The following is a 144,179-nucleotide window of genomic DNA, read 5'->3' on the forward strand; positions in this document are numbered from 1 at the left end:
TAACATTATATCGAACAAAAACAGAGGGGTTTTATCGATAAAAAGGACATTGAAGAAAAAAGGCTTTCAAAGGGCTTGCATGAACTTTCACCGAAGAATAGAACTCATCGAAATATGATTTCGATGAAACTTACGAATGACTCATCGAAAGAAAGTTCATCGAAGAAAAGATGATTTCGAGGAGACTAGAAAATGGTTTTTCGACATAGGCCATTCGTCGATAAGGTGATATCGATGAAAGTGAACTTTCGATCAAAGATCAAAGTATTCAGCCGAAGACAAGGGTTTCATCAAAAACTCGATTCACGATCATTTCAGTTGAACAGTACTTCCCACGAAGGAGTTAAAAGCCCAAGTGGAGAATGTCACATCTGCAATTAAGTTTAAACATTTGAATAGCCGTTATAAACGCAGGGACATTAACTGTGTACAAGTTGCCCATGCAATTACAGCTGAATTGATCGAATTGTCATAAGAACCAGATTGATGCCAAAAGATGGAAAATTACAAGGAATTTGCTGAAGTTCGTAAACGATAATCAGAAGAGCTCGACAATTCTCCAAGTAAGTGTGATTTCTCGTATTAACTGAAATTATGGAACCTTCTTCTTCTTCTAAAAAGAGTAGAAAAGGGAAAGAATTAAACCCTGAAGAGAAGCCCAAACGACAGAAAAAGGAGGGTAGAGCTTTAACTCAGGATTTGCTAGACCAGTGCCCAACATCTAGTGTAAGGTCCAAGAAAATCAAGAGTGAAGAAGAAGGGTTGGAAGATAGATTTGAACACTTAGGAGATATATGGACTGAAATCAGAGGACATGAGTTGTTCTTATTTGGTTACAAGAGAAGAGATGCTCCTGAGCCCGTAAGTAACATGTGGAAGAAAAACTTAGGGAAATTGGTAGTTCCGAATGTATTTGTGGATGTCGAATTAATGAAGGCTCTAGTAGATTGTTATGATCCAAAAACCCAAACCATATGTGACCACCGAGGGAATCCCATGGTGGTGATTAACAAACAGACTATTGATATGGTGTTTGATCTAGATTGGGAAGTAGAAGAGAGAATTGATATACAGAAATTGTCGCGAGAATTCTTTAATTTGGAGGACATCTACAGGACATGGAGATTACCCATTCACCGGCCAAAAGTAGGAGGGTCCTTTGTTCCATTCAGTAAAGATGACAAAGTGCCATTTGATGTCAACTAATTCCATCCGTATTTTAAGTATACATACTATTTTGCAGCCCAAGTATTAGGCTTAGAGGCTCATCCTCTCATGGATATTGGGGTTATGGTTCTATGTGTTGATCTACAATCGAAAGAGCCTAGGTCATTTGACTATGCCACTTATGTTGCAGAAGCCCTAAATCATGGGTTGGAAAAGTTGAAAGGAGACCTTGTAAGTGTCCATTTCTCGTTGTATTCTTTATTAATGCACATCATTCTTTATTGTGGACAAGAAATCAATTTCTGGTCAGACGATTTCAGCATCAGAGCTTATGATAAGAATGGTTTGAAGAAACCAGTTCAGTTGTGGGTTTCTGCATGGGATCAAAGATTCATAAACAACCAATATTGGCACTTTCAGGAACATTTTGTGAAACCTCTTAGTGCGGTCTTTGGACAACATAGAGATTATACTCTGTCTCCTAAAATTAAGAGATTCCTCAGGCCAAAAGACTTCTCTCCAGAGTCTCAGATTGATCACAACTGGGGTGACTGGTATTGCCACCTTAATCATACAGAAATCAGAGTATTTGGGTATGAAGGAAAGCCATACATGCTTCCAATTACAATACCAAACAGGGTGGCTAGCCTAGAGATTGTGAGACAATTATCTGCTGTCAGTGCCAAACATCTTACGGATTTTGGTAAACAATCCATTGTGCTAGGATTATTGGTGTTTTCTGATTTTATTGTTAAAAGTTCCAAAAGTTATCATTTACTTCAAAATAAATTAGATTATTATGGCATGACTCTGGGTGACCCTAGAGAGAACTTTGATCCTGAGGGATATATAAGAGTTGCAAGGGCGTCACAGAAACTAAAAGCCGGAATACATGTGGCTAAAATGCCAGACGACTTAATCAAGAACCTTGAAAGGGAAGAGGCCAGGATTTTGAGAGAAAGAAGCGAGATGACTTGGGAAGCCTTCAAATGGAAATGAGCAAGGGGGATGGTGGACGGAGACCTACTTGGAAACCTCCAAGATCCTTTGGAGATAGCCAAAAAACTACTTCATCATGAGGTAGAGATTATGCATAGGGTACCCCCACAGTTCCTCCATTTTATCAACACTGAAAAGGATAGTCAACCATTGGCTCGCATGTCACCAAAATCTGCTGCTAGTAGCATCCCTGCTGACTCCCCTAGAGAAGATTATCCCCCTGGTTTTGAAGCAGAGGTAGATGTGGACACTGGTGAATTTAATATTAAAGATGTAGTTGATATAAGGATGACAGAGCATGAAGACTTTGTTGCTGATGACGGATTCACTTCTTCAAGGGAATTCCTTTCATTCTTGTACCAGTATAAAGGGGCTCATGTGAAATGAAGTATGGCTGGGAGACTAGAAGAAGAACAGATGAAAAGGCTACAGGATGAAATCGATACCCTCATGAAAGATATGACCCCTGAGAAAGGGAGGAAAATATTAAAAGAGGCTGGTGTTATCATCTTTTCTGGTTGGGACATAAATTCAACACTTCTGTTTGATGGATTCTTGAAGAAGCGGGACTTGAATCAACAAGTGTTGCCTCAAGAAATAGATAAATTGTTCCTAGGCTCCGGATATGATCCTGATCAAAAAGCTCTCCTACAATGGGCACTGTATCCGAAAGGAAAAAGACCAATTATTATAGATATTGAAGAAACCTTTGGACACCTTATGATTCATCAGGTTGGAAAGACTGACCCTAGGGTCACTACAAAATTGAACTTGGATGTAGCCAAATTAAATTTGGATCAGACAGAGTTTTTGGTCAGGGAAAACATTACCTATAAGGGCTTATATGAAAGATCTAAAGAGGAGAATCAAAAGTTACAAATGAAGATATTACAACTTGAGACAGGAACTCCTTTAAGTGAATATGCCTCATATCCCACAGGACAGAGCCTGGATGATGTTTCTGATGTTCTATATTGGAAGTATCAAGTGGATAAGGCTACCAAACAGGTAAAAAATATCCAGCAAAAGATGGATAAATTGGTTAATGATATCATTGAACACCGATTCAACACCATGCTTATACATGTCAAACATCATTGGAGGGTGTACACTAGAACCATAAAGGCATTAAGAGAGCATGAAAGGTTAAAAACACGATTGCATGAAGTGATAAACAGTGTTGATGTGATGACACTAGAGGAGAAAGCTGAAGGGACTTCGTATATAGAAGATCATGTTAAATTCGAGGATATGCTAAAAGGAGATCTTAAAGAATTGGATGATGGGAGTCCTATTGGAATGCCCTCGATTTATAAAGAAGGAGGAGTAATGTCTATGGAAGATTTGCGGAATGAACTTGTAAGCATCAAGGATCGGGCTCTGTCAAGGTTGGATCGAAGCAAAGACATGGCCCCTACCGTCAACCAGATGATATTCGAATACCTTTCACAAGGAGAAGAATTGAAGAAACAGAGTAATAAGATCAAGACTTTTAAAGAGGATGATTACATTCATTTAGGAATTCTTAATCTCTTTTTACTTAAGTTTGTTAGGAATGTTCAAATTAACAATTAGTGTTTCGAAAAGACATGTCTTTTCATAAATAAATTTTGCTCTCATATATATATGAGAGAGGTTTTTGTAATATTTCGATGAGAGATATGATATAAAAAAAAAGACAGCAATGTATGACAGCCTGTAAGTTTTCTGTTATACAAATTTTGATGGAATACATACTATGATTAGTCGTTTTTCTTTGTGTATGTGTTGTGGATTATTTTATTTTATTATTGGCAGTCGCTTGTGATATTATCTAAAGGAGATAAGGTTATTCATTTTCTTTGAGTGAAATTTATGTTGTATGTTATAAGGTTGAAATAAAAGTTCTGCTTGCGAATTGTAATTGTTCTTTGCAGTGCTTACTTGAATGGTCCCTTAAAGGTAGGGTTAAATTCGTTCAAGCAACTTATGATATAGGCATTCAATTGATCTCATAAGAAATAGTAACTGACAGATCCACAAAGGGGTGGGTTTAAAAGCTGTCTCACAAGTTCGCACAGTAAGTCCTAGAGAAAATATAAAGACTTTGTAGCCCAAACAGCAAAGAAGGCACTGGCTATTTATAAAATACACTTATCACCATATTCATCATATGTTATTTTAAAGCAATAGGAGTAACTGAGCAGGAAACATAGATCGAATAGCTTCTACAACAACAATCTTGAACTCATCTGCTATATCTCCATCCTAGGAGCTTATGCCATTCTGAGATAGGAGGAAACCAGATCAAGATACTCAATTTGCTATAAAAGGCACTGGTCGTTAAAAACAACTGGTGAATAGGTATACCCACCTAGGTCTTGCAGAGCCTAAAGTGAGAGAGTCAGTAACCAAATAGGTTCACTCTATAAGTTGGCCAAGTCAATTGGAGGGTTCGATCATAGGAGTTGGCATTTCCTTAGAACCTATCCAATCTGTTGATTTGAGACCCAACACATGGTTCATCTAAGCATGTGAGTTCCTTTTCTCTCTACCTTCATCCATTGCTTCTCCATCCACATCAATTGCCACATAAATTTAATAAATGCCAATCTTGGAGGAATAAAAAGTGATAGTATGTGAGGAGCTTGTGGGCATCCATATACCCTTGTGACTGTACAATATGAATAAAAGAAAAAATCACCAAAGTAATGGATGAATGCACCTTCAGGGAATTGTACAATTTGGTTTTACATCTCTAATTCTTAATACCTTTATAAAATTTGTAGGAATCCTGGTGGTTTGGAATCCACACCATCCCAACACTTTCATAACAAAATGATTAGAGAATGCAATATAATTAGACCACTGGGACCCTTTATCCCAAATCTGGGTCCACCTTTGAACTAGCCATCTACCGCCTCCATTGGGATCAAACATGTTTATCTTCGGGGATGCATCCCAATCTGTCCTATTCTAAAAAAAGAATCAAGTGACATGAGTGAGATTAAAATATGATATCAATTGGGATCTTATCATCCTTTGCATTTATCAACCCCTCATGCAATTTATCATGTATGTAGAAAGCAAAATCATATAGTTCATTAGGTTGTGGGTGCTCGATTTTTATTGCCATCAACATAAATTCTACTGAAATCTTGGTCTTCCCACAGTCAACCCCTAGGACCTGGCACAAAGAATAGTATGTCTTGACAAAATAAATTTGAAAAGTTACTAGCTCAAAAGGCTCCTTTTCAATCTGCAATATATAATTCTTCCCCCCTCGACACAATTTTTTTATGAAATGGGACACTTATTCATCCCTCATTATTATCATTTTCGTGTTGTATTTTGACTTGTAGTGTCATAAAATTGCGACCCTAGCAATTTTCGACAGCATTAGGGTCCTCACACATGCGAATTCGAATCCTCTAGCCTGATCGGAGACCAGAGATTGCTCAACCCTCAGAAATAGCTTCTTCCTTGGCCTCTTCATCACCCCATCCGCACTTTGTCCTGGAGAAAGGGGTAGGACAGGGGCGTGGCACCACTTTCCCCCCCTTGGACAGGGGCGTGGCGCCCTTGTCCTCCCAGGATAGTGGCGTGGCACCCCTGTCCCTGCCCTATTTTGGGGCAGGACCCTTCCTAGGGTTGCATTGTTGGTTGTGCATTGGGCGGGAAACTCCCCCAATGTCGGCCCGTGACAAAAAACAAATCCACTAACATGTATTTAAGGGGAATTCGTCCTCTCATTTGCATAAGTTTGATAAGTTGAAGTTGGATATGATTGGAGTGTGTCAAGTTGCATAAGCGATCAAGCATTCAAGCATTCTTTTCCAGCGTTGAGCATTCTCAAGTCTCCCTTCAAGGCTAGGTGTTTCATTCAAGTCAAGGATTCAACCATTGAAGAGGAGATTAATTTCAACATTCAATTCCACACAAGCACTTCTATCAACATTGCTATCGCAACCTCCCTTGAGGTGATTTACAATTCAGTCTTTCATTTGCGTCTACTTGCAAGTACTTTCTTTCATTACTTGGTTAATTCTAAAACTAGGGTAACCTAAAGACAAACCCCCAATCCCAACCCATTTTCCTCTCTTTTCTGTGTGTAGGTTGTAGGTGCGCAGTTGTACTTTCAGATTCGGGCTCCATTTGCAGAGACCAAAAAACCCTTTTCATTTCGTGGATTTTTTGGAGGATCGTGTACATTCCCACCACGGTCTGGGCAACTTTTCTTCATTTTCACAGGGTGACTTCATCTCAACATATTGCTACTAGATCCAGGTGCACAACTTCATCCCATATCCCGATCTCAAGTTATTGTCACTTTTGCACTACATAATTCAATCAATTCCTTTCCATTTCAAACAAGGAAGAGGGGATCAACTTATTGTTCCCATTTCATTCAGAATTTAATCTACCATCTTCGTGTGGAGAGATTGAATCTAGTGAATTATCCACTCCCCTTCCTAATGTAACATGGTGAAAAGTGTTTGAATGGTAATCAATAGTGAGACTATCATCCCTCTTTGAGGGAAAGGGTAGTTTTCCTCTTGATTTATCATTCACCGTTTTCCCACCATTACATTTTGGTGAACCCGACGTCTTTCATGCTTTCCTTTGAACAAAATTGCATATTTTTCATTTACAAGTTTCAAATTTTTGCAAACTTAGTGGTTAAATCATTAAAAACCCTAGTTATTAAAATTAAAATTGAACTTGTGATTTGTAAAAATTGCTTGTGGTTATCTTAGATCTGGAAATTATTTTGTTTGTCAAATTCAATTTCCTCTTTGTCTTGTTCAATTTGCAAATAAAATTTACAAAATTAAGAGGTTACTTGTTAAAACCCTAATTTTCCAAAATCATCTTGAACTTGTGCAAAAATTGGATTTCAATTTCATTTTCAGATTTCTGATTGTTCTCAGATTTGTCTTCAATCCTACAATTCAAATTTTCAATTTCCCCCCTTTTTCCCAAAATTCAAATTTTAAAATTAAGTGGTTAGGTCATAAAACCCTAATTTTCAAAATTAATTGGATTTTGTGCAAATTTCAAATCAATTTCATTCTAATTTAGATTTCTAAACATTTTCCAAGGTGTCCCTATCCATTAGGTTTGACCCTTTTCGAAATTGCAATTCAATTCCTCTTTTTTTCAAAACCCTAATAAGGTCCTATCTTTACATTTGGGCCTTCATTTCGCTCATCTAGAGATCGTAAAATTTGCCAAATTTTTGGGGTTAGCTTTCAAATCGTCATAATATCCAACCCTGAAAATTTCAAAAAAAGTTGGTCGGACCATGTGCGTTACCGCCACGGTCCTCAACTTTTTTCTTGAAATTTCGAGAGATTGTTATGACTGTATTTACTAGCCTAAATCTAGAAGATTGGTTGATTTTATCATTTTTTTATCTCTCTAGGATCGGAAATACCTTCAAAATTCAAAATTTCAACTTTCAAGAAATTTTTTAAAATTAAGAGGTTAATTATAGTCTGCCCTGATTTTAAAATTAAGTGGTCTTCCCTTGGCCCTAATTTTAAAATTCCAATTTCCTTTCATTTTTGGAAATTGTGTCATTCCCATTCTCCAACAAAGTTCAAATTGTGTAATCATTATTTTCTTAAATTTTGCATTACTCAATTTTGTAAGCTTCGTTCCACAATTCAAAATTCAAATTTTCCCTCTAGTGCATGAGTTTTACCACTATTAGTTCTACCTATCCTATCCCTGTTAGATGAAGCATTAGAATTAAGGCTTCCCAAGGTTTAATTACCGAGGAGATGGAGCCTAATTTGGGTGACTTCTTTAATGAAGATCATGCTTCCCATCCTAATCATGTGCCTATTTACCCCATTGATGGATCCCATGATGAATAAAAATCTTTAACTAGGGTTTCCTTATATCAACTTTCTACATTAGACAACCAATTTGATAGCTTTCAACACTGGATGTCCCAAGAATACCCTAATAGTGAAGCTCTTCCATTAATTGAAGGCCTTAATCGCATGATTCAAAGTGATAAGAATAGAATTGATATATTGTGTGGCATTTCACATATTGTTGATTCTAATGTCATGTCTATCAAGAGTTGTGCCAAAACCTTAGGTTATTCATAACCTTCGACACAAGTCAATCCTTCAATTCCTTTGATTACTACTATGACTAGTATTCCTATTCTCACATCCAACATCATGGCTACTTCAACTCAAAATGTCATCCCTACAACAATTGGTCATGGGGGCAATCCCTCTTCTTCATTTAATCCTCCATCGTTACCTATGTCTTCCATGAGTGTTCCTATTATTCCTCAACCAATCAGTGTGACACAAGGGGGCAATTCCTTTAACAACTTTATTCCTCCTTTAAGTGTCCCTTTTCCTACCCAATCATCACCCATGCCTACTTACCATAATGTCCCACCACCTTATTCTCAGTCCATGCCTTCTTTCAATAACCTTACACCACCTTCCCAATAACCTATGTCTAACATCAATTCTTCTATCGAAGCGACAATTAACAATCTTGCTCAAACTGTGTCTTCCTTATAGCAATAAATTGCTTCTATGAGTCAATCTAAGTTTAGCGTGCCCACCTTTGATGTTGCGAGCCCACTTTCTCTTGATATTGTTAAATTTGTGCCACCTAAACATGTTGATATACCTCAATTGGAACTCTATAATGGAAAACGTGATCCTCTTATGCATGTTAAAACATTCTAAACCTCGTGCACTGATTTTGCTTATGATCAAAGATTGCTTGCAAAATTGTTTACAAGAACACTGAGAGATAAGGCTTTACAATGGTAATTCTCTTTGCCTTCTTATTCCATCACTTCCTTTCAACAACTTCTTCCTTGGCCTCTGCATCACCCCGTCTGTACTATGCCCAAGAGAAAGGGGTAGGACAAGGGTGTGGCACCCTTGTCCTCCCAAGATAGGGGTGTGGCGCCCTTATCCCTGCCCTATTTTGGGGCAGGACCCTTCCTAGGGTTGCATTGTTGATTGTGCATTGGGCGGGAAACTCCCCCGATGTCGGCCCATGACGAAAATCAAATCCACTAACATGTATTTTAAGGGGCATTCATCCTCTCATTTTCATAAGTTCTATAAGTTGAAGTTGGATAAGATTGGAGTGTGTCAAGTTGCATAAGCGATCAAGTATTCAAGAGCATTCAAGCAATCTTTTCCAGTATTGAGAATTCTCAAGTCTCCCTTCAAGGCTAGGTGTTGCATTCAAGTCAAGGATTCAACCATTGAAGAGAAGATTGATTTCAACATTCATTTCCACACAAGCACTTCTATCAACATTGCTATCACAACCTCCCTTGAGGTGATTTACAATTCAGTCTTTCATTTGCATCTACTTGCAAGTACTTTCTTTCATTACTTGGTTAATTCCAAAACTGGGGTTTGACCTAAAGGCAAATCCCCAATCCCAACCCATTTTCCTTTCTTTTCTATGTGTAGGTTGCAGGTGTGTAGCTGTACTTTCGGATTCAGGCTCCATTTGTAGAGGCGAAAAAGTTCTTTTTGTTTCACGGATTTTTCGGAGGACCGTGTACATTCCCGCCACGGTCCGAGCAACTTTTCCTCAAATTTGCAGGCGACTTCGTCTCGACATATTGCTGCCAGATCCAGGTGCACAAATTCATCCCATACCCCGATCTCAAGTTATAAGTAGATTTTTGTCACTTTTGCACCACATAATTCAATCAATTCCTTTTCATTTCAAACAAGGAAGAGGGGATCAACTTATTGTTCCCATTTCATTCAGAATTTAATCTACTATCTTCGTGTGGAGAGATTGAATCTAGTGAATTATCCTCTCCTCTTCCTAATGTAACATGGTGAAAAGTGTTTGAATGGTAATCAATAGTGAGACTCTCATCTCTCTTTGAGGGAAATAGTAGTTTTCCTCTTGATTTATCATTCACCATTTTCCCACCATTAGATTACTCTAGCCTCTTGAGGTCTATTTGTTCATGAGCACTCCTGCTTAAGTCAAAACAAGAAATTATTGCAGTCCTAGCCACATCAACCCAAATTTTCCCTTCAGTGGTTCTTACAGTCATGCTCTCTAGATGATATTGTTTCCCTAATTGTTTTATTAGAGCGGGTTCCACAAAAAACATTAGGAACTACCAGTTTTGCTAGGTCTAGAGTCCATGCATTTCAAATAGGTGCAAGCCTATCTCTATTCTCATAGAAGTCATAAAAAATATCCCACCCTTTATTAGTGGTGATGGCGTCTATGAACTTTGAGCTTTGATCAGAGAAGACATTCTTGAAAGAATTTTACATTGTTGACCCCTTTAAAAGCTCCAATATGTGTTGATGGAGGCCCCTAACCTCCCTTTTCTTCTTCACAATTTCCTCCATTTGCTTCTCAATTTGTTCACTCATGGCCTCAACAGTCTTGGTGGGAGCTGGCATAGCAGGGTTTTGCGTAGGTGGTTGATCTTGAGATGGTGGAGGGTTTTCTGCAACTAGTGGGGTTTTAGCCGGGGGCAAAGATGTGGTCTTCTTTACAAAAGAAGCCCTTTTTCTATTTAGCTTAGAGGACTCTGTTTCGACAAGAGGGTTTTGCTCAGTAATTGGCTCATTTGAAATCAATAGAGAGGGGATAATTACTGCAATTGGGGTTGCATGAGTAATCTATGGGGTGGTAGATTTCTTCTTCTTCGATTTTGAGGCCTCTCCCTACTCAACAGTCTTCTCAATTGTGGGGGTGGTGGTATCCTTTCTTTTCGATGCCATGATTATCTCTCAAGGCTCTAAATTGCATTTCCTTTCAACTCACAAACCCTACAATAATTCTCTAAGACTTTTACAAAATCACAGAGTAGCAGGCTTTATTGGATACTCACATGATCTTCGAGAGCTTCTGGGCACAACTGAACTTCTGAAAAATGCTTCTAGGTGCCTGAAAACGATCTTTTCTTGATTACTTGAAAGCAGGGTGCATAAATGAATGGCAGAATTTACTTTTATTGTACGTAGGATTTTGCTAATAATCTCCTTTGTGCAAAACTTGTGAGTTGGTGGCCTTGAAATTTCAAGTCCATCGTTGATTTGGAAATGGACGACCACAATCATGCCTTGACCCCCTTTGACTGTTGATGTGGCATCTTTTAATTTCGTTACCATCACCACCTTTTAATTTTCTTCATCTTCATTAAGTTGGTCCTGCTATCCCTTGTCACCTTTTTTACTTTTAATTTTGCCTCATAGGATAGCGAGGACTTTTCTATGTCTTGTTATAACCTTTCCTGCAGTCTGCAAATCAACATTTCCCTTGTTTCTCTCTTACGGAGTAGTGGGAATGAGCTTTCCCTTTGTTTTTCCTTTTATCTTGCTAGCCCACATCATTAGTTTTTGCACTTACACCCACGCGGGGTGAGGTCTCTTCATTCTTTATAATCATCACAGTAGCCTGCGAGATCATTCCCTTTTGTTTGTCTCTACGGGGCCTCGAGGACAACCACACGTTTATGTTACATTAGCCTCTCCCGCCAACCCACAATGTAATCTTTACTTTTGATTCAGGAGCGCAGGGCTATGGGGTACCAACATCTTCCTTTTGAGATATCCCTATCCAGCTACCTTGCAGGATAAACTTGCTTGTTGAAGTAACCACACGAGGCATAGAGGTAGCACTAAAAACATAACTTAGACCACCTCCCCGCCAGCTCACAACATCATTTATATAGCTCAGCAAATTGCCTTCACTTAAGTAGAGTTTTACATCATTTTACTTCATTACTTGAGGGTAAGGGGTTTGTGGGAGGTGCAAGCACCAACGAGAACAAAGACAAGCAATTTAAAGAAAATAAAATACAACCCACCCGCAAGATGTTTCACCACCAAATTACAACATTCCTAGCACATTGGGCTGGTCAAATAATGAATTTAAACTCTTCGAGTCATAACTTAAAAACAGTAACCTGCCCTAGTCAGTCAATAACAAAATAGAATGCTAGGCAACACTTTTCTGCAAAAACTCAAGGGATAAAACTCTACTCAAAAAATTTCAAAAAACCCTAACCCTAGGGGGAAGCTTAGGAGGCAAAATGTAGGCAAAAACAACACAAATTTACACTCCTAACAAAGATCTCGAAAATCCTCAATAACACATTCCTCTCATCATTAAATGAGGTCGCCCATTTGGAAAGAGTATCTGCCTCCTCATTCCCCAATCGTACAACATGCATAATTTTGAAATCTTCAAAGGTAGAAACAATTTTTTTGGCAATAAATATATATAATTATTCAAATGCCATGTAATAATTTCACCATTTTCAATAGCATTTATTATAATTAGAGAATCTCCTTTGAGCTGGATTTTTGACAATCCCAATTTCTTGCCCACTTTGAATGCCTAAATAGCTGTCTGGGCTTCAACTTCATTGTTTGTTCCATCTAGTAGTTTACATGCACCAAAAGCCAGTGTATTTCCCTCCCAATCCTGAGCCACCCAACCAACACCTGACTGCCCTAGGTTGCTTTCAATTAGTATTCTTTTTAGTTTGCATTTCTTTCTTCTCTTTGGTTTTCTAATAAAAAAGTTTTGTGATCTTATTCTATATATTACATTCATGAACATGCGATGAATTCAAAGTGTGCTTCATATTATTAATAATTGCTAATTGGAAATTCTTTTGTGTAGTCAACCTAAGTATGTTAATGCAAGTTTAATAATTAATATTTGTCTTGCATAAACATTGCGAGAGAAATACTTGCAACTTTCATTTTAAATACGGTGGTCATTTGTTGGTTTTTTTCATAACTTGTTAACCCCTTTGGTTATTCCACTCTTTGATATATTGATTGAATACAAACTAGTAATTTAATGGAGTGGTTATCGAGCAAAGTTATCTTCTCATTGAGTGATGTTTAGAATATAAGGCCTTGCTCATTCTTTCCTTTTTCCTCTCACCTTCTTTTGTAATCTTCATGACATCAATCGATTAGGTTTAATTTAAGATTTATTTAGATTTAATTTTTTAATTTTATGTATCCCTACCACACAAAGTGGTGAATTAAGTTCACAAATATGAAACATGGAATTTGATGGTTGTTGATCAATACAAATGAGATTTTATTAGATCGCTGAATTTTTTGAATGTACGGAGAACACTCACAATTAGGAAAATTGAGTACTACTATATTTCCCTCAAAATTTTATCAGAGCCCCTTGACTGGGATAGGAAAAATCTCACTCGTTGGTTAGTCAAATGCTCAAAAGATTTTACATAAAAGACTTTAAGGGATAATATACAATCAAGTAAGAAATAGTTTGTTCTACATGTTGTGGCAAAATATGCATCAACATGGTGCCCAATAAATTAGCAATGGTTGAGAATAAGATCTACATTCACTTTCCTTGTCCTAGACCTAACATCCTTAACATCTAGTTTCAAAGGTAGGTTTTATAATCTCCTTTGCTATATAATCCCTAAAGCTTACAAAAACCCCAGTGACATTTATCATACCAAAATACTCCCCCCACCATGTATATCACTTCTCACTGCACACTTATTCTAGCTTTCTCCTTCCCTTTCCCTCATATCTCGATAAAGTTGGACACCATGTTTTTATTCTTTGCCACTTCTCTCAATTTCCTTAGTCCAATTAGGCATTAAAAGAAACAGAGAATTAGGAAATGAAGACATTAATCACCTTTTCCATCCTTCCACTATGTACATTATGTCTTAACAAAATATATTATAGCCCTGGCCTACGCCAATTGCCATATACCATCAATAATCTTCTTGCATATCTCTTACCATATGTCAAGGTAAGTATTAACTTAGATTACATTAAGTTTTTATGCACATATAACTTCTAATTATAGATTTCTTTATCCTTTATAATTGTAGATATTATGAGGTCTTAATTACAATGTATTCATTAATATTATTTGAATCCCAACCCTTTATGAAGTAGATAACTAGAAGTTATCTAAATTAGAGAAGTTCTCTTTTTAAAAACCAAGTAAAGATTAAGGTTAGCAAGAGTGCCAAATCAGTTACATGTTTTTAGAATCCCATGCTCAAGACACCCACACAAAATTGTGTAAAACAAAGAGTAAGAATGGATAGTATTATAGAAGAATTATAGTTCAATTGGCGAGGATGATGACACATTCGTCGATTATAGTGTACCAAGGTTTAAATACCTCAAAGGTATAATCGAACATGAGTTGTGGATGTCTTTGACAACTCAAACAATCTACATATGAAAAAAGGCAAGATCTCAGGCCCTAATGGCTTTCCAATTGAATTCTTCTAGGAGATTTGGGAGATCATCAAGTTGGATCTTTTGGAGGTAGTAAAGAATCTTATAGAAACAAAAAAAGGTCAAGAGTAATGAACTCCACTTTCATGGCTCTTATTCCCAAAAAGGAAGATGCTACTTCTTTGTACCATTTTAGACTCATTACTCTCTATAACATGACTTACACGATTATTACTAAATTGATAGAAGAGAGGCTAAAGCCTTGGCTCAACTCCTTGATTTCTAAAGAGCAAGGAGGCTTTGTTGCTAATAGACAAATCCTTGATGGGATTATGATTGTGATCGAGGCCATTCCTTCCATGGCAAATTCTAAGGAGAAGGTCATGTTCATGAAACTTGACATGGCAAAGGTATATGATAGGGTCTTATTAATGGGGAGCCTTCCAAGTTATTTGGAGCTTCTCGGGGCCTTTAACAAGGAGATCCTTTCTCTCCTCGACTATTTATTATTATGGCTAAGGTTCTAGGAAGATTTATTAAGGCTCGTGTTAGATAAGGTTTGATTTAGGGTTCGAGTTGGAGCAATAGTTTGCCCCCTCGTTCACATCTTCAATTTGTGGATGATACCGCCTTTATGGGTATGGCTAGAATCAATGAGGTTGTGAACTTTAGAAGTACTTTGGACATGTACCTGGCCGCTTTCATGCAAAAGATTAATGAGGATGTCATATATATATTTTTTTAATACTCCTCGACTTATTTAGAGTAGGATTGGTTGGATTCTTTGATTTGAATTTGGTTCCCTCCCTCTGGTATACCTTATGATTCCTCTGGCTATTGGAACACAACTCAAAGTTTTTTGGTAGGAGATTCTAGACAAGTTTTGTAGGAAATTCAGACATTGGACTTGTAGATGGCTTTCAACTATTGGTCGTGTTACTCTTTTAAAATTGGTTGGTTTAGGCTCTTCCTATTTGTAGGTGTTTTGTGCAGGTGGCTTCCTTGAGCTTTGTTAGGAGTTTGAAGTCCTTTCTCATCAATTTTTATGGGCGTGTAATTTGATTTCTTCAAAATGGAGTCAAGTGAGATTCTATCTGCAAGCCAAAACAAGAGGGTGGTCTTAGGCTAAGGCCTATAAATCTGAGTGGTCAGATATTTCTGCGAAGTTATATTGGCAATGGTGTACTTGCCAAGACCAATTGTGGGCTAGAATTCTAACTACCAAGTACCTGCTAGGGGTTAGCAACTCAAAAGTTCCTCGTTGTTGGCTTCTGGGGAAGGGAGATCTATGATTTGGAATACCCTTAAAAAATGGGGCTAAGCTTATTTAAAAGGGGCTTGTTTTGGATTTGTAATAAGGGTGTTGATGCCCTTTTTCGGTATGATTCTTGCGATAGTTATCCCCCTTTAATATCAGTGTTCCCTCATCTTCAACCCCTATGTAACAACTTAGTGGAAGCAAGATGGAGTAAAGTGAAGGACTTCAAAACTATTCAGACTTTGGGTCAGGTTGAGGTGTTTTGCTAGAAGGATCCTCGGGAGTGGCCGTCAAGGGGTACTGAGGAGGCTCATCAAGAGCTAGGTAAGATCTTGGCAAGAAGGAAGTGTAACTCCCTTTAAAGGAGAGATATTTTGGCTTGGGGTCTTAACTCGAAGGGTAAATTCTTTGTTGCCTCAGGCTATTTAGAGTTGGATAGACAACTATTTTGGGGGTTGGGTATTCCTTGGTAAAAACAGGTTTTGAATAGGTTTTCTTGGCCCAAGTGTAATTTTTTTTTATGGATTGTGGTCCAAAATAAGTGCCTTACTTGGGAGAACTTACGAAAGTGTGACTTCTAGGGCCCTTCTATTTGTGTTATGTGTAATAATAGTGAGGAGTGTACTCCTCATCTCTTCTTTCACTATTCATACTCTAGGGAGGGTTGGCACCTTTAGTGGAGGGCTTGCACTTGGAATCAAGCTTGTGTTCATGCTACTTCATTTATGGAGTTCTAGGAAAGTTTAGGAAGGCCTCCAACTAAACTTCTTTCCTTTAGATAACTTGGGCTATTGGTCCTACTTTCATTATCTGACATCTTTGGTTGGAAAGGAATCAATTGATCTTTCAAGACACAAAAATGGTGGTGGCACATTTGTGGCAAAAGATCATTAATAGACTTTAGGAAAATTTATCAGCATTTAATGTGATCTTTTGGTTTTTGTGGATCCTAATGATATGGTCATTATTAGGAATTTGAATATTGTTAGTAGTAGATTTAGTTCCTTTGCAAGTAGAGGATCTTGGTATGTGAAAAAGAAGATCCTTCACGACGATCGATGGACTTCTCCTTAGGGAGTTTTGAAGGTGAATATTGATGGCTCTTCAAGGGGGAACTCTGGTCATGCAGGGATTGGAGGTGTAGGCAGGAATAGTGGCAGAGATGCCATTTTCTTTCTTTTTTTCTTATTTATAAAGGGTTGCATACTACTAACCTCACATAGGCCCTCACTATTTTGCATGTTGTGGAAAGAGCACGTGCTCTTGGATGGAAGAAGATTATTTGTGAGTCCGATTCTTAGATTGTGGTGGACTTGATGAATGAGAAAAGGTTGGAGGGGGTTGATTGGCACCTAGCTATAGTGGTGAGATAGATTTTGGGTTTGAGCAATTCTTTAGAGTTAATTTCTTTTTGTCATATTTATAGAGAGTGGAATAGAGTGACAAATTGCTTGGATAAATAGGCTTTTGAGCATTTAGATGGGTGGAATGTTGATGGTTGGGGACTTTTGTCTCTAGATTGTTCTCAAGAGTTGGATGTTAGTTATGAAGGATAAGAATATATAATTGATTTTGTTGCTTATATATTTTTCTTTATTGAGCCTAAAGCCTTCCGTTGTATAATCTTTCTTGGAGTTAAATGCATTTTCACCTATTTATCATTTTTTTTTTTAATTTACAATTTAAAAAAACAAAAATGTTAATGTCTATATAATCTATTTTTTTTGAAAAGAAAAGAAAATTAATGGAGGGTGTTTTTCCCTACCGAAATAAATCCATAAAAATAATTTCAGATGGACATACTTCGAAAAGGGGGAACTATATAACCACGCCACCCACTCTCAATAGTGACGTCATAACGCAGCAACATGGTTGTAATTCTCTGCCCTGCCCTATTAAAAACACGATTTAGTATGGTATATTAATATTTTTTTAACATGAGAGCTGTGGTGAGAGAGAAAGTCTAAAGCATAGGCAAAATACTTTTTAACAGTGTCGTTCCATGCATTTTCTGCATTTGGGTTTTGAGTTAGCCAACATCAGCACTGCAATTGGGCAAAGGATTTCATTAGACGATCAAGATCGACTTGTTGGCGTGGAACTCAGAATTTGGACATGGACCTTTGGGAAGTCTAGATCGACTTGTAGAATTTGGAGGTTTAGAAATCGGGGGATCTAAAAGAGTGCAGGCATGGATATGTTCGATGCGTATTTTCGGAGGGCAGATTTGGACCACGATGGCAGGATCAGCGGAGCCGAAGCGGTGGCCTTCTTCCAAGGGGCCAAATTACCCAAGCAAGTGCTTGCACAGGTAACCAGCCTCTTCCATTTCCTCTCTTTTTTATTGCCACGTGTTGTTTTTAAAATTTGATCTGCATCCGGGACTGGGGATTGTTTATTTAGGGCCCTTTAATCCAGAAACCCTGGACACGAATATTATCGATCATGTAAAACTCTCTGGGAGAAAATTGTGTAGCGATTTCGGATCACACCCCATGATCCACGGTCACGACAACTTAGACAATATAGTGAAAGATTGCAAAAGCTACAACACATATTCAAAGCGCCCAATGCAAACAAGGTTTGGCTACCCAGGGAAACGTAAGAGGAGGGTGATGTCTATCCACGCAGTGGAGTTTTGAGTGAACTTGTTTTATCTAGTTGCATCCTATGGGTTTCTGCTTTGTGATCTCGTATCGAGCGGCTCTGCTGGACTTTTAGATGCAATACTAAATGCTACTCTAAGGATAATTGTTGAAAGCCTGCATTAATTCAATCTTTATACAATTCATTTATGACAGTTAGAAGAGTGTTTCAGCCCACTGTCAATGAGATTTGCCTTAAAAGCTATTAGAATTGAATGTGGGAGGGAGTATTAAGGTAGACATTGCTTTCTCTGGTTATTGTTATGGGATTCCACTAAATAACTGCTATATGAAGAATAAGTTAACCTGGTTGTCGTTTCGACAAATGAACATCTGCGTAAGTCTTGTAGAGTTTTTTGATACCGTACTTCTCAAGAGCACGATTTCATAACGTGCACAATTTAATTTATCTTTGCACATTCTTAACTTTTGAGATTTCACAAATGAGCAAGCCGTGCTTTTCGAGCTCTATTGATTCATTCCATGGTATAAAAATGATCCGTATTGCTTAAATTTTATATTTTTATGGTATAAATATTTTCACGTCTAGACATTGATATCAGCATACTACAAAAGGTCACATTGGTAACTATTAGAATTTTTAATTGTTTAAAGCATAAAGTTTGGCAAAACCATATCAGCACATGACATGATACAACACTGAGATTGCACAGCACCAAGATTTTGAGTAGAATTTATGATTGAGAATTAGATAGAGTTGAATCTCTTTATCTGATCATAAATTTTCTTTTTCTTTTTTAGATTTGGATGCATGCTGATCATAATCACACAGGCTTTCTGGGAAGAGCAGAATTTTATAATGCTTTAAAGCTAGTTACTGTGGCACAAAGTGGTCGTGATTTAACACCAGATATGGTGAGGGCAGCTTTGTTTGGTCCTGCAGCATCGAAAATTCCTGCACCTCAAATTGCAGCCGTGCCAACTGCACAAGCTGCACCTCCTCCAGTGGTTCCGTCAGCAAGTATTAGAGGGCCACAGATACAATCAAGCCTTGGACCTACACAACAGTATGCCCCTCGAGCGAATAATCAGTTTGTACGACCTGTGTCCACACAAACTGTTCCAACACCAACTCCTATGACAACAACTTCTGGGGGTCTTCCTGGAGCTGGTGTAACTGGTCAGCGGCCACAAATTTCTGGTAGTTCAACTGAGTGGCCTGGTTCAAGGATTACTGGATCGACTTCTGTTGGATCTATCAGCAATGCTGCTCCAACACAAAGTGTTCAGATCAGAGGCAGTGCACCCACCACATTTAAACAAGACAATTTTGGACAAGTTGCTTCAACTCTTCAAGGAGGGTCAACTTTGTTGGTACCAACTCGACCTACACAAGAAAATGTGAGGCCTGGCTTCCCATCAGGGCTAAGTGATAGCAAAGCCACATCAATTGGTGGAAATGGCTTTTCAACAGATATGATGTTTGGTGGTGATGTTTTTTCTGCTGCCCCATCTCAGCATAAGCAAAATGTAGTTTCCCAGCCTTCATATTCTTTCAACAATTTTTCGTCTTCAATGGCTCTTGTCTCAACATCTAGTGCACCTTCTCAGGCTTTGTTTTCAGCCAACAATTTTTCATCCTCCATGGCCCTTGTCTCAACCTCCACTGCACCCAGTCCAGCTCCTGCTAAGCAGAGCCAGCCAGGAAAACTGCAGAGCACATCCATCGTTCCTTTATCTACAGCAGTTGGTACATTATCTTCAGGTTTGGGAGGAAACAATCAGTTGCAGTGGCCAAGAATGACAGAATCTGATGTCAAAAAGTATACAAAGGTTTTTAATGAGGTGGACACTGATAGGGATGGAAAAATAACTGGAGAACAAGCTCGTGATCTTTTCCTGAGCTGGCGACTTCCAAGAGGTATTGGAAAAGAGAATATATGAAAGTACATAGTTGAGGGGTTTTTCATTGTAATTCTAACTCTTAAGTATATTTATGTAATCAATTTTCTTTTCATTGATAACTAGTTGAATGTTGTATTTGATTTAAAATTTTGGAGGGGTTGATCTAAACATTCATTACATGCTTCTCTAAGACCCAATCGATTATTAAAAAATGAATGACTGGGATCTTTGAATGCCTCAGTTGGCATCTTATTCCTCTTCTTTCAAGAACATGTTCTAACTAGAGTTGGCTGTGAGATCTATCTGAGGTAGTTTTTTAGGATGGATTCCAGTTTTGTACAAGCTTACTTTTAAATCTGTCTTCTTTAATAACTTGAACTGAAATATCACTTTCTAGCATGTAATTTGGGTTCTAAATCACACTACTCTTTTGTGTCTGACATGGCAGAGGTTTTGAAACAAGTTTGGGACTTGTCCGACCAGGATGGGGATAGTATGCTCTCTTTAAGGGAGTTTTGTATTGCACTCTATCTGATGGAACGATATAGAGAAGGACGCCCTCTTCCTCCAGTGCTCCCTAGTGGTATTCAGGTTGATGATGCAATGAAGTCTGTACCTGAAATGCAAACTTCTGCACAACGATCTCTTGGATTCAATGGGATGCCTTGGCAACAAAATACTGGTACTATTGAAAATATTATTTTTAAATTATAGACATGCTTATTGGTGTAGGACACTTTTAGATTTTATCTAATATCCAATATCCATCTTTCTTTTACTTCAAAGAAAAGTGTGCAAATTAATTTTGCATATATGTCAACTGCCAGTGTATATATTGTGTACCTTTAATTGAAAAAATACCAAAGTTTTTTATGACCGTGCTTTAGCCTGATTGTGTTTTGTTAAAGTGAACCTGAATGTGTCTTTTTACAATGACATACAGGCTTGCAACAGCATGCAGTTGTGGCATCTTTGCCGGCTCTCCATGGTACAGGTCCTGTCAACATGCCAGAGCAGGCGCCTGTTTCACAAGGTGATGGTGTTGGTACAGGGCAATTGCTTCAGCAGAGATTCAGAGTGCCAGTTTTGGAAATGCATAGGGTGAATCAGTTAAGTAGGGAAGAACAAAACACTCTGAAGTCCAAGCAGAAGGATGCAGAAGAAGCAGAGAAAAAGGTGCATTTACAAATATTTTTGTTCTTTGTTTTCTAGTGTACATTTGTTGAATTTAACAGGTGATGGTTGTAAGTTGAGTTCTTACTGAATTGTTTATTACCTTCCCATGTTTTAGCTCGTAGTAGCTGTGTACAGAAACAAAGGGAAGTAATGCAATCTCAAAAATTTAAAATAATATTTAGTAAATTACAAAGAAAAATCATGAAAAATAAAAATGAAATAATATATATGTGATCTTTCATAGATTAGATAGGCTAAATTAACAGAAATTTTTTTTGTCTCAGAATGCAGGTTTTTTTAAAAAGAATTTCATGTGAATATTTGTGTAGTTTAATTTGTATATTTGTTATTATCTCAAGGCGCCAAGTGAATTATATTCTTTTTTGATAGGAAAGTCAAAAGGGAAAATGGCACAGTTGGGTTGTTCTGTTTACAACCAAAATCAGGAGGGATCACAGTATATACTGCTTCATAAGCAAGTTACTTATGATGTCTGTAACACCGGAGAGCAGAGCCATTGCTGGAAAGAAAATAGGTTTTTGCTTTATATATGGGTTTGTGCTATTATTGACATTTAAGTGTTTTACACACCCTGCAAGCTTTATTCTATGTCTATCTAGAAATTTGAATCTTAGATCAGCCTATAAATTTATCATATAGCTAGAAATATGTAATCCTTAGCTGAGTGTGAAAAATGAGATAAAAGTTGAGCTGATAATCTTGCCATCAGCTCACAGCATTCACAACAATCATCAGCAGGATGTGTCTTTTGCCCTTATTCTTCCTCATCTTTTTTTTATATAAGAATTTTTCACTTGCACGTGTTCCTATCTAGCAGTTTCAGCTTTAGGCATTGCCCAGCTTACTCTAGCCCATATACCAACTCTGATAGATCATCTTATCTTTCTCACCTGCCTTTATTTCTGTTCTATGTATTTTGCAACATGCAGAGAGTGTATCAGTTTTCATTTCTGCAGTATCATCTGTCTTAACATGCATTTCATGAGGTGCAAAATCTTACTTCAACACCATCATGGTGCCTTATCTACATTGTTGTTATAATCCAACAAAAGTGTTCATGACATTATATGCGCAATTAGGTGGTTAACTGTGTTTCTCCTTCGCTAACAAAATTTTATTGAGCAGCTTTTGTAGTTGGATGTTATCTACAAACCCAAAAAGAAACCTGGTGCATATCATCAAAACTGTAATGATTAAATAGGTCTCCAGCTCTCGCCTGCATTTTAAATAGGTTTCCAGCTGGTAAGGGTAACCATTTTGATTTGTATATTTCCTGTTTGAAGCTACTCGTTTCTTCACTGGAGTTTCTCATAGGAATGGAGTATGAATTCAGCATGTCTTGTGAGAGGTGTACAGTATTCTCTGTTTTGTGGAATAGATGAAGTTGAAGATGTTTGAATCTCTCACATATATTTGTTCACCAACAATCTGGGATCCATATATAGTGCTGAGGTACACAGCCCTTGAGATATTGCTTCAAAAGGATTTCTTTTTCTTGGTAAATCCTCTAAAATCAAATCGGACATATTTCCTGGCATTGAAGAGATTCGCCTCTGTCTTCAAAGATGCCTTTTTGCAAAAGTTCCAAATTTTTTGCAATCTTTGCAGGCATTTTCAAGATTAGCATCATATATATTGGTACTGCTTGAAGAATGGTTTTCATTGGGATTATACTCTCTTCCTTTGTAGGCCAGCTGCTTTACCATCTGGACAGCTTTCACTGTATACTATCCAGAAATTGATGACTCTTCCATTAAGGAGAGGACTACTAGATAGGACCCGGGTAAGAATTCTTTATTATTTTTTGGAATTCTGGTTAGGCAGATTTTCCCTCCACAGTGGTTTTGCAATATTATGATTCAGATTTCACTAAATTATCCAGCTATACTGCTGAATTGTCATAATAATTTTAGAATTTCTTCAATGCTTTTAGCTTCTTAATTTCAACCTGCCTCCTAGCATTGTGCCAGCCATATATTGCCAGTGATGGACAATACCTGTCAATAGTGTGAGTTCCCCTGTTTTAGTGTACCAGAGGTGTGAAAGGACCTTTCTCGAGATTCAAGTTTGACAGAAATTTGGGATTGTTATAGCATTCCTGGACCCACTTCATGAATGACCAATTGACTCTGTCACAGGATTTTCTTATATGCATCTTGATAAAAAAGCTGGGTGTTTTTAATAAGTTTTGAGGAATGTAAAGCCTCAGTGCAATTATATTTCTATCTAAATTTTCTTTTTTTAACAAAACCACCCTGGTCTTCTGAGATTTTATTGTAAAGAACTTTCTATAGCTATGAATTTGGAGGTAACTTCAAATGACTTACTGCATAAAGAAATGGATCATACGAATTGAATTAAGCTGCTTTCTGATTCTCAGGAATTATGGCTTTGAATGTTGCATACAATTCTGTAAGAGTTGATTGATTTTTGTGAGATTCATGGACAGGTTCTATTATATCTTCTCCAGAAATATTCCAAAAGTCGAAGACTTCTGGGAAACTATTAGGCCTTGGTGTTTTATCCTTTGCAAATGAGAACACTGTTTTCCTAACTTCCTCCTCTAAAACAGATTCCATCTGCAATATATTAATCACATTGCTGACCATGTACCTAATTGGATTTTTGAACTTTGCTTTCGTGCTCGTTTCTGTTTTTTAAGAGTAATATAACACAACTTTTTTTTTGATTTCTTCATGATCAGGATTTATGGGACAGACAGTTTACTTGTCTTGTTGATACTTAGTCTCCTTCTTTTAGCCATGTGTTCTTGGACTCATTCTTCCAGTGAATTTCTTAAAATTTAGAGTCTATTGATGTTTTGTTGTCTAAGATTTTAAATTTGACTTGCAGTTCTGGGGATGATTCTAAATTTGATTGAAAATTTTCTAGTTTGGCTTGAATGCCGTTTTTCTATTTAGTTATATTCTTAAATGTCTCGGTCCTTTAATGCCAACTTTTGTTGTGGCCCTTCAGAGATGATGGGATTCTTCAATCTGTGAACCTTTGTGAGAAACATCATTTGGATGCACCAAAACCATTTTGTGCAAAATGACATGTACGGGCAGTCTCTGATTAATGCCCATTTCCCATAGTGACAATGCATGTACTACTTTGGCAAATGACCTAAACACCCATTAAATGTGTTTGAGTTCTATATGCCTAGGAAAGATGTGATGAGCTAACCTTATAGATTATGTGGTCAACCTGCTGGAAATCTATGTTCAAAATGAAAAGCATAAATAGAGTAAAGACATTTAGTTTCCAAAAAAAATACTATTCTGAATTGTTATTTTTAACTGTTTATTTCCAAGGTGACATCCCTGTATAAATCTTCCTTTATTTGTCATTTCAATCATGTTTATTTCCAAGGCCAATTGAAACTCTGGTCTTGAAACCTAACCGCCTTCACATAGCTCTCAACCCAGTGGCCTAGATTCGGTCTGAATTTTTCAATTTGTATAGGAGGTTGATCTTTTTTTTTTTGAAAATTCTGAATTTCTGAAATTTTGACCTCTGAAATGAATTAAGTTTTTCAAAGCTGGTGGTATGATACAGTTCAATAACATAAAACGCTTTTGATATTACAAAATTCATCTATGTTAAAGGATTGGGCAGGAATGGGTCAAAATTGAGAGACAACTGGTTCTTTATTACATTTTTTTCACATCCTGTTTGGTGGTCCTAATTTCATGAGATAACTTTGTACATTCTGAATCTCTAATCTTGGTTGCCCTTCCTTCTTTGAGAATTTTCGTCTAGACTTGCAACCCTTAGCTGCATAAAATTCATTTCCCTTTTGTGACATCTGATTTATAGTCTAAGCTGATATTTTCAAACTTGAGTTATTTCTTATAGGCTACTTTGAAGTTTGTATGCATGAAAATCTCTTTTTTTTTGATCGGTAAAATATTATTTTATATTTGATTCACCAAAAATTTGTTTACATTGTTCGAAAAGCTGGCTTCTACCACAAATTTTCATCTCTGAACTCCAGCATCCCATACCCGCATATACAAAAAATTTATTCAGAAGGTGGCTTCTACCTCTGATATTCACATCTGCAATCCCACTACCCGAACTTGTTTATACAGAAAACCTTTGTCCATTAATAAAACCAGACTATCAACATATCAAAATTTACAGTCCCTGCTTCTAAAGACAAGTCCTACGACCAACACTGCAAAATATACATGAATCATCCAAAATGTTAACAAACCATACCAATTTTATTCCGATTTAAACTTTTTCTTCAATTGTTCCTCCATCAATCATCCTTGTAAAACTTCTATTTCTTCCTCTTCCGGGCCTGTTCATTGGACGCCCCAGCTCGCTGTTCTCTTCCCACTCCTGAATATACTCCCTGATGTATTGCCATCCCAGCTGAGCCTCGGCCCTTCTGTCTTCCTTGTCTGAAGATGCCCTCCAAAGTAAGAATGGTCTCAATGGTGGAGCAAAATCTTTTTCCAGTAATCGAGACTGCTATAAATGCATTCATACCATAACACCATTTACCCCTGACAAATGTATTCATGATCCATCATGTATCTTCCTTACCACCCAACTCTAAGCACTATGCGAGGAACATTGACGCAATATCCACGTTTGTCCTGTATCTGAAGTCTGCGACCATATACTCTTCCCTCAGGTATCATTTTAACCAGTTGAAAGAACATGGGGTCCTCAAAAGTGAATGTGTTTTTCAGTCTGTTGTCTATAATTCTACCGCAAAACGCCAATTGCTGCTTCTTGCTTTGCAGGCTAAAATTTGCTTCCATCCCGCCTGCAAATTTTCCACACCGCCTCTCCCAAATTCTGGAAAACCATTCTGCAACACTACACCTTAATACAAGGCCCCAAAGAAATGATTATGCCATCGATACCATAGCCTGCATAAATAACACCTTGCATGCTTCTAAGTCTTGGAAAACCCACACATTCAATACATAGGATTTTCCCAATCTCTTCTGAGGTTGCCATACTCATTCCACCTCCCATCAGATATCACAACAGTCCTCCAATACTCCATTATTGCTAGTATTTAATGATACTGCCCATTTGGACAATGTATCCGCCATCGAATTGCCAGCTCAATAAGTGTGGAAAATTATAAAATCTTTGAAGGAAACTAATTTGTTTCTGATCAAATTAATGATTTTGTTTGCTTTCCAAAAATTGAGCCTGACCATTAATAATTGCATTTACAATAATTTGCAAATCTACTCTAGGTGTATCTTCTCAATCACCATTTTGCTCTCCAAGTTTATGGTAAGCAATGCTGGCTTGGTCTTAGCATCATTGGTAGTTCCTTCTTCAAGTTTCTGAGCCCCCCAAGCCACAATGTTTCCAGACCAATCATGAACTACGCATCCTGCCTTTGAGGGACCTCGATTTCCTCTGGATGTGCCATCAAAATTGACATTGAAACCACCCCTCCTCCAGTTTTGACCATTCCACCATTTTATCTATACACGAGGATGGATGAACCCAAGAATGCCCATAAACAGGCAACATGAAAAATATTTCTTGTCTTTAGGCTTTTGGCATTTAATTCTTCTTCTAGCCCTATGTTGTTCTGTAAATATTTTACAGCTTGGTTTCTATATCCCCTAGCTTAAGTTCTGAGATAGGTTACTAAAATTTGCTAAGGACCTTGTAGTTTAATGTTGTCCTTAAACTTATTGGAGGCCTATAGAATTTATCTCTGCCAAGGTTCCAGAAGGCTTGCAGTGTTTAGAGCTTACTTAAAGTTATTCCAACATAGTTTCTGTAAAAGATTACAGTTGAAAGTTGAAACTATGAATTTCATATTGCTATTTAGAGTCTAGACTCCTGCATGGTATGGCTATACGACCAAAATCCGTGTGTAAAAAAGTGATATTTCCCTTTTTGGTGCTCAAGCAAATCGGTAGATCTTTTCAAATGCTGCTGGAATTAACTCTAGCGCTGTCATTACTTTGCAAGCTATCTTCATTGCTTGTAAATGGGCTTATTCTTCAATCTTTTTCTCTCTGTATAAGGACTATAAAAGAACTATTAGCTATTAACCACACCGACACCTCCTATTAGGGGCATTTTGTCACCTACTATTCCAGCAGAGACATTAAGAGCAAGATTGGGTGGCAGGTTTACACCCACCCAGCATCTCAGATACCTGTTCCAAATATTATATGCCAATTCTGGTTATCACCTTTTCATTTTTTAGATTGCCTCTTGGTATCCTTCCTACCCTTTCTTTCTTCATTGATTTTCTCTCATTTTTTGGGCATGCCATTTGAATATTATTATATTAATAATGTTTCTTTATTTCATATAATGAGTTGAGCTTCTTACTGGTTAAATCTATGCGAGTCTGCTCATCATTCTCCGAATTTGAATCATCCTGGGCTTGTCCAACCTGTATGATGACATCCGCTACAGTTGTTAGTAGTGTACTTGGGCTGCTTATTATGTTATGGCAATCCCTTCCTGATAAGGCCTCTATGACCTAAAAGAATAGCATATATGTTTGGTTATCATCCAAGGTAATGCCACTTTTGTTGAGTTTTGGGAGCTTTACCTTAGCAAGATAGTCTTGAATGCATCAAGATGTCTCAGATCAAGAAGAGTAAGGTAATTCTTCAATTGATGAGCACAGATAACATTGCTTATGCCAAAGAGGATTCTGAGATGATCTCAAGTCATACTTTGATCACAGATCACTTTGGCATGGAGCTTAAGATCTTCTGAGATGGACAGACCAACGATTCATTCCATTAACCATTCTAACTGGGTCAGGATTGACTTAGCAAACCAAACCAAAAGTATAAATGAAATTCAATTACTTGGGATACAATTGAGAAAAACTTTGGAAATAGAAAAATGATGAAAAGTTCATAAAAATATGGATTGCTGCTTTTCTATCCATTGCAACCCAAAACAAATTTTAGTTTTTGCTTTTTAAACTAGAGTGGTGGGTTTAGGGCAGCAGCTCCCAGTGTCAAGGTGCAGGGCCCTCATGGTATTTTTGTTATAGTTTTTGCCTAGTTGCTTAGTCTATGTTCTTCTTGGCAGAGGCAGATCCAGAGCATCAGTATATTAGATTTTTTCCTGTGCACAGCAGTATGGAGAGGGCAATTGAATGAGCAGCACCAGTGTGATGAGGTGCAGGAGCAGTGGGCATATAGGCTGGAGTAGAAGCTGCATGCTTGCGTATGCGTGCACGTGCAAGCTCGAGTCTCCTTTGCATTTTATTACTATGCTGTTATATTTAGAAAAGCACTTGCATGCTAAGAGAATACCATCGAACTATGTAGGAAAAGTCACATGCATGCATGAGTCTCATCCTTTTTTAGAGTCAGAATGTTTTCCAGACTTAGAAGTCTTTACTTGCGTACCTTCCTCATGCACGTTGTTTCAGATTTAGAAATGTAAATTTTGACTTTGGTTCATCTGTATTTCTAATCTTATATCTCATACGCTGGTCTTGCTCTCTCACAGAATTAGAATATTTTTCAGACTTAGAAGTCTTTACATGCACACCTTCCTCATGCTTGCTATTTCAGATTTAGAAGTTTAAGTTTAGACTTTGTTTTTTCTGTTTTTCTAACCTTATATTTCAGATTTAGAAGTCTAAGTTTAGGACTCTGTTTCTGATATTTTTTAAGCCTTTCTTAAAAGAAAGGTAAGGTGTGTGAGTGCCATGATTCATATTCCAGTTTTGAGCTAGTATACTATTATTTTTCAGATTTAATGAAAAGAAAATTGCAGGGTTTAATTTTCTGCGTGCAGATTCTGCTTAGCATTATATAAATATTTAACGTTTTGGGTGCAGTGCCTGGCATGTTCTTTAATGCAATTGATAAATAATTGAATCAATAATCGAATGATATTGAATGAATTAATAATGAATATACAAGCGTATATAAAGGAATTACAAGACGGTGTTCTAAAACGAATGAATTGTCCAAATCCAGATTAAAAGTTTATAGTGATGACAAATGGAGAGGGTTACCTTGATGCTGATGTGGTTATGCCCACTTCTGATGCCAGTATGGTGATGACATGGCATGAAGTACATTGGCGTAATGATGTTAAAACACATTTGACATTTTTTTTAAAATAATGGGCATCTGAAATTTGTTGGTTCACTGCCTCGCCATGCCCACTTACGATGCCAGTATGGTGATGACATTGCATGAAGTACATCTGCTTAATGATGTTAAAACACATTTGACATTTTTTTTAATAATGAGCATCTGAAATTTGTTGGTTCGCTGCATCTGATCTGGATCATACAGACTAATTTTGATGAAATGAAGTGATAAATGGCATAAGTTGACCATTTCAGATGTAAACATTTTGTCAAATCTTCCTGAAATCCTTGGATTTTCTAGAAAATGATTATAAAGCCTGGAGCTTCATGGGGTTTGATTTAGTAGATCCAGTATCCAATATGAAAACTGTGAGTTAATCTGAAATCCGTAAAAGGTGGGAGAAGATTGATCGGGTCAGAAGTTACTAAAATCGAGGATCAGATACCTAGTGAAGGGCGGCTGATCCTGCAGCCTCCAATCACAATAGCAACTCTTAAATAGATTATAGAAGCAATGACTGCAAATTCTAATTTTATTTATCAACCCAGATTACATGCTTTCCTCATAGATAGTGAATCCAGCTACAGGGACCTTCCAACATCACTCAAAAATTAGTGAAATATATAGGCTGCATACAGCCAATAATGCATAAGCTTTTTAAACAGTCATAACCATCTAGAAATTTAGATTTTATGACAGGAATTCACTCTTCTACAGACCCATGTCTCAGTGAAAGGGCTACAATGACTCAGAGGAAAATTCAGAATTTTCGGATTACAGATTTTTTTGCAGAAATGTTGCCCAGCATGATGATTGAACTGGACGTGTTAGCCTAGCCATCTAAAGAATTTGTTCGCTTTCCAATTTACATTCAAAACCCACTGCCACCCATAATACTTTCTGCAAGCTACAATTAAAATGACTACCACTAATAAAATGACTGACACCCAGTCTGTTAGCAGTCACCCACCACCAAATCCACCCTACACTGCATGTTGTCCACCACCAAAACCACCCTCACACTACAAAAAATGAACCAAAAATAATGATGACTGCTGCCAGGTCTGACAGCAGTTGCCCAGACGAAAAATAGAACAAACTTAAAATAAGCAGTCGATGCTGACAGCGGCCGCTGACCATATGGAGGTTTGAATCTGCCAAACATAGAAACAAGATACCACCACAGATTAAGAATTAAATGAATTGAAACTGCTACTAAAATAAGGCAAGGTAAAGAGTACTGATGCCGGCAGCTCTTGACCAAGAAGATTAAATCAGCCACAAGATAGCAAAGTTATAAATAACAGACAATAATCCGGCAGCTCCTATGAAAGGAAGACCCAAGATCAATCTGAAATTGTTCCTGAATCAATCTCTCTAGGTAGATGAAAATGTTCCATGAGTCTGAAACTAATGAACATTTTAATAAAGATTCTGGAACTATCATTGCTTGCTTAGCCACCTCGGATGTGTGCATCCAAGTTGCCTCTTCTACTGGCTTATTCCTCCACTTGATTAAATACTATTTGTATTCGATTCTTCTTGTCTTCTTTGCTTTTCGGATATCTATGATGGCTTCAACTTCATCTTTTCTCTTCTTAGGCAATTGTTGTTCCCAACCTTCTTTCTGTTTCTCAAAATCTGCACCTTGTTCTTCACAATTTTGTTCTTGGTAATATTGATAGAAATCACTAGTGTTGAAATCTGGTGAAATATCTAGATTCTATACCAGCATGAAGCTCTTGCAAATAGGCATTAGCTGCAAACTTCCTGAAGACCTTGCATGGTCCAATCTTCTTCCATTCTAGCTTGTTATAGGTTCCTTGGAGAAATCTCTCTATCCTTAAATGCATAAACACACTAGATTACCAATTTGAAATTCCTGCTCATGTCTTCTTTGATGAGCATGTTCCCTATATTTAATTGTATTTTCTGTCAAGTTTTTCTTGACTTCCTCCTGTAATTCATGGATATAACCAGCCAAGTCTTCTGCTGCTGCACTTTTTATGTCTAAATTGGCAGTATCTTTCAAGGTGTCTACCCCAATTGGGTTGTACCCATACAGAATTTGAAAAGGGGTTTTGGTGGTGCTTTTAGGTTCTGTTAATTGAACCATTGTAAACCAATTCTGCTTAGGCAAAGAGCCAAATCCCATCAAGTGGTCTACTTTCCTACTAAACATCGCTTCACACCCCTAGAACTCTCTTATTGCTTCATGTCCCTACATATCCTAGGCCAATAGTACTTCTCTCTCAACTATATTAATGGTTTATCCACTCCAAAAATTTCCGTAGTGTTTTTTCATTGAAGTTTTTCTAATGGATTCATAAGATATGCATAAACATTTCCTTCCAAATAATAATCTCTCCTAAATGAAGTAATCCAACTATGGTGTTCTGTTTTGGTCCACTGGACTCTCACATGCAGCCTATGCTTCCTTGAAAATGCACAAGCACTTTGAACCAACAAAACCACATAACCATCCAGAAAATCAGATTTTATGACTACAACTTCACTCTCCTACAGATCCACATCCCAGTGAAGGGGCTACAATGACCCAGAGAAAACTTCAAAATTTTCAGATGCAAATTTCAATTGTAGTCAATACCTCTGAGCATTAGGATTCATCTTTAGGGGTTAGTTCAGGTCCATAAGGAAGTTGTGTACTCTCCATTTGCATTCAAACTCCATCACCTGTCATAATACTTTCCCTACACGACCAAAAATAATGAGAACTGCTGACAGGTCTGACAGCAGTCACCTAGACCAAAAATAGAACAAACAAAAAAGTAGGCTGTCAATACTGACAGCAGCCACTGATCATACAGAGGTTTGAATTTGCCAAACATAGCAAGAAGGTTCCACTGCAGATTAACAATTAAATGACTTGAAACTCCTTCTAAATAAGGCAAGGTAAAGGATAATGCCACCAGCCGCTCTTGATCAAGAAGATAAAATCCACCACAATATATTAAAGTTATGAATAACAGACAGTAATCCATAACCAGATCCTACAAAATGAAGAACCACGATTAATCTGGAATTGCTCCTGCATCTGAAGAGTGCAGATTTACAAAGATCAAGGCTCCAAACTCAAGGGGAGAGAGCTGTACCAAAATATTTGTTCACAAATCCACAAAAATAGCAAATCGCATACAAGACAAATCTGTAAAAGAGGAAGTAAAAGCTCACTAATTATGAACTCAAAATGAGGGAGATTCACACATGGAGTAGTAAAATAGGTGTCAATATCACCTTCCTTGAGCTGGATGATGAAGTGACCAAGTTGCTACCAATTAAAGACATGATATTTTCACAGTTTATTACAGTGAAATAGAATGCTTCTGTAGAAAACTGTGTAAAAGTTGATAAACAACATTTTGGATCAGACTGTGATCCATCATCAGGAAGAGGAAAATAATATGCATCAGAGAGAGTGATCCAAAATTTTGATACAAAACTTTTACAAAGTTGCTTTTCTCTCCTTGATGATGGATCATGGAGTATGGTTCAAAATGTTGATACAAAAACTTTTACAAAGTTGCTATCAACCAAGTCTTTAATCTTTTGCAGCATGTTGATTAAACTATGGTATTTTTGCTCAGATGGCAAGTAAAATTATCAAATCATGATCAATTTAATATACATACTAAGCATACACTTTGTTTGCATAACAATACGTACAGTGTGCCTTTATTCTTTCTCTAAGAGACAACAGTTGGATGCTTAATTAAGATTACAACCAACTCAATTTGTCATGACTCTTACACTACAAAGGTCTTCATTGCATAGACTTGAGTAAGATTTGATAAGGACGATTCTTATAACATGCAAGAAGTTATTGGAGACAAGGTTGGTTGCAAAGCAACCTTGCATGACATTTTTTACATGTGGATGTGTAAATGCATACGATTGCACACAATGAATGAACTTAAGTTTACCTGCCACTAATGCTGGATATATAAATACATGTGACTGCATGCAACGGAGCAAGTTAAAGCTTACCTACCACTTATACATAATAATAATGTCTAACCACATGTATACTCTATACCTGTACTTGTCTAAACACTATAGGTGCCTTCCTATTCCGAGGAAGAGTGAATCTCAGTGTGTATCCATAATTTTGCTTATTTCTTGTCTTCTTTGAGTAGTTATTCTGTTATGCATATGTATATTATGCCCGAGTGTTAAAAAACAAAGCATACTTGACTTTGGACCTGTTAAATAGTGTCTCTAAGGTAGTAGAAAAGAAAGCTGAAGGAATTGGCAAATGGACAATGCTTTTCAGTGTTTGAAATGAATGATTAAGTTTACAAAAATTCTTATTATTGTTATAAAAAATGACTTTCCTACCATTTCAAAATTTGCAAATGAAAAATTTCCTCTTTAAGTTATTGCTGAAGATTATTAGCCTGGAAAGGTGCCCACTTAAACAAGTGGGTACTGATGTTTAATTCTTTCGTTTGATTCTCATTTCTTTCTTGCAGGTAGAGGAGTTGGAAAAGGATATTATGGACTCAAAAGAAAAGATTGACTATTATCGATCCAAGCTGCAGGAACTTGTAAGGAACACATTAAACATACCACTTTTTCCAGAGTTGAAATGTGGATTATTGGGTTTTACATACACATTTAACTTGAAGACGTTCCTGCTGACTGTATGTATCATATGTTGTACTTGTTCGCTGCATATTCAATAAATATTTGGCATGGTTCAAATCATTCCCAAGGAAGTGGGAAATTTTGGAGCAAGTAGTAACTCGAAAATTGCAAGTAGTAACTCTTTTTTCTTGATTTGAAAGTCACAAGTTTTATTGGCTGCATAGCTTGATGGTATAGTCATATTGTAAAGATGGAGACTGTTTTTATCCCTTATATTAGTTTGCAAAGATTACCGTTCCTCTTTACCAATCAGGTTGGCAGAATGTCATGCACAATCTTCCTTTTTTACTTGCTTTATTATTTCCTATTGGAGGTAAAGAAATTACAATAACTCCTTAATGTCATAATTCGACTTAGATCTTATGGATATCGATTTATCGCAGCCTTCGGGATGACATTAGGAAGTGAATCAACTACCTGAACCTTATAGGGAATTGAATAGGGCATGTAGAAGGTTGCAAGTTGGTTGCATAAAGAGGATACCTGTTTATTATGAGGAACATAAGACATTTGATTGGGAATGTATGATGGCAATGAAGCATAGATGGGTTCACTATTGTTTAACAGGATTAGGATCAACCATTGGCTGGGTAAACCAAGGGGCGGTGAGAGTTATTGATTCATGATAATATACTATCTATACACTTATGCAAGGGTAATTACTCCAGCATTGGTCCCCAAACATCAGAGTTACAGGTTGAAGGGATTGAAGATGTGAATACATGCCAGTCAAATCTGACAAGACATAAGGTATCTAAGCTTACCAACCAACTTTTGGAATCTAAAATTGAAGTCTTGGATGAGCTAATTGGATTCACCTTAATACTGGAAAACTGTTGGAAAGCAACCCTTGGGTCAAGAAGTTATCTAAATTGTTCTATAAAAGCATTTTCCAACTTGATCGAAGTGCAATGGATGAACTCAATGGATTTGACTATAATACTGGAAAACTGTTGGAAGGAATCCTTGGATCAATAAGTTCTCTAAATGTTCTGTAAAAGCATGTTTCAACATGATCCAAGAATAATAGAATTTAAGTAGCAGGAAAAAGTATCATCCTCTAGGGTCAAATGGGATAAGCTACAGGGTGCATCGTCATGTGTGGCACTAAGAATGGATAAGGTGGTCTTAATTTCTTAAAGGCCCCAATGGTCTTTTTGTTATTATATGTGTATATCGGAGGATATTCTCAACACTCTGGGGAATGCCTGAACATTCCATAAAATATTGAGAGGGTAAACGCCTAATCAATTTGTTCCTATAAAAGAGTCTTCAACAGTAATCCTGTTACGAGAATGCACTAACTGTGTATTTGAGCAATTTATAACTCTAAATGTGGCTGTATTTAAAATAGTTGTCTTTTATAATGCTTGCAGATTTGAGAACAAAATCAGAAGTAAAGGAAATAATATAAAAACAAATTAACTTGTTTTTCTCAATCAGTCCTCTTAATGCCAGAAATGGTGATGTGGTTTTGACATGTTAACAAGGGTGGAATGGTTTATTCTCACTTCAAAAGAATGAGAGTCCTCTGCAATTCCGTATACTTGGTCAAGGCAAATCTGAGATGTAGCTTACTGATTATTAAATCCTTTTTCCACACAAGAGGCTTCTGTCAAATGAGATAAAACAATAGGTAGATCTACAAATACAAATAAATTTCAGTGTTGTGATATTCATTGATTAAAATAAATATTCAAAGATCTTATGAGAAGATTATAGTGACATTGAGAAGAAAAAGAATCAATCTAATCCTAATCTAAATCTACTCTAATCTACTGTATTATAAAAAGCAAAAAATGGAGTAGGGTTAAGAGAAAAAACTGCAAAAGATGGAGTCGGGTAGAGAGGAAAGCACATACCTGATTGCAGGGTGTGCCTAGAAAAGTTGAACTGTCTTTTAACTCATTTTTGACTTATGCTCTTGTGCTGTTCACTTTTTGTTTTCCCTGTATTGATTTTTAGGTGATCACAACTAACTCTGAGTGATCTTGGATTGAAAATGTACATGACTTTCTATTTGTTTTAGTTTTTTTTCGCTTTACAGATAGAGATGACATCCATAAGTAACTGTAGTAGTGGTATGACTAGGGACCCTGCTTGGAGGCATGGCAGCCAGGTTTAGAGGTATGAATTGTGGTGTGCAATTTTTGTGGCTTGATGATGAGATGAGACATCAATGCCTCAAATTTCACCTTGCACCAATCTATGGATGAGATTTGTAGTTGTGTAATTCAGGGAACTTGAGATTACACAAGAGGTGAAGGTTGTCCTTGTTTCGTACAAGGATAATATATTAGAAAAGAAGAGGACTGTTGAGGCAATTGTTGTGGTGAATTTTCCTCTAGGCTTAAAAACTGATGTAGTAAGATCTTGTTTTGGTCCATTTTTTATGGGGCTCATCCATTGCAGATCATTCTAGTTGGTCGCTGTCATATTCATAGGGTTTTTTTAATTACTTGTAATACTCTTGTCATGCAACCTTTGCCCAAAATTACCACATGGAATTAGGTGAACCATCCTGAGGTTAGAATGACAATTGCTTGTTTTAAGTATTATAACAACCACCATTCAAAGTTGTGTGAAGCTTATGTTGAGAGTCATTGGTTAACACATTGACTATAGTTATAAATGGGTTCAAAGTACCTAGTGCATATGAAGTAAGTGGGGCTGTTGTTGGATGAAGTTGTGTAAAATACCAGGGTCATGGTAGAAGATCAAAAAGGATTTGGCTCAAAAAGTGCTACGTTATATAGTATGATGTGTGGATGGATTGCAAAACCAAATGCAGATCAACTTGTTGGTGGCTTTAGATGGACAATTGGTATTTTTGAAACCAATTGGTGCCTCTTGCAAAGTGGAAAAATTAGAGACTACGCAATATGTTGGATGAGGTTGTCATGAAAGTAGGTTTGACGAATTTAGTTCAAGTTGTGACTAACAATGCAACAACATATGTAGCATCAAAGAGACTTCTCAAGGTGTGGCATTGTTACACTTTTTAGAGCACTTGTGCCACTCATGCATTGATGTTCTACTCGAAGATATAGGCAACAATTGGATGTGTGCAAACCATGGTGGAAGAGGCAAGGAACATCGTGAAATACATGTACAACAACCTTTGGGTGATTAACCTATTGAAAGAACACAATAAGACAAAGGAGCTTATTTGATTATGAGCTACACGCTTTGCCACTAATTTTATGACATTGTGTATTTTAGATTCACTAATGTCTCTTAAGCATATTTCTGTGAGCACTGGGTGGGTGGATTCTCCTTATTCAATCAATGCTGAACGAGGGAGGGTCATGAAGACATATCAAAAGCACAGATGAAATCCTCAAAGTAAAATTTAACATGATATTTAGGACTTACAAAGTAGTTAACTCCATTTTTAATTTTTGATTTACCTTTTATTTATTGTCATCCAAATTCCTATTTTAAAAATCTATACAATTTTTTTTAGGTGAAACAAATCTTTAGCTTTGTTTTATGCTTTGTAGATGGAGGAAAACAGTTACTTGTAAGAGGCCATTGTCAAGGCCAAGGAGGCTTTCCAACATTATGATGGGTCCAACAATATCTATATGAACCAAAGTTGCATGGATATGGATATGGATACAAATATGGATACGGTATCAAATGCGGATATTGTTATTTTTGAAGACCTCCAATATGGATATGGTTGGAAATGAACATTCATAAAAAAACACATACCCATATTTTTAACACAATTTTTTAAGTTATTAGAGGAGATTTTCATTACTTTAAAAGCAATATAGATACATAATTGCTACATAAATAAAATTATAAGTTGATTTAACAATTTACAATATGCAAAAGTTAGTAGAGTTGCATTGGAAGATACCCCCAAAAATCGGATCGCTGAAACAGAAAAACATTTCATTTATCATCCTCATTTAGTGTAGGTTTTGTTTGTACCAAAAGCAATTAAAGAAATTGCATGACTGAAGTTTTTTAAAATTAAGCTGAGGAAAATTTATGTCATATTTAAAAAAATTCATATCACATAGTATTTGACATGGTTGAAAAATCAAAGTTTTTTGGGCACGTGAGGTATGGTATCCGACATGTATTCGTGTCGTATCATATCTTTATCTGTATTGGAAAAACGCACTTGGGGAGGGGCAGAGGCGTATCTGGCCACTCCGATATGAACCCATTTGATGCATGATTGAAGGAAGATGTAACAAGAAACTTCATTACATTCATACAGTGGTTTACTATTTGAATTCAAAGTTTTTCTTCTCTAATTCCTTTCTGGCCAATGAACAGGTTATGTATGGCACTAATTCATATTCAGAATGGATTGTTGAAGATGAGGAGCCTGTGTTTTCTTTGGAGAAAAGTATTGATTTTGAGAGGGAAACAATAGAATGGGAAGTGGGTGTAGAAACATAGGTAATTTTTTTTAGATAGGGCTTCATTGGATGGTCATAATGTGTTTTAGGGTTATTGTAATACACCTTCTAGGAAATTAAATAAAAATGGATGCATTTGAAGACAGTATAATACCATGCACAATTAATCCTTCAATTTCATAATATAACACTCAAATACAACGTACACTTCAAGTTTAAGATGGTTCATCAATCAATAGAGCATTTTACACACATTGAAACAATCCATATCTGGGTAGGTTTGCTAGAAGGTTATTTCAATCCTAGGAAGATAACTCACAGTTCGCATGATTAACATATATCATATTTCCAGTTACTAATTTTGTTTGCACAGCTGCAAGATCAGCAACTCCATGGCCTGCATAGTGACATTAAAATGATAGAGTATAGTCTGTCAGACATCAGGCATGAACTTTGTCTTGCCAGGTCTTTGATTGGCGTGCATGAACCCCTAGATTTGCCCACATATATAGTAGTGTTTCGCCTAAAATTAGACGCTGTTGCAGGCTTCTGAGGATCCTTTTGGTACGCTCCCCTAATGACTTGTAGTTGAAACAAGGACTGATGCCACTGGGACTGGGTAGTGATAACCCTTGTGAATTCTGAGGCTCAGGCTCACAAGAGGCAATCTGGGGGGTCTAGTCCAAGGCGTCTAAGTCTGCACTCTGTCCCATGCTTTCTCTAGGCTTGAAAATGGTGAGTAAGCCCTAGTTCAGTGCTGCATGCATAATCCAATTATATTTTTAAAATATAAAACCAGTGATGGGGCTTTGCATCCTCACCAATGGTCCTGTTGCTGAGGGGTTTGTCCTCACAGGCAGTAGAAATTTTTGGAAGTATAATGACTTAAATAATCTCTCAAATTTATGTGTACCCTTGATGACTCCACACCAACTTTTATGATTAGGGCACACTCAGCTGGATAACGTGGAGGGGACGTGACAATAATGTTTGTCCTTGATAAATCATTACCATCAGTTCAAATGCACAATCGTTGAGGAGCTTTACTCGAAAGAAAGATTTATAAAATGTTATTATTTCTTTGTAAGTTTCTATGATGATAACAACTAACCAATCATCATATTATTCATAGATTTGGATTTAGAGAGCATAGTAGCAAAAATCATTTGGGGAAAAATTCGGCAAACCAAAAAGTATAAGATTTTTTGAGAAAATCAGGAAAAAATCGGATTTAAAAAAAAAATAGAAAATAGACAAAAACTACTTTTTTAAAAACTTAAGTGCATTTCCTTAGCATAGAGATATAGAGAGAAAATAAAATATAGTTTAACCCATGAATTGTAGAAAATAGATTTTTGTTGTTTATTACATAGGCAAATATTCAATTAACTTTTTAAAAGATCAGTTACCAAATACACCAAATATTTGTGTAAGTCTGAGATCAAATATTAGATTAAGTCTATGAAGTATCTGAGATCAAAATTTATCATACAGCGATTCAGCTACTGTTAGGAATTTTAGTAAAAGTGGAAGCCATTTTGAAGTGATCCAAGACTTTCATTGTGATTGAGGGAAGGAGTTTTCTAGGGTAGTTCAATATTTGAGAAATCTTATCAAATCATATTTCACGATTTCAATGCTTACATTCCCTAATGGCAATTGGTAAGTCCTTTATACGGGGTAGAATTCAACAAAGGCATTGTTTAGTTGAAGTAAAAGATTAGCAAGCCACTGGTTTTGGCAATACCTAGCTTGCAACTACTATTTTAGGTGGAGACAAATGTTAATGATTATTTGTTGGCTGTTTCATTACAAGTATGTAAGCTTCTTTGGTGTAATTCAGATTTATTTCATGCAGCACTTTGGATATATTGCTCGCATAATGAATTGTATGTCTTTGTTTGAGGAAAATATATATAATTTATTTCATGGAGCACTTTGGATATATTGCTCGCATAATGAATTGTATGTCTTTGTTTGAGGAAAATATATATATATATATATATATATATATATATATATATATATATATATATATGTCTCTAGACGTTTAGTGTTGTGGTAGAAACACTTTGTTGGTGAGGCAGCCACCGAGGTTCAAACCCTCAAACAAAGACATACAATTCATTACGTTGAGCTCGCGGGTTTGAAAAAGTGAAGTGTGGGGAATGATTCCCTATTTCTGAGCAATTCAGAAATTTCATGAGTTTTTCTAGGGTTTCATGGGTTTTTGCAACGACTTTTTCACTTTTTTTTTTTTTTTTTTCCTTTTTGGGGTTTTTAACATGATTTTAATGCAAAATGCAAAAAACTGTTGAAAATTTTTCAACAATTTTTTCAGGGAATAAATTTGCTGGCTCCACGATTAGTGATTAATCGGGTATAATTGTGATTTTTTTGCAGATTATTGCTTCCTTGTTAGAGAGTACTCGGCAAGCCAAAACATTTAGTCAACAAAAATTTGGCAACTTAAAAAACGTTCAATTTTTTGAAAACAAACTTAAATTTTATGCAAAATACAGCTTGAAAACCACACAGATCTTCATGGCACACACCATTTTCATAAATTTAAAAGGGAAAAAATTTAGCCTACAGAGTCAAAAAACATCTTTGAAGTGTTCAGCACGGCTAAGTAGGGCTTTTAAAGGCTAAAAACTTCATCTTTACAATGCTTTTGGCAATTCAAGCTGTCAAATATGCCAAATTTTTATTGAGTTGTCACCAAAAAACTCAGTTTGTTTTTCAAAAATTTTTGAGAGAGACTCCACAAGCTAATGTGGTGAAAATTTGTGGGCAGACAGAACTCACTATGATGTATATTGCACTCCTTTTTTGCTCCAAAACTAATAAAGACCATGTCTTAGCTCTCTAGATTCAGCATTTTGCTTGTTTTTGAATTTTACTTTACAAATGTAATGTCCCCTTCTAAATTTTGACATATGAATCATAAATTACATAGTTAGGGTTAGAGATTATACCTTGTCAACTTAAAAACATAAGATTGAATATAGATTCCTGCACATAATAATAAAACCATATGCAAATAGATATATTCCTTTGATAAATAAGCATGCAAGTTTTACATTATGATATGAATTCCAATTTATATAAACATGAAGTGGGGAAGGAGGATACTATGAGGACTGCTGTAGAGTCTCTCTACCCAAGCCCAAGAGAGGTTGTTTCCTTCAACCTTCTTCATGGCTTACTTACCTTGTGAGTTTGGGATGAGGCTGTAATGAGGTTGCTAGACCCCTCAAGGTAAGTGCTCTCATGTTCCTAGATGCCTCTCGGGTCGTTCTAGGACAGCCAACTTATGAGTCTCTCCTAACCTCTCCATTACACCTTCATTCCCTCCCTCACAAGTAAGCACTGTAATTCTGATTTAAATACTTTCTATTTTTATCAGCACGTTCTTAATGATTTTAGAATCCATGGTTCATCACATGGCCTTTCATATTACTGTATTCATCTTGTATTCATTGTGTAGTTTACTAATAATTGCTGATATAGTATTTATTTGATTGTGCAAGTTACCATTAATTGTAAATCAGTATTCAGTATATTAACCTGCTTATGTTATTTGTGCCAGTTGTCTTACGATTGATGAAGCTATTTAATATTATTCCTCTATGACTGTAATTCTGTGACTGTGGATCATAACAGCATACAGATATGATACTAGAAGTAATCAGAATGACGTTACCGTGGCAGAGTTGCTGGAGTATTGCTTGTCTAAATCATGAACTTGCTTGCTTATGCAATCTATCTTCTCCTGTGTCCCTATCCTCTCCTTGGGACCCAATGGCCCTTCTTAAACTCTTGATTGGCTGTGTCTCTTCGTTGGAAGGAGACGTGTTATTTGAAAGAGAAAAGTTTCTCTCGTATCACCGCACTTTTCAAGAGGGTTATGACCCTTCGATCCAATGGGATGTGCTGCTAAAATAGTTCAATGATTCTATGATGTGTTGCCTTGATCTGATCATTCTTCTCTTGGATTTATGTTCCAACTCTTACTTGCCTTGGTCTGATTGTTCTCCTGGATTATGTTCGAATTCCTAGTTGGAGGCTGCCACTAAGAACAAGGATGTTACTGCTTCTAACTTAATAGCTGTTCTGATCTGTTCTGATCGATGGTGATATCATTGGAGGCTTTTGATTCCTTTCCTTTATATCTCTCATTGTGAGGGAGAGGTCACACCTCTTCATCATGTATGCCCTTTGACAAGAGACACACCCTTTCACCATTAGCACCCCTTGAAAGAGTGCAACTCTTCATTATTTTTACCCTTTGAAAGGGACACAGCCTTTCACAATCAGATCTGCACTTCTTATTTATATCAGATCTGCACTTCTGATTCCCCAATTATCCCTCACTTCAAATGAATTCTCTTCTCCCTTTGATACCTCATATTTGGGGGAGTCACAACCTATCATTTCATGCCTTTTGACCATTGATATAATTTTAATTGTATTTAATTATATTCTTTTATATTTTAATTTAATTTTTTATTTTATTCTTTTTGTATATTAATTTTATTATTATTATTTATTATTAAATTATATTTCAAAGTGCGGACATTACAACAAATATATGATTTAAAAAAAAATAAAAATAATATGCTGAGATTTTTCTAGGTTTGAGCTTTTATAAAACAAGTGTCATTGAAAGGAGAAATGCACAAATTGCTGTTTTGTATTTTTAATACTTCAATGTTTTTAAATTTAGAAAATGCTTTTAATGCATATGTGCTTAAATGCTATCAACTTCATGTTTAATGTTGCAAGAGATAATGAACAATGCAAGTTAATTAGGAGTGGCAAAATTTTTAGCATATAATTTTCTTCCTCCATCTCTTTAAGTTTTAATATTGGCAAAAAATGTTGGGATGGCCCTTGGAAGTCTGCAAGTTCTTTCATAATTGCTTTGGTATCTGCATTGCTCTTTAAATTTTCCTTTCTTTGCTAGAAAATCATTGAAGCAAGGATGTATGGGTGTCAGATTGTAAAGTTTGACAATTTTTATTTCAGGTTTTGTACAAGAGTAGGTGCGACAATCGGCTTAATGAAATCACAGAGAGAGCAGCTGCAGATAAACGAGAAGTAATTTCTATTTCATACCAATGAATTTCTCTCAATCCAATTGTTATTCTTAATGTTAAAGTTAGATGCCCTGTTTTTTTCTCCTAATCTAGGTTGTACATATTATTGGGGCTGTTTTCTTATAACCATCATGTGGATATATAATTCACTACCCATGACATTTTATGTATTAATGTATACACCACACTATATGGAGATGGATCTGTAATTCGTCTGTATCTTTTCTCCTAAATCCTTTGCATCTATGCCAACAAATGGGTAAGAAATACTATGTTAAGTGGTATTAGTTACATGATGCTTAGTTAAATGATATTAAAGAACATGAAAAATGCAAGGAATATCATAGAATTGCAAGTGATTTTTTTCTTCTCTAAATTTTTTGCATTTGCATTGATGACTTGGTAAGGAATTAATTTTTGATAGCACACAACTACTAAACGCTTCATTAAATAATATAAAAAGGCTCTAAAGAACAATAGGGAAAAATTGAAGATATATCTGTTCACAGAAAGTAATTTTCTCAATGTACTCAAGCTCTTTGGCATCTTTGTTATCTATTAACATATACTACAAAGAGTAATTAAATATAATAATTTTAGTTGTGAATTCTATTGAAAATGTTCTTGATCGAGTTGATCATATTGTGTCAGGATGTTTGTCACATCTTATTGATTATTAGTGGTGTCTTGCATCTATAGTACTTAGCACATTCTAGATAGTTATATCCATTTTGCAAAGGGGGTCCATTTTATTACTCAATCTGGCTTGACATTATTTATATGCTGTGTTTGAGGCATTTGCAGATAAGTTAATCATCCAATGTTCTCAATGAAATATTTTATTTACAAAGTACTTGTATGAAGTTAGTGCGCGGTCTCTCATTTCTTTGCCTACGAAAATTTGACATTGTATTGACAGAATGGCCTTTTGCTACTGACACCATGACAGAATGCACAACAAGGTTTTAGTTTAGGAGGCTGTCTTGGCTGTATGTGTCTCCATGTGGAAGGGAAACCACCAAGGGTGATACTGTTTCTGTTACATAATTGAATTGCTCATTATATGTAATCTGGAAAGGGAAGTAGTAATGTGTTACAAAATAAGTGAATTAAAAAATGACACTTCTGAAGGAAGCAACATATGCATTAAAAACAAGGGACACATAACTCTAAAGTTTTTGGTCTTTTGAATAGAGTAACTTAATCTTTCATCTCAAGTGTATTGACAATAAACTTATTGGATCTATGCACATTAACATATAAGAGCTATCAACAAAAAAGAAGCATTCGACATGAGACAAATTGTAAGGAGGTTATCCTTATTATAACTTGAAGCCATACTTATTGATCATTATACAATGTTAGGTGTGTACCGCCAACACCTAATTATTTTATTTAAATCTTATCACACAAATGCACTTGCACGCATGTGCATGTGTGTGGGCCCACACCCTTGAGAGTATTGGAACCCTTTGTAGAATGGTTCAAAGAAAATTACATTTCCAATTTTCATTTTCTCTCTCTGTAATGGTTCTGATTTTGGTGACATATTATCAAAGAGTAAAATCAGGTGCAACTTAAGCATTCTTATGGATGTGTCAGTTTCCACGTGCACATACACATGGGCCCTTAAGAGTAGTATAACTGTTTGTAGAATGGGTCAAGATTTTTTTTTTTTCACGTTTCTACTTTCTCCTTTTGTAGTGTTTCTCAGTTTGGTGACATTATCAAAGAGCAGTCAGCTGCAACATCGGCATTCTTATGGGTGTTTGAGTTTTCTAAACAGGAACTGTGTGAAGATGACATTGGTTGGTTAATATATTCAAATCATAGTTACAAGGGCCATAAAGTTTAAATTCTTTATGAAGGTGAAAGGCTGGGTTTGATTTTGAAAGGTTTCAGAAAGGTTTGAAGTGACATCATGCAAAGCTGTTTATAATTGCAGGAATTGGAAAAGATGATATAAAATAAATATTTGGAGGTCCAATCTTCATAATATTTCAAAATTTAATGCATGAGCCCTTAAAGTTTGTACCCTTGTAGAATGGATCGAGAAAATTACATTCACATTTCTCCCTCTCTCTTTCTGTAATGTTTCTCAATGTGGTGACACTCTTATAGGTGTTTGAATTTTCTAAACTGGAACTGTGTGAAGATGCCATTGGTTGGACAATCGTAGTTACAAGGGCCAAAATTTTTGTAGCTTTGAGAAGGTGAAAGGTTAGATAAATTTTAAAATTTTGGGAAGGTTCAGAAAGGTTTGAAGTGACAACATTCAATATTCTGTATAATCAAAAGAATTGGTAAGATGATATAAAATAAATGTTTCAAGGCCCAATCTTCATAGTATTTCAAAATTTAATGCATGATGATATCATGCATATTTACAATGGTACTCTTTCACGCGTTTCAATGACCTAGGCCCATGGGCCACTAGTTTTTAAGTTGAAAATTCAATTATCTTCAGAATAAAAAGATATGTGCTTGATGATTAATACAAACTGTTCTAACATCTAATTCATGTTCACCACCAATGTGGTATTCACCATGTTCATCATGGTTTTAAAAGAATATGGGCTGACTCTGTAAAAATTTGTCAGATTCAATATTTTGTGACTTAGCAAAAAACTCTACAACTAAAAAAACTTCTTAATTTTTATTTGGCAAAATTCAATTAATGGAAAATGTATCCAGTGAGTCCATAATGAGTACAAATGTGTCTTCTATTAAATTTGATTCATCTCAATACAAATTGAGTAAAAAATCACATCATCATGCAGAATCCTGAAACAATACTTAGCTGGCAACTATTATAAATTTACGATGATTTCCTTTGAGAACATCAAAATAATTCATAAATGCCATATTACAACATTTTACATCTTCCTCTTCCTGATCTAGTGAAAACTTGGGGAGAAGTTCTAATCCTTGCTCTCCATTGTAACTCCTTGCTCAACATTGAAAGTTGGGTTTTTGTCTTCGGCTCAACCTTCATCTTGCTGCTAGATGACAATGACTCCTTGCTTTCGTCATCAATGTCATCTAATAACAATCTAGTAGATCCTTTTACGACAACGGCATCCTCTATTGTCTACCTCCCAAAATCAAGAATCTCATCTGCAATAAACAGTGGGGTCTCCTTGTCTTGCCTTGTCCAATCACTATAAGGATCAGTGCCATCCAAATGAATGACCTCCTTTGATTTGTCCTCCACCTTTCTTGTGCGAAGTTGAAGGTTGTATTGTATGTGAGAATAGTAATTATATTTGAATCTTTGATACTGATAGTATGATGCTTCATAATTGATCAGTAATATTATGATAATGGTAAAGATAAACTGTCTAAGATTCTTAGGTTGTTGATTTTGGTTTCCACTGCCAAACCCCATCATCGTATTCAAATTTATTAAATGAGAAAAGATCCCAATAACTAGTGGGGTCGTAGGACTGGAGGCTCCAATGGGGTTGAGGGGCAATACCCATAGTAGGGTTGATGGGTAGCACTGCTCACGGGGTCTGGGGGCAATGCCTCTAGCAGGGTTGATGGGTAGTGCTACTCACGGGGTCTAGGGGCAATGCCTCTAGCAGGGTCGATGGGTAGCTCCACTTGTGAGGGGCAGTGCCCCTGGTGTGTTCCTTGTGATACAAGGCGGGGTTGAGGGGCAGAGCCCCCTCTGCCAAACTCAAATTAAGGCCTTTGAGAAAACACAAAGCTTCATGGAGCACAACATTTTCTCGATTTTACCAATTATGGGAGAAGTTAGGAATTTGGCACTTTTTTGTTTATAATTTTTTTATAAAACTTAAAATCAGCATCTGGCAAGTTTTTGGGTCAAACTGGTTTTACCATGAGGAACTCAGCAAGGTGAAAAATCGTTGAGTACTCGCTGAGTTTGCTAACTATGGCTGGAAAACATAGATAGTATGACAAAATGAACGTTGATTTCATTGCTGATATGTTATTGGAAGATCCAGTCCAATAATTTGAGCCTTTCAAAAAATATGAGTTTTGGTATAGATACTGGAGGTTTCGAAAAACCTCGCTACTAGGATGCAGGCATGCGAAATGAATTTCAATCCATGGAAAATATCGACTTCTAAGTTCTAGTTTCTTGTGTTACTGGTTTGCTCAGAAATATCCCTAGTTCTGGGTCTGGTTCGTTTTTTTTGGTCCAGTCTGCTATGGATGCTGGCAGGATGTGGACTTTGGGCTCTGGATTGAGCCAAGTATGCACATAGACATAGTTGGGCAATTCCGAGTTTCAAATCCTGCACCTGAAGTGAACCTTTTGCAAACTTCTGCCTTTTTATTTTATTTTTGCTTGTCTTTGCGCACTGATATTTAATTTTGCCATCACATACAATGGAAATAATAAATAAACTGCTCCTGCACCTCTCATCTACAAATGCGATTTCTTCATTGATGGCGAAAGACTTGTAGAAATGGCAGCATTACAGTTGGGAAGCCCAGAAGAATGTGGTAGGAAGGCCATCGTTCCATATGCTACTTGCTTCTTGCTTCTATGTGCAATGATGGCCAGTGAGTATGTGCATAAAGATGATGATGTTTTAGTGGTGGTGTTATTATTGTCAGTGCTGCTTCTGTTTTGAGTTCAAATGCTGTTATTTCACTCATATATATTTTCTTAGTTTTAAGGATTTGTACAGCTGTTGGGGTTTTAAACTTTTATGGCTTTCTTTATATAGCAAGCCTTGGAGTATTATGTGCCGTGTGTCTTTGTAAAAGGCAATAATTACTGGCTTCACGTCAATAAAAAACACATGCTTTATTTTTTAATGCCTCTGTGTTAACTAAATCTGTATTGTGGGTTTGATTTATTTTTTGCCTTTGGGGCTCACACATGAGAGCGACACAAAACAAAGCTCTTGGTCAGGTCTAGACAAAGGGGTTACAGATTTTAGTGTTGATGTAATGCCCCAGGATTGCACTCAAGACAGTAGCAGTAAATGAATGGATGATCAAATTATTCATGTTGCGATTGCAACACTCATGTGTGACAACTGTACACAAACACACAAGGACTGCTGTGACATGACATGTTGATGAGCAAAGAGTGTATAGTCACTGCACAAAGCATGAGTGCGCAAGTGGAAGAAAGACTTAGTCACTGGACAGTACCACTACAACAAGCATGCAAGAAGGTAGGGTTCTCTCTAAGCTTGAAGATCAAGTGTTAGACCACAATCACCCTTTCTTGCTAATTGGGTTTAAGGAGTTATAATCTAATCTATTGCATAATCAATTCAAACTTTAATCTGTTATATGAACATTGCCCAATCATTTTGTTCAAATACCCATTCATTGTCAAACAGAAAAAAAAAAGGAAAAAACCCTAAATAATTTCACTAGCACAAGCAATCAGGCAATTCTTTTTGTGTGCAATTTCTTTGAATAATCCATTGTTTTGATTTCAAATGCTAGAACCCGGATTTGAAGAATGCAATAATGTATATGCCATTAGCATATGCAATATAAACCAATTCCAGTCTTTCATCATTTATTGTCTACTACATTTAACCAAATTTGAAAACTGTATAACTCCTTTCCAAGTCACATCAACATAATGAAATAAAGAATTAAGCTAACCAGATAAGCAACATGAATTTTACAGTTTCTGTATAGTTAAGAAAATTTGGAATATCAAGTGATTCGGATGATTGGATCACTGGTTTGAACATTTGACTCATTCTTTCATTTGGCATCACAAATAGGAGGGCTTTACACAAATAAAAATACGACATACCCAACTCAAATTGTCTGCAATCACCGTTGGTTTAAAATTTTAAATGTGATTGCACACTCAAGTGAAATGTCACGCGCATCTACCCAGTACAAACAATCAAATATGCATATAAAAAACCAATATGAAATATCCATAGACAACATTACACAATTCACATTCTGATAATAATATTTCAATTATGAATTTATGACATATCATGATAACACAATAATATACAGTGTACACAATACTTATAATCAACTTGAATCACGTGAAAAAATACAGCTAATTCAACTAACATATCATTTTTAAAATCAAAATGGTGAAGCTGAATACAACATACAAGTGCAGTCATAAAATAATATATATATCTGGTATCATTACAACAAATGTCTAGACATAAATACCACAAGTAGAGTATCATGGATCTTGACCCATACACAAATGCATAGATGCATTTAAAACAAAGCTGCACTGTGACAATGAAGGTACAAATGATTTTATATAATTTTACTGGTAGATTATATTTTAAATATATTATATATATGTTATGTGGTTATCTGAAGTTTATTCTTGTTTTTAGGCTAAAATATTTATATATGTTCTATAAAACTATAGTTAAAATGTACCCAATCCTAATTGTTTTCCCTTACTGGCATACTCAAATCCTGGTACCTGAACGAGAGTCCGAACCCAAACACAATCCCAAACCAGTAACTTGGTTAATTTCCCTTTATGTTCAAAATTGATAACTTACAATTGTTTTTTATTAAATGCACAAAACAAGACAATCAGTTGTAACAAAAGAGATCCAAACATGATAAAATAGGATAGTAGGTTTTTCTTGTTTCTGTAATGTTCCCTTTTGGGATTTCCCTGAATCTTGCTCTAGAATCTATAATGTCCCCTACTTGATTAACATAATTAATCTATTTCAGTATACTAAAATCGATTGAGAGACTAATAATGAAGTCAGTCATTGATATTCTTCAATTTATTATTTATTAACAAGTGCTTATTTATTTTCCTCATTAGATGATTAATTTCATTATTCATAGTTCTTAATATAGATATCAGACCCAGCTACTACTTCAGTTTTAAGGGAGAAGGGTTGACAGTAATAACATGATTTAGACTATAAGTATACTAATTTCTTATGTATTATGAATATATATGAAATTAAGTATGACTATCATACATATTGCAGTCCATATCAATATTACTATTAATTCTGCATAAGAACATTATCGGGCTTCATATATTAAGCATACTTACTAAACACATTCCCTTGCATACTAAATTCTGCATAGGAACATTATCACGTTGCATATATTAAGCACACATTTTAAGCACATCCCCTTGCATACCACCAAGACCAAGGATGTTACTTCTTGTAACTTATAACAGTTCTGATCTGATCTGATCTGATCGATCTTGCTGAGTATTAATATCTCATATATTATCAGTCCATCCCTTTGATGCCTTCACTTTTCCCATCCTAACCTATTTTAAAGTCCTCACATCATTAAAAAAGTTGTGTCTCTTCTACCCACTCAATCCCCTAAAGTTGATGTCCCTTGATAAATACAATTTTTATTTGTGAATCGCTGCCACAGGATACCTTTTCATAACCGTTGCTAATATATAATTAGCATAACAATCGTTGCCCCTTTATGTAATTGTCTTTGTTAAATATACACATCGTAGCAATTGGTCTTCATTATTAATGCTATCTTGGTTGCTGCCTGTGGTGATAAGACTGCTGCTCTCTTTTAATGCATGTATCAATAATTAATTGTTGCAAAGACAGACAGATGTGACATGCATCAGATCTGGTCTGCCACTAACTATGTGTTTGCTAATGCCTTAATCGATAGGAAGCAGCCAATAGGAATTATCTTCAGGTATGATAAGTCTTCATTTTTATGCCAATAAGGTTTTGCCTATGAGACCTTCATGAGTACATCTGTAACATCAGTATTATGGTCACCGATTCAGTATGTTCTCCAGTCTTCATTCCTTGATCATGGGAATGGGTGGATATCATTTCCTTGTCTTCACCACTTCATCTTATTCTCTATGTTTCACGTGGAGGTTTGATGCAAAGATTATGAAGTCTTATGGTATAAGACGATTTTCCACATTGTCTCTATGCTAAGATTGTTATAATTATACAGCTTACTATTAGTACTATATACAATTGTGAATCTGATTTTTGGGTTAAGGATGGGGACAAGACAGTCCGCCCTTCCCAAATTTGCTTGTCCTCAAGCAACTTGTACTAATATGATCTCAATCAATCATAGTTAGTATACTTGCCTCAGTCAACTACTACTATAGTCTTTTTTTGGATCACGAGGTTGATCACATTGTCTTAAGGTATGAGGACAATATAATTTTTGTCTTATGTTCTTAACCACAATCTCAGATTTGGTAATGGGCAAGGCCTATGATTTAAGACAAGTTTTCTCCCATTGTATTTTGGATTGACCCATGTTTGCACAATGGCATGACTCACGTCTATGACTTCAAACACGTCTATGACTTCAAACATAATAAATCATATCCTTTTGATTCACTCATATTAACTAGAAATATAGAGCCAAACATGGCGCATACACTTGAAAACACGGAGCATACACATGGATATATGCAGGCACAAAGCATACACTCGGATGCTCATATTCTTAGATTCCTTCTTATTGACTGGAATGGTTCATTGATTCATCTTTACCCTACAGGATGGCAGGATCATAGCTACGATGTGTATATTAAAGTAATGTCCTTGTCAAATTAACCCTGGTGTAGATCCTGCAATCATATTCAACATTATTGGATATATGTAGTTCATAAAACCAATTATTTCTAAAGGGATAGGAATCAAACATATGAGACCAAATATGTGTATATTAATAATAATCATAATACACTAGATAAGTCATGTCTCATCTATATTCATTTTCTAATATTGTAATGTCCCCTTGTTGACTAACTTGGAAAGTGGAATGATTACCTAACTTAACCTTCTTACTCTATCCAAATAATTGCAATTAAGATCAATTAAAAGAATGTCCACAAATACTCAATTGATATTTCTGTCACATGTATGTAAATTTATGCAAGATTGGTACTAAATTGATAGCAATATCCGATATACAAATATGAAATATGCTATGAATGAGATTACTTATCACTTATAGATAAAGAGATGATGCTATGTCTGATATAAATGACATATTTATGCAATTGATTGATATTGCTTTCAGCAAGGGTTTGCTATATCTGATATAACAATTTGATTGTGCAAATATATTGATATCGCTAGATGTGGTATGTTGCTGTTTCAGATTGATATTTGAATGCTTGCAACTTGATAATTGATGCTGTTTCTGATGTGCAATCTTTAATACTCACAATCCCTTGGTGCCATCTATGATCTGCATGATATTACTTGAAACTGATAATGTGAACGTCACTTCCTCTTACAGAGCAGATCGAATAAGTAATGATATAAAAGAAATAAAAATCCAATGATGTCCCCCTTTTGATCGATGGGAATGAATGCCTTTTTATATCGTCATTCTTGAATGAGGAGTTGCCTTGGACGAGACATGTCTCATGTCCATTCATAGCTGTCACCCTTTGTTATTATTACTAATCACACCATTTCTATATTAATCAATGCCTTCATGCCTTGGTGTAGTCATCGTATCCCTTTATAACTTATACAAATCGTGCCTCTTACTAATTGGTGTCATTAATCAATTGCTGATCGTACTTTTGTAACCAATCACTACTGTTGTTTTCTTCATTTGTGATTCACTGTCAAGGTGGTATGTTTTCCTTATGGTCGATAATCCTCTTATGGCGATCTTTTGATCCCAAAGCTAACAATCGATTAGTGATTAACTAATCCTTGTGTTAACATTGTTGATTAATTTGTGTCACGCGTATCAAATCTGTGACTTCTCCAATGAACATCCAAGGAATGGTATTCTATAACCTGATTCCCTCCTTCAATCATGATTATATGGCAACTATGTTACCTCGAGTTTCCGGGATAGGGACGACAAGGGACAGGGGTATGCGTTTTTGGGACAATGATTTTTTTTTTTTTTTGCCAAGTTTAGGGACAACGAAGGGGACGACTATAAAAAAAGAGGGAAAATTAAAATATATAGGGAAATTTAAAATATTCATATGAAAACATGGGTAAAGCATGCACATATACATTATAGAACCGTAATATATAAGAACTAGTGGGGTTCTTATGCCAAATTTGTGTTAAATTGAGAGTCAAAGTCAAATTGCTTATAGAATTCATTGTCAAAATTCACTGTCAATATGCATAATTTATGGGGACATCACCTATAAGTCCCCTGTCCCTGGGACATGGACTCCTAAAAAAATACCTGGGGACACGTCCTCAGGTAACGTAGTACGACAATGGTATGCTGATGTATTTCGGAGCTGATTATTGTGCTAACTTACTTACTCAGATTGGTGTAGATGTATTACTTACTCTCATTATTTGAACCGGCCCAATTGCTTGATCCTCCTGGCTACTTCATGAACAGATATATTGCATCACCCAAAAACATTTACATTCCAGTTTGTTTTTTCTGTTCAGTTCGGCTTGCAGTTTCAGCATTTCATTCTGCGTTTTGGTATATTTGTTCCCCGGATTTTGTGGAGCTGGATTTTGTTGGTGGGCATGTTCATCTATCTTATCCTAATTTCTTGGGACGTTTGGATCTTTTTCCGACAAGTTATTGCTTCTGGAATATGTGCTAGTTTTGCTAAACAGAGCACCGGAGCCGCTTGGACCTATTTTGCTAATGGAGAATCTTGTGGATCATTTCCGTAGCTTGCAGAGCCTTATTTTGTTACTTGCAACGTTCCTTGGCTTGTGGTTGACCTTTCCCTTGTTTTGCACATCATTCTATGCTGTTTCTGGAGGAATCCTTTTTGCGGAGGCCGACCTTGTTGTTCTACACGTTACATCTTTATTCATCGGCAATTGTTCCATCTTGGGCCGACGCGGATCATCCTTGAGTTATGGATATCATATAAATCAATGCAATCAAGCAGTTAGACATAGTTAGACATATAGAGAAGATCAATTTGAAGGTGAGGAGGTTTGGAGTTGGCTCGCATTCTTGCTTGAGCCCGGATACTATGTTTGAGCATGTTTGTAATCATGCCTGTGTGCCAAATTTTGTAAGCCCGCATGTTGCCGACCAATTGTATTATTTGAATTCTTTGATACAATAAAGTCTGTTTCTGCATTGCCTCTATCGCATCATGTTGCTTCTGTTGTGTTACTCTTGCTGCATGGTCCAGACTGTTCTCTTTGAGGACTTACTCCTGCCGTGACTGCACCAGTATACCTTCCAATGATGTGCACCATTGTTGTCTTGTTGATGGGTTTGGAAAAGTTCCTTGAAGTTATGCATCTATCACTGGTTAAGTTGATCAATAGTTGTGATTTCGTTTGTGTAAGAGAGTTGTTTCACCATGAGAACTTGGATGCTTGTAAGTCTTTATGCCTTGATGGATGGATACTATATCAATCTCTTACTAATCCTTATGGGAATAAGATGATCTCCTCAATGTGTGCTACTTAAGAAAAGAGATACAACCTAATATTGATACTATGTACACTTATTACTTACTAACTCTTAACTACTTAGATTGATCAAGACTACCACCATTGATCATACAACCTGTTTGTTGTTTTCTAGGTCAAAGATGGGGACATGACAATCTCCCTTCCTTGAAGATGCTTGCCCACAAGCATCTTAAATTTTGTCATGAGGGTCCTTGACTTAGAAACCTTGTACTTAGATGAGTGAAGATTTGTAAGGATAACCTGCAATCACATTATGAATCACACATGCAAATATACATATAGACATGTCCCATTGAAAGGATTAAGCAACTACATCATAATACAAACATGTTAGAGTATGGGAGGAAGAGACAGGATGGGATTGGCTGGAGCCCTTTCTACACCAAGCCCAAGGGAGGTTGCTTCTAACCCACTTGCTCAACTTGGAGGCTCCTACTCATTGTCCCATCAAGGACTTCTCTCTCTAAAGCACTTGCCATCTTGTGAAGTTGGGGGGGAGAATGTAATTATGTTACTTGACTCTTCAATCATAAGGACTCACTTCAAGGTCACTTACGAGCCCCTCGCATCCTCTTCGTTGCATCTCAAGCTTACAACACAAGATGGGTTTTATACAATCAATCTTTATGCATTCCCTCTTGCAGGATTGAGGGGAAGATGTGAGGGGTTACCTGACTCCTCAATTGTAAGTAATCGCTTTTAGGTTGCTTACGAGCCCCTCGTGACCCTTCAAGCCTTCTCCCATAAAGAGGATTACAGATAGTATTTAGCATGCATGTGAAAACATGAAGTATACGCATGAATGCATGAAGACACCGAGCATACACAAAGTATACACTTGTACAAACACAGAGCATACATTTGGAGAACTATACTGTTAGATTAGGATTAATGCATATTATCTTTACTATGTTAATATCAAAATCATGCCATAAGTCTGCTCAGAATTCTTGAGTAAGTATCCTCCTTTCCTTTCTTTTCAAATAGGAGATACTACGATATTGGTTCCTCCATGAAGCTCCATCTCGAAGTCTCTTCCTTTTTTGATTGTAGGTTCTAAGGGTCTCCCTCTTCATACCTTGCTTTCTTATCTACATTCTGCCTTGCTTCTTCGTCAACAGATGCTTCAATCATATGGACTTGACTTCCCTTTCTGTGATCGTCTCGTTGTTTTTGTAAATTTCCATCTTGGCATACATGTCTATGTTCCCATTTCTCATTACAATAAAAGCATGTTTTCCCTTGGAATTCCTTTTTATATCCCTCATCTTTATGAGGATTTTTGGAGTGTGTATTTGATGTTGAAGTTTTGGACTTATCTTTGGATGGGTGATTATCAAATCTCATAGCCTTTAGGATTGCTTCCTCTAAGCTTGTGGGGTCCATGGCACATACTATATTGCGAGTTGATTCTTTTAATCCTTCCACAAAGAGGTAAGTGAGTCTTTCTTGAGAGATTTTCGGCACCATGGCAGCTAAGTTTTGGAATTCAGAGGCAAACTTTTCTACTGACCCTTGTTGCCTTACTTGAGTTAGTTCTTTAAAGTACCATTGTGGGTGTTTTTTATCAAATCTCTTGATGAGTTTTTGTATAAACCCGTTGTAACTGATTATGTGTTGACAGCCTTGGGTGATAAGACCATGGTGCCACCATTTGTGGGCTGTTCCTGTTAAGTGTAGTACTGCAAATTTGATCGCATTCTCCTTTGTCATGGAACTTAGTGATAGATAAGTATCTAACTTTTGGACCCATGAATGTGCTGTAAATTTTCCAGTGGAAGGGTTATTTTGCTTATTCTATCTTTAAGATCCTTGTCAGATTGTCTTTTTCTTTTCATATTTGGGATGGCCTTCATTTTGCAATCACAATAATCTCTAAAAGACACATTCCCCTTTAATTCGGAGTCAAGTCTAGAATGGGCTTCCAAGATTGTATCCACATCAACCAAGGGTGGAGCATTTACTTCCTCACCTTCTTCCTCCTGAACTTCATTGGGTAGGAAGGGGGGTCTAGTTGGCCTCAATTTGGAAGTATTATTGTTATGATTATTTTCTAAATGGTTGGAATTGGTGCCCCTTCCATTACTTTGGTGGGGTCTAGTCTGATTGTTACTGATTGATTGTATAGCTTGAAGGAGAAGCTGATTGGTTCTCTCATTTTTTTAATCAGTTGTTGGGTGGTTTGAGCTGTTTGCTCAATAAAGGTTTTCAAATCATTGCCCAATTGTTCACTCATCTTGTTTCCCCTTCTTTGCATTAATTAATATTCCATAGGATGGCAGGAAAGTTGCTCTCATATCACTTGTAATGTCCCCTTGTTGACTAGCTGTCCCTTGCTTTCCCCTATAAATTGGCCCAAATATACCCCCATACTGGAAACACGCCATGCCATCCCCTATTGTCCTCGTCCTTGAAACGCCTTGGAGCATAGCTTGGAAATGGATATGTAAACATTAACATTCCACGATAGAAAGAAAGGTATACCCCTAGCAAGGGCATGGGTGAAGTAATTTCATGCTAAACAATGGATCAAAAAATTGGAGAAAATTGGACCTCAATTATGTGTAGGCCAATGTGATGTCTACAAGTTCCTCGTTGTAGAACTAATGGAATCTAGAGACAGAGTTTCATAGAAAAAACAGCGGTGTCATATTATTGCTATAAGTCATTGATTGAATTTGAGAGGAGGAGAACATTGTTGAAAAAAATAAGTATAGCTGTAACCATCTCATGGAAAATACAACCATTGTTTAAATGGGTCTGATGCTAAAGAAACTCCTTTAACTCATCAATGCTAATGTTGAATGCTTGCTTGAACTGGAGGGTATTCTTCGCAATTTTAGAGAAATTGTGTGAAGTTTGAAATCACCCAATAATTGTCTTATAAAGCTTCCAAGTCGTAGGAATTAGAGAATTCAGGATGCTAGTATTCATCTTCTTCTAGATAGGCAAAAGTCTTATAATTGAGTCAAAAGCCTTTCTGTAGTCGAATCTAGAAGTCTTTTGTTGAGCCTTCTCAATAATAACTTAAAGAGTGTAAAAATGTGCTCAATAGTTTGGAAGTCCCTTGTGAAGCCAACATACTCCCTAGCTCTAATATTATTCCTTTCCAAGTACCTGCGTGTTTGCATGTCTAATATTGTGGGATGAAGTTTGGCAAATGTATGTCCATCATAATGGTTTTGTAGTTAATAAGGATATAAAGATCCATAGGCTTATGAATAGGGAGAACAATGCACTTGGACCATATTAAGGAAAACTTAAATACACCCACTTCATCGAGCATGACAACAAGAAAGGGAATCAACACCATATGTGATGAATTCAACTTGGATAACTTTGCAATCTGTTGCTTTGCTGGTGCACAACTTCATAATAGCTCGGTTGATGAATAACGTGGAGAAGACAAAGGAGGATGGCGGAGTGGGGGTAGTGACAACAAGGAGGTCGAAAACACCATAGTGGGAACCAACATAGTAGATTTGTTCATTAGGGGTGATGTTAGGAATTGTGATTTTCTTTGGATGAATAGTACTTTGAATGGTCTTAGGTGAGTGGTGGAGATCAACACGGAATGCAAGTTGTCTAGGTGCAAAGAAACTCTTGTTTTTTTTGTCGGAGAAGATAATGGTACTTATTATGAAGGTTGAGTATGGAGGGAGGGTCACACACTAGTGAAAATTAAAGTCTCTTATGAAGGGATTTACATTTGTCATCACACCGTTGGGTTCATGGGGCAAGATCCACAAGGGAAGGGGATCTAGACTAATGTGCGGTGCAGGGACAAGAGTCAAAGGTAAGCAGTAAAAGGGCTTGACGTAAGAATACATATGTGGATTCAATGGTGGGAATGTTGAATAGTGTGTTGTCATTGATGTCAAAGGAGTCAACAAATTGGTGATAATTTAATATAATTGTAGATGACTTCAAAGTGTACAAGAAGCAAGAAGAGTAGGATGCTAATGATGAATCAGGACAAAGAGTTTTCAAGGTGACAAGTATTTTATGATGCTTATTGATGATTATTCTAGAATGACTTGGATTACTTTTCTTAAAGAAAAATCAGAAGCTTTTGAAAAGCTTAAAGTATATAAAGCAATGGTAGAGAATGAGACAAGTAGAACAATCAAATGTTTAAGATCAGATAGAGGTGGATAATTTACCTTTTATTGATATGAAGAATTTCTGTCAGATGTATGGGATTCAGAGACACTATTTTGCTCCTAGGATTCCTCAGTAAAATGGAGTAGCAGAAAGAAAGAATACAATTGTAAAGGAGATTGCAAGAACAATTTGAAGTTTAAGCAAAGTTATCGAATATGTATTGAAGAGAAGCTGTACAAACAACGATATACATTTTTTAATTGAGAACAAATCATGACAAGGACCACAAAGACTCCATATGAGCTATGGAAGGGAAGACTAGCGTCAGTTAGGCATCTTAGAATATTTGGAAGTGCTACATCAGAAGGGATGAAGAAAATTTGGGTAAGTTTGATTCTAGATCTAATGAAGGTATTTTTCTTTGTTATTATATGAGAATCAAGGCACACAAATGTTATAATAAAAGGCTGAGAAGAATAGTGGAAAGTGCTAATGTGAGTGTTGATGAGATAATACAGTCAACGAAAGTTTTGGACGAGGATGACAATGATGAAGCATTCCACAATAGAGATGAAGGTATCAGAAGTGAATCATAAAATATAGTGGCAAAGATTTTGACCAATATGGATAGACGAATCATATTGAAGATCAAAGCATAGGAGATCAATAAAGTGGTGTTCAAACCTAGAAAAAGGATTGAGAAAGCAAATGACATGTACACTTTGCCTTACATCAAGAATTGAACCAAGTACTTATGTAGAAGCTCACAAAGATAAAGAGTGGTTAGAAGCAATGGAGGAAGAACTAACTTAGATTGAGAATAATGAAACTTGGGAGCTGGTTCCAAGGCCTAAGGAAAATAATGCCATAGGTACCAGATGGGTGTTTAGGAACAAGCTGTATGAAGATGGAAAAGTAATCTGAAATAAGGCCAGACTTGTATGCAAAGGATATGCTGAAGTATAGGGAGTTGATTACGAAGAGACTCTTGCTCTGGTAACAAGATTGGAGGCAATTAGATTGTTTCTGGCATTATCAGCATTCAAGAACTTCAAAGTATATTAGATGGATGTCAAATCAATGTTTTGGAATGCAGAGCTAGAAGAAGTCTACATTGAACAGCCAAAAGGATTTCAACTTTTAGACATACTTGAATTTGTGTGAAGATTAGAAAGGGCCCTCTATGGACTCAAACAAGCCTCCATGACATGTTGCTTAAGATTGGATAAATGCCCGCAATAGTAATCATTTGTTGTTTTGGTATAGTCAACAATTTGTACATAAAAACAAAAAGTAATCATTTGTTGATTGTTTGTGGATGACATCATCTTTTGGAGGTAGTAGTGATGAAAAGTACAATGAGTTTTGGGATGCTATGCAAAAGGGATTTGAGATGTCAATGCTAGGTGAGTTGTCTCTCTTTCTTGGTTTATAAATTTCTTAGTTAGAATAGGGTATATAAAAGGAATGTTGAACAAGTTCAAGATAGAAGAGTGCGAACCGGTAAGTACACCTATGGTTACTAGGTGTAAACTAAGCAAGGATGATGAGTACACTCTGGCAAATCAGGCCTTGTATATGTCAATGATTGGCAATTTGTTGTATGTAATTGCTTCTAGTTGGGATATAATGGGAGCAATAGGTATGGTAGCTAGGTTTAAGTGAGTGCCTATGGAAACCCATGTCAAGGCAGTAAAAATAAAATTTATATAGCTGAAGGCTACAATGGATTTTGGTTTATGGTTCCCAAGCGTGATAAGTTCACATTAATTGCATATACCGATGCAGATTGGGTTGAAAGTTCAGATAATTAGAAGAGTACAAGTGGCAAAGCTTTCTTTCTTGGCTATAGCTTGATTGAGTAAAAGGGACTCAATATCCCTATCTACAACAAAATTAGAGAATATTGCAGCAGTTTGTTGTTGCACCCAACTTTTATGGATGAAATGGAATTTTAATGAAATGAAAGTAGAGTTTGATGAGCCCATTTCTATCCATTGTGTCAATACAAGTGCCATAAATATTTTTAAGAATCCGGTAATGCATTCAAGGACAACACATATCTCAATTAATAATCATTTCCTAAGACAAAAGGTTGTAGACAAAGAAGTGAAAGTTAGAATATGTTGAGACAAAGGAGCAAATTGCAGACATCTTTACAAAACCTCTTCCAAAGGAGACATTTGAGTATCTCTATCAGAAGTTGGGAGTGGTTGCTCCCTCCTCTTGATTCAAGAGGAAGTGGTTTCTCCCTTCTCTTGATTCAAGATGAAGTACAGGTTGAGGGGGAGTGTTGACTCCTTGTCACAAGCATACTAGGTGGTCTTGCAGTTTTAGAGTAGTAGAAGTTGGTGGTCAATAGTGCCCTTTGCAAGTGATGTCAAAGGGGAGAAAGAGACCCAAAATGCTATATTGCTCAAGAGGAACAAAGGAGTCAAATGCTTAGAAGCTTCATATATAATTAGGTATACCTCATAGAGGGAGTTTTTGAATGGCTTGGGTTGGGTTGGTGTACTGGCTGCAATTTGTTGTTTGGCATCAGTGACAAAGGGGGGATTTTTGAATAGCGTGTTGTCATTGATGTCAAAGGAGTCAACAAACTGGTGAGAATTAAATATAATTGTACATGACTTCATGTGTCTGGTAGCTACAATAATTTTAATTTCTTCTGACATGAGACTGCTGCAAGCTGTGTGCCCTTGGTCTCCTTGTAATGTGCAACACAATGCTCAAGTTTGCGACATGGCTTAACCGCCTCCCATGGATTCATTAAAACTCACGGTTGTATTGGGCGTTAATAGGTCAATCTTTTGGTATGCGCCCTTGGTCTCCCTGTGATGTGCAACGCAGCGCTTGGGTTTGCGACATGGCTTAACTGCCTTTCGTGGATTCATTAAAACTCGCAGTTATATTGGGCACTAATAGGTTAATCTTTTGGTGCAACGGCAATCGTGTTTCTAACAAACACATTTGAGCATTTGAGTTTCTGAAGTACTCTGACAAGCTATGGTTAATAGCTCTCTTATGTTATCAATTTGCTCTGGTTTTAGTAGTTCCTGATTGTCTATCAGATGTGCTTTTGTGTGGAAGTATTTGTATTATGTTTTTGAGGGTGGTTGCTCATAAACAATATGCGTACTTAGTTGCATTGTCATGGTGTTTGGTTCCGCATTGTATCGCTATTGAGAGTTATGGCTTTGGGTTTGGAAGTTAAGTAAGAATACATATGAAGCATCATGTTCCAGAGTTTGAGGTTGAGCATCACAATACAAAAAGTTAGAAATGACAAAGTGTTTACTGTGTTAGTTGGCTGACCGTGTTGATGTGCCAAAGGATTGTAATGTGTTGACGTTCATTGGGGCCAGTAGAGTGTATGTTGGCTAATGTATAGCATGTCTTTTCTCCTAGAGTAACGTGTTTGTTTCTAGACTAAGCTTATTACACGTTTAGTTTAAGGTTTATTCTTGTGGCCTACTTGTAGATGCAATAATCTTGTTCTAGGCTGACATATGAATGTAATCATCATTATAATGCATTTATATAGTTGATCTAGGCTCATTTCTAGTGTGTTCGTTGATGTGTGTATTTGAAAGATGTGGTTGATGTGCAAGTATGTGGGTGATACTGTGTGAGTAGCATCTCAATCATTGTGTGAGATTTTGTTTGAAGATCATTGGTACTGTGTTATCATGCATAGAAGTTGATGAGATTAGGAAGAATTTGAGCATTCTGCCTTGAAGGTCCACATCTCTTTTAGATGAGATTGGTGTCTCATCTTGGATTAGGGGATTTATTACTCCCGTCGGTTGGTGCCTGCAAATGTAATTGGGGATTGGTGTCTCCGGTAGGTTGGTACCTACTTCATCTTGTAAACTCTTTATCATATTCCTGTGAGGCTGGATTCAGGCAAATGATCCAAGCACCTATTCTCACAATGGTTTTTCCCATTTGTGTATCCATATAAATTTGGTGTCTCCTTGTGTGGATGCATGCTTATGTTTGTTATTTAATAAGTAGCTTGATATTTGAGGAAAGATTAGTAAATACTGCTAATAAAGTTTTTGGTTTCAAAATAGTTGTGTTTATCAAGTAGTTGCTTGTAGATTTGATTGCCTCTTTTGATGCAAAAAAGAGAATCAAATCCAGAAGCAATTACTTGATAAACTAATGGATTGTGGAAATCTGATGAAATTAATAGTTGTATTGCTTAATGTTGAATAATCTCCCCCCCCCAAAACCTTCAGTATATATGTGTTTAATAGGAAGAGGGAGGGAGGAGAACCTAGATATGAGAAGGGAGTTTCATTTTTGCCTTAATAGCTTGAAAATTTTCTTTTTCAATTTAAAGGTGGATAGCAATGATGTTATTCGACAATGCGTAAGCTTTTTGAAGGGAGATACCTTAAAAATGCAAAATCTTGCAAGAATTTGTGATCTTGTAAGGGATCAACTAATGTTAGGGAGACTGCAAACACGAAGGTTGATTGCCTTTTCCTCTTCAAACTTTGTTTGGACAACCATTTTTACAACATGAGGTGGTTTCTTCCCATTTACTACTTTCCCACAAATTTTGTTCCCCAATTTATTTTTGGATAGATTGTTGTCAGGTTGTGGTTTCTTGTGTATAGTGCTTGTGTTGAATGATTATCTCTTATTGCTTATGCTTAATTTCATGGGGTAGGACCCATGGGAATATCAAGTGTAGCATGGTGCTGTGGTAACAAGAGTCAAAGACAGTGCCCCAAAGTTCTTGATTCAAGAACTCATACATGGATTTGGTGGGAAGAGGGAGGGAGTACAACCTAGACAGAAGAAGGGAGAGACAAATGGCGTAGTCAATGTTATGGCTATAATCAAAGTGGATTATGGTATGTCTTATATTGGGTGGTGGGGTGTGAAAGGAGGTGGGGGAGGTGCGGGAAGGGTGAGAACTGGTATGAAGGGTGAATACATTGTTAGCAAGGTGGAGCTAATAATCCACAATGCTTGCACTATTGCCACGGGGAAAACAAGTGAATCTATCAAAGTTGGGAAAATTGAGGAAGCCTGTTAAGAATGTGAAGTCTTTGAGACTCACCTAGCTGGAGAAGGTGTCTCCAATAGTCTGCAACTGTAGAATTCTTGTCAGCAGAGGTTTTTTTGTAAACAAAATTCTTTAAGTTCCAACTCATGAAGATGTAAGTCATCTTGTGCAAGGCCATGAATAGGTATATGAAGGTTCCCGATAGAGAGAAACATTAAATCCTTTTATTAATCAACAACAACCATTTAAATAAAAAATAGAATATGCAGGTTAAAGGCTATAGATTCTAGAAGATCATAAGAGGCAATAAAGAAATATTTTAGAACCATGTCACCAAAAGAAAAAGAAAGAAGAATAAATATTAAATGCTGAAAAATATTCTAAAACTCTCATCACGATCATCTAGAGAGAGTAACAAAAGCAGTGGATCTAGACTTCATTTAGCTCTCTTAGAACATATATAGTAGCTTAGGAAAATAGATAGCAGAAACTTCAAGTGAGAGGACCTAATGCTAATTTTTGACAAATAGCAATATCCTTTAATAAAAGTAAGATGGAAACATAAACTTTGGAGATCTCATACCAGCATGTCAGGAAGATAGGAAATATGGTAGTATCTTTAGTGGCTGTTTGGGGGTTGAAAAAAATGGCAAGATATTTTATCTAATCCTTTTCCCCATGGAGTCAAAGCCAGTATTAGAAGACTACATTGAAGCATAATAACTTTCTTGTATCAAAAGTTGTAAAGCTTGGGATCAGGAGGGGGAAAATTGTTTGTGGATAAAGATTTACTTTATATACAAGCATGTCCTTTTCATTTTTTAATTGAAGTTAGGATAACAATAAAAGAAGAAAGATTGTGATGGATGAATGATAAAAGGCCGTAGCTTTTATTGTCATTTAATTGAACATTCTATTAGATTTTTTGTACTGTATCCATATTCTTACAGATTATATTCTAGGTATTCATGATATCTCTAAGACATTTAAGCTGCCTCATGTTTGCATTGACATTTCTCAACAGACATCATTTCTCTTATTTAGCTACTGAACAAATGTTTAGGCTCAAATGGAGTTTAGCTACAGGATCATGTAGACTTTTCTCATTGTTGTATCTCTCCATGAATTGAAATTGAAGGTGGAATCTATGTCAAAGAAGTATGAAGAAAAGTATAAACAAGCAGGGGAATCAAGCTCTCGATTGGCATCAGAGGAAGCTGCTTTCAGAGATCTCCAGGTGTGATTATAGCCTTTTATTCTATCTATATAAATTGCATGTAAATTGTTATTTGCTGCGAACAAATTTTGAAATACCTAGCACCTCATTTGATTTCTGTAGTTTTGTTTTTAAGTAGGTAAGGCATACAAGATATTAAAATATCACAGCAATTTTCATATTTCAAATTATCTGTTTATCATTGAACAGCAACGGAAAATGGAGTTGTATAATGCAATTGTTAGAATGGAACAAGGAGGCAATGCAGATAGCCTTCTTCAGGTAATATTTTAATAGGATGTTGATACTTTGCACTTATATATCATATCTTTATTTTAATTTATCATGGTGATTATTTCTATATATTGCAGGTTCGAGCAGATCGAATACAAGCAGATCTAGAAGATCTACGAAAGGCACTGAATGAGCGTTCGAAGCAGTTTGGCCTGCGTACAAAGCCCACTTCATTGATTGAGCTACCATATGGTAATCCTTAACACACAAAACACAATTTTTTCCTTCAAATTTGTAAATGAGAACCAATACTTTAAACTTTGATTGTATCACCTATTTCTTTTTTATTCTATGATGCGAAAATGTTCTCTCTGCGCATACTGAATCTTGCTTCACTGGTCGTTGTTCCATGCAATCTGTATAGAATTGACGATTAAACTTAAGCATATTGATTTTATTAATATATCTAGTGGAAGTTATTGCCAAAGCTTCATGACTTCTTGTAAGTTGTTCCTTAACCATATGCAGTCCTTTATAATCCATTTTCAATCCAGGCCAACTCTGATAATCTTCTGAGAATTAGGTCATCGTGCACGAGATTCCTAAATCTTGTTCTTGTATTCAAGGGACCCATACAACTTGAGTTGATATCCTTTTATTATTTTAGTATCTTATTGTCATCATCTGTTCCATGGTAACATTGACATGGCAAACAGAAAGCGTAAATGGACTTCAATTAGTTTTCCACAGGGAAACCTCCTCCCACAAAAAAGGGTTAGGGGCATTTCAGGGATGGGGAATTCCCTTGGGGTGTCCCTACACTGAATAAAGTTTCTCCATGCTATGATAACAATTTTGATATTTTGTCAAAACTTTGATCAGACAGACAACATGATGACATAGATAAATGGGTGACCTTGGAAGAAAGAAGGAATATTACATGGCATTGGGGGCAAACTAGACTCTTAAAACAGCTGTTATAGTTTTTGTTTCGTTGGATGAGCATATTTTGTTGGATGCATGCTCAGTTATCTTAACTTGAGGAGGTTGGTGATCAAATATTTCTCAATTTGTACATCACTAAACACCTGGGGTTAGTAGAATTTGGAAGAAGTGGCAAGGGTGGGTTGCTGATGGATGTTATCAAGTTTTCATAAATGTTTGTGAGTTTCTGCTGACTGTTTTAAGGAGTTTCTAAAAATGGAGAATAAAATAAATAAAAAGATTAAAAGAATGACAATATTATTTCTGATTTTCCAATGAAACTTAAATATTACATCCAATATTTAGTACTGAATAAGATTTCTGATCTTCTACATAAACACTAACTGCTGTGTAGAAATAAGAACAAACCATAGGAGCAGAAAAATAAACTGAAACCTTTCAAATTTTTTTATTTTATTCCAGAAAGAGGTGAGACACCATTTTAAATTGTCTAACTGAAATTTCAGAATTTTATAACTTTTAATACACTCACTGCTGAATTGAATTCAGAAATATTATATTTGTTGTTGTTGAAACCCTGGATAATGCAGATCTGATGATTCAATGAAATATGTTTGATTTCTTTGGATGTGCCGTCTGTACTATGCTATCTGGGAACCTTATAAACAGATCTTAACGAGAATTTATCTGGTTTTTAACTGGTAATCTATTCCCTTTTGGCATCCAGTTGCTGAATGCAAAATCTGGAATATACTAGGATGCTGGAAAAAACCTTCAAATGGTATTAATTTCTCCTTTCAGGTATGGCGGTGGTTCATCGATGCAACAAATAATGGCAATTAGCCACCAAATCTGGGCACAAACTTTGAATTCTGTTTGATGTTGATTGATGATGACCTTCCTCCTATGGCACTGGGATAAATATTGATTTGATCAATTCCAAAATTTGAAAATGACACAATTTTTTAATATAGTGCACCATGCACTCCCTAATGTGTAATACCAATGACAAGGGTTTCCATCCTCACCTCCAGGATGGAAGTTTAGGAGGAGTTTCATCCTCCCAAACCTCATAAAACAACCAAGGATTTTTGTCCCTGGGTGCAAGTTCAAACATAAAGCTCTGTCAAAACGAAATTGCCAAGTGAAATTCTGATGACCAAATGAGCCAAATGGCCCCTTTTTTATACTTTTTCAACTTGGGCCCTAGGACCAAAATTTCTCTTCAATTATTTAAGTAACTGAATAAACCTAGAAGCAATTGACATTTTCAAAAATAAATACAATGTGCAAAATTTGCAATCACATTCCTTCCTTGTGCAGCTTTTTTTTGGGCTTTTAGCATTTTTTCATACAAAGCTACCTTAACAATTTTCATTCACCAAATGTACAAAGCTACCTTAACAATTTTCATTCACCAAATGTAGTAACCTATTACTCTTGTAAAAATGGGTGCTGTTGCCAAGTCCCCAAGTCCCTGGGACATACGGGGCATTTACCCAGATCCTTAGGTGTTATTTTTATGATCAGAATTCAATTAAGCAGAAATAAGGCAATAATGAATAATTAACTCAGTATATATCCTGGGAAAACCCTCCTTCTTGAGGGAGAAAAACCCAGCAACAATATATCACTTATATATTGAATCAATGGACAGCAATAAGCTTTACAAAAGAACCAATCTCTTAGGCCAATCTGAAGATATACAAAATATAATATCTCCTTGATGATAATCAAACTGCTGTAGATAATCAAACTCCTCCTTGAAGTATATTTCTATTTTGTCTTTCAATTTAATCGATGCCAAGTAGGGAGTAATCTATTCCTATAAATACATAGTATGGTGACTTCTCAAATGAGTTGGCATCCTTCACAAGGAGGACGACTTTACAAAGAGAAGAGAGGCGACTTTTCAATGAGTCGGCCTCATCATTAAATAATGAATAAATAAAAAATGAGAAGGCTGGGCGGCGAATCTATTAAATGAACTTAATTCAAATCGGGGAAGAAGGAACTCCCACCGCTATACATCGACATTAGGGACATGTCTCCATGAAAAACAAAAAATTGTTAAGGGTTAGGGCTAGCATAAAACAAACTAAGAAGTCAAAACGCTTCAACATTATCCCTAGAATAAAAAAATAGTTCAATTTAAAGTTGGTAAACTCAGTGACTCTAAATTAAAAAAAACCATTCCCACATTAACTCTAATCTAAAGAAATTTAGGTTAAGGTTCTTAAAATAAAAGTGAAGCACTAGGGTTTTATTTTAAACTTTAAACTCTAATCAATCAAAAAATATTAAAAACTTAAAACTTGATAAAAAAAACCTTTACCTCTTTTATGTGGTTTCTAATAGCTTTGCTATGTTGTGTGCATTAATTGTTTGATGTCAATAGTCCTTGATTGATTTGTGAATTCCTCAGTGCACCCACGCTCTGAAAAATTATGAATGTGGACGGTGTTCTAAAAAGAACAAACCGTTAATCTAAAGCTTAAAAAAGCTTAAAACGTTAAATAAAGCTAAAAAGCTTAAAAACTAAAAAGCAAACTATGCGTTCTTATGAAAGAAGCAATAGTTGACAAATGACTAACTAAATGACCATTAATAGAATCACAAAAGAAGGTAACTGACTAAAATAATTAATTATTCTAATACCCTCCCTTAATGGTCATTGTATCAACTAAGTACCCGACAAAAGACACGAGCTATCAGATTTCGACAATCCATATTAATATTCACTAATTGCTTCTGGATTTGATTCCAGAAGCAATTAGTGAATAGGTCTTTTGATCATAAATGCAATGCAAAGAACACTCTGCTACTATGAAGACCCTCCCAGGATCTGCAAAGTGTTAATGACCAAGAATAGCTGATTCCGGATGACTGATGTACCCTCACGCGCGAATTATAGAAGCCCGAAACCATAATTTTGAGGAAATATCGGCAAACCCTTTTGCAAAAGAGTACCGAGCACTGTTTGCTCCAACAATTCCAAAACAGACTGCAAGATACCATGGTTGCAGATGTTCGCCTTGACAACTCTAGGGCCGACCCAAATTTGAGGTTTTACCCTAATTTTTTTCTACAGAATACTAGGGTAGAAAAAAGTTAGGGTAAAACCCTAGTATTAAAAATTCGGATCTGTAAAGGCACAAAAAATCTTGCTCTAGCTGTGTCAATTTATTTATTTAAAAAAATCCCAAAAATTTTTTGCCGATTTTTCCAGTAAAGAAACAAGAACTGCCGTGGATCCGCATCAGAAAAAACAGCCGAAAATCGCGAACTGAAACAGCCAAAAATCGCGAATCGTGAAAAGCGAGGAAAAAGTAAAAAAAGCTGCCATTGCGTGCTCAGATCAGAAAGTCCAGCGTTGGGCGGGCAAAAATCCGCATCGGGCAGGAGAAAATCCAATGCGGGTGAGACAAAATCCGCTGTGAAAAAAACACATGAAAATGGTAGAGGAAATCACGGAAAATACTTGCAGGTTGGCATGAAAATCACGCGGGCCGGATAAACGAGAAATGCCCAGAAAAAGGCCTCGAACAAGACTCCAGGATAAAAAATCGTGTGAAGAAAAAAAACGCGACCTTCTAAAACATAACCCATGCAAAATTTCGAAAACCCTAGCAAATATTGTGCGTCAAAAAAAATTCCAAACTCGCGAAATTGTTTCAGAAAACCACGAACATGAAAAATCTTCAGAAACCCTTCTGCCCACGAATTGCAAAATCGCCCAGTACACAATAAGATTTTTTTCATATGCAAAATCGCCTAGTACCCAATAAGATTATTTTCATAAAAAAAATCTCTTAAAATTTTATTTTGGAAAAATTCCAGGTAGGAAGAGGCTACAATTTTTTTGCCAAATCTTAAAAAATCCCATCGACCCGCTCTGATACCATGAAAAATTGATTGCTCAAAATAATTGGATTAATTAAATAACAAATATACAAACGTATATAAAGGAATTACAAGACGGTCTTCTAAAAAGAACAAATTGTTAATCTAAAGCTTAAAAAAGCTTAAAACGCTAAATAAAGCTAAAAAGCTTAAAATTAAAAAGCAAACTATGCGTTCTTATGAAAGAAGCAATAGTTGACTAGTGACTAACTAAATGACCATTAATAGAACCACAAAAGAAGGTAATTGACTAAAAGAATTAATTATTCTAATAAATATCCATGGGGATATTTCAAAAAGGTTTTTGACAATGCTGAATATGACACAAGGAACATTTGGAAGGACAGTGTAAGCTACTGCTATAAACTTGTGTCTTTTTCTTTGTGATCTATTATAATATCCTCTCTCAAGTGTTTTCCATTAGCTTCATTGGAGTATCTTGTGCTTCCAAAGGAATGGGTGATCCATTATTTGTGATGTACAAGAGGCATATGCTCTTAGCAGAAGGCATGCTATAAAGTTTTTCTATTTTATTTTGGACAGGTTTAGTATTTTTTTAAGTATGGCCAAAGATTATCATCGTAGTAAAGATTGTTTATTTGTGTTTGTTTAAATATATTTCTAATTTCATTCTGATTCTAAATCTTTGCATTTTGGGCTTGATTGCCATTTTTCAGGCTGGCAACCTGGTATTCAGGAGACTGCAGCTCAGTGGGACGATGACTGGGATAAGTTTGAAGATGAAGGTATGGAATATTTCATTTGTTTTACTTCGCATTCGACAGTTTAGCTAGATTGAAGATTGTTGTGGGATTTGACTTGTGTCTGTGTAAGACATCTCAAGATGACCTTCAGGAGTAGTCATTATGCTAATGACATTTGTTCACATTCTGTTGGTGATAATTCCAAGCAAGGGAACCCACTTTAACACACAAACAACGTTAAGGAGAAAAATGCCTGTGGAATCCTTCTATTACTTAACATTATTCGTATTAGGGCCCTTAAAATCATTATTAGGTCAATCTTCCCAAGTCAGCATGGCTCAGTAGTTGTGTAGTACATATAACGAAATATCAAATAAGAGTTATTTTAATTGTACTGGTTCTACAATTGCCTGGAGAAATCTGGTATATATTATTGTTTCCAACTTCTAGTGAAATTGTGATTAATGTAGAATACGGATGGAAAAATTAAATATACCTGAACGTTCATGCATAGAGTTGTATTCGAGAAATAAGTAGATAAATGAAAACGTTGAAATGTCCTTACTATGAAAGCCAAATGGAAAACATACTTAATATTTGAACAAGACTAAATTGTTACATGTTTTTAAAATTGCATTATGCTATAATGTGATATGTCTAAATTATATAGTTGAAACAACTTTAAGCGGTCTAAAGCTTTGACTTATAGATAAATGATCAAACACCAGGCTGTTTAATTCACTGCTCCTAGGCTTGTAGAAGCATGTCCCAAAATTACATCAGCCTCTTCAAGAATGAATTATCCCTTACAGGTTTTTATGTTTTAACAAAATTTAGACATCCAACATAACGTGTAGACAGATTATAAAGATTTTAAATAGCATAACTCATATAGCAAACTAGAAATGGAATCTCAGGGGTAATTTCTAAACTGCAATTGTTTATCTATTAATAGATCCAAACAAAGAAAATGTCATTTGCTGTTTACAGAAAGAATACACATAATGCACCTTAACAGCAGTGTTCAGAATGCTGAGTTTATGAAACAAATAGCTGCAAGAATGATGTAATCCAAAATCGAGCAGGAAATGCTTTGTATCACATCCAAGAGCATACAATATAGGATGATAAGGCTGCGTTTAAAGGCACTAGGTTTACAAGCCAAATGAATAGACACCAATTTGCGGCCAAGTTCAAAGATACTGTGCGCTTATGAGAAATGTTCACCCCAAGAAGTTCATCTCCACCATCAGCATTAGTATTATGGGCAGCTATCTTCAGACCAAATATATCTCCACGCAGCAACCATCACCTGACAATAGAATGCTCGCCCGGTGAGAATGGAACTGCCCTAAGGATAATATGGAATTGCAACATTTACATGTTACATTGAATCCTGGTATAAGGTGGTCAAAGCTTACACGACACCACGATATAATATTATTTTGCACCAAGTTCATACAGGACCCCAGACCAAGAAGGAACAGAATCATGCTCAACGAAGAATTATTTCTCCCACTCTAGAATTCTGTCTGTAAACATAGGTAATACGCCTTATGAAGGGAACTTGAGCAAGAATAGAGGAAACCATGTCAACTTTGCCTTTTATTAACATGAAATGTGGCGGCCATCATATATAAACTTTGACACCAAGAATGTAGTTTAATCAATTCAGATGTGACCAATATAATCTGCAATATAAACCGACATGCTTGCATTTTTGTGAAAGATGCCAAGTACTGAATGAAGCAGTCTGATATAATTTTCTGATTCTGATTTCTTTGGTTAGCGGTAGGAAGTTTGGTTTGTATATGAGTTTTTTTTGAAGTTTTATGTTTTTTTTGTGTTTTTGAGATATAGGCTTGGGAAATGTAAATGAATAACAATGATAAAACACATACAATTGACTAGAAACTAATTTTCAGAATGTCTGATTTATTAACAGCAACTAACAAATGCCAAGAATAAATGAATTTCAACACTAACTTGCCAAATTGACCTACTAGGGGTCCAACGCCTTGCTTGGAGGGCTTCTTTATTGACTTTATTGAAGGAAAATACTGCTAGAGGAGCTTCCAAAGTGCACCAACAACTCCAATGAGTTTAATTCTTTTAAACAATAATTATCAAAAACAATTTGGGAAGTTTTAAGTAGACCCAGATAGAGTTCTTATATCTTGCCAGGTAAAACCCTCCAGGAATGTAGTATTTCCCTGTATTATTGCATTTGCTGATCCCAATTGACCTTATTCCTCCAAAATGATCACCAATATATTATTCCTTGATACTGACAATGAAGAACAATACAATTTGCTGACTCAAAACCCCTGCAATTATTTTATTGAAAACCCCAAGCAAGATATGATGGTACGACTAGCCTGGGAAAGGTACAATCTGCTGATTGGGACAATATGCTTGCTGGAAATTGTGACTTTTCTGCTCAGATCAGAATTTCAGACCCTAATGTTGCTGTAATCCACCAAAATGCTCTTGAATTTGGTCCCAAAGACCTGAAAAGAGCTTCCAATGAAGTCCAATATGCTGAGTGAGGGTTTTTGTCCTACACCTGCAATTATGCTCCAGAACTCTGCCAATATGCTGCAGACCTGCTGAAGGTAGAAAATTCTTCAAAATTCATCAAAACATAATGCACAAATGAACTCCCAAATGCTCTTTTAACATTCGTCAAACCCTAATTCGAATTTGGGGTTAGGGTTGGACTTTTGGCATCATACAATATGTTAAAATGTTTATTTTTATTAAAAAAATACTTCCCCTAAGTGGTTTGACCCATTGAGGGTCTAATTCCTCATTAAAAGTGGCCATATTATTAAGTTATAACCTTTAAGTTATAACTTCTAGAAAAACGTGCCAAGGGTCCACTTTATTAATATAAAGTGATTTTATTATTTCACTTTATTATTATTTATTTAATCCAACCTTTAATATTTCCTAATTTATTCATAAAATGAAATCCGCGACTCAGATCTGAATTCCGTCTCAAGCACTGTGATCACTGATGTTGCCCAAGTCTTGTAGGCCAATTGTAACTGCTCAAAGGATCCTGCTCTGGTCCTTGGTCCCCTGGGTGGTCATCTAGTCAACTGCTAGTTCTCCCTAAAAAATAGGAGACCTCCCTAAAAAGTAGGAACTGTCATCTGAAGGTCCAAAATGGCTCACAAAGCTCCTACAAAGCTCCATGAGTTGGTGTTGGAAATAAGCCACACCCGGACCGACGATGGATTGGTCCAAGAGGGGCCAGTAGCTCAGTGGTAGAGCACTCCAACAGCGTATGGAAGGTCCTAGGTTCGAGTCCTAGCTGGTCCATGTCTCAACATGGTAGCAGAGCCAGGTACAGGCTAGGAGCCCCAAGCACATGAGAGGTGTGGCTTAAGGGGGGGTGTTGATGTTGGAAATAAGCCACACCCAGACTGATGATGGACTGGTCCAAGAGGGGCCAGTAGCTCAGTGGTAGAGCACTCCAGCAGCACATGGAAGGTCCTAGGTTCGAGTCCTAGCTAGTCCATGTCTCAACACCCTAACCATACCGTTGACCTATGTGAACTCGAATGATAGGTCAACCCCTGCTCATCTCATGTCGCCTAGAAAAGGGGACATTACATTTTGTCTCTAAAAGAGACTTCAAAGAATTGATTATTGCAACTGTAGAACATTGAAATACCTGAAGTGATATTTCCAACAAACTGGCTAGGGCAGAAGTTGCACTACCGAAACCCGCAAACCCTTAGGGTTTTTGTCCTACGACTCAAGCTCCAAGAAGCTTTCCAAATTAAAATGAGAAATAAACCAAGCATGTCTCAAAAGTTGTTCTTTTACAACCATTGGCTACGCCTTTTGGTTTTACCTCTTCTTTACCTTTTGTTTTTTGATTTTCCTCTTTTTTAAATTTAAATTTGAACTTAGGGAAATAATAATAAAGTGACTTGATGTCGCTCACTTAACCATTAAAGTCACTTATTAAATAATATTACCCTTATGATTTACTTTTGAGGGATAATATTAAATAATTAAATTAATTAATTGCCTTAATCCCGACTACAGCCTATGGGAATTAAATAGTCTGCTAAGTCCTTTAGGAGCAACTATGCCGAAGGGGACATTACAAAGAAGTCTATTTGGAACTAATCGAACACAACCACCATTTTTTTTTAATTAAAATTTTCAACCTGTTGATGTGGTCAACTGACTTTCAATGATTGCATGTCGATGGCTTTGTTGCTAATTGACTACTCACAAATGAAGTGTTTACATTCACACACCAGACCATGGGACATTCATGTAATTTTTGAAGCCATAAGTAACTTTATTTTCCATTTGTTCACGAGTACGGATATGTTAGATGTTAGTCCTTAGTGATAGTGGATTCAAACTTTATGTTCTATCTTCTGATGGCCTGTACATGTTCAGCCTTTACTGCAACTACTCTTGACCTATCTGTCTTGGGTCCATGACATGATGCAGCGCCATGTCTTTATGCATAACATTCACTTTGATTGTTCGACATACAACATTAATCTTAGTGGGCAACAACTTCTAAGTGCTTTGTATTAAAATTATAATATAATGTTTCTAATGGTCATCTGTAGTGAGTTTAGTTTATTAGTAGTTTCTATTTTCTTTGTTAGCCAGATAGAATCTTTCCGTTTATTAAGTTTCTATTCTATCTTTTGTTGTACTCTCTATAAGGAGACTGCGTCTCCATTTATAATAACTCATCGATTTATAATAACATGGCATCAGAGCTTAGGTTCTTATTTGGCAAATTTTTAAAAAAAATCGTGGGTTTTCTGATTTTTTTTCCACAAAAAATTATAGAAGGGTTTAGCTTGATTTTTTCCATAAAAATCAGGGAGTTTTTATTTTTGTTTATTACTCATGATGGCTGCGAGTAAATTTTTTGAATAGGTTGGGGGGTTTTGTAGATTTTCTCCTCAAAAATCAAGGATGGGTTTTCTGATTTTTCTCCACAAAAAATCATGGAGGGTTTTGCACGATTTTCTCTTCAAAAATTGTGGGTTCTCTGCATGATTTTTTCTCTACTGAAGAGTTTTCTGACTTTTTCCACAAAAAATAATGAAGGGTGTTGCTGTTTTCTGGGTTTTTTTGATTTTTTTCACAAAGAATCATGAAGGGTGTTGCTGTATTTTGGGTTTTCTAATTTTTTCCATAAAAAATCAAGGTGGCAGGTTTTCTGTTTTTTTTTTCCATAAAAAATCATGGTGGTGGGTTTTTTGATTTCTTTTTGTCATAAATAATCAAGGTGGTGGGTTTTCTGATATTTTCCAAAAACATTCATGGTAGAGGGTTTGCCGATTTTTCCACAAAATCGTGGTTTCAGTTTTGTGCTGATTTTGTTGTCAACAAAAATCGAACTTTTTTGAGAAGCTGATCTTAGTGTCTTTGGATAATGGGAGGGATAGCTTTGTTTCCCAACATCAGGTTGGACAGATTGTTGGATGAATTTGGTCATATCCAGAAGTTCTGTAGACCTAGGGAGGGTTTCAATAGCAGGCTCATGTCGTAGATTTGAAGAGAAGTGGGCAGCCTTCTATGTTTTTTTCTGCAGGGTAGTTAGTACTATGACCATTAAGGGAGGGTATTGAAATAATTATATAATGTTTCTAATGGTCATCTTTAGTGAGTTTAGTTTATTAGGTAGTTTCTATTTTCTTTATCAGCTACATAGAATCTTTCCGTTTAGTAATTTTCTATTCTATTTTTTGTTGTACTCTCTATATAAGGAGACTGCATCTCCATTTATAATAACTCATCGATTTATAATAACACTTTGTTGTGTGTTTGTGGTACTATGCTTAATTGTCATCATCATTCCTGATCTCTACAGTAAGGTCCTGCAAATTTAGCACTGGCTACTGAAAGCCACCTGATATATAGCCAACAAATGTGATGTTTTCTTACAAAACAAAAATGAATTTTACAAATATGCTACTACATTCTTCGTTTCTATGGTAAATCACAGATTTCAATTGATCAGAACAGGTGATTTCCACCATATTTCTTATTCATTTCTTAGTTTATTTCCCTCAATGAGTAGTCACGCCAGTATCCAATTCATTTTCACCTTGGTGATACCTGGTTTTAAAAAAGTTATGTTCCTCATTACCAACATATACTTATTGGAGTGTTTGTTCTTCTGCTGTTCCTTATGAATAGTGCAATTAGTAATATGAGCTATTCCTTAAACATTTTTTAGATAAGGTCATACACAATATGAGCTTTGAGAATTTATATGTGTTTTCATCTTTTTGGTTTCTGAAGTTATGAAGCAAGCATCATGCAATAACTCTTTCGCTATACCAGAGCCCTTATAAAAATGTGGAGATATAAACAAAAAAATATTGTCACCCCATCAACTCTCTCAAATTGGTTCCTAATTGCTTTCTTAAATTTTAAGCTTTTTCTCGATAATTTTTCTGTTACTTTTAAATAAATAGTATTCAAACATGGATGTAGACCCATTAATGTCTCAGTCTGACACCTTGCTTCTTTAATCCTTTCTGACACAAGTAAAGCTGTTGAGATCATATGCCAATAATAATGTCTCGATCCTGATAGAATGTTTATTTGCTTAACATTCAATACAAATTTTGCTTATGTTATTTCCACAGAACAAAACCAAGAGATTCCTTAGTTTTTGCCTACATTCTCAAATATGCTAGAATATTGTCCATGAATACGCACAAATTTGTGCAGCTACTTCTTGAAAATACAATTTGGAAGCCTTTGTCTATGGAGGTGGCTGTCTTCTGCAAGAATGGTATTGGTAGATTTTGGTACTGTGCTCAATCTCACCAGCTTCCTTTGCAGTGTTTGTTATCTGGCTTTTCTCTACTTGTTACAAAGACAGCTACTAAGCGTTAACAGGTTTAAACCTACAACAGTTTCATTAGTTAGTTAAAACATGACAGCCAATAATTTGTTGTGACTAGAATATATCACAAATGTACGAACAAATGAAATAATTAGATATAAATCTTGCATTTCACACATCGTGTAGGCCTCTTTTAAATCTCTAATAAGGAACTTTTTGATGCCTTATAACTCAAACTTCTGTGTAAGTCTTCCCTACTCAAACCAGATCTATTCTTGCTTTAAGTAATTTAGCCATCTAAGAGTCCTCACCTTTTCACTTTCTTAAATAGAGCACTAGTTATCAATAATATAGCGGATTTTGTTTATTTCAGGTTTCACTGCAGTTCAGGATCTAATACATGAAGGAGCTGCACCCAATTTCTCTGCAAATACTAGCTCAGCTTTGGCATGGGATGATAGCAGGCCTTTTGATAATGGATTTGATTACTCGTCCTCTGCAAACTTAGATGTGAAAGCAGAGAATCTCTCTTCTGCTGGGCATCGAGTTACTAGAAGTGGATCTTCTTATGCACATAGTGAGGATGGCTCTGTCAAAAGTGGGAATGGAAGTCCACGAAGCAGAAGTGGGGCTGAAAGTCCACCCCGGGAATTTTTAGCTGTTGGCAAGAATAGTCTTGGAGATGGTTCCGCTGGTGCAAAAGATAGTCAAAGGTGGGTATTATGTATATAAATCTTATGTTTGTTTCTTTGGAGATCGTTCTGCTGGTGCAAAAGATTGTCAGAGGTGTGTATTATGTAGATAAATCTTATGCTTGTTTCTGCCTCAAATTTACAATATGATATTAATAGGTTTTCATTTGTTAAATTTTTAATCATTGATGATAGAACAAAATAAACAAAGGGGCATTGACAATAATATGTTGCTAGAAACTTTATTAATAATATCTTTTAATGCCCTTTTGTATAGTTCTATATTAATTCATTATGTTTTGATTATTGTATTGTTAGCTGTGCTAACATCCCCTCTTCTGTGAATTCCTAAATGGAATCTGGTTTAAGAAGATATCGTTTATAATACTGAATACAAGTTTACAAACATTTTCTCACAAGAACCCATAATTAATAAAATTCATATATCAATGTTTCCTACTAAAACATATTATTTATGTGAATAAGCTGGATCAATAAGCCCTGAACTTCAACATGGTTATCTGTCCATCCCTATGGTAGATGTGCTTGATTTGTGAAACCTGGGTATTTTGTGTCTGGGTTTATATCTTACACTGAAGTGTTACTTTTGAGAATGTGATTGCTTGATTGATCCTGCAGTTTCATGCAGAGTAATTTTTTATGATATCATATGTTTCTTTTATAAAGTTTGAATTTAAAAAGAAAAACTTGTTAAAAACTTAAAACATAGTAATTACATAATTTTAGGACGAATCTTGTCATGGCAATTGTTTTCTGTCCACCCCTAATATCCATTTCTACCCCAACCTCTATGTAGTTTTTCTCAGTATGCGCATTCCAGGTACAATGGGAAACAGATGCAAAAAATAAAATAGAAAAATATCAGAGTATCTCTTTATTCATGGATATATAGTAATTCAAATGTAGTATTTAGGTTTGGAAAATACCTACCATGCCCATAAAATCTTTTTGTATTTTGAATTTTCCCCAAATTAGAAGCTATTCAATTGAGTGATGGCCTTTGGACCCAGCATCAAATCTTTGCATATTTATTTTTTGTCATAACAAGGCTTATAATTTGTTTCAGACTATTTTTGTCGCTAAATTTTTTTGCAGTTTTCTATGTTCTTATTGCCTATAGATAGATAACATATTATACACAGAACACTTGGAAGATAGTAATTTGGACATGAAAGTCTTTTAATTTCTTCGTTTGAGACAATACAAAATGATATAGTGTGTACGGTTAAACCTTTTTTCAAATTAGAAATGTAATCTCTCTTGTATGTTCGTAACATAAAAACATGAATAAAATCTCTAGGACAGTAAACTATGGACGGAATTTACTGCTTATCAGACAACTAAAATTACCCTATCATTTTTTTCTTGGGTATGGGCACAAAACTGCAACAGTTCTTCCATAGATTGATGAGAGATGTTCACTTTATTTTTTATGACTTATACCTGACAACTTAACTTTATTACAGTACAATCATATACTTTGTGGCTAATTGGTTGACACTACAAAGTATGCACTGAAGTTTGATCATATATGAAAAGAGATTTCATAAATCATAGACTTTATTCCACAAAGCTAGAAGTAGTCAATTTAATCATGATCACAATACAAAGATTGCAATAATTACTGATTGGCATTTAATCCACAAAATCTTCACACAAGGCAGAAATGTAACAAAATTGCATCTGTCAAACAATCATCACATGCCATCACATGGACACAAGACGAGCTTGAACAATGATTTCAGTAGCAAATGTAGCACAAAATTAGGATACGAAAATCTAAGTGCAAATGGCACCCATCTACAATTGTTACAATATAATTTATCGGACTAAACATATTGAATTTTACTGAAATTTGTGTCCAAAATAGATTGTTTTCTTATTAAGCAATCTCTAAATACCAAAAGGCCTTGAATGAGTTTTTTTCAAAATAAGAAATCTATGAATAGATTTCTTCTAAAAACAAAACGTTATGAAAATAAAATAACTAGAAGCAAATTTATTTGCGGCCTTCTAGAAACATCTACATTTAAATCTAACAGATCTGACACTATCAGCTCTCCCTTTTTTGTTTACTCTGCAGTAGGTTGGTTCTGCTCCTAATGTTTCTGAAAAGTAGAGGTGACCTTCAACTCTCAATCCTTCAGCAACACCACTAATCTCGTTCCAAGTAACCTGGATTCCTAACACATTTTCTCTTTTGAGAATTCAATTTTCTGATGAGAAATTGTTCTTTAACTCCAATATTAATGTGTCTAGAAATGTCAATGAGCTTGTCCATATTGTCTGTATTGGACTCTTCCTCTCTTTCCAGCTTTTGGTTTACTAGTTTGCAAAATTCAGTTCTCACCTTTGTGACATTGTTCTGTTCCATATTGTCATCATAGAGTATGGTATTTATTATTTAAGATTTGAAAGAGAAAGTATACTGTTCGACTTCATACAACTTGCTTTTCTATTCTCTGAAGGCTTTATCTGCCAATTCAAGGAGCTCAATCATGGAGTCTAACTCTGTCCACTAAAAAATGTGGTTCTCCTTATCATCCTTTATCACCCAGCCTTTATCAAATTTTATAAGCTAAAATAGAATCAATTTGCCTAGATGTGTTAAACAGTCCTCATAGACAGTCATATCATGTAGTAATGTGTGCTCTATTTTTGAAAGATTCCTGATTTTTCTGATTTTCCCTAAATACTATATAATCTGTCGATGGTTTGTATTCCTTGCCAGGTTGCTTTCCCATATGCCACAAAGTGATGTAATTGCCTCTTTGAGCATCATTCTCCGTATTCTTTGTTTATGGATGGGACAGAGCACTTTCTGTCAAAGGTGTTACTTAATGTGCCTTGAATTCATGTATTTCCTTTATCTGTGCCTTCAACACAGTTTTATACATCTCATTTCTATTTACCATGCCATGAATGTTCTCTGAACCAAACTGCAAGAGATTCAAGTCACCACCTTGTCTTGTTTGTGCATCTAAATCTGCTGGCAACTGGAAAGAGATTGCTGCAAATTAATCAAAATATTGAATGAAAATTAAATTAAAAGAATTATAATCGGGATGACTTAATCATTAATCATCCAAGTTCCACCAAGTCTCTGGGACAGGGATGATAGAGAATGGGGGATGTGTTTTTGGGGTGGATTTTTTTAGGGGATGACAAAAGGCTATATAGAAAATCATGATTTTTTTTGTTTTAAATGTAGGGAAATTTCAAATGTTCATATGACAATATTGATAAGGCACTCATCATATACATTACAGATCCTTAAACACAACATTAGATTTGAGTGGATAGTTCACATGAGAGTTGAACAAATTAATAAATGTCAAAACTCAAAATCTAACTACTTTCATAATTCATCGTCAATGTGCATATGATATAAAATTAAAAAGTAGAACAAAATGCCCAAAGGCTGCAAGGTTGAACTACAAAATTACAAAAATATAGAAAATATAATGCTGCCCTTAATCAGCATTTGACAACACTACATGAAAATTGGATCTCAACTTTGAGCCATTGCTTCATCCAATGGAACTCCAACCAATCCTTCCTATGCATCCTCATCAATTTGGGTGGTATCATTGGGATCAATATACCATTGTAAAGCTGAAGTCTTGCCGATAATTTTGAAGTTTGATGATCTTGAAGTCACAAAGCACTATGCATGACCGCCAAATGTTGCCTTTGAAGCAAGGTGTTCACAGTGTTCCATTGCTCCATCACAAGGGGTTTAATATGCTCTGCCCATATAATCTTGAATGAGGATCCCTGTTACAAATTGTTTGCTTCATCTGTTCAAGCATGTTGCCATATGTCTCATAAATCTCTCTAAGACTAGGAGAGTCCATATCCACCTATCTAATGACATCTACAACAAATGAGATGGAGGAGCAAACATGTATACAAACAAATTTTGTAAAAAGACAAGTTAGAAAATTAGTACAATAAAAGCAGAAATGTAATAATAAAATCAACGATCAGTTTATTATCATCAAGGATCATTTGCTTGATAGTTTTCCCTTCATTAGTGTTTACAGTAATCCATCCAGTCCACTTTGAATTCACCATCATCAATTGTAGAGCCTTTCGTAGCTCAAGCATCCTCTCTAACAAAATTGAATAATCGGCATACCTGGTCTACATAGGTTTGAGGATTTTTTTTTTTTTTGAGAAAGTCTTGAGAGATCCAAGTGAGATGTGGTGGTTGCAAATGAACATCTGAATATCCTTAGCTTTTGCCACCTCTTGTGGCATCCAATCTATCTTGCATATGTTTTTCAGTGTGTTGCTCATCACATAAACACATGGGGTCCAAAAGATGTGCTTATAAGCACCCTCCATTATCATACAGTTTTTTTTTGGAATTAAGAAGGCCCTTTGCGTAAGGTTTTAAAATGGTGGAATTACACTCAAATGGGTTTTGTGGTTGTTCTCTTTCACCCACAACACTCTCACACCTTGATGAACCCCAACTAAAGTTGAAATTGTCACATTTTTTTTTCATCTCATGTTCCCTACTCTCACTGCATCTGCTCATGTTTTGTGAAACTATAATGTAGTGCAAACTGGAAATAGAAAAAAGAAAAAAATAAACCATACATTTCTTTCTTAAAACTTAAAAAAAACTGAATTTGTTTTGGAAGAGTCACTTACCTTTTCCACTTCTTTTGTTATCTCACTCACTGCATAGTAATGCTGATATCTCTAGCTGCACCTTCAAACCTTGCTGAAAATGTTTCTTTTTTGTTCAACTTGGCTGTTAATTTTTTGACATGTGAAAATGAGTTAGCTTTAGAATTGTGGGATACACAGGCCACCCTCCCTTGGTACGCGTATCGACATGCTCAGTATGGATATGGGTACGGCACAACCTAGATACAGCCCCAAAACTGTGCCTGCTTGTACTTAGATCTAGGTTAATTTTACAACCACGCCAAATATATATCTGGATTCAATTTTTTTAAAATTTGTGTCATTTCTAGGTGAAAGCTAGCTTGATTTATATACAAGTGCCTTTGTCATGTTTTAGAATAATCTAATTTTGAATCCACCAGTATAATAGTTTTGGATCCTCTGTGAAGCCGAAGAACGAGGACCGATTAGAAAAGTCAGTGGGTGAATGAAACCTGATGTAGCTTATTTATGTATAATAATATTTAAATATTAATAATAAACAATAGTTAAAATAGATGTATTTGTATCTGATATTGTATACGATTGTGTTGCAATGTCCTTGTCCATGCAACTTTGGTTAGCATGAGACAGGGAGGCTTCTTTTTGTTCATTTAGGGTTAGCTATGGTGTGCAAGCCCACAAAAAATGAGAATAAAATAATCAGTTTTCATTTTTGGACTTGTAAAAATAGGTGAATCACCACGGGGATAGTCATTGGTCTTTGTAGCACCCTCTCATCTTGAGAATGTTTCCAGTATAGCTAGGTAATATTTTGAAAAATTGTGGATGGCTTGGGGACGTTTCTGAAGCATCCCTAGAACAAGAAAGCCAAGAACATTCAAGTATTCTTTTTGATATTTTTATACATTTACTATCTTGGTTTTGTTATTAATTGAAATGTTTACTTTACAAACAAATTCATATTGAATAGCTACTATGCAGGGCATTGCAAGTATCCTTCTATATTTGTCATATCTTCTAGCATCTCCTTGGCAATGAAAATGTCTAATTGTTTGAGCTCCATATGTCTATGGTTGCCAAGCTTATCCGAACAATTGGCCCAATAATCTTATATATATGTGACATGAGCATACTTGCCAGGTATTTCATACATGATGCCTTTGGAATCATAAATTCTCATACTGTAGAATATTTGGAAATTGAATCTTTCTAGCTCCCCATCCATGTACTTCGCCATTGCTTTTAATCTACATTTATAAATCCATATATGAATTTGAGACTTTAACACCCGATTTATGTTTGCTTCTAAGAAAGCTATGTATTACTACCAGTTGTCTACAATATTCGATCACTATGATCTAGTTGCTTGGATATCTCAGCAACATATATGGACAAGAGTTGAACCCACAAACTTAATATAGGTAAAAGAAGGGAACTGCATAAACCAAACATGCTATTTTGCTATGGCCAGCTCTGCTTATCACGTTATGGTTAACTACAACTGGTTGTTAATGTTCTTACAAAGTGCATTAGAGGCTATATTCAATTTGCAAATGATTTTTGTAAATTTCTAGGGTATCATGTTCCTATTTTAGACAACCTTGCACTACACCTTGTTCTAACCTTGTCATACACAAAGAGATCATGACATAATATTATAAACATCTGATGTTTTCTATTATATGCTAGACTGTTATTGCAAACTATCCTGTTTTTGGTGAAGTATATTTCACAGATCAAGCATTACTGTGCAATAAATAGTTAAGCCATTTTCTAGAGAGATTCTAGCAACTTTTGCAAGATTTGGTATTAAATTTATAGATATCCATTTTGTTCTCATAATTGAGCTGATCAACTCTTTGTTTAATTTGATATTTGACAATGGTCATGTAATAGTGTGATTAGTTAACTAATGTTACTTTCAATACAGTGAGGATCATCGTGCAACATCCTCCAACTCTGGTGATGCATTTGGAGATGGAGGTGAATGGCCGTCCGCATTTACAGCAGGGAATGATGAAAATGACTCGTTTTGGGGATATGACAAAAGACTCTCTGATATTAAGGTGTGAATCTTGAATTGGCACTTTATTATTGTGTTATGTCTTACGTCCATTAAATTATGCTAGTTTCTATTCTTTGACTTAAAAACTATCTATGTTTAATATTCATTTTTTTCCATTATATTGGTGCAGACATCTGGTGTTAGTAGCCCTGCTGTTACTTTTGATGGTGGCAATGAAAAGCTCTCGGGAGATACTTTCTTGCATGAAGAAGGTGGCAATGAGAATTATGACACATTTGGCCCTCTGCACACAAAGGAGAAACCTATGTTTTCATTTGATTCTGTTCCAAGCACTCCTTTGTTCAATACTGGTTCACCTGGAAGGCTTTCTAATGCGGGATCTGTGGATGATCATAGTTTACACTTTGATAGTTTTTCAAAATTTGATTCTTTCAGTGCACGTGACAGTGGCCTCTTTGGTTCTCGTGATAGTTTTGCCAGATTTGATTCTATGAGTGCTACCAGTGATGCAGGTCACAATAGAGGCTTTACTTTTGATGATAATGATCCATTTGCCAGTGCTGGGCCTTTCAGTTTGGGAGGACAAACACCCAGACACACATCTGATAGTTGGAGTGCATTCTAATGCTGTTATGGGGATTCATTCATTGAGTATTGTGTGTTATTATTTTTGCAGGTAGAGTTATGTTCCCACCTTAGGCCGTTCTCATTCCATTAGATTCATCTAGATCATAGATGGTGTTTGAAAGAACTTAATCTTGTGTAAGTTATTCTGGATATTGTTTTTGTTTGTACAAGGGACTCTTAACACCATTTGGGAGATTATATATGGTGTACATTGCAGGTGATTTATTGTAAGATTATTTGATTGCTACAGTCATTGGATATTCATTGGAGGAGTATTTTTGGTTTGAAGAATTTTAATCTGCCCCTACCAATCCCGTTCTTCACATTGTCCCTAGTATGTTATATGCTAGGTTTTCTGATAAAAGTCTTTATTTTTAATGTCTTTGCATAAGAGATGGTCGATGTAATTAAAGGCAGGGGAATTTCAACTGCAAATATATACCCAAACGTAGATTGGTAGTGCCTCGCAGACTTCTATGTTATCTAACGTGTTTTGCCCCCAAAGTGATTAGGTGTTATATGTATTCCAAGGCTGGTTCAGAATCTATTAATTTACTGCTGATTGTGATTGTGCAAGGACAGATTTGTTTTCTGTAGTCAAAGGAGATGATGAATTGGGCTACACTATTTTTGATTCTTTGTTACTAAAAAGTATTGAAACCAAACAAATTTTCTAATATTTACGTTTAATTTCAAACTAATTGGGGCTGATTTATAAATTCTGCACGTCTCAAATTCCACTTTTGCTGCTGGTTGTACTATTTTATATCCATGCATGTAAAGCAGTACCAGCATCAGATGTATTAGGCTCAAGTTTTCTGAGTTCATATTGGAACGATCAACAGAAAATATATTGTACCTAAAAAATAGAGACAAAATAGTTAAAACATAGAATGTCGTGTACATATTCTGTTGCTTTTGCTTTTGCATATCAAAATATTTCTCAACTATTAGTATTGTTCTGCAGAAGTCTTTTCCAATTTATCATCACCTAGAATCTGTTTTTACTATATATCACCACTAATCTAACTTAGTTAAAATATTTTAACATTGTAAACATAGTACACTCATAATCAAGCGCACTGAAAACACAAGAACACGGGTTGCCAGCTTCCAATAAAATAAAGAGGGTTAGGGGAGAGGGCCCAATTAAGTGTGGGTCCAATACTTTTGACAGTCTTTAGAAATCTGAGGATGTTTCTATTATTTTTGGAAAAATAGTATTATTTTAGAGCAAGTTACTTTGGAAAAATAAAAAATAATGTGATGGATGAAGTTTTTGTTTTTGTTTTCCAAGGATGTAAATTTTTATCTTGCTACGTACTTCTTAGAATTTCTTCACTTGTTAAAATGCCTGAAATGTAAGTTTACCGTTGGCACAGCCAATTAATTATGCTCAAAAAATTTAGTTATTCGGTTATTACGAAGACAACGAACTTGCTCCCATTAGGGTGATCAATTACTAGGGCGTCTCACCGAACTTGGTAGTTTGGGTGTATTGTCATCTTCAATTGTGTATATTAATCTATCCATACAATGAAACTTGGTGTGGTTCCATTGATTGTAACGTTATTGCAAGGTTATCACATAATTGGTTGCGGTTCCATTGTTTTTGCAAGGGAACAAATCACATATAATTTCTAGGCTTAACAAGAGACCTAATAATATAGTGTTTAGACAAATGGCCGAAGCGAATATATAAATAAATGTGCATGAAAAATAATGAATAAAATAAGGAAATTAGTTGTAGTTCTAGATGCAAAATAGTTTAGGACAGAGATGGATTTCATGATTCATCATTGTAACTTGTGTTCAAATATTGTTAAATTATAACTTCTAAGCTGATGAATTTAATACATTTGAGTACATTTGCGTGGTTGCGAAAATGATCTCCAAACTCCTGGATTTGAAACCTATGCGAGAATTTTTTGTTTAGATTTAATTTTCTCCCCTTCATATCTAAACCTACAATAAGTGATTGGTGGTGTCGAGCTTTTAAGCAAGGTGTCACTCTTTTGTTAGGCCCCATAATTGATTTAATAGTTTTGGTAAGATTAAAGATACAATAATCATTCATGCAATATACTTAATCAGTGCCATGTTATATATTTTGCTTTTTTCACTATTAGAATTTCCTAGAGACTAAATTTTAATGAATACAAATTTGTTTTATGCTGTGCCATGTGTTTTGCAATTTCTATTAATAGTATGTTAGTTTTACTTTTAGATTAACAGTAAACTTAGAAAACAGATTTAGTAACTAGAATTAGATTATTTTTTGTTAGAGTTTTCAACTTAGTGAATGACAGAAATAAAATAAAATAGATAAAAACGAGACAAGACAACATTACCTTGGAAAAACCTCCTAGGAGGAAAAGATCCTTAGATCTGATTATGAATTATACACAATATTTTGATTACAACACTTATCTCTTTAAGAGGTTTGATATGACCACACTTAGGGTTGATGTAGATGGCTAATCAGTATCAGGTTTGCACTTCAGATCTGCACTTTTGTTTTCATCAAACAACAACCTGGTCTGCGTTTTTGACACCTTATTCTTGACAGCAGCTCACACCTTTCAATGGAGATATCCACAACTAATGTTTACACCTTGGCAACAGATGTAGTTCACATTCATGCACAATAGATAATTGACTAAATTCACCCTTTTTCTTTTATTGGAAATTCGCATTCAACTTCGGATCTAATTCGCATTTGTGAAGGAAGATATGAGATGATTAATGAGATCAAGTTGTTCTTTATTTGTGTGTGGCAAGGGACCTATTTCAGGTCGGCTTGGACTAAATTGGCACCAATTCTTTTTATTTATTTATTTTCCAATTCTTTTTAGTTATTTATTTTATTCCTTTTGTGAGATATATCTTTTGGGTTATAAGGTTGGCCCTATTAGAGGAAACACGTTTCCCTTAGAGTGGCGTGTGAGAGGGGAGAGAAGGGCCCAACCCTTAGCGGAATTGGAATCCACATCCTACCTCGTTACAATCAACACTCCCTCTTAACTAGGGGAAACAATTACATAATCAAAATATCATAATCTTCCATCTTGCACACAAGCAAAGAATGGATTACATAATCAGAATGTTGTAGTCTTCCATCTTGCACACAAGCATAGATTGGAATTACATAACATAATCTTCCATCTTGCACACAAGCATAGAATGGATCCACCTTACATTGCCCGCAGAGGGTGAAGAGGATATTTTCTACCATCTTACATTGCTCGCAGAGTATGGTTACATTTGCTCTTCTCCTTGAGAAGAATACAATACCACCTTGCATTGCTCGCAGAGGGTGGCTGATACAACACGATGTGTCATTGAGGTTGAGACCACCTTGCATTGCTCGCAGAGGGTGGTTGATACAACACGATGTATCACTGAGGTTGAGACTCCTTCTCAACCAATGTTTCATTTTCCACAACACCAAGTTTGTCTCTGAAGTACACAAATTTCACTCTCGACAGGGGCTTGGTAAGAATATCTGCAATCTGATCATCAATACTGACATACTTCAGTTGAATGGTGCCTCTTTGCACCATATCTCGAATGAAGTGATAATGAGTCTCCACATGTTTTGACCTGTCATGAAACACCAGATTGACAAACATCTTTATACAACTCTGATTATCACAATTAATAATTGTAGGTTCCCAAGGTTGTCCAAACAACCTAGCAAGGAGCTTACGAAGCCACACCACTTCTCTAGAAGCAACACTTGCTGCAATGTACTCAGCTTCAGCTGTACTTAGTGCTACTGAGGACTGTTTTCTGCAATCCCAAAAGATCACTGCTGATCCTAAGCTGAAACAAATGCCAAAAATGCTTTTCTTGTCCTTGACACTTCATGCCCAATCTGCATCTGAGTAACCTTCTAGGGTTATTGAAGTGTTAAGTGGATACTTCAGCCCATAACCAACTGTGCCTCACAAGTATCTTAGGATGTGCTTAGCTACAACAAGATGAACATGTTTAAGCATGCTCATGAACTAGCTGAGAGCATTCACTGCATAGCATATATCTGGTCTAGTGTTAACTAGATACATTAGGGATCTAATCAATTGTCTGTACTCCGATGGATTTGCAAAATCGGAGTTAGCTGTAGAAACACTCAACTTCTTTAAGTTAGATTCATCATCATTTCATCATTAGATATTTTAAAGTAAATGTTAGAATCAACATCATTCTTACAAAATCCTAAACTTAACAAGTATTAATCAATTTTTTCATACCAAGCACGAGGGGCCTGTTTGAGGCCATATAGAGCTTTCTTCAATCTGCACACATGAGTATCTCTTTCATGAATCTCATAACCTTTAGGTTGTTCAATATAGACTTCTTTCTCAATGACACCATTAAGGAAAATAGTCTTAACATCCATTTGATGTAACTTCCAACCTCTAGCTGTAGCAATAGCTATTATAGTTCTAATGGAGGTATATCTAGCAACATGAGCAAATGTTTCTTCATAATCTATACCTTTTGGGAAAAACCATGAGCTACAAATCTAGCTTTATATTTCTCAATACTACCATTAGCATTATGTTTAATTTTGAATAACCATTTTGAAGAAACATCAGACTTACCTTTAGGTCCAGGCACAATGTCCCAAACATCATTCTTGATGATTGACTCATATTCTTCATCCATGACTAACTTCCAGGCATGCTGATTCAGAGTTCCTTCAACATTGTATGGCTCAGACTCAATGAGATTGCTCATTAATGCAATGTAGCTGGAGAATACTTGGGGTCTCTTGCTTTCTCTGAAGGTGCCACTGGGAGCTACAAATCTTTCAACTTCTTGAATGGTGTTTCTCACCCAAAGTGGCCTCTTTTTGCTAACAACAATGTCACTCGGTACATCCGTAGGATCCATAGGCTCAGGTAAATCATTATTCTCTTCTTGAGGTGGAGGCTCAACAGTCTCCCTCTGAATCTCAAGGTTAGCATCAATATTCATATCTTGATTATTATTAACCTCATCAACAACAAGTGAACCTTTTGATTTCTTAAAAGCAATATCTTCTTCAAACGTAACATTCCTACTTACTTCAACATACCTTTGACTTGGAATGTAGATCCTGAAGGCTTTGGAGGATTCACTGTATCCAACTAGCATCCCCTTCTTTCTGGAAGGCTCCAATTTAATTCGCTTTTCTTTAGGCACATGAACATATACAAGACTTCCAAAATTTTTGAAGTGGTTGATGTCAGGTTTGGATCGTGTGAAGGCTTCTTCAGGAGTCATATTCTTTAGAACACGGTGAGGACATCTATTCTGAATATATACTGCTGTTCTAGAAGCCTCAACCCAAAGAAAAATTAGCAAGTCTTGATCATGGATCATAGCCTTTGCAACCTCAACAATAGTCCTATTCTTCCTTTTAGCAACTCCATTTTGCTGAGGATTGTAGGGAACACAAAACTCCCTCTTAATTCTTGGCTCAACACAAAAGTCATAAAAACTGTCAGAGGTATACTCACCTCCATTGTCAAACCTTAAACATTTAATTCTTTTACCAGAAATGTTTTTAGCTAATGCCTTAATTATTTAAATCTACTTAAGACTTCATCATATTCTTTGGTCTTTAAGAAATAAATCCAAGTTTTCCTAGAGAAATCATCTATGAAGATTACATAGTAGAGACATCCACTAGGAGAAGCTATAGACATAGGTCCACATAAATCAGAATGAATAAGTTCTAATTTTTCTTTAGCTCTACTTTCACTTCTATGAAAAGAACTTTTAACATTTTTACCCATAACCTTTACAAGTATCATCATGAAATTGACTGAGTTTAGGCATACCTTTAACTATCCTTCCGAGGGAAGAAAGAGCTTGAAAGTGTAAGTGTTTAAGTCTTCGATGCCATTGCTCACAAGATTCAGGAGCCTCATTAATGAGGGCTTGAACAGGGTTAGTGGAAAGCTTATACAAACTATCATATCTATTTCCAATAACTCGAGCATATTTAAATCTAGATTTCTTAGGCCAAGCAAGTACTTTACCTTCAGAAAATGCTACTTGATAACCTTTATTTTCTAGAGCGGAAATAGAAATTAAGTTTCTTTTAATTCCAGGAATAAATAAGATATCACTAAGGTGAAGTGAAATACCAGAATTTAAATTTAAAGAGGTAGTGCCAGAACCTCTTACCGAATATCGAGCATCATCACCAATTACCACATGTAGACTGGTATCCTTTTCTACTAAGTCTGAAAGATGCTTACGATAGCCTGTGATGTGTCTGGAAGCACCATTGTCAATCAGCCATGTGTTACTATCTGTGGGCATGCTGCTTGATAAGGCAGGAATGAATAAAAGTCTTCATTTTGTTCTGAGACCTCATTTAGGTTGGCTTCCCTTTGCGAGGGTTCATTCTAACATTCTTTAGCATAGTGACCAAATTTGTCACATCTAAAACATCGAACACAAGAGAGATCTCTTGGCTTCTTCCAAGAATTCTGAGAACTGGTTGGTCTGAATTCTCTATTCCTCTTAGGATTATTCTTTTTCCAATTACCACCTTTCTTGCATTGGGTTGCAAGCATATGCTGATCATCCACTTGAGGACTCTTGAGTTTTCCTCTTGTGGCAAGGCGAGATTCCTCATGAAGGCAATCGTTCCGAAGACGATCAAAGGTTGGGAATTCAAATCTCCCACTTATGGATTGAATGAAGGAATCCCATGAGTCTGGGAGACCATTCAATGAGATCATGAGAATGTCCTTGTCTTCTATGTCATGACCAATTGTGCCTAGTTGATCCTTTAGTTCAGAGATCTTCATCAACTAAAGGATCTGTATTGATCCTTTAGTTGATAATTGAATCTTCTTTTGCCATTTTAATGTGAAGTAATTGTTTCCTTAATGCAATTGCTCTACTAAGGTTATTGATCTCATAAATACCTTCTAGATGTTTGAATATCTCTCTAGCTATAGTGAACTTGAAGATAGAGGTGACAAGGTGATCTCTGACTGAGTCAATGATGACCGCTTTAGTTCTTCGTGATCTATGGGCATAGTCAGCTCTTTGTCTTGCACAAATTGAAGGAGATCATCTTCCCCAAGAGCAAGTAAAATGCGAACCTTTCAGGCAGCAAAGTTAAGTGCCCCTTCAAGCCAATCTTCAACTTTCAGTCCTATAAAGTGAAGGTATGCAAATTTTATTATTACATTTTGCTTATTTTGACTTGCATGTGAGTTACTATGAAGATATCTATATGTCAAAGTAAACCAAGTAATCAACATTAACACATATTTAGTAAATGTTTTTCATTTTTATTATCTAGGCTTTTCTTACATGTTTTAATTAAGCACTCTTAGATTAATAAAGTGAGCATTAATGCAAGTGGGATGAGGTGTTTAACATCTTCCATTTCCTCTATCTTGCTTAGTCTATATATGTTCATTCTTTTGCTTTGTGTTGCAAAGACGTATGTATTTTGTAGTTTGATATTTATATATTTTCCTAATGCTATTTAGCTTTTGAAGCATTTGCTTAACGATTTTAGGACATGTTCCCATGAATATTTATCTTTGTTGCTTATTTTTAAGCAAAACATCTTAACTTTGTATTAATAGCATTAATACTAATTTGTGCACTTAAAATTTGGAAAAAAAAAAGAAATAAAATCTTTAAAAAAAGAGGGAAAGAAAATTGTGGAGCCATGTGACATTTTTTCTAATTCCTAAACAATAGCTGCTCCACCAAAATAGGGGAATCTTTCCCTATTTTGACAATTTTTAAGTTGCATCGGAACACTTAACTGCTTAAATTTAAGCAGAAAATAGAGTTAAGCAGCCGCATGGAAACATGAGGTTAGAGATCAACTTTATAATGTTATTTCAACTTCTAAAATAATTTAAATTCAAATTTTTATTGTTTCTATTTCTCACACTTTAAATTCACATTTTTATTGCTTCTATTTCTCACACTTTATAAATTCACATTTTTATTGTTTCTATTTCTCACACTTTATCTTGGCGTAGGATTAAAAAAATGCTCAAAATTGAACAATCAACACCAATATTTCACTGCAGTACATTGCTACAATATTTCACTGCAGTACCTTGCAAATATCAATGGACCGCAAAGGAACTTAATCGATATGTAGGCTGTGAAGATATAATTTAAAGATAATACACTCGAAAAAGATGACAAATGAAGAATGGCAAACGAGATTTACGACTACCAGAAATTATCTAAGTCATCCCCCTTGCTCCGATTTAGAACTTTTATTCACCTTCTCACCGCACCTTTCTGTTAACTATTTAAATTATCTGTCATCCGGCAAACACGTGGCAGATCTGTTTTGTTGGCAAAATGTTACATGTGGCATTTTTGACGTGGCATGGAATATATGATGGCATTTGTTTAAAGCGAAAAAATTGAAAAGGTTTAATGATGTTGTCGGCAATTTTAATTGAGACCACTGTAAACTGACAAGTCTGAACGCATTATTGATTATCGTCAGTCCTTTCTCGCCAAGTATTGACTTTGCATGGCGGACTCCAAATTTTGGTTAAATTTGATTAAGGTTGTGGGTATCGGTTTATTCTGAGCAAACGGTTTTTGTTGCGTTTTGAAAGTTGAATTCATTCTGCAAAACAAACAGGAAGTAATCGGTTGGGGAAGTTGATTGATGGATACAGGCAGGTTCATTGTTTGTTTTTTATTTCAAATGAAGTTTCAGGTTTATGCATTTATCTTTCTCAGAAAGAATAAAAGTTTGCTTATATGTTCGTTTTTGCTCATGTATGAGAATCTGGGGCGTATGAAAGAAGGAAGAAACTTCCTAAGGCCGAACAGAGTTTTGTGTTTCAGGTATGAGGTTCTTTGGGCAGAATCTTAAACTTCACAGGTATGAAGGTTTATGTTCTTGTTCACTTCTAAAGAGGGTCTCGAACCCGAAATATGGCTATGCAGTGTTTTAGAAGTTTGAATAAATCTTTTGGGGTTTTAAACCCAGGGTACTATATAAAGTTTTTGTTGGTTCAAAGCAAAAGGAAATGTGTAAACGTTTTCAGTCAGTTGCAAAGCATAATGACGTTATGGAAACTGTCTTTGAATATCTCACAAACGAAGCTTAATGATTATCAGTTTTGTCTAAAACAGATTCGTAATCTGAAACTGTTTTTTGAAGTTTTTAAGAGGAAGTTTGTTGAACAGATTCTAACTGATTCAGTTAGAAATATGTAACTGTTCTGTTTCAAAGTTCATATATAACACTTGTAATCTTTAGATGCATGTATGTATGTGTGTGTGTAAAAACATATATATATATATATATATATATATATATATATATATATATATATATATATATATATATATATATATATATATATATATGTATCTGAAGATAAGAGGGTCTGAAAGTTTTCATCATAAACTTGTGTACATGTACGAGTGATATATGCACATTTGTATATGTATATGAGTTGTGTTAAATTTCTGAGCAGTAGTGACTGCCGATTGTAAAGGATTGGAATGAATGAAAGATACAGGTTCATGGAGTGGTTTTTCTCCCTATGACAAAATCATGAGATTTTGGAGGGTTTTCCACTCGGCACAAATTTGGTGTTTCTTCATGTTTGTGAGTTTCATTTCTTTATGCTTATGATGAATGCTTATGCTTCTCCTGCATAAATTGTAAATATTCTGTTTTATATTGCTTAGTGCAAATGTAATAACCCACCAAAATTAACCCAACAAAATTGAGTATATTTTGTTTTTTTCTTTTCTTTTATTATGTTTTATTCAATTGCATACTCTGGGCATCCATCCAAATAGGATTGGGCAATCATCCATTCGGGATGAGCTTCTAACCATACGGGTTAGGCAATTGTCCATACGGGACGTAAATTCCATCTATCCAATACGGGATAGGCATCTACCCATACGGGGTAGGCATCTATCCAAACGGGATAGGAGATGCTCTGGCCAGAGACTTAGACTCATCGGGACCATTCGGGTCCTGAGCCACTCACTAAGTACTACATTCTTCTAACAAGAATGCACCGAGGTCGTCGTCCTTAGGAGTAATAAGAAAAATAACACAAGCTTGAATTCCGCCTCGGAATTTGGCTTAAAGCCTCGGGAAGTCAAGCGAATCCATACGGGATTCCTTCCGAGTATGCATTGAATTAAGTTTGATTATCTTATCTTTCAATTAGGATTCTTACTCAACCAAGCCTAGACCCCACCCACGAACGCCTGAGTACGAGGGACAACTCCGTCCCAAGACTGCCTACATACCCACTTCGGCGTGGGATCAAGGCGTAAAGTATGTAGTTCTATCTTCTAATCTATGGTTTGATGTAAACTGATTTTTGTGGGTACGCAACCCTTTCTAGGGTCAGTGTCCCAGACAGTTTCTCTGCGGTTGCTACCCACGAAGGTAGCACTTAAGCGAAGGCTCAAGATGGCCTATTGCTTGTGGCCTAAACAAAATAACTAGAACCTAATTCTTATCATGAGCGTCACCCAATTTCAATCACCAATATCCCTTCGAGGTGAATAAATAAATAAATAAATAAAGTAAATTTCACGAGAGCTCTTAACTTGACCATCCCTAAGAGGGTTTACTATGGTTTATCTCAACGGATGTGGAATTCAATTGAAAGTTATCTTATTAAATTATCGATCCAAGAGGGATTACCCGCCCCTTGGATTTTTAACTTCCAAATGTCCCTTATTACTCCCCGACGATTTATAGGGACGATGCCACAGACGTCGTTAATGCAGCTTTATTAGGCGTTAAGTGCAGTAGTTCAACACGACGACATTACCCGTAAGCGTGACCCAGAGGCACCGTATATACCGAACGCTGCTAGTTTTAGTTTTCCAACTCCATTTGTTTAGTTTTCTAAACTAACATCATACTTGAATATAATTATGAAATGGATGTACATAATTTAAACCTTAAATACTATTTGAACAAAGAATATCATTATTCTACAATTAATTGGATTAATACATGTATTGGCATGGTAATGATAATTGCGAACTTACGAGTAATTGCATGAAAAATACGAATTAATCATAATGCAATGCAAAAGTAACGTCATTTATATTCAAAATGCAGAAATGTTTTCTCTATCGCAAGACTTAATTAGTTATAAGGTTACAAATTTCTCATGAGTGACCAAATTGAATAATAATGAGACTTTACTTATCCCCAAAAATTATGGGTCAAATAATCCATTCATTTCTCTAAGGAATTGAAATAATACATTGAATTCAACTCTTGTTAATTTTAAGGAAATTAAATTTAACTAAACAAATGTACATGAAAAAGAAATTAATTTAATTTTAATTTAAAACGATACACAAAAATAATTAAATGTTAAATCGAATGTTAAAACTTCCATCGAAAATTCCTACGGCAATCTCGTTTTATTAATATATATATAAAACCAGGGGGTGGGGACCACGGGTCCCGTCACTCCCTGCGGTCCTGCATATGCAGGCCCGTAGGGGTTGGCGGGGCCACGTGGTCCCCTCCACTCCCCTGCGGCCACTTGTAGTGACCGCAGGGTAGTGGGGGGTACCACTAACCCTGCCGGTTTTCGGTAACGCCGCTCCGCGTACACGCGGTTATTTTCGGGTCTGTGCGTACGTGCGGATATTTTTGGGGTCTGTGCCGAATGCAGTGATTGATAATGCAACATTAATATTTGTAAATTGACATTAGGATTATAAATATATACATATATATATATATATAAATATATATATATATATATATATTTATATATATATATATATATATATATATATGGTTTCAAATTCTTTACAAAGGATAATTTTTATTTAAGAAGGTAAGAACAGGTAAAATAACTGAGCATTTCTTGGTTTGTCTCCTTACAGAAACCAGACTTTTAATGTATATATATATATTTTTATCTGAATCACAGAGAGAGAGAGAGAAAGATTTATCCAGCCATTACAGGAAGGGAGTTGTTCTCAGACTTCTCAGGAAATTGGTTTGTTTCCAGGGTTATTCTCAGAGTCCAGGAGGATTTATTCGACTGGTAATTTCAGTGAGCTCTTTGTTCAATCCACAGAGAGTTTCAAAAAGAAAAAAAATAATAATAAGAATACTCCTTAAATGAGATTTGGATAACAATAACCAGAGAGATGAAAGATGGTTCTTCTTAGCAAGAATCAAAAAGAATAAGAGGAACAATTTAAATCTGGATCTAGATTTAATATTACATTATTATTTTTTTTTAAAAAAACCAGTGAATCTAATTCTTTGTCAAGCAAATTTAATCTACTTCCTTATCAAGAATCTGAAACTAATAATCAACAATTTGTTCTATTCTACTCCAAAATTTAAAACTAAATTTTATCAAAGTTTGAAACAATGAATCAACAAATTTATTTTTCTTTCTATCAAACATTTTAATCTACTCCAAATCTGAACTAAATTTTATCAAAATCTGAATAATGAATCAACAATTTATTTTCCAAATCAAGAATCCAAACAATGAATAAACAATTTAAAACATTTTAATCTAATTCTTATCAAAGTCTGAAACTAATTTCACGAATGAATTTCTTTTCCATAAAATAATCTAATCTAATCTACAACAAGAACAAGATGCACAAACTAAGCTTGAAGGAACCTGGATGCTTGCAAAAATGGTGTAGAGTCTTCCTTGATCCTCCAAATTGAAGAGAAATCCTCCCAACAAAACCTTGGCTGCAAATGAAAAATGGACTACAAAGGAGAAATTGCAGAATTTTCTTATGGAATAGCTAGCTTTTCTTTTGAAACTTGTACCTATTTTATAAAGCAAATTTCAAATTCCCACTACCTAATTTTAAATTAAAAAAAATGAGATTCTCTCCCAATTTGGCCTCCATGCAAATTAATTGGGCTTAGTGGGAGGAGTTACATGCAAGGAGGTGGAGAAGCCTCTAGAAGCTTCTTATTCCTCCTACAACATGTGCCTTAATGTGAGGGAAATTAAGTAACTAATTTAAAATATATATGCATTTTCCATGTGTGTGGGGTTTATTATTATTATTATTTTTTTTATTCCCTTACAATATTCATTCAATAATTCATCCAAAGAATATAAGTAGAGTTTTGTAATTTAAAACAAAAAAGGGTGATAAAGGAGGGTTGTGACAGCAAAAATTTGTAAGGAGTTTTTAATTAGAACAGTACGGTTCTGATTCACCCCCCCTCTCAGAACCGTGACACTTCCAACAAGTGGTATCAGAGCGTAGGATTCCCTTTAGGAATTGATCTCTGGTTATTGGAAGTTATGGCACATTCTGAAGGAGCTTTCCTTAATAGGGCACCTTTATTTGATGGAAATGATTATGTTTTCTGGAAAGTTAAAATGGAAGCATTTATACATTCTCTAGATGTAAGGATGTGGGATGTAGTAACAACAAAATACACTGTTCCAGCGTCAGTTCCTAGTGATGCTGATGAGAAACTAAAATTTGAATTAGATAAGAAGGCTAGATATGCTCTTCTTTGTGGTCTTACTAGAGATGTCTTTGCCAAAGTCATTTATTGTAAATCTGCAAATGATATATGGGTAAAACTTGAAACTATCTATCAAGGAGATGACAAGGTTAAAGAATCTAAACTGATTACTCTTAAAACTCAGTTTGACAATCTGAAAATGAGTGAGAATGAAACCATTGCTGCATATTTTTTAAGAATTGAGGAAGTTGTGAATGCCAGGAAAGGTCTAGGTGAAGACATAGAAGAACATGATGTTGTTTCAAAGGTTATTAGGTCAGTTCTACCTAAATTTGAAACAAAAATTTCTACATTAGAAGAAAAGAAAAGTTTTTCAAAAATGACCTTACATCAACTTCAAGGAACTCTAACTGCATATGAAATGAGAATTAGCAATCAAGCTAGTTCTTCATCAAAAGAATCAGCCTTTAAGGTTGAAAAGAATGATGAGAGTGATTCAGATCTAACTGATGCTTTAGAAGCATTATTGGTTAAAAGAATGGCAAAGAAATATGAAAGCAAACCCAAATGCTTCAGTTGTGGTCAATTAGGACATTTTGCTGCTAGATGTCCAAATATTGAACTTGATGATTGTGATGAGAAATTTGAGAAGTTTTCTAGAAAGAAGCCTTGGAATCAGAATAAAAGGTTTAAGGATTTCAAAAAGAAAAGTCTTTTTTCAAAAGAGGATCCAAATGAAGAATCCAGTGATGCAGATGAAGAAGGGGAAACATTGTTTATGGCTGAAATAGTACATACTCCTAAATTTGAATCAAATGAGCCTGAATCCTCATTTGATTTAGAAATAGAAGTAGATCTTGAAGAAGAACTTCTAAAATCCCTGCAAGAAATTAAAAGGTTAAAAAAATCAGTTGCAAATCATGAGACTGAAAATCAAAAACTTCAAGATGAATTAATAAAAGCAAATTCAATTATAGAAAGTCAAAAATTCTTACTTGAAGAAAAAGATAAAAAACTGAATATCTTGCAATGTTCTTCTGAAGAATCTACTAATCAGAAAACAAAGTTGTTTTTCAATGGATATTGTTTCAACTGTAATGTTTTTGGGCACAAAGCAATCTTTTGTAAAAATAGCACTAGTCAAGGCAAAAGAAAAGTTATTAGGTGCTTCAAATGTTTTTACTATGGTCACTATGCAAATCAGTGTAAATTAAATCTGAGACCTAAACAGATATGGAAACAAGTAAAGACAAATGAAAAGTCCTTAATTGTTGAAACAGTCTTATTTGCTCAAAATTCTGCAACATGGGTGTTGGATAGTGGCTGTTCTCATCATATGACTGGGTGCAAGAACAAATTCAAAACCTTAGAAAACTTTGATGGAGGTTTTGTACGTTTTGGTGATAACTCAGGAGCTTATATAACATGAAAAGGCTCAATAATCTTAAATAATGATACACCAATACATGATGTGTACTTTGTTGAAGGGTTGAAACATAATCTTTTAAGTGTCAGTCAGATATGTGATAATGGATATTCTGTCTCTTTCAATGCAAAAGAATGTCATATTAAAAATGGGAAAGATAGAGTCATTGCCAGTGGGTTAAGAACAAATGGTAATTTGTATAATCTGATAGATTCAACTATTCAAGAAACATCATTGGTCAATACCTGCTTTATGAGTCAAGTGGAAGAAAATTGGCTATGGCACAAAAGACTGGGACATTTGAACTTTGATAATCTTGCTAGAATCAGCAAGAACAAAAAGGTCAGGGGACTACCACAAATAACTAAACCTGCATCTGTTTGTGAAAAGTGTATAAAAGGTAAGCAAACAAGAGTTTCTTTTAAAACAAAAGAATATCTGACAAATAGACCACTTGAACTAGTACATACTGATTTATGTGGTCCAACCAAAACAACCTCTTTAAATGATGAAAAATATTTCATGCTGTTTATAGATGATTATTCAAGAATGGTTTGGGTAACATTTTTGAAACATAAATCAAAAGCCTTTGAACGTTTCAAAATTTTCAGGAAGATGGTGGAAAGAGAAACTGATTTAAAATTGAAATGCTTAAGATCAGATAGAGGAGGAGAGTTTACTTCTCAAGAATTTATTGAGTATTGTGAAAAATGAGGTATAAAAAGACAATACTCTACTGCTAGGACACCACAACAAAATGGGGTTGTAGAAAGAAAAAATAGAATTGTCAAGGAAATGGCCAGGACCATGTTAAATGAAGCAAAGCTGCCTGACAAGTTCTGGAAAGAAGCTGTTCATACAACTGTCTATATTTTAAATAGAGCTCAAATCAGAATTAGGACAGCTTATACACCATATGAATTATGGTATGGGAAAACAACAAATGTTAAGAACTTTAAAATATTTGGTTGCAAATGTTTTATCAGAAAGAATGATGATTCTCTAGAAAACTTTAACTCAAGATCTGATGAAGGGATTTTTCTTGGGTACTCTACACATAGCAAAGCATATAAATGCTATAATAAAAGGCTGAACAAAATTGTAGAAGCTATAAATGTTATGTTTGATGAAACATCTGTATGCTGTAATGACAAAGAAGAATATGAAAGTTTATCTTTTCAAGAATCAGAAAGTTTTCATAATGAAAATCGTGAACAAGATAAAGTTGAAACTGATGATGAAGATGAACTTGCAGGAAAAATAGAATCAGAAAATTGTTCCAATTCTAAAATCACTAGTGATGGATCAAAGATAAAAACATCTTCTAGAATAATAGCTAAGAGACATCCTGAGTCTCAAGTTATTGGTGATATTGATAAAGGAATTTTAACTAGAAGAAAAGCCAAAATAGGAGAACAAGTAAATATTGCTGAACAATTTTGTTTGATAGCAGATTTTGAACCAAAGAATGTAACAGAAGCTCTATCAAATCCTAGTTGGCAAAATGCTATGCTAGATGAAATAAATCAGATAGAGAAAAACAAGACTTGGGAACTTGTTCCCAAACCTGATGGTAAAAATATTATTGGTGGAAAATGGATATTCCGCAATAAACTAAATGAGGAAGGTGTAGTGATCAGAAATAAAGCCAGATTTGTTTGCAAAGGATATGCACAACAAGAAGGAGTTGATTTTGGTGAAACCTTTGCACCAGTTGCAAGGTTGGAGTCAATCAGAATCTTTCTTGCATATGCCACTCATAAAAATTTCACTGTTTACCAAATGGATGTCAAAACTGCTTTCCTAAATGGATATCTTGAGGAGGAAGTTTATATGGAACAGCCAGAAGGTTTCAAATCTTCTGACAAGCTTGATTATGTTCTTCGTCTCAAAAAGGCCTTATATGGTTTAAAACAAGCTCCTCGAGCTTGGTATTCCAGATTAGATAAACATCTAATTGCAAATGGATTCATTAAAGGAAATGTGGACAGCACTTTGTATACAAAAATGGACAATGAAAATTTATTGGCTGTTGAAATATATGTTGATGATATTATTTTTGGTTCTACTAATGATCATTTAGCACAAACTTTTTCAGGAATCATGGAGTCAGAATTTGAAATGTCTATGTTAGGACCTTTGACATTTTTCTTGGGAATTCAAGTCTCTCAGCTTGAACATGGTTTGTTTATCTCTCAACTGAAATATGCTAAGGAAATGCTTAAAAGGTTTCAAATGGATACTTGTAATCCAGTTGGTACACCAATGGAAACTGGATGTAAGTTGATGAAAATTGATGAATCTCCTCTTGTTGATCAAAGAGAGTATCGATCTATGATAGGAAGTCTTTTATATCTTACTGCTTCTAGACCAGATATAATGCACTCTGTATGTCAAGTTGCTAGATATCAAGCAGCTCCTCGTCAATCTCATCTCAATGCTGTTCACCGTATCTTTAAATATTTACAAGGTACTTTGGATTATGGTTTGTGGTATCCAAAAAATGATGATTTTGCTCTCATTGGTTATACAGATGCTAATTGGGGTGGATGTAAAGATGATCAACGAAGTACTAGTGGTGCTGCATTTTTCTTAGGTGATCGGTTAGTTGCTTGGCACAGTAAAAAACAAGAATGTGTCACTCTTTCTACTGCTGAGTCTGAAGTTATTGCTGCAACGACATGTTGTACTCAGTTAATTTGGATGTCTTATCAGCTTTCAGATTTGGGTATTCATGTTCAAAAACCTCTAAAAATCCTTTGTGACAATACCAGTGCTATTCAGATTTCTAAAAATCCTGTTATGCATTCTAGAACTAAGCATGTTGCCATCAAATTGCAGTTTATTCGCGAACATGTGTCATCAAATGAGGTCATTCTTATTCATGTACCTTCTAAATTACAAGTTGCTGATATTTTTACCAAAGCTCTTCCTAGAGAATTGTTTGAACAGTTCAGACTTCGATTGGGAGTCTTCTCCCAATCCATGCTGGGATAAGTTTTTTTTTTCCCTTTTCCTATTCTGTGTTAGGTTTCTACTTCTTTCACAGAAAACATTTAAAGCAGATGGTTAGATTTTTGATGCATAAATTTTGGGGGAGTAAGTTCAGTTTTGTTTTGGCAGTTTGATCAACACAGGTTCAGTTTTGATTTGATCGGTTCATACAGGTTCATTTGGCACAGGTACACACAGGTTCAGTTTTGATTTGATCATTTGGCACAGGTTCATACAGGTTCATATGGCACAGGTTCATACAGGTTCAGTTTTGATTTGATCTTTTGGCACAGCAGTTTTGGTTTGTTCAGGTTTGGTTCTTGTATTTGGATGCACTTGGTTCATAGGTTAATCATGTTTTCATGGTAAATCTGTTTGGCATTTCAGTTCATTATCTTGTTTATAATCAACATGGTATTTCAGTTCATTTTATGAAATGGTGAAAATTTTTGCATCAAAAATGGGGGAGATTGTTAACTATTTAAATTATCTGTCATCCGGCAAACACGTGGCAGATCTGTTTTGTTGGCAAAATGTTACATGTGGCATTTTTGACGTGGCATGGAATATATGATGGCATTTGTTTAAAGCGAAAAAATTGAAAAGGTTTAATGATGTTGTCGGCAGTTTTAATTGAGACCACTGTAAACTGACAAGTCTGAACGCATTATTGATTATCGTCAGTCCTTTCTCGCCAAGTATTGACTTTGCATGGCGGACTCCAAATTTTGGTTAAATTTGATTAAGGTTGTGGGTATCGGTTTATTCTGAGCAAACGGTTTTTGTTGCGTTTTGAAAGTTGAATTCATTCTGCAAAACAAACAGGAAGTAATCGGTTGGGGAAGTTGATTGATGGATACAGGCAGGTTCATTGTTTGTTTTTTATTTCAAATGAAGTTTTGGGTTTATGCATTTATCTTTCTCAGAAAGAATAAAAGTTTGCTTATATGTTCGTTTTTGCTCATGTATGAGAATCTGGGGCGTATGAAAGAAGGAAGAAACTTCCTAAGGCCGAACAGAGTCTTGTGTTTCAGGTATGAGGTTCTTTGGGCAGAATCTTAAACTTCACAGGTATGAAGGTTTATGTTCTTGTTCACTTCTAAAGAGGGTCTCGAACCCGAAATATGGCTATGCAGTGTTTTAGAAGTTTGAATAAATCTTTTGGGGTTTTAAACCCAGGGTACTATATAAAGTTTTTGTTGGTTCAAAGCAAAAGGAAATGTGTAAACGTTTTCAGTCAGTTGCAAAGCATAATGACGTTATGGAAACTGTCTTCGAATATCTCACAAACGAAGCTTAATGATTATCAGTTTTGTCTAAAACAGATTCGTAATCTGAAACTGTTTTTTGAAGTTTTTAAGAGGAAGTTTGTTGAACAGATTCTAACTGATTCAGTTAGAAATATGTAACTGTTCTGTTTCAAAGTTCATATATAACACTTGTAATCTTTAGATGCATGTATGTATGTGTGTGTGTAAAAACATATATATATATATATATGTATCTGAAGATAAGAGGGTCTGAAAGTTTTCATCATAAACTTGTGTACATGTACGAGTGATATATGCACATTTGTATATGTATATGAGTTGTGTTAAATTTCTGAGCAGTAGTGACTGCCGATTGTAAAGGATTGGAATGAATGAAAGATACAGGTTCATGGAGTGGTTTTTCTCCCTATGACAAAATCATGAGATTTTGGAGGGTTTTCCACTCGGCACAAATTTGGTGTTTCTTCATGTTTGTGAGTTTCATTTCTTTATGCTTATGATGAATGCTTATGCTTCTCCTGCATAAATTGTAAATATTCTGTTTTATATTGCTTAGTGCAAAAATTTGTAAGGAGTTTTTAATTAGAACAGTACGGTTCTGATTCACCCCCCCTCTCAGAACCGTGACACTTCCAACACTTTCTAGGATCTAGACTGTTTATTGGGCAACAACTACTATATTTACAATTAAATACAACTTAGGAGTTGTGGTGAAATATGGAACTCTAACCACAGTAGTCAGACTGTTGAGTACTGGAAAACAATTGTGCATTCAAATCAGGCTCGACAAGACTGAACAGATTAAACTGGATGACTCAGTGAATCTTTACAGAGTTATAAGTCTAAGCAGGACATGTAAAGCCCAAGGCTGGTGCCATGAATCACATGGAAATGGCAAATAACCCTGAAAAAGAAAAGACCCATCACTCACTCATTCAATCTCATTTTGAACCTGCTAGACAATGAGAAAAGAGTTCCAAAGATGAAAAATGCATTTATTTAGTGAGTTCATTTGCAGCATTTGCAGAGGAAAGGGTGATTTTGTAGCAGTGAACACCATTTGGGACAGAGAGATCTCTATTTCATCCATTTGTCACAATTGTAAGGCAAGCACTGATTTCCTTCTTTCTATATAGTTTCTTCTGAATATTTATAAGCTATTTAATACAGTGGTAGGTCACTTCCTCTTGTCCATCCCTTCCTCCTGATTTTCCACCCTCTTCTTCATTTCTCCACTGTTCTCTACTCTCTAATCCTAAGTGTTCTTTACTCCTTTCTTGGAAGAAAACAACTGTTACAGCCAGAAAATAGTTTTTAAGATTTTCTTTTCTCTAACAAAACTGTTTTCCTCTCTATTATCTAGTGCTAACCTTTTTTGTTCTATATAATGTTATATCTGCAAGAAAAATAACTGACACAGAAGCACGGCAATAAAGATCAAAAAGAGGCACGGTAACATGGTAGTATTACACTAAGCTAGTACATAGAGACATTAACCACCTCAAATTACACCTTACTTGCATACCTAGGCATGTGTGTAACATTTTTCAATATACAGTTTCCTGGCGGACAAAGGCTAAGAGGAAGAAAGAGAACGGGGCAGCATTCTCTCTTCGTACTCAATCCACTGTGACAACTACATTTTTACTATCAGTCAAGGAAATGTTACAAGAGTTCAGCTAGATTAATCTTGTTTCTCAATTTTGCTTGGGAAAAGGAAATGGACAAGGCAACAAGACATGCAATTGGAATTTCAAACCTAAATTTTTGGTTTTCATCTGATATATTATTAAATACAAGGGTAGATATTGTTGAATTTTAAATGCTTTTCAACTACCATTCACCCTTTACGGTATACTTTTCGGCGATTTTATTTCCATTTTCAGGCCCCTTATTGACCAGAGATGATTAACACATTGACTCTGGCTGGTTTGGGGTAAAAAGACCCTACTCATTATGAAATTATAGAGGTCAATGTTAGAACAAAAGCTAGCATGTAGGTACGCTGATTGATCAATCGCACAATATATAGAGAAAGAACGGATGCACTAAAATATCTGAAGGTTGGAAGGAAGTACAAATCAGACACTTCAATTTCCATATTACTTTAGCAGGGTATATTATTTTCATCAAGTCCATTGATGATTTAGGGAAAGTGAAGAATGCTGTTTATCTATGTGGCAACGTATTAGACAAAGTTGTCGTGAAGATCAAAGCTTTAAAAACTCACAACTTGACAAAACTTAACAGACCCAATTTTGACAGACTTGACAACACACCAAAAAATCAGCAAATTCAAACAATATACTTGAATTCATTAACTCTGCAAAACTCAGCATAGGCAAGTAAATGGGTAAGTTACTCGGCTATGATATTTACTCACAAATCATGAATTTTCAATGTATGGTGATGACAGTCATCAAAAATATTTTCCATGTAGTCACCTAGAAAAATTCTAACGCAAAGTGGCACTCAAGTATTCTCCAGATTCCTTGTTTAAGTCAACTACTCGATCAAGACTGGAGGATTTTGAGCTGGATAGACCTGTTGTAGAATGAAGGAGAAACATTCATAAATACATCTATAACAACAGATGGATCCTCAATATTACGAGGAAGTTCACATATGCAAGAGAGCCTCTAAATCCAAGAATCACTTGATTTGCCATCACACTTATAACCTTTACAATTCCTACTAGAAGCAAAGGGTAATCTCAATAATCTATTTCTTTGTGAGAAGTGAGATTCTATGGAGAATGCAATTAAGGGGACTGGCACCAAATTGCATTTTTATTAATTTTAGGCTCAAGGTGAAAAAATATTTCAAATTTCGAAAATCTATGTGCTTCTTTGGTTTATGCAATGAAGGGGATTGACATTGATATACCACATTTAGTTTATCAATTCCTCTTATATCAGATGTATTGATTCCAATGTACATTGCAGCAATCCTGAAACTACATTTTGGCAAATATTGTCCAGGCAGTCAATTGTAACAACTTCTTGCTCTTTTGAATGGTCTGTAATATAGTCGGATCTGAAAATGAATACTGTTATGTAACACAGAAATAAACAAACAATGCGATCTTCATGAACAAACGCAATATCAGATATTACCTTTAAACTGAAATAAGATGGTGTTCATAAGAGTTTGGAGGCAATACAGTGTACAGATGGACAAACTGATATGATTCGCTGAGACTCATCATGAGTCAGAGACAGAGTATAATGAATCGTCATCGGGTATCCAGTTCAATATTATTCTTGCGAATGATCAAATGCAAGTTGTGACGCTATTATTATTCCTGAAAGATTAACTGAAATATTTGCTTGGGATTAGTGTGGTTTCAGTTTGTAACTGCTCACCATTTTGTAACTATCTCCTAAACTGACTCTTAATCTTATTTCTGCGCACTTGTTGACAGACCTTTAATAAATGATTGATGCATATGTCTTTGTCATAAACAGTTTGAACCATAAAACAGTTGCTGGGACAGTTTTAACTGTCTTAACTGGCACTTTCTCTTTATATAGGCCTTGTTTGAAGTTCGATTTGAGGTAAGAGCAGTTGTTGTGCAATAAGAAAGACGGAGAATTATGATCTTGTGAGGGACGATGCAGAATTTTGATTTGATTTAAAGAGAGGTATCTGCATAACATTGATGAGGTAGCAGTACTGAAAGATTGTTTTGGAACATTACTCAAGACTGTATGCTACGTTGGTGATCTGTACAAAAGTCTCTGCAAAACAAATAAAGAATAAAATTCGTGTGAGAATGGACGCCTACAGGAAGTATTATTGAATGAACATTGTTTCAGATTTTTAGGTATAACTATAACAGATTCGCAGTGTTGTGACCATTTCACGCATCACCCCATCAAAATTGGACCCCGTCTTTTGCTTCCAGAAGTAGCAGTCAATTGGTCAAGTAGGTTAACTTTCAAGGCTAGGCTCCAAGTGAAGTGAAGTTTCCTTTTGTCGGGGATTTTGTAGACCTTATTGAGCTAAAGATGATGTTCAAAGGTTAGAATGTGTGTAGAAGGATTTAGATCTTAGGGTTTGCATCATTTGTATCAGAGTATCAAGCTTTAGTGCGAAAGGGTCTTGAAATGGTTGAGGACGAAGTATTGAATCAAGATCTAAGAGTTTGTCGAATAATACAAAGGGAAGATATACATTTGATTAAGTGTTGGAGTTGCAAAGGGGAGTCAAAATTTCGATTTGATGACAACCTGCAAAGACTGCCTTGATTTTTTAAACTTGCAAAGATCCCCTTGATTTCCGAAACTTGTAATGACCCCCTTGATTTCCAAAAGCCTGCAATGACCTCCTCCCCCTTGATTTCCGAAACTTGCAATGACCCCCCTGATTTCCGAAAGCTTGCAATGACCCGCTTGATTTCCAAAATTTGTAAAGAACCCCTTGATTTCCGAAACTTGCAATGACCCCCTTGATTTCCGAAAGCCTGCAATGACCCCCGTGATTTCCGAAATTTGCAAAGACTCCCTTGATTTCCGAAACTTGCAATGAACCACCTAAAATCCGATTTGATGAAAAGTTGCAATGAGGTCCCTAAAAGCCGCCAAAGTTGAAGGATCAATGGGAAATTAATTTTTTTTTTACAAAGTTGACCTCCAAAGTGCAATTAAGAGTTCCTTTTTTTAAACAATGAAATAGGTCAGCCTATCAATCAAAACAAACAATTATGATTTGCTCTGCAAATTGAAGAGCAAGAGACAACATACAAGGGCATATTTTCTCTTCATTAGCAAGGCGAACTCCCTCTACATCACCAATAGAGAAGAAGACATCAATTTGAAGATCAACATTCAAGTTTTCAAGGCGAATTTGAATCATTACACATAAGTGAGGGAAGCAAATTCACCTACAACAATGATTGCGATTGCAAAGTTGATCATTTCATTGATCACACACTTTTGTCAGGAAGAAGAAATGGATTGCAAGAACAACATTCAAATCTTTATCCCTGATAATGTTAACATTGTAGCAAAACATATAGTGGTAGGAAAGATATTTGGTTTTATATTTAGGAGAGTTGGGGAGTTGATCAACTTTCTTGCAAGTTTCTTAAAAATTTAGTATGCTATTCTCTTTTATCTTTAGATGATATAGAGAACTAGAAAAGTTAAATATTTTTTACCCTTCGACGTGGGAGCATCCAACCTCACAAGCAATCTTGCACCACTACAAAATATTTTCTTTTTATTGTTTAATTTTTTGCATTCTTGGTGTAGGTTAGGCTTCAAGAGAATTTTGTGGAGTGCTACAAGTTTTCATGAAGAAAGTAACTTTTGGCATTTCATTCTTGTTTTGTTCTTTCAATGTGGGTGCCAAAATGGAAGGGAAAACTAGTGAATTTTGGAAAAGCAATTAATGATTCTTCAATTACCAAAGGACCACAAATTGGTTTAATATTTTATTCATTTTTCAAAGGTAACTGCATCAAGAAGATGTTGTATATGGTGTTGCAACATTTTGAAAGAAAAAAGTTTATTTTATTTCATTTTTTGAAGGAATTTGAGAGGTTAAGTAGAGCGAAATGAAAGAGCAAATTTGGGTGCTAAATTTTGGTATCTCACAAATGTTTTAGCCTCTATAAAATGCTGAATTTAATCATGCTAAGAGGTAGCAATCAACAATAGTAAGGTTGGAGAAAGAACTCACAAGTTGCTCCGAAGATTGAATGAAGGAAGGCATAAGAAATTAGTTTACAAAGAAGAGAGGGATAGAGAAAAGAAAATAATGAATTTGCAAGTGTATAGGTAATGTTCAATGTAGTCATGAGAGCTATAGATGAAGAAAAAAATAAATTTCACAAGAAGAGTGAAGCTACAAAGGTGCGATGAGATGAGAATTTGAAGACTTGCAGGTAGGATGTGCCTAAAAACTTTGTAAAATTTTCAAATTATGTATATTGTTGAAATCCTTAGTAGATGTTATTTCTCTTGAAAATTTTTATTGTACAATGTGTATATGAGGGTTTAAATTTATTTATGTTTTAGGTTTTGTTGAGAGGTTAAAAAAAGAGATGTGAGAGAGTTTATCTATCAAAAGCATGTAATATTTTATTGTTGTAAACATGAGAGAGAGATTGTAACTTCTATTCTCTAGTAGAGATAAAGTTCGGTAGAAGGTGTACGACTCCATCCACTAAGAGAGAGTGTGTAGAATGGGTTTTGTGAAATACATCTTCTAGAATCTTTATTGGGTAGAGAGTAGTGTGATTTGATATTTTTTGTTGCAGAGGGACGAGGGAGTCTCTAAGAGAATTGTCAAAGTGAAAGAAGACGTGTTCAAAAGAGAGGATAAGATGGGTCATGAGGAGGCCCATGAGAATTTTGCTTTGGGAATAATATTGGGAAGATTACAAAGCCAAGAGATTTAAGAATTTTGTTTATGAGGAATTGTTGAAGACCGAGACTAGAATGGATGCCTTAGAGAAGTGATATTCTTCTAATGATATTATGATTAGAGGAAATGAAAAAGAAGTAGAAAATAATGAGTTCGTAGTAGAGATATGTTTGTTGGAAGGCATGGAGGAAAAGAGTGAAGAAGAGGAAATGCATGCAATGGTTTGAAGATGGAGAATTACTAGAAGTGAGCAACGAAGTGATTGTAGCAGAAGTTGACATGATGAAAATTGAACATTCTAAGTATGAAGAGGTGAGTTGCGAGGGCGGGGAAGAGCCCTTATTGAGAGACGAGATAAAGAAGATAGAGGAATAATTTGCAGCAGAAGAAATTGTGGCAATTGTTACAGATGAGGATGTTGCTACAACGATATATATTGTGGAAGTTGCAATACATAATGAAGATAAAGAGGGTATATTTTTAGTAGAAGAAGAGTGTCTTGAAAATATTATAGATGGAGATGAGAAGACTCGTGTTGTAATGAAGGATGAGAAGATGAATATTACAGTTAATGGTGAAAAGGAAAAAAATGCAGTAGTGAAAGAAGAGGTAAAGTTTATTATATTTTGTGATGGAATTCATTTTCATTAATTTGAAATATTGTGGGTTGAAGAGTGTGAATAAGAGCATATGGAAAACTTCAATCTCCATGGATTTGTATGTGTACATTTTAAATGTTATAGTTTGCGATATGGATGATGTGAGATTTTGGTGGAGGGAGCTGGATAATGGTGGGTTGTATCCCATGAAAGAGAGGATAAGAGAAAGTCTTTACAGAAGGAGAACAATTCATGGTGAATAGAGGTCCAGGAAAGGAAAGCAAAATAATGTGCACACTTGGTGAGGAGGATAACTAGTGTACCCAAAAGATGTTAGAAGAAGCGAATGAAAGAAAGACAAATCATGGTACATATTCCCATCATAGGTGTATGTTTGAAAGTTCTTTATAACTTGAAAGGGTAGTGCTACTACAACTCCATTTGAGACATACTCACAAACTTCTTACCCAGAGTCTAACGCTGGAGCATCTAGGCTCACAAGCAATCCTACATCGCCTATAAATATCTTTCTATTGTTTATTTTTTGCATTCTTGGTATAGGTTGGGATTTAAGAGAGTTTTATGGAGTGTTACAAGTTTTCATGGAGAAAGTGAACTTTGCAATTTCATTCTTGTCTTATTCTTTGAATTTGGGTGCCAAAATGAATGGAAAAACTACTAAATTTTGGAAAAATAATTAATGACTAAAATTACTAAAGGAGTATGATTTGGTTTAGTATTTTATTCATTCTCCAAAGAAAAATACATTAGGAAGGCATTGTATATGGTGCAACAACATTTTGAAATAAAAAAATATATTTTATTTTATGTTTTTGAAGGAATTAGAGAGGTCAAGGTTGAGGAAAGTACTTGAAATTTTCTTTGAAGAATGAATGAAGAAAGGTGTAAGAAATTAGTTTACCAAGAAGAGAGGGATAGAGAAAAGAAAGAATGGATTTGCATATGTGTTGGTAATGTTCAATGCAGCCATGAGAGTTGTAAGATGAAGAAACAAATCGGATTTCAAAAGAAGTGTAAAGCCATGAAGGTGCGAGGAGATGATAATTTGAAGACTTGCAGGCAAGACGTGCCTAAAAACTTTGTCTAAAATTTCTGAATTATGTGTATTGTTTAAATCCTAAATAGATATATTGTTCTTGAAGAATTTCATTGTATGAATGTATATATGAAGGTTTAGATTGGGTAGTTTGATAAGAACCCCCATTCTTAACTACATAACCTTTAGGGTTTTGCACTTGTATCGTTATGAAATCTAAGTTCTTGCAACAATCTCTTAATTTTGATAGTGATTTTGGTTTTTCTAGAGTGTTCAAAAGGCTTAAGAAAGTCATATCATTTTTCTTGCAGGTTTGTTAAAAACATGTACTCTTCTCTTGCATCTTCAAATGATTTGGATAAATAGCAGGGTTTGACAATTTTTATTTTTATTTTTGAGTTTTCATACTCGTAATTTTCAATCAAGGTTTTTGCAACAATTTCATAATCTTGAAATGATTTTATTTTTTATATAATGTTCAAAAAGCTAGAAAGTCGTATTAGATTTTTGATTCACCAAAATTAGAGATCAAATGGTCATTTTGCAAATGGGGGTTTAAACAATGCAACATATATATTATTGTAGTGTCATAAATTGTATCCTCACACAATTTCATGGTCATTTGGGGCTGGCTTTGGTGTTTCTCCTTCCTTGCCCCTTAAACTGACTAATGCTACTTAAGACAATGTCAAATATGAGGTCTCATCACCTTGTTCATGCTTTCTAACTCTATTCTAACCAAAGAGCATTGGATTAGGGTGTTGAATTTTCTAATTGTCAAAAAATATTGAGTGAGGAAATGTTCTTGATGTCAGTCTTCTTCAAAATTTTCAAAATGTTTCGTGAGGTTGAGTATAAAAGAAATTCTTACCTCTTCATTTGCAACATCTCTCAATTATTTCTCATCAAAGAATTCAATTCACATTAGGCAATTCAATTGAGAAAGCGAACAAACATTTCAAGACAGTGAAGGAGAGACCAAGTATTCAAATTTTCAAGCATTTAAGATGGCATCCATGATCAAGTTTATGTGAAGGCATGCATGATCTTTCACCTAGCAATATCAAATCTTTCATGAAAACTTCAAGGTAAGGAGAATCGTAAGTGCAAAGGAATAACATTTCAATTCTACATTTTCTAAAGGTTTTTAGCCTCTTCCATTCAAGGGTAAGCTCTCTTTTTCATCATCATTGTTTTAGGGTTAATTCCAACTTGGGGTTTGCTAGGGAAACCCCCTATTCAACCTAATACCATTTTCTCTCTTATGTGTGCAAGATTTAGGTCTTATAGAGAAGGATCACATATTCATTAAGTGTAGATTGAGACAAAGAGATCTCGACTTTAAAGAAGCCAAAAACCCTAGTTGGTGGAAACTGTTATGTTCACCACTTTCGACAAAATTATAGGGAGATAATTTGTGTGACATCTTGATTCAGAATCTATTCATAATATTTGCTTTCGACACCTTCAGGTTAGTGGGTCCTATTGATCTAGATGAACACATTCCTTCTCAAATTGTAGACACATGTTCCTTTCTGATTCCTATTTCTTGATCTGTTCTACATTCCTGCTCAAATTGTAGACACATGTTCCTTTCTGATTCCTATTTCTAGATTTGTTCTCACAATACGCATATCAATTATGTAGTATACTGTTTATGCTAATTATTTCCAAATTTATATGTTTATACCTAATTTTTCTTTATCATTCTATCTTATCTAGTTATATCAAATACACGAGGAATAATCAACCATTGTGGCCAACTATCCCAAGGGTTTGTAGTTGGGCCTATTGATTATTTGTCTAATGTATGTTGATAAGGATGGGTTAGATTTCTAGGTTGCATGTTTATACTAGTGAATCCCATTACCAACATTGCAATTTACAATTCTTAAACAAAATTCACCATTGTGTCCAAAAGGCGTAGAAAAATCTATTTCCATCTAAGATTTGTTAAATTTAGGCACATCAAACATTTTGGAGAAATTTTCTTAGAGGTTGCACTAGGACGAAATTCAAAGTAAATTTTCTTTTACACAATAAGGTTAGTTAATTTCTAGTCGTTGACCTCTAATAGCCACAATAAAGATTAGTGGTTAGGTATAACAATTTTGAAGCTAACCTACCATTACATTTACGGTTCAACAAGTGGTTTTGATCTCTAAAGGCTATAAATGAAATATTCTAATGATAATTTTAGCATCTTAAAGGAGAAAGGAAATATTTTGACAAGTTGTACTAATTAGCTTAATTGCAAGTTTCCTGAAAAATTAGGAGTGTGCTCTTCTTTTGTATCTTTAGATGATTTGGAGTAGAAAAGTTTTATGGTTTTTTTTTTCATTTTTAAATTTGGGTGTTTGTAATATTTGATAATATTGACAATGATTCAATTGTTCCATAATGTAAAAAAGCCTCAACAAAATCAGATTAGGATTTCATTTCATTTCATTGGTGATAAAAAACATAGTTTGCAATTAGAAGTTTGAATAATGCATTAGGGGCGTTGCTTATTTTTTTTTTCAAATTAAGGCCAAATATAGTTTACAATTAGAAGATTGAATTAGAAGTTTGCAATTAGAAGATTGAATTAGAAGTTTGCAATTAGAAGATTGAATTAGAAGTTTGCAATTAGAAGATTGAATTAGAAGTTTGCAATTAGAAGTATGAATTATAGTTTGCTTAGGAGATTCTTCTTCTTATATATATCTCTAATTTGCAAATTGTATTCATGCATAAACCCTAACATTTTTGTCTAAGTGTTAGACTCTTGGCTTTGCCTTGACATCTTTAAGTCTTGCATTATATTTTTGAATTGATTTACTAGCCCCAGTCACAAAACACTTAAGTTACAACCTTATGTGTCTAACATCATGCTAAATTTACTCAATGTTCTAGTTAATTGTTAGCCTCGTCTCGCTTTAAATTTTTTGTCTCCGGTTTGAGTTTATAAAAATGAAATCAACAATTGTCATGCACCTACAGGCTCTACATTTTCTAGATCTGTTAGGAACAAAAGGCTACATGATTCAACTGATTATCTAGTGGGTCCCTATCTATTTGCTAGGGGTTGTAAGTCTTCTAGTCTGATTCAGGTTCACCCCAATTAGAGCACACCCCTACAATGTTAGTGTTTTGAAAGTCTAGTTGGATGTGTTATTGCAGTATCATGCCACATGGAGATGGGTCATCTGGTCTACAAATCAGAGGAAGCTTTAGTGTGGTGCTTGAACATTAGATCCATTTTCATTTTGGAGAGCATGATATGATGTCACATGGCGCTGACTATTACACATGGTGGAAAATGTCATCTTTCATGTTGATTTTTGATTGGCCCATGTATTCTCAAGCATGTAAAGGATTTTTTAAATTTTATAAGACCAATATTAGATGTCTAACTCACTACAATCTAGCCAAATCAATGGCCCACATTCAAAATTTATAATTAGTTCTAGATATGATTGGTCAAATGAATGCATAATAATGCAAAATGAAAGACGTTGGTTGATTTTTTTCCCATTTGATCAAACTAAATATATCATTAGGAGCATTTTTGATGATTACTTTCTATTGAAATTTGATTTTGTTGCTGAATTGTGCTCTCTGCGATGAAAGTACTAAAACTATGGTTTCATGCAAATTGAGTTGTAATTTGAATTTTGAGTTTATTCTTGTTCAAATTTGTTGAATTTAATATATCCGTGGTTGTAATTATTGTTGTAGTTGTGTTTGAGTTAATAATTCAAGTCAATTATCTATATTTGTTGTAAATTACAAACCCTAAACATGTTTGCAAACCCTAAGTTTGTGAAAATGATCGGATTATCTGCAACTAAGAAGAGGCTTGAAAGAGAATTGTTTATTCAGTGTCTCAAAATGTGCTAGGGCCCAAGGGGTAGGAATGACAAAATACATGACTTTCTTGAAGGATGCAAAGATTATAAATATCTTGAGGTCTACTAAAAGGACTCCATGATTGGGAACCAAACATAATTAAGGAGATTAACACCTCCATACCTACTCAATTTCATTCAGAACATATGGGTGCCTTGTTAAGCCCCATATCCTACCAAGGTGGGTGCCAGAAGCATTGCATATTTAGATATAATATGATAGTTGAATGAGTTATAGAAGAGAGATTTAAGGAATCAAAACAAAGGTTCATTCTTTCCTGCCTCTTAGATTTTTTTTCTAATTTCTTGGCTACTAACAAGGATGGTCTAGATCAGATCAACATTATTTTGAAGATATATAGGATGTCTTTTTAGTGCCCTAGAATCAATTTTGATTTAGAGGGATTCATCAATTTAGTTAGGCTATTATAAAGAGGCTTCCATTTGTTCATGAGGTATATTTTGATGAAATTGTAACAAGGAATTGCCTCATTATTGGGGAAGTGATGGACAAAGAAAGAAAATAGTTTAGAATCATTATGAGTGAGCTTTTGAGAAAAAAAAAGAACCTAAGTTCCTTGGGTCTTTTTGCAGTGTCATAAATTGCGACCCATGCAATTTTAACCACATTTTGGGTCCTCACCTTGGTGACTTCCCTTATCGAGACCTATTTCTACATTTCCAACCCTTCACTCTTTCTCCTTCATGTCCTGTGTCTTCTCTAGACACTGTTCGGGACCCAAAATAGGGCAGGATAGGGGCGTGACACCCCTGTCCCCCTAGGACAGGGGTGTGGCGCCCTTGTCCCCACCCCTTAGGTGACCCTATGATAGGTTTGTCTGATCTCCTATGTACAATTTGTCTTTGGGGTTTGCAATTTTTCTTTGTCGGCCTTCGGTGGTTGAAAATTAATCCTTGAGGCATGTATAAAAAGGAATTCAATATCCTCATTCATGGACAGATGGACAACAAAAAGACGGATAAAGAGCATAAGGAGAAGATAAAAGATTTCAAGGTCATCATCAAACATTCAAGCATTCAAGTCTTCTTCATTCATCCATTGGAGAAACATTACAATATTCACTTGCAAGCATGTGTGTGTGTTAGGGTTTTTTCATGTTACATGCCATTTAATACAACATTTGTGGTTACATTCAAGAAGCAAAGCAATCATCATCAACAAGTTGTAGATCTACAAGGTATACATCTCCATTGTTTACATTCAAGCATTTGCAATTACTTTCTTTTAAGGTTGATTCCTCAACTGGGGTTTGACTGAGGCAAACCCCTATCCACAACCCCCCTTCCTTCTCTTTTCCAGGTGTAGGCTGTAGGTGCACAGTTGTAATTGCAGGTTTGGGCTTCATTTGCAGAGACGGAAGAACCCTTTTTGTTTCATGGATTTTATGGCGGACCATGTACATTCCCACCATGGTCCCAACGACTTTTCTCCAAATTTGTAGGGCATATCCACATTAGTCTAATTAGCTCAGATCCGAAGTTACAACACGATCCTGAACTGGTAGCTCGTCATTTCACTCATTTCCTCTCTCTTTTCCACATAGTCAATAAGTCAACTTTCTCATTTACAAAAGAGGGTAAATCACACTTCAACCACTTGCAATCCACTTAGAATTCACATCCTTGTTTCCCTTAGATTTGGATCTAGTGGATTCAAGCCCCTCTTTTGAATGTAAAGTTCCTCCCAAGTGAAAATCATCCTAGTGGCTTCCTTTCTCACTCCTAGGTGGGGAGTCACTAGGATCCAATTTTCCACTTTACATTTTGGTGAATCCAACGTCTTACACATTTATTCTGATTTCTCATTCTTAGATCTGATTAATTGCAATTTGAATTTGAATTTGAATTTTCAAGTTTGATCTATTTGTAAATTTTAGAGGTTAATTGCATAAAAACCCTAATTTTTCATTTTGAGAAAATTAAACTTGTGAGGTGTAAAATTTTAATTGCTTATTTAAGATTTGATTTCTATTTCAAAGTTGCAATTCAAATATGTCTTTTTATTATGAAAATTCAGTGGTTAAATCATAAAACCCTAATTTTTAAGATTCTTCTATTTTTCGACCTTTGATTACAAGTTTGACCGATCTAGACATCTCCAAATCGACTGTTTTTCTAGATTTCGTATTAAAATCATAATCTCTATCATCCCTGAAAATTTTTGAAAAAATTTGGTCAGACCGTGTGCGTTCCTGCCATGGTCGACTTTTTTCTCAAAATTTTGGGAGACAGAATTGACTCTATTTGTCTGCTCAAATCCAGAAAATCAGTGTACTTTATCATTTTTAACACTCTCTAAGGTCAAACACAAATTCAAATTTCATCAAATTCAAATATTAAAATTAATTTTCATAAAAAGGTCCTAATTTTAGATCTGCTTTTCCAACAAATTCAGATTTCACTTAAGAGACTTTTAATGGCAATTAATAAATTGGATTTACTTGCTCTTTCACATGTGATTACATTAATTTTTGCATATATTTATCATGTGTCGGATAAGAGTTTCTTCTATTTCCTCTTGCTTCTCTTTCTTCATAGCACTTGGTCATATTGTGTTGTTAGGATTTCTAAATTATTTTCTTTTCAATTAGATGTCAAAGCTTTCATGTATAATTTATGTTGCATTATGGTGATGTTGTTAACAAAATGCATTTCCTATGTTAATCATCTTAAAGCTTTTGTAGATCCTAAACCTAGAGATCCTAATCTTTGTACCTCTCCTAGGGTATCTTGTGTGGATGAAATGAGGTCTAATGCTTTACTCAATGATCTTTCTACAAAAGAGCAAGCATTGGAAAGTAACATGAATCCATCTTCTTCTCATACACATACCCTTGAGCAAGGGGGGCAAAATCAAAATATCAACTTTCTTACATCTTCAGATCCTCCTTGTTCTCCTAAGACCTATCTTCAACATCAAAGTATATGTAGGGAGGATGATGTCATGCATTTTATTCATGACCTTTCCCCTCACATAGAAATCACTAAAAATGAGCTTTTAGATGATGAGGATGTTCTTCTGCAATCTTCCAAAAAGGAAAAGCTTGTTTAAGGCAAAGAGATTCTCATTTGACATGATACTCCTCCTTCATCTACAAATCCTTTTTTGCCTCCTTACACATCATATTTCAAAGAAATTCATGATCCTGTTCCTCCATCTAGTCAATTGCAACATTCTTATAGTCGTGGCTTTCATATAATGACAAAACAAGGTTTTAAAGGACAAGGAATTGGGAAATTTGAGCATGGAATTCGTGTCCCTATAAATCCTCCTACACAAACTACTACAAGAGGCCTAGGAAGTGGTACCCCTCTTTCTATGGACGAATTCCTTAGACTTCAAAACTTTCAAGCTTACCTTCAAAAACAACAAATCAAGAGAGCCCACAAGGATGCTTCTTCTTCAAAACATCCTTTTTGTTCATTTCATCAAACCCATGACCATAATGCTGATGATTGCCCTTATTTTCAAAAATCTATTCAAGATGAGATAGATAGTGACAAAATTAGAATTGTGGATAATGAAACTCCTTCTAACAAACCCACTTCCTCATGGGAAGATGATATTTACCATCTTGACAGATTAGCTACAAGAATATATTGGAGATTGAAATATGACAAGAACATCTCCTTTCCTCAAAGTAAAAACAAAAATATTAAGCAAGTGACAGGTATTGAATATTGCATTTTTCATGATTTATATTCACATTCTCTTGGAAAATATTATGCATTTAAGAAATTTGTTGAACTAAAATATGATCTTGCACACATTTGTCTCACATAAGATCTAGCTATATTTATTGGTAAAACATCGTGCCTTAACACTTCTTTGCCCTTCATGTTGCTCTTCACCCTATGGCATAATTAGCCCATTTAACGAGGGCTCTTTATCATTAGTGGTGGTATTGTTTCACTTTCATATACTTTGGGGCAGCAACATGAAGTCCATTTTTCTGCTTCTTTCTATACATTTATTTCTATCTTTATACATTATTTATCATTAGATCTCTTCTCTTGCATAGGGCTATTCTTATGTGAGCATATAATTGTTATTTGGTTTCCCTCTTTGCTTGGAGAGGGGCATCTTTAATGAGCACTGCACTTCTTCTCTTTCCTTCATTCTCTTGGAAATCTTACCTCTTCTATGGTTTCGATTATTCACAAGTATGATATGCCCCTTAGCAGGGAATGATCATCTCTTGAGAAGTATGTATCTCTTCCTTGAAAGGATTTGTGCCACTAGGACGACATAATCTTGAATCTAATCACCATTAGAAAATGTGTAATATTTCTCCTTGTTCTCCTCACTTGGGGGGCAAGGATTTTCGCTCCTTTCCCTTGCATCATCATTTCCTTTAGGGGCTGCATTGTTCATATGTGATTATCATTCCTTACAATGGTATGCTTTTATGACTAATCCCCATTGAGGACTATATGATGCTTTTTCTCTATTCCTTTCGAAGATTACCACTTCTTGAGACATGTATTTTACATTTACTAATGTCTTTTCTTGCATGTGTTCATGTAAGTTCATTGCACATTTGCTTATGTTTAATCTCTCTCTAGTAGATTGTGTAAGCTCTTCTCATTGTCCCATTAGCTTGGGGGGCAATGATCCTTCTCTCTCTCTTTCTCTAGGGATCCACTTTTCTCTATTAAGTGGATGGTGTGAGGTCTATTACTTGATGTCATTTCTTGTGTGGAATTGTTGTTGTTCACTCAAGGATTCTCTCTTATACAAGAAGTGTTAATCCTTGACTACGACCTCTTTTACACTTGGTGATGTACATCTATGATAAATCCAACCATCACTTTGGGGGCTAAACATGAGTCATCCCTCATCAAGAATCCCTTTCACCCAGAAATATGAGGAAGGATTGCATTCTTGTTCTTTCCTTTTCTTGAACTAGAAGATGTTATATTCATCTAAGACAACTCCTCTTGTGGGTAGATGCCTTTTTGAAAAAAGATCTTTTCTCCTCCAAGGATCAACTTTACACTTACAACAAGATATCTGGTGTAGGAGCACCTAAGGGTTGAAATGCCCTTGACCAATTTTGACTTTTGAGACCCTCCCGTGGTCATGTAGATATTTGTTTGGTGTTTTGTTTGTAGTTTTTGAAGTTTTTCCTTATCGGCAAGACCTACCCCGATCGACAAGTCTTATTCTGATGAGGTCGCCCATGTTGGAGTAGTTGTATCAGGTATCAACGGGAGTTGTTGCACACTTTACCGAAGACCCAATGGAAGTTGTCGGATATCGAAGATAATGTTTTTATGCTATCCCGCGGACCCAATAGGAAAGTGCTAGCCGATAACAAGTGAGAAAGTCCTGCGGCTTCCAAAAGGATTGGACAACTGTCACTATGCCGCGACGGGAAAATGATTGAAGATTATCTACTGCGACTTGGAAACCATGGTGGGACCTAGCGAAAAAGAAGAGCGTTCCGGGTGGTTAGAGAGGCCGTGCTAAGATGTCAGGGTAGAGCCCTCAGAACCAATCAATGAATGCCACATTGCGAAGCACAAAAGAGAGATCGAGCAGATCAGACGATCAGATTAGTTTTTCGATTATCTTCCCGAAGACTGATAGAAACGCCTAGCAAGTGGAGAAAGGCATCGGCTATCGGACGAAGGTATTTCTTGCTATCCTGACGCTTGATGGAAAAAGTGCGAAAGGTGAAAATTGTCATCGGTCATTGGAAGTAAAGTTTGGAAGACTTCTCGATGACCCGATAGGAAGTGCGAAGCGCATAAAGTTGACATTGGCAGTTGGAAGCGAGGTTCAGTGGCTACGTCGATGGACCGTTTTGTAATTGTTTTTCAGTTTGAAAACCGTTTGTGTTTCATGACGAATGGAATGTTTAAAAGACCCAATGGGCATTTGTAAAGGGTTGGTTGTTGGATGGTTGAATACTACAGGAAATACATACAATATGTTTTCTGGTTTTCTTTCGCTGTGTGTTGTACTGTCTTGTTTTGTTAAGTTTTTCATTACAGTTTTGTAATTTAAGTTTCCTTTTTGTTGTTCATTTTGGTGTTTTGAATTCACAATGTAAATATGGCTCTATCTTGAACCTCCATCATGGGATCCATGCAGCCATTGGAGTTCTTCAGGAAGAGCCAAAAATGTACAGTAGAAGTAGAGTAGCAGTAGGAGGAAGCCAGGAAATGACAATCACCATTTTTGCATACTGAACCTAGGCGAGCTTGATGGTAGTCTGGCTTGGTATCAATAATTGATTGAGTTAACTTGCAGGGGAAGGAAATTGCTGAGAACTGGAAGAAGATCCAGAAGGCTACAAGCCTGAGATTGAAACATTGAGTAATCAAGTGGAAAGTTTGCTAAACCAAACAAGATGGGTGGTTTTGCAAAGAGTCAAGAATGAGTGTGTCCTTCACCCCTGCAAGGATATAGTGAGTGAGCTTAATTTGTGAGCTTGAGGTTGGTGTTAAGCAAACAAATGGTAGGGAAGCACCTAGAAGTCTAGAATAGTAGACTTGAAACCCGGGAAGGGATAGAAACAAACCGTCAAGAAATTTAATTGATGGTTAAATAGGTAGTCTCCTCATCAATATCTCTTTTCAACTATCTTATTCTTGCTTGAAGAGTATTCCCTCTCTTGCTTGGATTTAAGATATTGTTTGCATAGCGGATATCTTCTTTGTGATGAAGGTAGGTACCCTTGTTCTTATTTCCTTACGATATCCACATCAACCTATGTTGACATCTTAAGGGGGGGGCACCCACACTGCTCCTTTGTACTATACTTCTCTCATTCATTGTACAGTGGGACATTCTTGGAACTAGAGGGAAACCTCTTAGAGAAAGATGTCATCGCTTTTCTTGTACAGTGGGGCATTCTTGGAACCAGAGGGAAACCTCTTACAAAAAGATGTCATCACTTTTTGTACAGTGGGTCATTCTCGGAACCAATGCGCGGTCTCTTAGAGCAAGATGTCTTCACTTTTTCTTTTTTTGTATAGTGGGTCATTCTTGGAACCAAAGGAAAACCTCTTAGAGAAAGATGTCATCACTTCTCTCTTGTACAGTGGGTCATTCTCGGAACCAGAGCACGGTCTGTTAGAGCGAGATGACGCCAAATTTATTTTATGCATGGTGATTATTCTCGGAACCAAAGCATGGTCTCTTAGAGCGAGGTATCACACCTTTCTTAACACTTGTACTATACATTCTATATAGGTTGTAGCGTACTCAGGCATAGACTCCTATGAGGTGCTTCAAACCTCGCTTGCACACACATGCATGAGGTTGAGTGGGACTAACGGTGTTCTCACTCTCTCTCTTTACATGGATCACCTAGACAGGCTCTAGGGGTGAGGTTTTACATGTCCTTCTCTCCATGGATCACTTATTTTTAGGGGTGAGACATCCATGGTTTCTTTCTTCTTCACCTTTCTTCTCATGGATCATCACCAAAGTATGTATTCATGTTCTCTCTTTTCTTCCTCTCATGAGCTCATAGTTTTACTATTGATAGTTCATGGATGATGTCAACTTTTCTCTTTTATGTGATCACTTGTTTTTATGTTATGGCATTGGTATTTGTGTCCTGATTAGTTGTTGAGATATCTAAGCTTGAGATCTCTTCAGCTAGTTAGTTTGACGTCTTGTGTCTTGTTCTTGTCATGTGTCTTTTTGCACTTTGTCTTTGTTTTGTGTGTCTTGTGCCTTTTTTGTTTTGTGTGCTCTTGAATATGTTGGTGTGAGTTGAGACCCTAAGATTGGGGGATTTTCGCTCCTCAATGTTAGTGATGTCTTATACTTGTGGTTTTTCTCTACATCTCTCATCTTCATCTCTCTTTTCTTCTACTTTATTGATAGTAGTGGTGTAAGACATACTCCCGCTAAAGTGGGGGCTAAATGTAGTGTCATAAAATTATGACCCATGCAATTTTAACCACATTTTGGGTCCTCACCTTGGTGATGAAATCTCCTTCCCTTATTGAGACCTATTTTTTCATTTCCAACCCACCACTCTTTCTCCTTCATGTCTTGTGTCTGGCCTAGACCTTGTCCGGGCCCCAAAATAGGGTAGGACAAAGGCATGGCTGGCACCCCTAGGAAATGGGCATGGCGCCCCTGTCCCCCCTTGGAGAGGGGTGTGGTGCCACTAGCCCCTTAGGTTAGGGGTGTGGCACCCTTGTCCCCAACCCTTAGGGTGGCCCTATGTCAGGTCTGCCGGATCTCCTATGCACAATTTGTCCTCGGGGTTGCAATTATTCTTTGTCAGCCTTCGGTGGTTGAAAATTAATCCTTGAGGGATGTATAAAAAGGAATTCAATACCCTCATTCATGGATGGATGGACAACAAAAAGACAGATAAAGAGCACAAGGAGAAGATACAAGATTTCAAGGTCATCATCAAACATTAAAGCATTCAAGTCTTCTTCATTCGTCCATTGGAGCAACATTACAACATTCACTTGCAAGCATGTGTGTGTGTGTGTGTGTTAGGGTTTTGTCATGTTACATGCCATTTCATACAACATTTGTGGTTACATTCAAGAAGCAAAGCAATCATCATCAACAAGTTGCAGATCTACAAGGTATACATCTCCATTGTTTACATTCAAGCATTTGGATTTATTTTCTTTCAAGGTCAATTCCTCAACTGGGGTTTGACTGAGGCAAACCCCTATCCACAACCCCACCTTCCTTCTCTTTTCCATGTGTAGGTTGCAGGTGCGCAACTGTAATTGCAGGTTTGGGCTTCATTTGTAGAAATGAAAGAACCCTTTTCATTTCGCAGATTTTGTGGCGAACCATGTATATTCCCACCATGGTCCTAACGATTTTTCTCCAAATTTGTAGGGCAAATCCGCATCAGTCTAATTAGCTCAGATCCAACAATGCGATCCTGAACTGGTAGCTCCTCATTTCACTCATTTCCTCTCTTTTTCACATAGTCAATAAGTCAACTTTTTCATTTACAAAAGAGGGTAAATCACACTTCAAACACTTGCAATTCACTCAGAATTCACATCCTTGTTTCCCTCAGATTTGGATCTAGCGGATTCAAGCTCCTCTTTTCAATGTAAAGTTCCTCCCAAGTGAAAATCATCCTAGTGGCTTCCTTTCTCTCTCCTAGGTGCAGAGTCACGAGGATCCAATTTTCCACTTTACACTTTTGTAGATGAAGAAAATTGAATGGTCATAATTCAAAGGATGCTAGCAAAATTTGATGGAAACAAAGTTGCAAACCAAATACCATTGATTCAAAGGGATCTTAGTATCCCAATCAAGCCATGTGTTAGAGAAAGAAGTGAGGAGTCCAATGAGACATCTCAAGATATTGATGCTTGTAAAGAGAAATAGATTGGGAGGAAAAATGTATTTGATCTTTAGGAGAAAGGAAAGGTTGTAGAGATCATTGAAATTGAAGATGTGGTAGAAGAGCCTGAAAGGAAACTTGCAACCATAGATATGACATTTTCCACATAGCCCAATTTGGAAATCAACAAAATAATCACTTAGAATCTACATGTAAAGAATAGACAACATACCTGCCAAAGTTGACACAAGATATATGCTAGGAAAACCCTTATGAGGGAAAAACCCAACCTTCAAAAGTATATATCATCCATGTAGTATCAATAATGTAATATTATAAATACAACCATGAAATATTTCAAAACCCCAACCATCAACAATAAATCCATGTGAATAAGAATGTAACGACACATCCCATTCCATGCTTCCAACCCCTACAAATGCTAACCTGTCTCACTCAAATAACTACCCTTATGGTTTCTTTTATAGACACAATCTCGCACAAAGCCACCATGTGGTATTACATCAAAACCATGTGCTAATGCCATGGGTTAACTATCCCATTGACCCCACATCTAATATTGGGTGCTTTATTAAATTTACTATCCCCAAATTAAATAATTACAATATAATATATAATTTTACAATACAAATTACTTTCCCCAAATTAAATAATTACAATATTAATATATAATGTTACAATACAACTCATTAAGTGGCCCTAAGAATACTCTAGGGGAATCTCTACATTTTACACATCCATGTGCAACTCACATAATAAATGAAATATTGCAATTATAAACAATTATGCAAGGTGTACAACACCCATTTTCCCATCATTCACCCATTTTTTGTATACATTGCATAAGGGAAAATAAGTAACCAAATCATGAATAAGGGAACAATCCCTCTAGCCAAATATACCATCAAGGAATTACTGTGGTCTATATGCTCCATCAAGATCTTCGCAACAAGAAAAAATGTGACCACAATCCCATACATGAATGATCTCACCCTCCGTCATGCCACTGCCATTGTACATAAAAGAGGCCATCCAAAGAGAAAGGCACACAATTTGTTACAACAAATATAAGACCTATCTCAATTGATATCTCAAACACAAACAATCAATCCAAAGTCATCAATTGCATTAGTAGCTATCAAGAACCAATAACCTTAGCTAAAACAACACCCACAGTAAGTGCTAACACATCCAACTAGGGTGAACTCACAATACTGGTTCCCACTTTTTGACCAACTTTGACACTTAGATGAATATTTTGAAAAAAAACCTCCACTTTCAGACACCTATAACTTTTAAACCATTAAGAGTTTGAAGATGATGTAAACTAGTGATTTGTAACATCTTGTTTGTATATTCTAAATACATTTTTTTCAATTTTTTTTGAATAAATTTTTGTTGATTTTTCCATCTCTCTCAAAAAGTAGTTTTCTACTGTAAACGATATTTTTTAAGAGTGACGTACATCTCGAAATGCATAATTTTTATATAAATGATAAACACTTAATTCTTTTGAATTTTGGTTTGTAACATCAATACCCAGGGCATGCAATTTTTGATAGTGATATGTTGAATATTTTTCATTTTATTAAGTTTTGAAGTCCGACTAATTATAATTTAGATATAGGTGTACGCTTGAACACATAAATTGTTCTATATATATCAAAATTCAATTTTTTTTTTGTTAGAAAGAAGACATCAATACCTAGTGCATAGATATTTTTCAGATTTTTTTGAATTAGTTTACTATTTTTCCCAATGCATTGAACAAAGAAGTTCATGTTCAGTGAAAAACCTACATTCATAAGAAATAAAATAAAAATATATTAATGAAATTAAATATATTAAAAATTATACTATTTGGAAAGCTTATAATAAGGACTAAACACTTAAAAATAAACTTATAAATGAATTCATTTGACCCCCCAAAAGCTAATGTAAAATTGTTTTTTATAAGCATTTGATAGATGTAAAGGAGATTCCATTGCAAGTATGATTTAGAAGTAGAGAGGTTCTATCCAAGAAATTTTTATCTAAGAGACTTTGATCTAACTCTCTTCAATTAATTACTTCAAATGGGACTTCTTAAAGCTTAAATCATTATATTTTTTAAAAAATGTATAATTTCAACAAAAATTAGGATGTACCAAAAAGTGGGAACCAACATTGTGAGTTCACCCACTACCTATACCACTAATGTATACAAAACATATCAAGTGCATCTCTTTTCATAAATATTTATAACCCATAACATGCAACCATAAGCTCCAAGTGCAATACTTGTCACATATGTACACCTTGACACTCATTGCATAGTTAATGTCAAATCTTAAATGAATCCACTAATAACATCACATAAAAAGTGTAACCATAACTACATAGTATCAAAGAATATCTACAACAATATTTATAACCTGTAAATTGATAACCAACAATTACAACTCCACAACCAACAAAATAAATAGATAAAAGAACTCGAACGTCATCTCCCACATGACAACACATGAACAAAAACTAGTGAACGCAACTCCAAACAACCTCAAATCCAATGTAATGTGAAAGTAAACATTCAGGAAGATAACCAAGACCAAAGAGAGAAAAAATACAAGTCAAAACCTATAACATGTCTACATACACCTCTGAATGCCAATTGTTTCAAGTATGATCTTCTCCATAAAACCGCAAATGAAAATTCTTAATAATACCCAAACCCATTTAGTCTCTTAGATTAAACAAGCATATATATCAGATAATCAACATGGATGCAAGCCTCTCATAACCAAGAATATCAAACCAATATCATTCCCAATCTTAGGGAATAAGCCCAATAAACCATCTCTTAAACTCAATCATCAAAGAATGCCATCATAATAATAACACAAATGCACAAGGAGATAACCAATGCCAAAAATATATCAAATTGATTCCTTCAGAAGTAACCATGTATTCATAGCTCAAGATCCATATCTATGAAAGATAAGCATGCACATAATGCACTTGAGAAAGGAACAATGAGAAATAGTTTTCAAGTAGTAAAGTAGACCTAGAGTGGGGAATGGAAATTCTCATCAACCTATCCAAGTAATCATGAATCTTATTAAGAATAATCTCCTCTCAAGTCCATACTAGTGAATTCTCCTATTTTTTTCTATTGAAACTATCAACCATCTCAACACATGCCTCTAATCACAAGAGAATACCAACATCACCTATTTATCCATGTATTCATAAGCACCTATTACCAATCAATCCATGCCAAACTCAAAATTCAACATAGCATCATCAAGAAGTAATCAAGCAAATGATCATGTACCCAATACAAAGAGAAACACCAAGATCAATTTCAAAACTCCAACCATAGAATCATGAATATAAACATGACAACATGATCTAACCATCCTCTCATAGGAGATAACATTCTCCATATGAACATATCAAATAGCCATATCATGCCAAAAATCTAATGAGCAAACAAGAGTATACCATGACATAATATTAACCATTCTATCAATCAAGGATAAGGAGTCAAATAAAAGCATAAAACCACACCTCAACCAATAACTCCTTGAGTCGTCCAAGATGTCCACATCTTAAAATATCATGAAGATCACCATCTCATACAAGTGAGATACAAATGTGAAAGACCCTTCTACAAAAATAAGATCTAAGACATCCTCCAAACATCTGCACACTAAGAAGATCATCCAGCATCTAGTGGTGAATACACATCACTTCCAGAAGCTCCCACTGGATTGTGATACTAAGCTCTCCAAGAATCATGATAACCATCTCCTAAATGAAGATCATCCAGGTTTATAAACATACAATTGAAATATCAATAACATCAAATCAACTAAGATCTCCAAGTCAAGAAGATACAAAACCATCAACAAACAATCAGGATCAAATCCTAGACTACCACATCATCACTATCAAAATATCCCACTAAAAGGTGTAAAAACGCTATCCATGCCATCATGATGAAACCATCCTCTAACACGAGAATCAACCAAATCTATCTAACAACGAAATAAATCGAAGTGCACATCAAGAGATCCAAAAGCTAAAATAACCATGATCCTCAAACAAGAAGAAACACTACCATAACCAATCAAGAATCCAAATCAGAACATCACTAATCAAAGTACCAACAAATCCAATCATGTCATGCAAAAGTCCCTAAACACAAGGAACATCCTTGATACCATGATCACTTCGATTGAAACAAGCATATAACTTCCAATGCATCCAACTTGTAAGCATCACATAGGCAACACCATAAGTCCTCCATCATGACTGTACCTAGTAACAACATCTCTCCTCAAAATGACAATAAAATGAATAAATTAGATGATAAACCAAACCATGAATCTGAATATGCATCCACAATGAAAGGTCTATTGGCATAAACAACCCACATCCAAGCCATATATTTAAACCCATAAATATATACCACTTACAACATTACACAACTTGTAGACCCAATAATGAAAAATACACACCCAAACCAATTACTCTTAACCATGTCAAAATGAGAGAAATTTGAAATACATACTGAGTATACAATGACATAGACTCCAAATCTCCAATATATAACATGTCATAAACTCAATGTCACCATAGTCAAAAGAATCGATAAACAACTCAGATCAATAAAATAACAAATAAACCATACCAAATGAGTTACAAGATTGATCCATTGTGTAATGTTATCAACAAGCTTTATGTTGACTATTTGAAGTCCAAAATCCAATTCCGTATGTTCGAGTTATGACCTCACAAAACCATAAAGGTACCTCTAATTTTCAACTAACATTTCACTGTCAAAATGACAATGTCTAGAAAAATTGTTCACACATAAGAAAATCTTTGAGTCACATTTCCAACGATTTTAAAATATTGAAAAACCGACATCATACACCCAAGTTATGGTTCATGGAAGAAAAAAAGCCTATTAGGCTTCATGGAATCCAAAAATCACCAATATGCCTTATAAATAAATTTTCAAATTTTATATAATATGGCGGGTCTGGGGCTCGACCATAAAACACATTTGACATTAGAAATTTGATCAATAAATATTACAAGATGCAATTAACATTTAATATAATTTTCAAAGTTTGATTTAAAACTTTATAAATTAACTTATAGTGGAAAAAAATTACTTTATTTTTTATGATTCAATGAAAAGCCTACCCCCGTGGGGGGGCTCGACACACACTCCATGGGGTGGCACTTGCGGTACTACAATTGGGAGGTATTGAATGAGACAATAGTCCCATTGGTAACAATGGTATCATCGGTAACACTGGTATTTGTCAAAATCTTATGATAGAATGGACTGGAATTTTCTTCTGAAGGTCTTGGTGGATTTTGGTTTTGGAAATAAGGTTTTGGAGCTTATATGGAAATTGATTTCTATGAACAACACTTCTATTATTTTTAATGGTTTTCCCTCTCATTTTTTCTAGTCCGCTAGGGGAATAAGACATGGGGACCCCATATCCCGAATCCTCTTCACCATAATGGCAGAAAGTCTTGGAATGTACTTGCAAAAGATGGTAAGAGATGGTTGTTTAAAGGGGCTCCACCCCTCATCTGACAGAACAATATATTTGTATCAATAGTTCGTTGATGATCTTATATTGATGTTAACTTCTGCAATTGGAGAGGACAAAACTTTCAAAAAAAGTCCTCGTTACCTATGAAGAAGCTTCAAGACAGTTCATTAATAGAGGTAAATGTTTACCTCTTTTTCCTGATTACTCCAGTTGAAAGGAAACAAAGAATAGATAATATACTGGGGTGCACAGTTGGAGACTTCCCTTCAATTTACTTTGGGAGACTTCCCTTCAATTTACTTTGGTCTTCCTTTAGGGACTGCACTGCCAGATTCTTTCTGGATGTCTCTAGCTAATAGATTTAATAAGAAGCTTGCTGGCTAGATAGGTGCTATTCTCAGTCAGGTTGGGGAAATTCAGTTGGTAAAGGTGACCTTGCAGAACCTTCTAGTCTATGCCATGAGCCTATTCAGAATCCCAACTAAATTTGCTGATTTAATTAATAGTATTCAAAAGAGGTTCTCGTGGTCAAGAGTTGAGAATAAAAAGAGAATTTTGTTGATTGCCTAGAATGAGGTGTGTAAAACAAATAAATTAGGAGGTCTTGGGTTGAGGGATATTAGATCTTTTAATGAGGTGCTCTTGGCAAAGCAAGTTTGGAGGATTTTTTCAAAGAGAATGGAATGGAATTCAATATTGCACAACAAATACTTAAGTCAAGGTACTTATTTCAAGGAATTCATCACCTTTGATTGCTTTCCCTATGGATCCTATATCTAGAACAACATCATCAAGGTTAGAAGTCTTACTGCTAAAGGTGTTGGTTGGAAGCTGGGTAATGGTTCTAGCATCAATTTTTGGGAAGATCTCTGGATTGGAAATGAGACTCTTTATCTCAACTCTTCATTTAACCCCTTTAGAGAAGAGTTTATTAGAATATTTGGTCACATGGTAGTTGATTATTGGAGGAATGGTTTCTGATTTAATTTGGTTCAGATCAATTCTAAGTTATGCCCTCTTCAAATTCTCCTGAATTTGACATGTGTGGATCATTTAGATGATCAAATGGTGTGGAAAGATCCTTCTAGTTTGTATTTGGTTTCTTTAGCCTTTTCTATTTTCTCTCAGAATCATAACTTCTCAAGCCCAATTTGGGCCAAGGCCTGGATTAAAAACCTTATCCCAAAGGTGAATATATTTAAATGGATTCTTCTCTAAAATGAGATCCTTACTACTGACAATTTATGCAAAAGGGAATTACATCTTCCCAACATCTGCCTCCTTTGTATCGCTGATGCAGAGTTTGTTTCCCATCTTTTTATTGGGTGCCTCTTTGCTCAAGAAATTTGGGGGAGATTGCTTCAATTATGGGATCTATGTTGGGTCTTCCCTTCGAATCTGTTCCTTTAATGGAGAGCTCCTAGAAAAAATCAAGTTATCAAAACACTTTGGTCTTATACCCTTCCTCATCTTGTTTGGGGCATATGGAAAGAGAGAAACAATAGAATTTTTAGAGACTCTGCGTTATTAGCTGAGATTGTTTTCCACAAAATCCAGAGAGATGTGAAGGAAAATTTCAATTGTCTTAATAGTGCCTAGTTGAGAAATGAGGTTCAAAGTTGCACTGATTATGACTATAAGGTTGCAAATGCTTGGAAAATTCAAATGGATATTGCAAGAGTTTTCAAGCCAATAAGAAAGTAGCATGATGGTACTTGCTGGCATGAGTCTCCTTCGTTTTTGGTCAAAATTGACTTTTTTGTGGCAATGAAGGGTAACCCAGGTCCTACTGGGTGTGTGGGAGTGATCAGGGATAGTAGTGACAATTGTATTTGTATTGTGGTGCTCCCTTTGGGTTGCTACACAAACCACATTGCTGAAGCCATTGGAGCCTATTAGGTCCTTTTTATTGCTAAACAAATAAATTGTACTAAGGTGTGGATTGAAGGGGGTTCCAAAAATATAATTCAGTGCCTCAAAAAAGAAGTGAATCCTTCATGGAATACAGCTAATTGGATTGGCTTATCTTATAAAATTATTTCTTTTGATAAGTGTCAAGTTTTCCATACTTATAGGGAAGGTAATAAAGTTGCGAACCATTTTGCCAACCTTGGAGTTAAAGCCCATGATAAAATTATTTGGCAAAAAGGGGACCATATGGATGATGAAACGAGGGGGTTAATAAGGCTAGATAGCCTAACCAACCAAGAAGTTAATGTGCCATGATTATCTCTAATTTGGACATGACTCATTTTGCAATGAGTATTAGTTGTGAGTGTTGTGCGAGGGACAAATCGTGAGCATTCTGCATTTATTACTATTCTAGAGCTTTCTTCTCGCATGTTTTTTGGGTGCAATTGTATTCTTATTGCATTCATTCTCAGTTTGGGGCCATTTCTTGTTTGAAAAACTCTTGTGCTTTAGCCATTTGCATACTTCTTTTTGGGTACGATGGTGGTATTCAAATGGGTGGGGATCTAAAATGAGTGGAGCCTATGGATTATACCGTTGTAAAAAAAAAAAGTATATGGAGAATCCTGGAGAAAGGTGGTTTCACCACCTACATTGAAAAATTGCATGGGGTTAAATCCAAGGTGACGAGAGGGTTTGTCAAAAATTACAATAAGGGGTCGGTTACCCTTCTTGGAAGGGAAATTGCAGTGAATGAGGACCTCGTTGCAGTTGTCATTGGTCTCTCAACTGATGGGGCAAAGTTTTACAAAGACAAAAAATTCTCTGAAAAGGCGGTTAAGCTTTTCCGAAAGAGGAGAAGGAGAAGAAAGACCTAGTAATAGACGAGACAACTATCTATAATATTGTGCAAATTAAGACTATTTGGGGCAATGTCATGAAGGTGCTTATGGAGTATATAACTCTCGATGAGTGGTATACCAGAGGTTTTGCTTCTCATTTTGCGCTCCTAAACCACTTTCAACATAAGGTGAGAATTTCTTTTCCCTTCTTTCTTGCATCCTCACTGAATGCTAGTATCACTAAAAAGAAGAAGGATCTATCAAAAACGTTGTGTTGCATGAAGTTTTGATCCTTCTTATTTTTGAATATGTTAAATATTTGGCGCCCATGTCTTCCTCCCCCCTGAGGTTAATTTCGACTCAGATGATTCTCAATTCTTGAAGGATGATTACCACACTGACACTAATGATGATGACTTTTCTCCGACCGCGTCTCTCCCTAAAACTAAAGGGAAATTAATTGCTACCAAAAGCCCTAAATCTAAAAGACATCACAATTCCATCTCCCCTTCCCTTGTCTGGAATCTTCAATTGGGTGCTAAGATTGCTGGCATTTTGGTTGATAACCCTTAGAGCTAGGGTAAACTTCCCTCCCCTTTGACTTCTAGTGAATCTTGTCCTAACCAAAACATGGAGAGTCATCAACCCTTTCTGAGTACCCTTGATCCATCCTCGCATTTTCTCAATTCTGAGAAGGAGACTATGATTGATGTCATGGCCTTATCCAGAGATGGGGCAGCCAATACCTTTAAGATCTTTAGTTGGATTTTCCATGAGATAAAGGATATCCAACTGAAACAAAGAGCCGACAATAGCAATTTGAAGATAGTTAAAGATAAGGCTAAGAAAATGGATATTGCACAGGTTTCCACTAAGAATAGCTCCTAGTCTAACAAGGAGAAGGCCTCTATCATCAATTGCCCGAAGACCACAATGGAAGCTTTTGATAACTTAAAAAAAGACTATGAAGTTAGGATGGCTACTTAGGAAGTGAAAATTACAAAAATTAAGGAGTCCATGAAAGCTGTTGCTAAGACCAGTCGTGGTGTGATTGGTGCCACAGTGGAAAGCTTCAAGAACATGATTTGCAGTCTTGAAGAGTAGTTCCAGCTAAAATATGTGGTGGATTTGGAAACCAATAATGAACATGGCATATCGACCGGCCCCAGTAAAAGGACAAGAGGCAATTTGAAGAGAAAGGCATCGAGACCTCCTCTTGACTTCTAGAAGCTTAAGAAGATCACCAACACTATGATTGATATCGAGAAAGAGATGGAAGATCACCTCTATGAAGCAGCTAGAGTAGTGCTAGTTTTCTGTTGTCCCTGTGCTGGTTATGGTATTTATGTGTCTGGTTTTATTTGCTGGTATCTAGTTTTGTAATTTTGGCTTGTTTAGCTAATGCCCTTTCGATGTGATGTTGCTTTTTGTTTTTCTATGGGGCTAGTTGGATCTTGTGGTGTTTTAAGGCTTAATGCCTTGTTAACTCTAAACTACTCTCTTCTTTTCTGTTAAAGGGTTTTGGGTCCCTTCAAAACCTGTTTTTGCCTTAATCAAAAAATCAAAAAACATTGGTATCAGTGGTACTAGGCCTGAAATTTGACGGTCTATATGGCCATTTTTGTACTTTTAGACCGTATATGACAACCAATAAAATTAATATACTGTATGTATATATCTCATTTTTAAAATTATAATCTCTATTAAAATAATTAGCTAATTTCATTAATATATAATAATATACTTCAAATTAATAAGGAAATTATTTGCATATTTATTTATTAAAAAAAAATCATATTTGATATGTATTATTGATTAAATTGGTCAAAATGTTTAAATATAAAATAATTTATATCAAACTATACACAAATTGAAAAAGAATTTGACACTAAATATTTTTCTTAAAACGTAAAATGAAAGGCATTAGAATGACTAGACCGTCATCAAAAATTCATATGACAGGCAAGGGTGACTGTCCAATTCCTGGCTTGAGTGGTACTGGTCCCACCTGCAACTACGTAGAGGGAGGGGATATGGGGTCTACGAACCCCGACCCCGCCCCCCTCCCAATACATATATATTTTTAATTAACTTTTTCAAGCTTTTGAATTCAACTTTTGATAAAAAGTCCATCGAGTTTTATAACAACATATTATTTTATTTTTATTTTGATGACAATTTGTAGGTCGTATGACTATATAGCCAATTTTTTTTGCTTCTCAGTCCACTGATGCCAAAATGAGGCAAATTATATATCAAAATTCATCTCCCTCCCTCAACACATCCACTGAGTCTGTTTTGTCGCATGAGGTTCTTGCCATGTCTTTCATTGTTTCATGCATTTCATGGAGTCAACTCCTAGGGTTATACAACTAAAATTATAGTTCTGATACCACTTGAAAGGAAACTTGTAGCCATACATATGAAAATTTGTACATAATCGAATTGAGAAATCAATAAAATATTCACTTAGAATCTATATGTAAAAAATAGACAACATACCCATATATGTTGACACAAGATATACCCTAGGAAAACCCTCACGAGGGAAAAACCCAACCTCCAAAAATATTTGTCATCCATGTAGTATCAACAATAGAACATTAAAAATACAACAATGAAATCTTTTGAAACCTTGGCCATCAATAAGCAATCCATGTGAACAAGCATATAACAACACTTTCCATGCTGTCTCCTTGATTCCTTCTAGTGTCATATGGTCAGGAATCAGTCGCTTAAAGACTTCCTCTGTTCTTGGCCAAATTAGGAAAAATCATCCAAATGGGGCATTCTCTGGGTGGTGAGTCCATCTATGTTGATTTGGAATATTTGGAAGGAGAGAAACCATCAAATTTTTAATGAAGAGGCTTTGGAAGTTGACGTTCTCATTTCAAAAATCAAACATGCCATTGAAGAAGTGGTTAAAGTCAAATCCCTTGGTCAAACTTTTAAATCATATACAAAATGGGATATGGCGATGGAAAATATTTGGTCACTGCCGATGTGCAGTGACTATAAATTCTCTGATTTGAAATCATGTAGGAAAAATATTAAGTGGAGTCCTCCTCCTCCTAAGTTTTTGAAGATAAATTTCAATGGGGCCTGCAGAGGGAATCTGAGTGTGTCTAGATATAGCGCAATCATCCAAGATGAGTTTGGCGATATGTTGGGGGCAAAATTTAGCCCAATGGGAGTATCGACTAACAACATTGTAGAAGTAAATACTCTTGAGGCAGGCCTTGAATGGTGTGTAGAGAAGGGGGTTCACAAGGTATTGATTGAAGGCGACTCACAGGTTATACTCAGTGGCATTGCTAATCAACAATTCACGGACTAGAAACTAAACTATTGGATTCCAAGGATTCAACATCTTATCGGTCACATCTCTGACTGTTCTTTTAATCACTCATACCGAGAAGGTAATTCGGCTGCGGACTACCTGGCCAACATGGGAATTAGCAGTTCATGTCCCAGACAGCTGTCTGCGGCAGATGAGATTCCATACGCTCTGTTGCAGATTTTGAATAGGGAGAAATCATCAATCCCTAGGGTAGGGATTGGATAAACTTAAGTACTTGGCCTTGCGTGCTCGAGAGAAAAGCTGAGTTAGAGGGTCTTTCATGTGGTGAGAAATGACAAGTACATATTACAACAATCACCTTTCTTTGCTTAGACTGCAAAAGAAGATTTGATTGGATTTGTTTGGGCAGAAACCTTGAATTTGTCTCCCAATCAGCTATTTTAGGAAGAATGGAGGATAGCAGGGTTGTATTGGGATTAGTATTTTGCAAAGACTGGTTTGGTTTTTGTCGAAGCCTCTTCTTATTTGAATCATGGTGCATCATTTTGGGCTGAGCTGTATGTGTCAAGAGGAGACTTTGGCAGTGCAATGCGATCCACTATTTGACATTGATGTCGATGGACAGGCAGCAATCGTGGTGATTGTCACAGAGGTTCTCAGTGGAGATAGACATTGGTGCGATGGTTTCATCTACGAGACCATCCTTTGCCTGTTAGTGGATACTCTTCCCTCCAAGGAGGCATGTATCGAGAAAATGGATGGTTTTTGTCAGGGAAGTAGATGCCATTGTGGTAGGCAAAGTAGTCATGAAACTAGAGGAGGAGTGGGCGAGCATTTTGGGGCCTTTTTTCAACCTTGCGTGCTTCCTTTCCAATGCAAAAGTTTCAGAAACAAACGATGAGGCACAGGTTGCTGCGAGAGATTTGAGGATGAAAAAGGAAAATTTCATGGGCAATGCTTGGGATGTATTCCGAGCATGGGTCCCTTCAGGTGAATTGGGTCCATTCCAAAGGATGATGCATGAGGATATGGGATGGCTGTCTGATAGAAATATTGAAAAGGTGGCTACTTTGGGTGATCAAATTACTACAATTCTGATGCTTGTGTAGTGGTATAGGCTGCGCCGGGTGGTTGTTTGTTTTTGTATCTATAGTTTGGGCCATATCCTATTGAGGGTCGATGCATATGTAATTCTATTTTTATCAATGTAGGGCGCTATCCCCATTATAGGTAGCACTTACCTAAAAAAAAAAAAAAAAACACTTTCCATGCTATACTTCTAGCCTCCTCAAATGATAACTTGGCTCACTCAAACAACTACCCTTGTGTTTTCTTTTATAGACACATGTTCACACAAAACCATCGAGTGGTATTACATCAAAATTATGTGCTACAAAACCATGTGCTAACTACCTCATTGACCCCACATATAATATTGGTTACTTTATTAAATTTACTTTCCCGAATGTTAAATATTACAATATATAATAAAATATTACTATACAATTTAACAAGTGGCCTTGAGAATATTCTAAGGGAATATCTATAATTTACATGTCCATGTGCAACTCACATAATAAGTAAAATATTACAATTATAAACATTATTATGCAAGGTTTACAACACTTATTTTCCCAACATAGCCAATAGGGTAAGAGGTTGCGGAATCTAAGTCCTCACCTTCCAAGACGATTGTCCTATTCATGCATGCAAGTGGAAGTGAAGAACACGTAAAATTTGTAACAAATATAATTGGTGACATAAGGACTCTCGCTTGTCATAATTTTTTGTCAAATGATGAATTTGTTAAGAGCCAAGAATTCAAGGATGATAAGAAAGATGAATTGTTTCAAATGAAGCAATTAGAAGATGAGAGTTTAGAGGATTATGCTGATAGACTTATGTTTGTATACAAAAGATGTGCTGAAGGACTCAATGATGACATCAGTCGAACACTTTTGTTATGAGGAATTGATGATGAATCAAAAGAAGCTTTGAACTTAATGGGGAAAGTTGACATTAATAAAATTCTTTTAGAGGAAATTATTAATATTTGTAGAAATTACTCTAGGACAAGAGTAGGGAATAGAGGTTCTAGAAGAAACAAAGCTTTAGGGCCTAATGTATCACAAGTAATAGAAGAGTCAGCAAAATTGAAAATTGATATACTCCTCTATCTTAATACTCAGGTATATAAGAAAAGAGCTGAACCTTTGGCCATCAATTGTTCAAAGTGTAGGGGAAAACATCTTTTAAGGGAATGCCCATTGAATCAATTGATCTCTATGAAATTTGTGAAAAAAATCATGCAACGAACTCTTGCAATCTCTTACCAAAGATTATGAATAATCTAAATAAACCTATGATAATTGAAGAAGAGCTTAATTATGTTTGTCAAATATCACAAAATACAGGATTTAATGCCTATTTAGATTAGTATGATCCTAGAAATAATTGAAATTATAATCAATGGACTCTCCCTTTTTCTATGCAACCACCTCCTACATCTTGGGGACCTCCAGAGTGGGTTATTCCATAATGAAATCAACCATAATGGAACAAATCATGGCAGAAAATCAACCATAGTGGTAGCAGAATCAACAACCATGGCAACAAAATCAATATCAATTTCAACCATGACAAAATCAAGGCCCAAAGCAACCTTAGGGACAAATTCAACCTCTTATCACTGGTCCAAATACCACTAATGAGTAGGTGAATCAACCTTAGATTCCAACACAATCAATTCCAAATCCTAAGAATAACCGTCCTCAACAGACATTTAATGCTGATATCAATTCTCCTGGTTTGAACATAATAGAAGTTAATGATATTGAATTAAGGATCCGTAATGTTCTTTCAAAGGATGATACCAAGGATGAGGATAAGACAGAAGAAATGAAGGAATAATTATGATAAAGAAAAGGAAATGACTAGTGAAGCCCCATATCCAGAATGTTTGGACATACCATAGAAAGCTCCTGATTCCTCCCGATCTGATCATATCAACATGGAGGATTCACTACTTCTTTGGGAGTTGAAAAAGATTAACATATAAATCCCTTTGTTGCAAGCTATCAAGGATATTTTGAAAATAAACCAACTTGTTAAGTCACTCTATGTAAAGACACCTGGAAGGAAACATAAATTTCCACCCACAATACATGTAGGAACAAAACTTGTTGATGTTCTATCAGGAAGGTTGCTCCCTCACAAATATGGTGATCCTGGGAGTTTTGCGATTACCTTGAGCATATAAGAAATAGAAATACCTAATGTGTTAATTCATTCTAACACTCAACAATAGATTAATGACGATATGGATTCAGAAGGGGATGGAGTTGTTGAATTAGCCATGGTCACTTTAATTGAACATATTGAAGAGTATGAGGACTATGTAGATCAAGGAGAAAAACTGGATAGTGATGGAAGACTTTATGAAGGAATTAAGGAAAATTATTCTCAAAAGGAAGTCAAGAGGGGAAGTCACAATGAAATCATATATCATGATAATTTGCACCCTTGTCCTCTTAATACACTTATTGGAGATCCATTTGAAGGCAAAAATTATTTGAAAGAAATTTTAATTTCAGCAGACAAACCTCTCTTCATTAATTCATCTTTGCCTTTAACACAAGAAGAAAAGTTAAAACTTACTTTGGAAAAACATACAGAGCCATTTGCTTGGAAATATAAGGACATGAGAGGGATACATCCTTCAATCTGTACACATCACATCTACATTGAAGATGTCGAGCCTATGAGGTAGGGACAAAGATGAATTAATCTAGCCTTGAGGGATTATGTTAAAACTGAAATAGAAAAACTGCTACAAGTAGGGTTTATCTACCCAATTTTTGATAGTCAATGGGTTTCACCATTGGTCATTGTTCCTAAAAATAATGGGAAGTGGTGTGTTTGTGTTGATTATAGGGAGTTGCACAAGGCCACTAAAAATGATTATTTTCCTTTACCCTTTATTGATTAGGTTCTTGATAACTTAGCTAGCAGTAAATATTTCTCTTTCTTGGATGGCTTTAGTGGCTACAATCAAATACAAGTGGCCCCTAAGGATTAGGATAACACAACATTTACATGTCCTTGAGGAACTTTTTCATATAGAGTCATGCCATTTGGACTCTATAATGCACCTGCCACTTTCGAAAGAGTTGTTTTAGCCATTTTTGTTGACTTAACTACTTCATGTGTAGAAGTTTATATGGATGATTTCACGGTGCATGGAAAAATATATGATGAGGCATTATAAAGTTTGAACAAAGTATTGAAGAGATGCAAAGATCATAGGTTATCACTCAATCATGAAAAATGGTCTTTCATGATGACGAAAGGGATTGTGTTAGGACACCATATCTCTAAAGAAGGAATTAAAGTAGATTGAAAGAAGGTGGAAGTCATCCAGCAAATCGAGGTTCCAAAAACTCTAACTAATGTTATAAGTTTTCTTGGACATGCAGGTTACTACAAAAAATTCATTGAGGGATTCAATAGAATTGATGAACCATTGTTAACATTTCTCAAAAAGGATTCAAATTTTTTGTGGATAGATGACTGTCAAAAATCATTTGAAACTATAAAACATGCTTTGACTGCCTCGCCTATGATCAAAGGACCTGTTTGGGGTGAACCATTCCATATACATGTGGATGCATCCAATTTTTCTATTGAAGCAGTCTTGGGACAAAAGGACGAGAATGGAGCAATGCATGCTATATATAACATCAGTAATAATTTGAGTCCATCTGAGAAAAATTATACAACGACTAAAAATGAATTTTTAGCTATTGTGTATGCAATAAACAAATTTAGGCATTACATTACTGGCTACAAAATTTTTATTCACACAAATCATGCAACCATTTGTTATTTGATGAATAAAGTTGTTATAGGTGGTCGAATAATAAGATGGTTGTTACTTTTGCAAGAATTTGATATAACCATTGTGAATAAACTAGGCAAGGATAATGTTGTTGTTGATTTTCTCTCAAGGATGGTTTTGTAGGGAAATAATGAACTAGTGAATGATACTTTTCTAGATGAACACTTATTTTCCATTTTGGTATATTTCAATGGATTGATGGCCTTTTGTTTAAAATGTGCCCTGGTCATGTTCTTTGTAGTTATGTACAAGAAATAGATGTTTATGACATTGTTCACGCATGTCATAATGAACCAGAAGGAGGACATTATTTAGTGATCAACATAGTCCATAAGATCCTAGGAGTAGGCTACTTTTGGCCTTCGATGACTAGAGATGTTTATTTTTATGTGAAACATTGTCATGAATGCGAGTGCATGGGGAGACCAACAACAACAATGGAGATGCCTCTTCAACCACAATTAGTTCTTGAACCATTTGAAAAGTGGGGAATCAACTTTTTAGGACCTATGGATCCTCTTTTTAAGGGATATCACTACATTATGGTCTGCACAGATTATGCTACAAAATGGGCTAAAGTGAAAGCATTGCTGGTGGCCAAGGAAGAGAAGGTTAATGAATTTTTGTACAAACAAATTATTCAAAGGTTTGGTGCTCCAAGAGAGATGGTATCTTATTAGGGAGCACAATTCATGTCCACCATGATGGAGGATTTCATGCATAGATATAAGATGACACACCAAAAGTATTCACCATATCACCCACAAGCAAATGGTCAAGTGGAGGTCACCAGTCATGAATTGGAAAATATCATAACAAAGATTATTTTTATGAGGAAATCAGATTGGTTAGATAGATTAGATGAAGTGATTTGGGCTTATAACAACACAAAAATCCTATCATGCCAATTGAGTTTGAATTAAGAATTTTGAGAACAACTTGGGAAGTTGGAATTAATCTGTCCAAAGCAGAGAAGGCCAGAATTTTACAGTTAAATAGATTAGATAAAATTAGAATGGAAGCTCTGCAACATACAGAGTTAATTCAAAGTCAGAGGAAGTTATGGAATGACAAACATATTGTCACTAAACAATTCAAAAAGGGAGATTGGGCACTATTATTTGATTCTTGGTTCTTGCAATTCAAAGAAAAATTTCATACAAGGTGGTTGGGACCTTATGAAATTAGTTAGGTTTATGATAATGTTGTAGTTCAATTAGTGCCTATTGATGGAGAGAAGAAGATTATGTTGGTTAACAATCATCGATTAAAGTTATATCATGAACCAACATCTAAAGG

At 35.6% G+C, this 144,179-nt stretch overlaps 2 protein-coding genes across 2 annotated transcripts; both read left to right on the top strand.

Annotated features, from left to right (window-relative positions):
- The first annotated feature begins 17,565 nt into the window (after positions 1–17,565).
- LOC131070932 (uncharacterized) lies at positions 17,566–86,241 on the top strand. The gene is made up of 13 exons (XM_058006626.2): positions 17,566–17,956; positions 19,053–20,172; positions 20,605–20,838; positions 21,100–21,332; positions 33,919–33,993; positions 43,507–43,578; positions 65,218–65,316; positions 65,506–65,577; positions 65,667–65,781; positions 71,055–71,123; positions 78,308–78,647; positions 85,222–85,357; positions 85,487–86,241. Exons 1-13 carry the CDS (start codon positions 17,837–17,839, stop codon positions 85,940–85,942), a joined length of 3,141 nt encoding a protein of 1,046 aa, XP_057862609.2. The 5' UTR covers positions 17,566–17,836; the 3' UTR covers positions 85,943–86,241.
- Positions 86,242–99,251: 13,010 nt separating this feature from the next.
- LOC131857483 (uncharacterized) lies at positions 99,252–100,850 on the top strand. The gene is made up of 2 exons (XM_059210131.1): positions 99,252–99,736; positions 99,854–100,850. Exons 1-2 carry the CDS (start codon positions 99,252–99,254, stop codon positions 100,848–100,850), a joined length of 1,482 nt encoding a protein of 493 aa, XP_059066114.1.
- The last annotated feature ends 43,329 nt before the right edge of the window (positions 100,851–144,179 follow it).

This window comes from Cryptomeria japonica, chromosome 1, assembly GCF_030272615.1.
Source record: "Cryptomeria japonica chromosome 1, Sugi_1.0, whole genome shotgun sequence".
Classification (NCBI taxonomy): Eukaryota; Viridiplantae; Streptophyta; class Pinopsida; order Cupressales; family Cupressaceae; genus Cryptomeria; species Cryptomeria japonica.

What these genes read in the sequence shown, in the direction of transcription:
- LOC131857483 (XM_059210131.1), top strand. Translation starts at nt 99,252, where the DNA reads ATGGCACATTCTGAAGGAGCTTTCCTTAATAGGGCACCTTTATTTGAT. An exon ending in GTTGTTTCAAAGGTTATTAG is followed by an intron (nt 99,737 to 99,853) that starts GTCAGTTCTACC and finishes AATGAGAATTAG; the next exon opens with CAATCAAGCTAGTTCTTCAT.
- LOC131070932 (XM_058006626.2), top strand. Translation starts at nt 17,837, where the DNA reads ATGGATATGTTCGATGCGTATTTTCGGAGGGCAGATTTGGACCACGAT. An exon ending in GATCCAAGCTGCAGGAACTT is followed by an intron (nt 33,994 to 43,506) that starts GTAAGGAACACA and finishes TTTTTATTTCAG; the next exon opens with GTTTTGTACAAGAGTAGGTG. An exon ending in GGTGCAAAAGATAGTCAAAG is followed by an intron (nt 78,648 to 85,221) that starts GTGGGTATTATG and finishes CTTTCAATACAG; the next exon opens with TGAGGATCATCGTGCAACAT.